Here is a 144179-nt window from a genome sequence, read left to right as displayed (position 1 = left end):
AGCCGCTTTTCCGGAATAAGCTGCGAGCTGTCTACACTGGCCCCTTGAATTTCTGGAAAAGCACTGACGATCTACTGTAAGAAATCAGCTGCTTTTCTGGAAAAACTATGCTGCTCCCGCTCGGGCAAAAGTCCTTTTTCCGGAAAACTGTTCCGGAAAAGGGCCAGTGTAGACAGCACAGTAGCGTTTTCCGCAAAAAAGCCCCGATCGTGAAAATGACGATTGGGGCTTTTTTGCGGAAAAGCGCATCTACATTGGCCATGGACGCTTTTCCGGAAAAAGGGCTTTTTCGGAAAAGCATCCTACCAATGTAGACGCTCTTTTTCCGGAAATACTTATAACGGAAAACTGTTCCGTTTTAAGCATTTCCGGAAATTCATGCCAGTGTAGACGTAGCCGTGGTGTGCCTCAAGATGGTGGCAGGGTGGCTTTAAGCTGTCTCTGAGCCTAGGCATGTAATAGTCTGAGCATAGTTTTAATTTATCCCAGCTGCCAAGAGGACATTATGATAGCTGGAAATCAGCCCTGTATAACTGACCATACTTCCTTACCCCGGCCATCGCCTCTCTCTCAGTAACTCTCTGCATAGCACATAGGTACAGATACATGACACGTTATAACCCTATATAAAACTCTTAGACCAGCTAGCCACAGACCGCAGGATATAGGAGCTGATGCCTGTGGCTATGTCACCCAAGCTCCTCCTTCCCTAGTGAAATTCCCTTCTGTGGCTCTAGGGCAGCTCTGCACTGCTGAAGTGGCCTGGGACAGTCAGGCTCGTAGTTTATAAAATACCCTTCACGATGAAAGGCCTTGGACAGATGTGAGATGGCATCATTTAACTCCATAGTCACCGGGGTGGCTTTGTGGATCCTCTGATTAAGGAAATACTATAAATGTTTGGAAAAGCCCCAACAAGAAGCAGAGGGGAATTTGGACTGTGAAAATACTTCTGTTGCAAACAAGAGTCCCTAAACTGCTTTTTCCTGCCTAGAGTACTGTCCGCACAAAGGGACCAGCAGCCAATTGGATTATAGCACTGTTGATTACTCACAATTCCTTTCCTGTGAGGACAGGCCCTGATGTGTTGTTTTTTGATAACACTGGCTCCTTTAGAGCAATAATGCTGGTACAGCTTCCTGTCTAATCGTAAAACAATTACTGCACCTCGAAAGGGAAAACAGTTTTGGAGAATCCTGTTTTAAGCTCGGAAGTGGTAAGAGAAGCATTTTCTTGCTAATCAATGGTTTGGCTTTAAGTTTCATTAAAACAGCCCCTCTGGCTACATGCACAATGTTAAGCAGGCTGGCGGGCTCAGGTTTGGAGACTGGATAGAGATGGACTTAGCTGCAATATCTCAATCTGGAGCTGAATCCCCTACCCCTTTTTTTTTTCAGGAGAGCAGCTGAGGTTTTGATTTGGGCCTCTCTCCAGTAACAGGCGATGTAACCTTTCACCTCTAGATCACTAGTCAGAATTAGCCCCAAATTGGTAGTGTTCAGCAGTTGCCACCATGTAATGTATGTTCAGTGGTCTATGCAAAACAAGCTGATGGTCTTCCTCTGCTGGACAAGTTCCATGTCCCTCACGATGGTGACTGTCCATGTCACACTAATTCCTTGCTTATAATTTTAATGACAAAACCCAACACTGAAGGAATGACACACCCTCTAACCCATGGAAGTGGTCTGGCCAGGCCAGGACTAAGGTACGGTGAAGACAGACTGGGATGAGTTTGCACTACCTTGCCTATGCTGTATGTAATTTGTGCATGAAGTGGGGCCTTCACACTCTAGGACTGGCACCTGTTATAAGCACTTGAGAAAACATTAAACAAGCGAACCAAGGCTGACAGCTTCTAATCTGCACAAAAACTTCCTGAACTCTCTAGAATGCAGACTGATTAATGGATTCAGTGGCAGACATGGAGTAGTAGAGAGGAGGCTAGCAAAAACTCTATATTCATGAGTTAATACAATGGTAGCTGGATAACTCTGGAACTCAAAGACTGGATAAAAACCCTGAGCCTGATTCTCCTCTCACATACCCCAGTTGGAGTTATTCCACTGACTGCAGCGGAGTTACTCCAGATATACCCCAATGTGGCAAAGCAGAAACATGAGGCTAACAACAGTCATCCAGTTTCACATGCAAGGACAAGCTATGTGAAGTTCTGCACTGACTCCTTCACTCTTCTTTGTGAATTGATTAGCCCAGGAGTTCTGATTTATGGAGGCAGATTCTTTGAATCTTAGTTTTCTAAGCCAAAAGTCTTCAACATAGCATTTAAACAGCTTTCTGGGAAAGAGGTATCTGATAGATACAAAATTAATAAGGAGTGTAATCTAGTAGTTACAGCAGGGACCAGACCTTTCCTCAACTGAGACTAGTGGAAAAGCTTCCTTTACTTCAGTGGAATTAGGATTTCACCTCTGGATTCTGTTTAGTTCTGCCCCGACTCACGTGTAACTTTGGGCAAATCCCTTAAACTGTAAGAACATATTACTTAAATGCCTCACAGGGGTATTTTGAGATTCAGAGGATTTTAAAAAGAGTTTTGAGGTTCTTTTGTGAAAGGATAAATACAAAGTACCCATAGAGTTAGTTTTATGTGACACAGGAGCACCTGGACTTGTGACATATTTCTGCAGATCACTGCTTTATTGCATTTTCTAGGAGCTGTAAACTCAAGCATCTCCATCTTGGGCCAGGGCGTGCACCTTTGAACTCCATGCTAGGGACTCTATGGATACAAAGGGTGTGTGTCTGTGGTGAGAGAAGCACTATCTTACTGAAGTAGAGCAGAGAAAGGAAATGACTCAATCATCAAAAGGCCCTCCTTCCTCAGGGAACTGTCCCTAATCAGTATTATCCCGTTACAATAATACTATTTCAGAGGCACTATGAACCAGAGCACCACGTAGCCATGTAAACTGCTTCCTGTATTTGCCAAACAAAACAACATTCAGCAATTAATAGAATTTAGCTATTAGCTTTGCTATGATAAAATAACACAAGCATTACAGCTAGTCATTTGGTCATTCTTGGTACCATGCATCTCCTACAGAGACTCCTTTTTATTTTGGAGGGTAATTTACCTGTTGTCCCATAACACTTTTGCCAGGAGAGAACAAACCTGGTTGCTTATATTTTGCTTGGCTTAAATATGTCACAGCTGTGAAAATTGTCCTTATTACCCTTGTAAGAGTTATTGCAAAGCTTCCTCATGGAACACCCTGATTAGTCATTGCTATAGTATTAGGCCAGGATACTTTGTGTTACTTGCCAGGGATCCTGTAAAGTCTCTACCTTTTTGATGATTTATAATAGAAAAAGGCAGCTACAAGAGTTGGCAATGAAACCTATGAAGAATAAAGCAATGGGCCCTCCAGAGCTCCAGAGCTCTGGGACCAGGAATATTATGGAGACTCCACTCTTTATAATTAACTGTGATTAGACACAGACACAGATGTGCAACATCTCCATAACAAATGAACCATTTGTTCATCTTTAGTGCAGTATGAGGGAAGTGCATAAGAGTGGCAAGAAAATGCTCCTTGCAGCTTTCTTTCATTTCCCTCATTCTTCTTTTTTGATCAATCAGTCACCCCTCCTGCTGATACAGTAACCTGGAGATGGTGGTGGGAGTTAGGAGAGAGATTCTTGTTCCAATCAGCCTTTATTTCAGTACATAGCAAAAATGTTGCTTAAGAGTGGCTGTGTGGAAAATTCCACTGGCTATGCCTTGAGTCTGTTGCTGTTATTGCTAATGATTTGTCCTGTAACAGAGCTTAGAGACCTTAGTTGGGAACTGGGACCCCACTGTGTTAAGAACAATACACAAATATCATAAAAAGATGGTCTCTGCTTCAGAGTTTACAATCTCTCTATATATTGTAGAGTGTGTCTGTCTGTCTGATGGTGAGTCTATTTGTTCAAGAACTCCTCCTGAATGGTAAGAGCTAGGACCACCACATTTGGTATACAGCTTCCTCCTATCATAACTTAAAGCAAGGTCAGGGGTTGGTTGTGCCTGGTCAACTAGAAGCCCTGGAAAAAGGACTGTTTTCCATAACATGCAAAGGGAAGAGTTGCCGGTTGGAGGGATGCAATTTGAGTGACCATTGGGGTCAGTGAGCCCACAGGAGACAGCTATCCTTCAGAGTGTCCACTGGAGGCAGCTGTACCACCACCCAAGGGAGTGGCCAGCAAGGCTGGGGCTCTGCCATCTTACCTATTAGCACACCACACCAGGTAAATAGCCCCCCTGCACTAAACCCTTTCTCCCCTTGGCTGCAATGCCAGATTGGAGGCGGTGGGGGAGGAGAGAGAGAAAAAAGGCCGCTGGTAGCCGGGAGGAGAGAAAAGCCCCATGCTGGATGGGACCACCCACCCTGAGACTCTTGTCACACCCAAGCCCTCACTCTCGCACCCCCCACCTCCAGCCTTATCCCCAAGGCCCTTCCCTGAGTCCTGGACCCTGCACATCACCAGCCCCTTTCCCTGAAGAACCTGAGCAATGCCAGGTGTGACAGGGTGTGCATACCCTGCACTAGAGCAGGACAGGTGAAAACCATGTGGGTGGAGGAAGTCCCCCCCTTCAACCAGAATGGGCATGCTCCAAGTGTTGGGACAGCAGAAAAGGCAAGAGAGCAATGCAGTCTGGGCTCATCAGCAAAGGAGAAAGATCTCCAGCCAGAGTTCCAACAGCCAGTGAGCACCAAAGTCTCAGGATGTTGCTGCCACATGGCTGCAGTGGAGCCCTAGGGAGAAGCCCCAGCCGACGGACCAGGAGACACAGCCGCTATGTGAGATGATGTCTCCGCAGCACTAGTACGAAGTGACCGAGGGAGGGTACAGGAGTGTGTTGTGGCTAGATTCCCCACTGAGGGAGTGGTAGACCGATCTGCCACTCACACAGCCTTGGGTCGGGACCTGGTAGAGCAGGGTGGGCCTGGGTGCCTCTACCAGGGCGCTAGCCCTGACCCTACTGACTCTGGCCCTTACACCTCACTGCCCTGAACCGAGAGCCCTGTACCGACTCTGGCCCTTAGGCCACACTGCCCTGAACCGAGGGCCATGTACAGACTCTGGCTACTAAGCTGCACTGCCCTGAGACAAGAGTTGTGTATAGACTCCGATGAATATGCCATACTGCCCTGTGGCCAGAGCTGTGTACGGATTCTGTGTTAACCTGAAGTGAGGGGATATTTACGGACTATAGAGGCAGCAGATGACCTGGTGGCTGAGCAGACAGCAGCCTCACCCCAGGATATCCTCACACTTGTGACGGGGTGTGCATATGCTACCACACCAGGTAAGTCTGCTAGTCTAGCTATAAGAAAAGAGACAACAAATGGAGACTACAAAGAAGACAAGGGGACCACCAGGTAACAGTGAGAAGTTTCTGAATAGCAAATAAGCAGTGCAGTGTAAGGGCAGAGGCAGGAACTGAACTGGAAGGGAATGAGGTACTTTTAAAGTAGCTCACTGTTGACTTTAAAGCTTTCAAAACTGAAAAGGAAACTGAAATAACCCCCTGAAAACTTACCTAACGAGATTTGCCTGCACATGCACTTGCATGTGCAAATGCAGGTTTTTAAAGGGCCAACTGAATATTTGCACATACAGTCAAGTGACCAGTTACTCTATTAACATATAAATACCTCCCTGTATCCATCAGTGTGGATCTTCATTTAGGGGAATCAGATCATGATTTATAACTGGATACATTTAATGTGCCCGTTTTCAGATGCCAACATTTGTCAAAGACTTCATATGCAGGTTTGATTACAGAATACAGACTTTAGCAGGGTATCATGAATTTATGGTGGCTTCAAAATGGGAGTATCAAGTCAAACTTTGGCTTTGATTCTGGGGCTTTCTGCAGTGGTGCTAGAACAGTTTTTTAAAAAGGGATGCTGAAAGCAGAAACCATGTATTTGGGTTGTTGTTGCTACTTCAAACCACGATGTATAGCAGCACCCCTGATTCCAACACCTATGGCTTTCTGCTAGGCCTTGGAGCTCTGGGTTGTTTCAGTCATACAGAGTAAACTGCTTCCCTGGGAATTAAGTGTTTGGGTATAAAATGGACCTTTTTGATCACAGAAACCTACCCAAGAAATCTCAATCTATCAAGGTTTTTGTATCCATAGGGATGATAAACAGAAACTTGATACAGCTCATGGCCATACCAGGAACAATATTGCCTCATTGCAAGGGGGCAAAAATAATGGGCCAAATTAATATCTGGTGTAATTACATTAAAGTCAGTACAGTTACACACTGGACTTTGTTCCTATATATTTTGTTATATAGGTGATAGCTGAGAGATACTAATGACAGACTGACAATGTAATGCCTTGTTTCAGCGACTGCACAAAGACCGTAGTTTGAAATTGTAAGAAAACACCTCTGCCATACAATGCGGACAGAGGGCATTATGGAGCAATAAGGAAGCAGTATACTTGATGGATTTCTGGGCAGAAATAGCATCAAGGAACTAACTTGTGAACCATCCCTTTCCCAAAAGTATATTGTATACGATTAGCAACAGAGATCAGATTGAATCCAAATGTTAAGTGTCAGGAAAGTTCATGAAGCATGATACGTGGGCAGCAATGAATAAAAATAAATAGTTTGTGTAAGAAATCTTTTTTTTATTATTTCAGCAAACTACTGTGAAGACCACTCTGGACCTTTGTAATATGAATTGTCACGCATACCTTTCAACATTCCTCAAAACAAATGTATTGAAACATCAGTGCTAAAGTCTTGGAGGAGAAAAGTAGGGTTGTGGTTTAAAAGTTTATGAACCTGAAACTCCCAGAGCTTCTCCGGATTCCTAAAGAAACCCCTGAGTTTGATTCTTTGTTCATGTTTACTGTGATAAATCAGAAGTGACACCAGTGAAGTCAATGGAGTTATATTGGTATAAGTAGGAGGTGAACCAGGCTTTGGTTTGACAGGGGCAGGGTCTGAGTGGCTGGAGAGAAAGTTCACCAGAAAGCCATTGGAACAGAAATGAAATTACTGAGCTTTCAGGTTTGTTTTTACAAGAATCATGTAAAGCAAAACAACACTTCAGACCCCAGAGATGTTGCAGGCTCTGTCCATGTTCTATTCATGAGGTTTAAATCTATACAAAGGACTAATTAGGAACATAAACTCAGTTAGGGTACGTCTAGATTACATGCCTCTGTTGCCAGAGGCATGTAGATTAGGCTATCAGGCATAGGAAGATGAAGCAGCGATTTAAATAATCGCCACTTCATTTAAATTTACATGGCTGCCGCGCTGAGCCGACAAACAGTCTGGACGCGCAGGTGTCAACATCAAAGGCATTTGTCGACCACCCAGGTATGCCTCCTGGGATGAGGTATACCTGGGTGGTCGACAAATGCCTTTGATGTTGACACCCGCGCGTCCAGACTACCGCGCTGAGCCGACAAACAGCTGATTAGCTGTTTGTCAGCTCAGCGTGGCAGCCATGTAAATTTAAATGAAGCGGCGATTATTTAAATCGCCGCTTCATTTTCCTATGCCTGGTAGCCTAATCTACATGCCTCTGGCGACAGAGGCATGTAGTCTAGACGTACCCTTAGTTAGTGTCCTGTAGCACTCCCTGCTTTGGATTCTGCCTAACAACGCCTCCAGCTAGTCCAGATTCTTTGCATATTTCTGAGTCTAACTAAGCTCAGCTGCTTCTAATTCTTTTCTAACAGAATTGTTCCTGAATAGTTTCAAACCACAGATGCACAGTCTGGCTCAGCAAAGCTCCTTTTATGCCACAATAGGCATAGTGCTAGGGAGCACAGAACTCTGCCCTCAACTCATCCTTGTCTAGGATAGTGGTTCTCAACCAAGGGTATATGTACCCCTGGGGATACCCAGAAGTCTTTCATAGGATACATTAGCTCATCTAGAGATTTGCCTTGTTTTGCAACAGGCTACATTTTAAAAATATATATAAAAGTCAATACAAACTAAAACGTCATGACTTGTTTATGCTGCTCTATCTGCTATACATTGAAATCAATTTATTTTACAATTATATGGTAAAAGTGAGGAAAATATGCCATTTTTCAGCTATTGGTGCTAAGACACATGTATTTTTATGTCTGATTTCATAAGTAGTTTCTAAATGCAGTAAAATGTGGGGTACACAAGACAAGTCAGACTTCAGAAAAGGGTACAGTAGTCTGGAAAGATTGAGAACCACTGATCTAGGACAACAATAGGGTACAGCCTGTGACATCTCCTTTCTCCTCGTGTCTTCAAAGGGTGACTGTCTGACCTATTCCCCAGCCTGAACTTTTGGAGAAGTGGCAGTCAGCAAGCTCCTCTCCAGCCATCACGTGCAGCATATCCACCTTCTTCAGAGACTGATACATCAGCAGTAGCTGGACCACGGAATGCTCCTTGTTTTCTACTGCTGCCAGGTATTCTGATGTCTCCACGCTAATGAGGTGTAACAAAGCAAAGAACAAAAACAGCTGAACTTCTCTCATCCAATTCCCCTTGAGATGAAATAGTAATAAGTGGTAGTAATACAGGTTGGACCTCCATGGTCCAGCACCCTCAAGACCTGACCATTCCTGAATAAGGGAGTGTGCTGATACAGAGGAGGTCCAATGCTGGCCCCTCTACAACTGGCCTCTCCCAGCTGGGCTCCCCTCCTGGCCGCTGACCCCACTGTTGGCCCCAGCCACCGCGCTCCACTCCAAGCCTAGTTCTGCTCCTGGCCACTGGCCATGAGCCTGGCTTCACTCCCATCCCCTGTCCTTGCCATCAGGCGGATGGCCTGGCTACACTTCCAGCCCTGGCCCTGGTTCTTGTCAGACCAGAGAATTCCTGAACCAGAGAGGTTCAACCTGTAGTAGAAAATTGAGTAGGTTATTTCTAATGAGCAGTCACACTTCAAGAAAACAGAGTTAAAATACTGTACAGCCTGACTGTCCATGTCACTCTTTTTCCTCCATCAACAGCTGCTCCTCTTACCTCTTGGTCAGAAGTAAATTCTCACTTCTTCAAACAGCCCCACTCCTCCTTGGTCAGTTTCACCAGAATGAATTGTATCAGGGCTTTTTTTCCCCTCCTAATTTACTAGCCTCACCTCCCACAAACGTATCTTTGTTCAAAGCCAGTCATAAGCAATAGGGATCCAAATGAGCTTAATGCCTACACTAACCCAAGGCAGACTGCAAGTAGATCCCTTGTTTGTTATGGCAACTGAGCAGGAAAATCCTCTTCCAAGATAACAGCATTAAATTCAGAAAGAGCAGAAGCCTGGCAAATTGAAAAAAAAAGGACAATATGAGAAACGAAAATGACTGGCTATATTGGATAAGTGTAAGGAAACATGTCCACAATGGGTCAGAGTAAACTGATATAAGGTCAATAGCTAAGGGAGAACTGATTAGGACACATGACAACAGACTCCATAATTAAAATCTTTCCTGCTTGAATTGGAAAAGAAGAGAAGGGGCCAGAGCCTGCAGTCCTTTGTGGCCCTGTCACTGGTCGGCTGGGAAACACTGGAGAAGCCATGTCACTGCCTTGGGCCTCAGTTTCCCACCCCATTCATAAAATAATTATAGTGACCTCCTTTGTCAAGTGCTTTGAGCTCTGCTGACAATAAGCACCTTATGAGAGCTAGGTACTATTGTTATTTTTAAGCTAGATTCTGTTGACACCTCTGGGATTTTAGTTAAATAAGAACCTTCCCTCCCACCCTGCTGCTTTTTCCTATAGATGAGTTTTGTCTGAATTTTTACTGGGTGGTCTTTTAAATTAGTGGTTATTTTAAATAAATATGTATTTTGAGGATTTTGCATCACGCCCCGTGCACTTTGATGTAGCTTTATACAAATACCAATGTTGGGGTAAAACAGGTGAGAGAGAAACCTAGCAAACAAGCAGACATTGCAGTTCTACAGCAAGTGTTGGGGAAAGGGGGGTTATTCCTGTTTAGGACCTCCAATGGGCTAGCACTGGCACTCTCTGTGCCTGCCTATTAAACATACTTCATGTTGTACAACAATGTGAATGGACAGAGCAAACTCACACTCATCAATGATGCAAATCTGAATAAAATAAAAGGGGATTGACTGGAGATTAATATGTATCGGAGTATGGTAAATTATACCCTTTCTCCTGCTCAGGTAAGATAGCAAGAAGTATGGTAAACTGGCTTAGGACAGTCTATAGCCAAAGAGCGCAGCCAATAAAAAGTTAGTTAAGAAAGCTTTTTAGAGGCAACAAATGTGTCTATGTTAGGCACAAAGATTTGCATCATGAGATGTTGTTGAAATATGGATTAGTCATCATGCCTTGCTGGCTGTCTCAGGTTTACTACTTTTGATCATTTTATTATAATAGTATCTTAGCCCCAGCTAAGATCAGGGTCCTATTTTACTAGGCTCTGTATGAACACATAAGAACACACAGTCTCTGTTCTGAAGAATTTACAGTCTAGAGTCTGATCCTACAAACTCATAAATTTGACTAATCCAATGAAACACAAGTTTAAAGTTAAGCATGTGTGTAAGTCATTGCAAGACCAGGGGCTAAGCAGATATGATAGCCCAGGAAGGTCTTATTACCCCCATTTTACAGAGAGAGTGCAGACAAATGAAGCCCGTGGCAGAGCCAAAATTTGGACCCAGATCTCCTCAGTTGTAGTCTAGTATATAAGCCACTATCACCACCCAAGCACTAGTTCCTTTCTAGATAATCCACACCATTTTGAAAATTCTCTCGCTCACTCGATCTCGGTCTCCAATTCTTTCCTTTGGATTCCCAAATTTATCATTGTTGAATTTAAACTCTTAGGCTATGTCTACACTGACGCGATCTTGCGCCAGAGCTATGCAAATGAGGCTAAGTGTGGAATATCGCTGAGCATCATTTGCATATCTAATGAGCTGCCGTTTTTGCAGAAAAGGCTCTTGCGCAAGAAGGAGCTGTCTACACTGCCCCTTCTTGCGCAAGAAAAACTCTCTTGCGCAATGCTGTTGTTCCTGAAAATAATCAGCATAACAGCATTGCGCAAGAGGGTTTTTCTTGCACAAGAAGGGGCAGTGTAGACAGCTCCTTTTTGCGCAAGAGCCTCTTCCGCAAAATGGCAGCTCATGAGATATGCAAATGAGGCTCGGCGATATTCTACGCTTAGCCTCATTTGCATAGCTCTGCCGCAAGATCGCGCCAGTGTAGACATAGCCTTACTGATCAATTTAACACCATGATCTACAGAACTGCACTGTCTGCTTGTTTACTAGGTTTCTCCCTAGCCTATTTGTACTCCAACATTGCTATTTGTATAAAACTACATCAAAGTGCCTGGGATGCAATGCAATATCCTCAAAACAACACAAAATACATTTTTATTTAAAATAACCAACAACATAAAAGCCCAGTCAGTAAAAATTCAGACAAAACCAACCAGGTGGGAAAAAGCAATGGGGAAGCAGGGAAAGTAATAAACATGAGGTCCTGCTGTCAGAGTAAAAAGCACTCATGGAACAGAAAAAATTAAAGAGGTTGTTACAGGTAGTGAGAAATGGACTGAGGAGTGTGTTAACCTGCCACTGAAAGCACAGCAGTGGGATCTTTACAAATACCTGTCAGGATAAACTTTTCCTTTAAATAAATTCTAGTTGTGGAAGCCAAGAAGAAATGAATGAACTCTGAGAATGCAAGTCCTGGGAGGATGCTTCTAGAAGGGTAAAGCCGTCCAAAGGGGATAGATGAGAAGACTACAAGCCACAGCATTTATAGGCATATCCCTGAATGGTGAGAGAGACTTTTGGAAGGTAACCAGCTCTAGTGATAGCAATCACTAGGAACACACAATACTGCCGACCTGATCCCTTGCTCAAACTTAACTCCCAATGAAGTTTTGCATGAGCGTAGAGCATAGTTTGGAGCCCTGCCTGTGCGTTGCTGATAGCATGTTCTGAGTGAATGTTCTGTTTTTAGGATTGCCAGGTGTCCGGTTTTGACCAGATAGTCCAGTATTTGAGCTTTCTATTTGGGAAACACATTGAGAAAATATAAATGTCCGGTATTTTCTAAATAAGATGTAATGTAGATTGTGATGTAATGTCAAGTGTGTCCAGTATTTTTGTTGAAACCATCTGGCAACCCTATCTGTTTTGTGCTGAAGTGCAGCCACAGTACAAGTGTTTAGCAGTGGGCCTGGCAATGTGAAGCATACAACACAGCTAGTGAAGTTAAGAAGTTGTATGAAAGGTGGCTATACTGTAAGGGATGCATTGCTGTGTGTTTTCTCTGCAGTGTGCTGATAAAGAGCAGGCAGCTATCCCTCCTCCCATATGTCCTGCCATCCAGAGAAGAGGATAAGAAAAAAAACAAAGGAAGAAGGGAAAAGGTTATGTGGTCAGAGTGGGTGGGGTAAGACCACCACCCATCATGTCTTATCGTCCCTCACACAGACATAAACTCCATTCTAGAGGGTCATGCAAAGTAGTATTCAGAGTGACAGCAATGGAACTAACTGAGAAACAACTCACCAAAAAGAATTACAAAGGAAAATATACTTGACTGTTCTCTTTTTTTGCCTGACTCCTTTAGAATAGTCTTTTTGCAACCCACAGTCCTACACAGTGAACATGTGCTGTCCCTTGAAACCCCAAGTTAGGCAAATCCCCGCTGAGGAACACTTTTGCCTCTTAGCTGCAGGAAATGCCCCCTCCCATATCATTTACATGGTGGAGAATGACTCAGTAAGTGTCAGGCCATGATTAAAAAGGAAGTGTACAGAATGTACTAAGCACTGAGAAACTCATGTGGATGGGTGGGGAGCAAATCGGGTGTGAAAGGGCACCTAACCATGTACCACAAGCCTAGTTTTTGTTTGGAGTTATTTTAATCTTAAAGATGTTTCTTATTTACAGAGAGTGATGAATGTGCAATGCCCTTTACAAAATGAGAAAGAGACACCAGGAGAAATTCATCCCTGGTGTAACTCCATCGACTTCAAAGGAGTTGTGTTAGCAGTTCTTTTGGGTCAAACTTCCTGCCCATAAGAGCTAGCCATTTGAAGACCTGATACTGCAAACTATTGAACACAACTCCCACAGATTTCAACAGGAGCTGAAGGGACTCAGCATTTTGCAAGAGATACTTGGAACTCAGCAGATCTGAGCCCATGCTCAGCCAAATAACATGAACTGCACAATGGTTCAGGTCCAAGAAGGTGTGAAGACAAAGAAGTGCAAATTAAGGGTTTGTAGCACATTAAGGGCATGTTTACACAGCAGAGCTAAAGTCAAATTAAGCTATGCAACTTCAGCTATGTCAACTACATAACCTAAGTCAAAACAGCTTAATTTGACTTTTGGTGCTGTCTACACAGCAGGAAGTTGAAGGAAGAACACTCTTCCTTTGACTTCCCTTGCTCCTTGTGAAATGAGGGTTATAGGAGTTGAGGTAAGAAGTCCTCCAGCTTGTCATTATTTCAAAATAATGGCTTGCTGTGTAGACGCGCTCTTTGTTGTTTCGGAATAATATCAGTTATTCCAAAATAATACTGCTGTATAGACATAGCCTAAGAGTGTCAGTGTGCTGAGCAGCATGAAATAAAGTGTGGAACTAAGAACAGGAGCAGCCAAATAGAACTGTTGGGTGCAGAGGAGCGTAAAAACAAGCTGCAGTAGAATGATGGAAAAAATTAGTTGATGTAGAGTGAAAGGAAACCACATAGATTACTGTAGGGGAAATATTCAAGGGCATCCATTTTAATAATGAACCATGTTTACAGTAACAATACATAGCAGGAACTTACAATCCGAATGGTGAATAAACTTAGTACTAAATTGTCTCCCCCCAACTCAGATGTACATAACAAAAGGTAAAGAGAAAGCACAGTAAAGGCTCTTATTGACCCTTTCATAACACTAGAACAAGGAAAGGTAACACATTTAAAACCAGTACAAGAAAATTACACAAGGCACAAAACCCATAGAATTCACTGCCATGGTATATAATGAAAACCTACCACTTACATTCTAACCATGATCAGACCTTTATGCAAACAATGAAAATATTCACAAATACATTAATTAGATGTAGAAAAAAACCCTGTTTTAAAAATGAATATAAATGAATATAAAAATGAATATAAAAATGAATATAACCCTGATGTTTCAGGACATAAGCCAATCACTAACTTCTGCACGGGTACATCTACGCTGCAGTGCTATTTCGGGATACCGCAATAGCATTTTCTGTGTCTTGACATCAAGCCCATTATTTTGAAATGTAATTGAAATAACAGGCACAATATTCTGACATCCTGATAAATCTTGTTCCACAAGGATTAAAGGACTTGTTGGAATAGCACTATATTTCAAAATTTGGTGCTGTGTAGACAGAGCCAAATTTCTAAATAGGCTGTCTTGAAATAAGCTTGAAATAAGGTGCTCAAATTGCATAGCTTATTTTGAGCTAGCACCACAGTGTAGACACACCTTGAGAAAGAAACTTTCTTTGGGGGAAGATTATTCCACAACTGTTCACTAAGGAGCTGTTTACTTTGAAGTATCTGATTCTGGCTATTGATGTAGGCAAAACTGACCTCGATGGAGCATGCACCTCATCTAGTCTGGCTAGCAATTCCTATTTTGTCCTCAATATAGATCTCTATTTCACATTCTTTCTGTGCAGGCTGTTACTTATTGAATATTAAGTGAGAGATTAGCTGTGGAGCATATACTGGATTTCTCAGTGAGGGCAGGAGACAACTCTGTGGCTTGACAAGGAAAATTTTGTCCATATTTTATAAATGCTTAATTATAGTGGAATTTGTCAGGTCTGTTTCTATTGAAAAAATGATACATTCAGTACCTGAACTTTATATGAACATTACAGTTTTTAAAGGTCAAGTATTCTATTCACCACAGCAAACATCACACTTGCAAAACGGTTAATTTGGAAAAAAAATAAAGGTTACCGAGCTTGATTTTTCCAGGAGGCCTCCATAAAAATGTATCCTTCTATTCCCACTCACACTCATAGTATATTCCTTCCATTTTATCCTCTTCTCTCTTTCTCTTAAATTCCCTCTCCTGGAACTCCAACAGATTATCCCCACACATGGTTGGCCCAAAGGTTTTTGGCAAAGGTGTGATGGCTATGTCTAGACTACAGGCTTCTTGTGCAAGAAGCTTTTTGCGGAAGAAAACTTCTTGCACAAGAGAGCGTCCATACTGCAAAAGCGCATTGAAAAAGTGATGCGCTTTTATGAAAGAGAGTGTTCAGGCTACCTGGATGCTCTCTCACAAGTAAGCAGTGATTGCTATGGACAAAATGGCCACCAGGGCACCTGTGCTTTTACCTTTTCTCTCTTCTTGCGCAAAAAACTCCTCTTCCCCGTCCACACACACCTTTTTGCGAAAGAACTCTTTCACAAAAAGGAGTTATTCCTCATAAAATGAGGAGTACCTACACCAGAAAAACCCCTCTGTTCTTTCGTTTTACTTGCACAAAAGCGTGCTTGAGGTATGAATGCTCCTTGAGCTTTCGCGTGAAAAGTCTGTAGTGTAGACCTAGTCTAAGTGAACTATAAATTTGGCACCCTCTTCCCCACATTCAATGTAGAAAAAAATTAGAAGTCTAAAATGAAATTTTACCTTTGTTTATTTGGCATTTGAAATGAACAATGTAAAAATAAAAATGTTTATTGATTTTTTTCTATTATTCATTAATTCTAACACAATTATGCTGACTGGCTACGTCTAGACTGGCATGATTTTCCGCAAATGCTTTTAACGGAAAAGTTTTCCGTTAAAAGCATTTGCGGAAAAGAGCGTCTAGATTGGCACGGATGCTTTTCCGCAAAAGCACTTTTGCGCAAAAGCATCCGTGGCCAATCTAGACGTGCTTTTGCGCAAAAAAGCCCAGATCGCCCTTTTTGCAATCGGGACTTTTTTGCGCAAAACAAATCTGAGCTGTCTACACTGGCCCTTTTGCGCAAAAGGACTTTTTCCCGAACGGAAGCAGCATGGTATTTCCGCAAGAAGCACTGATTTCTTACATGAGATCGTCAGTGTTCTTGTGGAAATTCAAGTGGCCAGTGTAGACAGCTGGCAAGTTTTTCCTCAAAAGCAACTGCTTTTACGGAAAAACTTGCCAGTCTAGACATAGCCTATAGGTAAACCACCCGGTAACTGACACTTTAAGTTTTTAACTGTTTTGAGTTGTAGACAGTGTCTCGGGTCAGCACTGTAAATGCCTGCATTTCAAGTTGCAAATGTCTTCCTTGAAAAGGAACTGATTTTTGAGAAGCTTATGAAAATCTTTATTCCTTGCTACTGAATTAAGTCTGTTTTTGAGTTGAAACCCTTTTTCACTGGGTCATTGATATGTGTAAACATTTATAACTTTGCTTTTCATGCTTTTGCTTTCGCAAATTGGGTAATAAGTTGTTTGAGACAAAGTTTTGAAGCTATTTCTTGTTATATTAAGATGGTGGCCAGTCCAACAAGTCTCTCTTTCAGCATGGAAGAATGAAAGCCTGTCTTTATCAATTTTAATTTTGAAAAGCTACACACCCCACTAGCAACAGAAACTGGAAGAGTCAAGAGAATTGGAAGATCAATGAAAATGTTGGGAAAGTGATCTGTGAGTCTTTGTTCAGAAATAAACTTCAGTACATCTTGAGGTGTAATGAAATAGCCTTCCATTTGTTGTACAAATCTCTGCATCAGTATCTTTTTAATTCTACTACATCCCATGGCGGGAGGAGACTTCTCTCACTTCTGCCTGCCTCCAGGCCCTGATTGGCCTGGGGATGGGGAGCGCATGCAGTCTCTTGCTCCCTGCCCCCACCCTGCAAGTGGCACATGGCACTTAGAGTCAACCCTGGTGGTTGACTCTAAGTGCCATGCGCCCCTGGCAGGGGAGGAGACTTTGTGCACTCCCTCATCTCCAGACCCTGATTGACCTGGGGGTGGCGGAGTGGCAGGGTGTGTGTGAGCTGAATCAACCTGCTTGGCAGGCCGGATCTGGCTGGTGCAGGCCCTTTTGCCCGCCACTGTCATATATAGTGGGTCCAGCCCTGTCTCCAAGGCTTCAGACATGTGAAAGGTAAAGATTATACGTGTTTCATTACCCAAAAATACTTTGATAGAACCCATAGATATGCAAGATGGCCTGCAATCATGCTGCCTTGAATTGCTGCCCTGTCAGATCTCATAAATTAAGAAAGAGTAGTCGTTGATAGGAGATATATGCAGCAAGTTGTGTTGGTGAGCATCTTCTTGTTGATTCAATGCCAGATGTGTCTAGATAAGAAACAAAATTGACATCCTGGCCACCTGTGGGTTTAAAGATCGTATGGCACTTTTAGCTAGAGTAGATATGTTAAAACCTCTTCCCTTGGTAAATTCCAAATTGATTAATTACATTCTGCCTCCTTGAATTCCCTCTCGTGTTCTAGTTGGATACAGCATTCTTCACTCCCTGTCCTATATCATGCAGTGTATTGTGGACCAAGCTCTGCTGTGGATGAAATGATTCCTGTGAATAGTTGGAATTTCAGCGTGAGTTTCTAAAGACTTTGGGATCCTTCAGGATGAAAGATGCTGCGTGGGTATGTCTACACATCAAAGTTAATTCGAAATAACAGCCATTATTTCAAATTAACTTTCCTAGCGTATACACAGGCAAACTGCTATTTTGAAATTAAATCAAAATAGTGGGGTGCTTATTTCGAATTTGGTAAACCTCATTCCATAAGGAATAACGCCAAATTTGAAATAGCTAATTTGAAATAAGCGCTGTGTAGATGCTTATTTCAAAATAGGGGGCCTCCAGCCCTTCCCAGTTTCCCCTGGTGGCCACTCTGGGCCAAACCAGGAAAACTCCTCTCATCTCCCCCAGCCCCAGAGCCCTTAAAGGGATAGACTCTGGCTGTAGTGCATGTGCCAGCTACAAGCCTGCTAGCACAGAGCCAGCAGTCACTGACCCTCACCTAGTGGCCCCAGTATGAGCTAGGCAGCCAGTGCCCGCCCAGTCCTCCAGCTCCCAGGAGCCAGCCAGAGGCCGGAGACAGCCAGTGCCCTCCTGGACTAGTGCACAGATCATGGACCTCATTGAGGTTTGAGGGGAGGCCTCCAATGTCCATGATCTCTGCACTAGATGGAGGAACGCCACCATGTATGGCCGCATAGCTGCCACCATGACCACCAAAGGCCACATGCACACACAAGAGCAGGTGCGCATGAAGATTAAGGAGCTGCGGCAGCCGTACGCCAGGGCCACTCGGTGCATCTCCTCAATGGGGGCAGACCCCTGCCCCTATTTTGATGCCCTGGACCCCATCATGGGGGCGGGATGGTCCGTGCCACCCCAGGGGACACCGATCCTGGAGCAGAGGGCCCTGATCAGGGCACGGAGGAGGAGCCACAGGAGCTGCCAGGGAGGGTGACACGCCGACAGGACCCCCAAGCAGTCCCAGCAGCGGAGTCACCAGGGTCATCCGAGGAGGCCACACCAGGTGAGTGCCATCACTGTCCCCTTCCCGGGGGGTGGGGCAGGGAGGGATACCAGGGACCGCGCACGTGGGCCTTGCTTACCACGGATCACGCAGCAACCTGTGCATGTGTGAGCACGTGTGGTGCCACCCCTGGGCAGGTGGCTCCAGCTGCCTGCCACACAGGGGCTGTGGCCTGATAGCCACACACGTGTGTGAAGAGACATGACATGCTCCTGACCCCGGGGCGGGACACAGCAAGACACCCTCCTCCCACAAGCCCCCTCTACATAGAGGCAGGGGACATCTCCCCCCCCACCTTGGATGCACTATACACAGTACAGGGGCATGGGTGCGATCTTGGGGCAGCTCCCACTCCCGGGGATAGCCGGACATTCCAACATGGCCTCTGTGTAAGCACATCGGTTCTGACAGTGCAGGGCACAGTCATCCTCACCTCGCAGAGGGGGGCTGGGCTTCACCCATTGTGTCCCCAAGGAGAACTGACCACTTCTCTTGTTTCTCCACAGTTGCACCAGCTGCTCATGCTGGGCGCACCACCCCGCGTAGGACATCCTCCCACACTGCAGGGGTACCGACAGTAGTACCCCCTGCGAACCCTGCACTGCATCTTGGAGCACTGGGTGCAGGACGACTGTGAGTTCCGATGGGAGCTGTTTGCCCAGGGTCGTGCCATCTGTGAGCACCTATAGACCCTGGTGCAGAGTGTGCTGCCTCGTGCCGCTACAGTGCCTGCTGCCTCCCCAGCTCCTGCTCCTCCTCCCACTCCTGCCTCTCCCTCCTCAACCTCCACACCCTCCTCAACCTCCATACCGTCCTCCCCATCCCCCTGGGGACACCGAGGCCCCCGCACCTGCTGTGCTGGGAGACAGTTGGCCCGGCGAGACCCCCACCCCTGAGCCCTAAGCTTCCCCTCCCCCTTCTTCCCCTTGCTTCCCCGCTTCCAGCTCCCTCCTCCCAGTTTTCCCCCTCCCCTCTCCCAATCTCTCTCTTCCCCTCTCCCGCCTCCTTTCCCCAGTCTCCCCATAGTTTCATTCCCCCCCCAGTTATGTTAAATAAAGAGAGTTTATATTTTTGAAAATACGTGTATTTTATTGTATTTTATTTGACATTAGGAAGAGGGGCTAGGAAGGGGTACGTGGAAGGACGTGAGGGAGGAATGAGGCACAAGCTCCCAGGCACAAGCTCCCAGGAGCAGACCAGGGAGGTTCTGAGTGCTCCTCAGGGTGGACGCTCTCTTGCAAGGCCTCCTGGTGACAGCCCCCTGATGGACCACCCAGATGGCAGCCTGCAGCAAGTGCAGCCAGGCTGATAGCCCAGGGGAAGCTCTGACTCCATGTTGCATAGTGCTATGGTGTCCAGAGTGAGGGCAACCACAGCACTCCAAGACACAAATGCTTTGCTGTCCTTCATCGAGGCAGGCAAGCAAGCAGGGACACCTGAGAACCGGCTGCCCAGAGGGGCAGGGGGGGGGGGTGTCCCTTTAAGCACAGGCCTCAGATAGCCTCAGGCAACAGCCACACACAGACACTCCTGTGTCTACACTGGGCCACTTATTCCGGAAAATCAGCCGCTTTTCCGGAATAAGCTGCGAGCTGTCTACACTGGCCCTTGAATTTCCGGAAAAGCAACGATGCTCTACTGTACAAAATCAGCTGCTATTCCGGAAAAACTATTCTGCTCCCGCTCGGGCAGAAGTCCTTATTCCGGAACACTGTTCTGGAAAAGGGCCAGTGTAGACAGCCCAGTAGTCTTTTCCGGAAAAGCGCGTCTACATTGGCCACAGACGCTTTTCCGGAAAAAGGGCTTTTCTGGAAAAGCAGCCTGCCAATGTAGACGCTCCTTTTCCGGAAAAACTGAAAATGGAATAGTATTCTGTTTTAAGCAGTTCCGGAAATTCATGCCAGTGTAGACGTAGCCACCCTGTAAGAAGTAAGATGATAAAGATATAAATAACAACAAGTGATAGTAGCCTTGCTTTAAATCTTCCCATTCTGTTTAATACGTTTGATGGAGGTACTGATAAAAGCCCTCATCTGCCTTCTGGTAGATGGAAGATAGGAGAAAATCAGTACAAAAAATGGAGGGCAGAAAATTAAAAAGAAGAGCACTGGATTTTGCAGCACAGGTTATCCACATGATGCATGACTCAGAAGAAAACTAAAGCAAAAATCATATATTTGTAATTCACAGCAATAGACGTTTCAATCAGCTCTTACTCCCTCTGGCCTGAGCTTGCTTTCTCTTCAGTGAAGCAGAGTCAGACTTTAATATGGGCCCAGTTCACCTCATCATCATCTATTGAAGTCAGTGGTCACTGGAGCCTTCGGCACCATGATGATTTGGAGTGTATATTTGCAAATGACAACAGAATTTCAGAGGACAAGACTCTGAACAGAGTACGTTATCTTTGCTGTCACTCTACTGTCAAGAGAACTTGTGAGAATTTGGTTTTCCCATTGTCATAGGCAGAGCCCTGTGCAGATACAAAATTTTTATCCTCATCTGATCTGAGATCCACAAACATGATATAAACACAATATAAAGCAGATATCCACAGATTTGCAGGGCTTTATATAAAACTTGAACCTGCATCCATCCAGGAGCTTCAGGGGGCAGCCGAATTAGTCTGTTACAGAAAAAAACAGCAAGCAAGTGGTCTGGTAGCACTTTATAGACTAACAAAACATGTAGATGGTATCATGAGGTTTCTGAAGAAGTAGGCTGTGCCCACGAAAGCTCATGATACCATTTACATGTTTTGTTAGTCCATAAAATGCTACCAGACCATTTACTTGCTTTTTTTTCCTGCATCCATCCATAATCTGCAAAAATGGTCTATGGACATGGATATCTACAGATGTGCAGGACTCTAATCACAGGACATGATTAGGGACCTACCAAATTCACAACCATTCAAAATGTGTCATGGACCATGAAATCTGGCATCCTACAGTGAAATCTGGCCATTTGTGTGCTTTTACCCTATACTATACAGATTTCACAGAGGAGACCAGCATTTCTCAGATTGGGGATCCTGACCCAAAAGGGTGTTGCCGGGAGACCGTGAAGTTGTTTTAGGAGGGTCACAGTATTACCATCCTTCTGTGCTTCCATCAGAGTTGGGCAACTGGACAATAGTGGTTGTAATGTTGTCTGTGTGCCCAGCTCTGAAGACAGCACTCCCGCAGCAGCAGCGCAGAAGTAAGGATAGCAATACCGCAACCCCCAACGATAACTGTGGGACCCCCCACACAACTCCTTTTTGGATCAGGACTCTTACAATTACAACACTGTGAAATTTCAGATTTAAATGTCTTAAATCATGAAATCTATCATTTTAAAAATCCTATGACTGTGAAATTGACCAAAATGGACCATAAATTTGGTAGGGCCCTAGATACGATAGAGTATGTCTACACTGTCACCCTAGTTCGAACTATGGAGGCTAATGTAGGCATTCGAACTTGCAAATGAAGCCCAGGATTTAAATATCCCGGGCTTCATTTGTACATTCCCAGGCGGGCGCCATTTTTAAATGCCCGTAGTTCGAACTACCTGCCCACGACGACACGCAGCATGGACTAGGTAGTTCAAATTAAAGCTCCTAATTCAAACTACCATTATTCCTCCTACAAGGAGGTTTAACGGTAGTTCGAATTAGGAGCTTTAATTCGAACTACCTAGTCCGTGCCGCGTGTAGCCGCGGGCAGGTAGTTTGAACTACGGGCATTTTAAAATGGCGCCCGCCCGGGAACGTACAAATGAAGCCCGGGATATTTAAATCTCAGGCTTCATTTGCAAGGTCTAATGCCTACATTAGCCACCCTAGTTCGAACTAGGGTGGCAGTGTAGACATACCCGTACAGTCAGATGTTTTCCCGTTGCACTTCTATAAACCAGGACACTATAGTCTAGAAACATCCGTGATGTTCCAGGATCAGAGTCCCACAGTGCTGGGGGGAAGAGGGGTGGAATCCCAGAACACTGCAGGGCGCCCAGCACAATGCAAGGTGGGGCCAGGAAGCTGCTGCACTGTTGGGAGAGGGCGCGGCTCAGCGGGGCTGCCAGGAGAATGGGGGACAGGAAGCCCAGTGGGGGGAGGGAAGGGTTGGTAGAAGGGAGGCCAGAAATAACCTCTCCTGGTCTGGCAAATTCCCTCATCTGGGACCAATAAGGTCTTAAGGGTGCTGGACCATGGAGGTCCAACCAGTACTACTTATTTGACATGATTATCAGATGTGCTGAGCACCTAAAATTCATACTGAAATCAGCAGGAGGAGCAGGTGCTCAAGACATCTGAGAATCAGGCCAATTATATCTTATTTTTAAGGACTCGATCAAAAGCCCATTAAAGTCAATGGAAAGACTCCCACTGACTTCTCTGAGCCTTGAATCAGGCCTCAAATACATACATTTCTATGCATGAGCAAGCAGATGACATTAATCAGAAGTTCCCATGCAAAGGAGACAGGAGGAGGAGGTAGGAGGTGACATGTTCCATGCTCATTTTCCATTTAGACAGAAGACATTTACACATTTGGTATCAGATACTGATAACCTTATTCGTGGTGAATGAAAAATCAATGGGACCACTCATATAGTAAAGTGCTGCTTACTGTGAGTGAGGAGAATGAATCTGGCCTTTAGGATTTTGTTAGGCTCTTCCCCAACACTGTTTCCCATGTACATAAAATGTATTGATCATTAGAATGATCTATCAAGAGAGAAGTTATTGAGCTTGAGCCTTCAAAACCTTAATCAAGAGGGCAGGGTAAACAGCTTGGCTGTGTCTACACTGGGCCACTTATTCTGGAAAATCAGCCACTTTTCCGGAATAAGCTGCGAGCTGTCTACACTGGCCCTTGAATTTCCGGAAAAGCAACGATGCTCTACTGTACAAAATCAGCCGCTATTCCGGAAAAACTATTCTGCTCCCGCTCGGGCAGAAGTCCTTATTCCAGAACACTGTTCTGGAAAAGGGCCAGTGTAGACAGCCCAGTAGTCCTTTCCGGAAAAATGCCCTGATCGCGAAAATGGCGATCGGGGCTCTTTTCCGGAAAAGCGTGTCTACATTGGCCACAGACGATTTTCCAGAAAAAGGGCTTTTCTGGAAAAGCAGCCTGCCAATGTAGACGCTCCTTTTCCGGAAAAACTGAAAACGGAATAGTATTCCGTTTTAAGCAGTTCTGGAAATTCATTCCAGTGTAGACACAGCCCTTCAGTCTAGTGGACTGCACATCAGGTAGAAAGTCAAAATACCTAGATAAAATCCTGGCTCTGTTGAAGTCATTAGGAACTTGGTCAGGGATTTTAGTAGAGCCAGGATTCTACCACAAGTTTTTGTCCTGATGATGCTACTGAGGTGCTGTTTGACCTTTGGCACATCAGTTAACCTGTCTGTAAAATAAAGATGGTGATAATAATGCTGACCCACCTTTCTAAAGTGCTATTTAAAATGTAAAATTGTATTAAATCAATAGGCCTGCTTACATAATCAAGAGTTTGCAAGATCAAGCCTCACTCAGTGACTAACCAATTAGGTTTCACAGAGACTCTCGAATGTGAAGAAGCTTCTCTACAAGTCAGGACAGATCATGTGTTAACAGCAGAGCCTCCTCTCCCCACTTCCATCTACAAAAATACAAAAGTGAAGTATTATCTTTCCACTAGTCATTTCTACTCTCCTCAGGCATGCTTTGTTTCTTTTCTGACACTCTTTTGGATCTGAGTATATTCCTTCTACTACATCCCATTATCTTATATCAGGTAACCAAAGGTGAATGCATTTTACTACATCAGTAATTCAAAATGATAACACACTACACTTTCTAAAGAATAACTCTAGGGGTTTCTTGTTAACAAACCACTGATGCCATCTGGAGGTCATCATACAAATTCATTTAAAGGAATAGGAGACATCTAGTGAACATACAGGCAATATTTCTCTCAAAGCTCTTTACTTTTGTCAATGAACTACCATCCGCTTCTTAGATGAAGCTGGCTTCTGAAACTGTACTTCAAAGGGGAAGGACAATGTGAAGTCCACAGCAGTGGTGGTATTAAATGATTAACTTACATTTTCTAGCAGGTCATTCCTTTACACTAGGTCTTGTTGCCATTCTTGGGTCACCTTCAACTCTGGAGCTAATATGACAATAATAACAAAATAGGTAAACGTGCTAAACTACTAATGCTGAGTCTGCAAGACAGTCTTACTCTTTTATCCACAAAATATCAGGTACAAGATTAGAGTGTTCATTTCTGTTTTCATAATAACAGAACTGCAGCCTCTTTCAAGGAATGTATTTAAATAGTACCTTTCTTAAAAGTCATGCTATTAATCATCATAGTTGCAGCTATTGATGCCTTTGTTTTAAAGATATGTTTACTTGTTGAAAACAATCATCAAATAATTTAAAAAACAGATTTACAAAATCAACAGCCAGTTTAAACTGAAGGTAATGATGCTAATTAATGACATGGCCCATAATCCTTTATGTCCTTTTGGAATGTATTCCACGGGAATGGTCCCATTACTATTCATTGCAATGAAATTTAGGAATCTATCATCTGTTCTCATCTGGACTGTTTAGCAGAGTATTTAGCAGGGTTGCAGAAGTTTCATTGAGATCAACAGGTACCTTTTTAGAGAGATGCTTGGGACAGAAATTTAATTATATTCTAGCTCGTCTCCCAAAAGAGATTTTGACTGATAGGTCCAACAGCTTTCCTGATATGGATGCAGCATTATTTTTATAAATGACCTAACACAAAGCTATTCCAACCCTTTTGCAAAGGAACCATTAGTTCTATTATTCAAATATGATTCATAAAGCATTCCTCTGACATTCCTTCTCCTGCTTCTACATGTGGTAACTGTTGACCATTTAGGGAGACAAAAAACAACAACAAGAAACAACAACAATCAAATATAGGGCTACAGTAACAGATTAAAGCATAGATAAAATCACACATTTGGCAACTTAGGGATATAGAAAATAAGGTATTTTATGGAAAAATACACAATCTTAGGAAAGAGATATATTCTACATAATCAGGGATCAAACAGGCTAACATATGTGGGGAGATACCCTCAGTGTTTTTTAAACAATCACTTCAGTGCTGTGATGAAAGGGAGTAGTGATCATCATAATAATACCTATTACATAGCACTTTTCATCACCAAATCTCAAGGCACTTTACAAAGGTGGTCAGTATCAAAGCTGACTAGAATGACAGGCCTCTGTAGGTTCAACATTGTCTGACAGTGTCTATGGACAGATTAAGTTCCCTGCCTGCTCTCAATGCAGTACACACAGGGTTAGTGTTCAAAACTCAACCCTTATCCAGGATTTTCCTTTATTCTAAACTTAAGAATAATAAATGGAAGAGCCTGATTTAGTTGTTCTTGAAACTCCCTGTCTTTCCAACGCAATGAAGATTACTGTCATTAGATGTCTATTACAAACTTGAATTTTAGACATTCACAGTCTCAATAAGAAAGACCATTTACAATTAAAATGTTTTGGAATGAACACTTGCCATCCACCTTATGTGTAAGCAAAGTGTTTGATGACTTTCGGTACCAGGACACTTGATCTGTGTGTCTTCTCTGGGCCAGTCTACAGCAGTACAGACCTTTGACTCCAGCTGCTGTGTCTTTTGTACTTCAAAACTTATTTTCTTCACTTTATGATGGGAAGATTCTGAACATGTCCCATATGCTGTTGCTTAGCACATAATGACTCAAACAGCATATGCCAAAGCAGTTTCTCTTAAGGCCTCAGGTGTTTGAAAAGGTGCTTAAAACTGTATGAAGGATATTTTCCTCACCTCAACACTGATTAAATATACTAACTTCTCTGTATTCTGCATGGAAGAAGACTATGTTTTTATTAATGCTAAAGAAAGTGTTAACTAGGCAATAAGAATTACACATTTCCTTTATATGAACCAAAAGTGAGATTCCCCCCTCCCCCCCTCGCCTCCCGATACTCCTATTAGACATCCACGTGCAGGTACTACATCTTGTTGGCCAAATCTAACTTACAATATTGCATTCAGTTGCTCATTTTTAATGTTCTTTTGTTGAATATCCTGAAGCCCATGAATCAGTTCAGCCATATTCGTGCGTCTGAAGAAGAAAACAAACACTTTACCAGTATAAAACTGTATTGAATCTAATTAGCTGTAACATCCAACCTACACTTTGGTTTCCTGGATGGTTTTGCAGAACAGCTTTCCAGAGCCCTCTAGTGGATAAAGTAGTGGATGAAGCATAAAATATTTTCAGTGTAATTTCAAGCCATTCCTATTAAATATATCACCCACAGCAATGACTTGTGTTTCTTGTTTAATAGGTTATTTTATTTTTTGTATTAATTATTTATTGACCACTAATAGTTTGGTTGATGTTGCACAAATATAGAAATAGAATTTGAAATCTTTATTGTGTATCTAAGAACATACAGTACAACACACCTCCTGTTTATTTAGGCCAGGCATGTCCAAAGTCCGGCCCGCGGGCCAATTGCGGCCCGTGTTCCGGTTTAATACGGCCCCCCGGGTAATTTGGCAATATCTATCTTTTATGGCCCCCAACGAATGCATATGTATTGAGATGAATACATTGTAAAATCTCAGTTAATGTCAGTTGGTCTAAATCAGTTATAAATATATTTGGACACAACATGTATACTTGGTGTTATGTTCCTGTTCATATTTTTTGAACTTAAAAGATGACAGACAACCTTTATTACCAATAATATGTAATGTACTTTACAATGTTCCTGACATATATTTCAGCTTCCTGGATTTTTTTTTTCATCTGGCCTTCAGATATGAAAGGCAGAGTGATTTAACACCTGTTTAGATTTGTCATCCATGTGACAAAATGAAAAGTATGCCATTTGCAATAAAATTTGCATAAAATAGTTAATTTGCATTTAATTTTAATGGTTCAAAGAATGTCAGGCAAAATGGTCGGCCCTCACGCATGTTCACTTCATCAAATCTGGCCCTCTTTGAAAAAAGTTTGGACACCCCTGATTTAGGCCAACAAACTAATTGCAATTTTAGTCTTAGATATATGTTTGCAAAGATCAGTGGACACTGATCACTTGTATCAAAGTACATTTATTATTATCTATTTATTATTGAGAGAAAGTTGTTCTCACATAAGTTATAGATATTATATGTTGCCATTCTATTGTTAAATGGATAAAATCTTTAAGGAAATTGACTAAAATAGTCATTGGAGATTATTATATCGGCCCTACATACATGTTGAAGAAAATGCGAATTTCCACATCACAGCAGAAAGCAGAGTTCAGAAAGAATTAGGTGACCCATTTTAGAATATGGCAGCTCCAAGACTAAAGGACAGATTAAAGCAGAGAACATGCAATAGACAGTTAGGCTACATCTAGACAGCCCCCTCTTGCACAAGAAAATATGCAAATGAGGCAAAGCGGTGAATATTGCCGCACCTCATTTGCACACTTAATGAACTGCCATTTTTGCGCAAGGGGCTTTTACGCAAAAAGGAGCTGTCTATATGGCTCCTTTTTGCGCAAAACCCCCCTCTTGCACATGAGCCGTTCTTCCTGAAAAAAAGCAGCAGAACGGCTCTTGCGTGTAGATGGCTTCTTTTTGCACAAAAGCCCCTTGTGCAAAAATGGCGTCTCATTAAGTGTGGAAATGAGGCGCGGTGATATTTACTGCTTCACCTCATTTGAATATTTTCTTGTGCAAGAGGGGGCAATCTAGACATAGCCTTAATGGAAAAAATGCTCTTATTGTTTTATGAATTGCTAATACCTTGCAAGCCTGCCTATACATGAATATTTGCTTGAGATTTTATTCACAAACCTACTTAAATATTAACTACAAACCTGTTTTAGCTATTTAAAAACAAACAGCAACAACAAAACCCCATGCACTTTTCTTGAATGTTTTATTTCTCTTCTCCACAATGGTTTATTTAGTATGGACTGTGTCTTCATCACTGGACTGCACTGAGCATGTTGGGGAAGTTACTGTACCACCATAAATAAATAAATAAATAATAACCCTGAAACCAATCTTTTAAAAAGTAATCTGGAGCAATCTGAAAAGCTTTCTCTGTAGCTTCACACAAGATTTCTCAATATCATTTCTAAGATATCATATTTCTAATATTTTTGCAATACACACACTTTGCTGTTGAAACTCTTAATTTGATGCATTTTTCTCTTAAATATTGGAACTGGGAGAAGTTATATGTCAGATTATACCACCTTTGCTCCCTGTGAATTCTGTGCCTCACTGGCCCTTACTACAAAGCATCTCCAGCATTGCTCCAAATTGCAGTGGCTGTACGTAGTTGCCTATGGGCTACTGAGCATCCTAGAATAACTGGAATACAACAGCCATATATCCATGTCCTTCAAACCCTCCCTGGCATGTCCTTATGACAAGCCTTGTCCTGAAGGGCATTGTTCTGCCAGATGCTTACCAGAAATAGAAACCTCTGTACACCAGGGCTATGTATACACTCGCGGCTTCTTGCGTGAGTAATATGCAAATGAGGCTAAGCGTGGAATATCACCAAGCCTCATTTGCATACCTAATGAGCCACCATTTTTTCAGAAGAGGCTCTTGCGCAAGAAGGACCCTCTTGCGCAATGCAGTAATACCTATTACTTTTCAGGAGGAACGGCATTGCACAAGAAGGTTTTTCTTGTGCAAGATTTGGCAGTGTAGACGCTCCTTCTTGCGCAAGAGCCTCTTCTTAAAAAAATGGTGGCTCATTATGTATGCAAATGAGGCTTGGCACTATTCCACGCTTATCCTCATTTACATATTACTCGCGCAAGACGCCGCGAGTGTAGACATAGCCCAGGGGTATTTCCCTGGAAGCCATTTTGTACCTTTTAGACAGGATCCATAATGAGGGATACAGTTTGATCCTCAATTCTGTACCTTTCTAAATCATAGAATCATAGAAAACTAGGGCTGGAAGAGACCTCAGGAGCAAGGTGCCATTTAGGGTGGTTGGGCGGCCAGTAGCCCCCCTCCCAAATTTGAACCTCCTGGTTTTCATACCTGAGGTCTTCTTAAAGCTGCATGCCCTAACTCCAGAAGCAGTTCTTAAATGCAACAGAATGTGAGCTGCTTGCAGCTTTGCCTTTGGACTAGGGAATTGGTTATAAAAAGAGGAAGATGGAGTAATCTAATATATAAAGGAGAATGGTTATATGTTTGTGTGTTAATAACTTGGGCACTATAAGACCTACCACAACCAAACTTTGCATGGATAAACCTTTCCCCCAGAAGGTTTTAAGGTACTTTTGGCAGTGGGGGGAGAAGCGGCTTCCCAGGCGAAGTGGCAGGGACAGTCACTCACTAAGGCTGGCAGTGGAGGCACGAGGGGAGGAGCAGCACTCTGAGCGGCAGCTGCCCCACTCACTTCTACCTGGCTGTTCCACTGCACAGGCACGTCTGGGACGGGGCAGCCCCTCCTCCCTCCCGCCCGTGATGTCATTCAGCCCATGCCCCTCCCCTCCGGCGTCGGCCGAGGATTGCCGAGCAGCGGGCTGAAGCTTGTGGCCACCGCTAGGGGGCGGTTGCAGGTGCAGCGGGGCGAGCCCAGCGGGGAGGCAGCGGCAGCTGTGGCTGTGCTGGGAGCGTCCTGGGGTCTGGCGTAGCTTCCTGGTTGTATGGCGGGGAGTCCAGCACCTGCTTGCCGCGGCCCACGGGAGAGGGGAGCCCTCAGCACAGCCCCATGGTGCGGCAGGTAGCAGAGCGAAAGTTTCGGGGCGGGCGGTGGGGTCATTGCCCCCCGCGACACCTGCATCCCCAGGTGAGAGCTGAGCCACTCTGCCCACCCTAGGTCCCGTGCTCGCCCCCTCCCGCCCCTCACACAGGGCACCCCCCTGGCAGCATCCCACCGCCTGCCCCAAGCAATGCCTGGGTAACTGCAGCTAGTTAAGAATAACAAAAAGCTGAGCATTCAAGTAATTGAAGGAACATTAGATCATCATGAAAACATTGTCGGGTATTCCATTTAAAAGATAGGAAGAAAAAAAAGAGTAAGAATGAGTGTTGTGCTACAGGGCTTTGTATTTGGATTACTGTGTTAAATTTACAAATGTTCTTGGAAAAGGGGTAAACAGTGACTAACCCAAAGCTGACTGCAAAGAATTACAAAGAAATCTCACAAAACTGCATGATCAGGGAACACAAGTACAGATGGAATTCAGTGTTGATAAATGCAAAGTAATGTACATGGAAAAATATAATTTAGATGCAAAAATAGCTGTTGCCACTCAAAAAAGAGATTAATTTCTGTTGGTTTTTTTGCTTCTTATTTTCGGGAGACCCCCAAATGATTTTTCTATGGGTCAGCAGCCTCTGGCCCAAAAAAGGTTACCTACCCCTGCCTGAGCTCTTGCTGTTAGATATGTAGCTCTAGGGTTTAAATCCCACTCTCACTTCCAAGATAGGTCTCTGATAAAATGGCTGCTGCAACATGGAACTTAAACTCCTTAGTGGCGTCATGGGACCTGATACAGTTACAGGGACATCTTCAAACCTCATTCTATGAAGAAATTTGTTTGTATTACATCGACAAATTACATCCTACCATTTGTTGTGTCCTTCCAATATGCATACTAATGACCACTCCTCTGTCTCATCTGTTATTAAACTTAATTTAATGTAGTCAGCTTTGCTCTTAATTAGATAATTGTTGTACAATTTGTTGTTATAATCCTTGGACTGTAACATTTGGTTATTGTGTTCATTTTTGCCGATCAGTTGATCTAAGTGTTTTATAAAAAAAAAATAGGATCCTGAATTAGTTAACAGACTTGTGCACTCTGAAGAAGAGACTTATGCCTCTAACATGAGTAAACTTCTTGTGGAAGTCAGAGAGGGAGATCACATTGCAGAATTACCTGGAGGACTTTCAATGGCATATGTATTCTGGATGCTGTTGGGAGCTTGTTGGGAAGTGCCTCTTGCTACACCTGTTCAACTATGGTAATCACCAATACTCCCCAAGCCCCAGAGCAACTTTGCTGTTGCATAAGTTGCATGAAGGCAGAACCAGAGTCAAAGCCTAAGACTGATAACAGCACTAAAACTGTTAGACTATGCCATTCTTGTTCTCCTCACTACTTGGAACCAGGTTATGCCTGTTTGAGGGAGAGCTTCGTACATTTATTCAAGCAGATGTACAATTTTGTCCATGGTACTGAAATGTTAACTCCATTACCAATGTCTCTCTGGTTGCATATGCACATGCGTGCATGAACACACAAATTTACGTGAAAAATTATTTTGATATTGCCAGATTTCCAGTTGTGTTAGGCAACCACAATTCCTATTTATTTGCATGGGAACTGTAATTATTCAGAATCTTTGAAGTTCAAGCCATTAGCACTTAGATACTATGTAACGGGCAACATAAAACAGCCTAAGAAAGAGCATTTTCGTTACTTTCAAGTTATATTTGATGCAATGATTCGTATTATAGGGATTGTCGAAGCAAAAACACGCTCCTCTCTGTTTAGGCGGCTAACAACTGATTTCCTTTATTGATCAGTAAAGCAAAGTGAGCCAAACGTGGTCCCAGCAAAGTCGGGCCCATTAAAGCTGCTAATACAATCAATCCTAGTATCTTTATACCCTTAGCCAAACAGTCTGACGTCAGGGCATCCAATTACAGAAATCCTCAATTAAATTTGGAAAAACAAAGCCTTATCAACAAGATGGCGGACAGGTACGAGGGAGTACATCTCCTGTCCCAACCAGCCCAATTAACACATACCAATAGCCCATCCTGTAGGCCTCTTCTCATGGGGTGACAGAAAGTTCACTCTGGTCTATGTGCTTGAGAGAAAAGCTGAAATGGTTTCTGATATACAAGATGGCTTCTAGCTAAACATAAAATAGCTTCTACAGGATGTTAAAGCCTGATTGTCATATGTTAATTCACTGCTGCAGCAGCTCTTAGCTCTTCTGGCTATATGCTGTCTGAGCACCCTCACAGTTATTTTTGGTTTCCGAATATTTTTTGTGCAAGAGGCATTAGGTGTATGTTCCAGTTTTCACTCAAACTGCATACCATGTGGGAAAACTGATAGCAAGTTTGCAAATGTAAATGTGTGATGATGCCTAAGATAAGCAGGTCAGTATAAACAAAACCAGAAAAACTAGAATTCAGACTGGTATATGTTCACCTCAGTGCACAGTAAGGATGTAAAGTGTAAATGTGTGCATTGTTAACTGATGAGCTAACCTTGGCCCATTGGTTAACATTCACGGTTACATGCAAGAAGTCTAAGCCATGCACTCTTGACCCAGTCTTGCCATTATTCTGTGTGTAGGAGTCACACTGCCTGAAATCCCACTATGTGCTAGAACACATCTAGGATTCTGATCTGCTCAGAGCTGCCCATGATGGTCCTTACTATCATGGGCAGTGTGCAAACCCGCACTCTGGGGAGGCTAACCTCCAGTCTTACCCTCCCAGCCACAAGGCTCTGTCTCTGGCTATCAAAGCCCCAAATCCACCCGCATGCCTGGAGCCTTACAGCTTCTCTCCCATGTCTGGAGAAGCCCGACTGACTGCCCACCCAAAGCCAATTAGCCTGAGCACAGGGTTGCCCTGAACTGCCCAGGGCCTTCAGCTGGCCTGTCCTCTAGGCTGCTAGCTTGTCCCCAGGATAATCCTGATCCACCCTGGGCTGCTGGCTGACCCAAGCGCCAGCCCAGCTCCTGGACTGCTGGCCAACCTAACTCCTGGGCCGCTGGCTGGCCCGAGCTCAAGTTCCAAGACACCAGGTGGAAGTGAGCCTCTGCCTATCCTGAAGGCAGATCATGGGCAGGGCCGCAGCCTGGGTTAGGGGAAGCTTAGCCTTCTTTGGCCTACTATACCTGCCAGCCTTTACCGTTAAAACTTGAGCCTTATTTCTAGTTTGAATTTGTCAAGCTCTAACTTCCAGCCACTTGCTATGGCTTTACTAGATTAAAGAGCCGTGATATTTATAAGTTATGAAGACACCTCTTCACACTCTAATTTATAAGCTAATTAGATTGGAGTTCCTTGAGCAGACTGTAGGGCATGTTTTCCAGTCTTTTTCAACAGAAAGATTTATTTTACTTGAATTCAATTTTATTATGAAAAGTTAGTTACCCTGTATGTTTAAATAAAACAGGAATTTTTCTCCCTTAGGCAAATGTGCTTGAGGATAGGAAACTAAAAGAATAAAGTGATTAATATGATTCATATTACTGCAGAAGTGTCTGATAGTATTATCAGATGCAAGGTCAAGTTTCATATATTTCAAATGTGAATCTGAGCAAAACCCAGGACGTGGTGTTGATGGGGGACTTCAACCTCTTAGACATCTATGGATCAAATAATTCAGCTGGGAACAGATTATCCAGTAAGTTCTTAGAATATATTGGAGACAGCTTTTTGATACAGAAGTTGGAGAAATTGACTAGAGGTAGAGCCATCCTGCCCATAGAATGGTTCAGGATGATCAGTCCAGGCCCTGCCCTTTGTGGGGCCCAGTGGCAGCCACCTCAACAATTCTATTGACAGGGTTCAGCAGTCTACACAGCTCTTTTTTGCGCAAAAACTTTTTTTTTTTGCAAATTTCCTGAGGGATACATCCTGGATCTTCAGAAAACTTGGATAATGGCATATAACATACAAAGTTTGTTGATGAAACCAAGATGGAATTGGTTGCAAGTGTTTTTGGGGACAGGATTAGAATTCAAAATAATGCTGACAAAATGAAGAAATGGTCACAGTTAAACAAGGTGAAATTCAATAAGGACAAATACAAAGTACTACATGACTTCCTAGGACAGAGAACTGCAGAAAAAGCTCTGGGTCAACAATGTAATAAAAAAAGCAAACATTCTGGGATGTATTAGCAGGAGTGGTGTAAGACAGACATGAGAAGTTATTCTTCCACTCTACTCTGCACTTCTAGGGCCTCAGTTGGAACACTGTATCCAGTTCTGGGCAATACATTTCAGGAAAGATGTGGACAAACAGAAGTCCAGAGGAGAGCAACAAAAATTACTGAAGGTCTAGAAAATATGACCTTTGAGGAAAGTTTGAAAAATTGGGTCTGTTTAGTTTGGAACATAACAGTCAACAATAATGTAAAAGGTTAAGATGAAGCACAGGGTAATAAATTCTTCTCCTTAACCATTAAGGACAGAACAACAAGTAATGGTTGATGTTTGAAGCTTACCAGTTCCAGTTAACCAGTGCGGGCTAGAGCAGGTCCCCCATGCCCACTGCAGGCAGGGAGCTGCTCCAGCCCCAGGGGGCCTGTCGCTGACAGGGACTGCTCCAGCGGTTGGGCTGGAACAACTCCTGCCTGCGGCGGGAGAGGGGGGAGCTTTAGCCCCCCCATCCCTGCCTTTATTTTTAACCAGTTTAATCAATTAAATGGAGTTTTGCATGCCTAATAATTTAGATTGGACATTAGGAACAACTTCCTATCAGGATGGTTAAGCACATAAACAAACTATCTAGGGAGACTATAGAATCTCCAACATTGGAGGTTTTTAAGAACAGTTTAGAGAAACACATGACAGGGATGGTCTAGATAATACTAGGGATGTTAGATATCAATGCAATACAATAGTTGACTAACTGCATGAATTTTTAGTGGTTATCAACTATTCTATAGTCCCTAGGGATGGGACTGGCAGCCAGTACAATCTGGCCCTACTCCCAGGGAGCCCCCTGCCACCCTGTATCAGAGGCAGCAGTGAGGGTGCCAGGTGGGAGCCGATCTGTGAGGGGAGCCAGTTTTAAAACCTAATCCCCTAGTACACTGGGTACCTGCCGCCTGTACTGCTGCCTCTGCTACAGCAGCAGCAGTGCATGGTGGAAGCAGCCCCTTATCTGTGGGAGGTCTGAGCTCATCGCGGACAGAAGCTGCTGGGGGCTAAGAGGTAGGAGAAGCTGCTCCAAAGCAGCCTCTGGCCACAGCAGCCTGGGCTGGCCATGGACAGAAGCTCCTCCAGCCTAGGGATGTTACATTTTGATTAATCAGCTAATCCAGTAGTCAATGGAATTTCCATAAGGGGGGGCTCCTGCTGTGCCTCTCCCTTTGAAATGTACAAGAGCATCTTGTATATTTCAAAGGGAGAGAGGCAGCAACTTCCCCTCTGTGCCTCTTCCTTTGAAATGTACAAGAGCCTCAGGCAGTGCTGCGGGGAAACGGCTTTTAAGCCGACTCCCTCCAGCACCAGCTCCTGCTTCCTTCACCCCTTGCTGCTTCTGATATAGAAGGCAGCAAGATGGGGAGGAAATGTGAACAGCCTAGGCTTATCGGTTAATCGTCTACTCAACTACTCGTTCACAACCCTAGATAATACTGAATCCTGTATCAGTGCAAAGCACTGAAGTAGATAACTTATAGAAATCTCTTTAGTCCTACATGTATATAATTATCCACTAGATAAACGTAGGCGTAATCTCCTCACTATCTTAATAATCTCATGTATATGAGCAGGAAGAATTCATAACAAAGACCCTCCAGTGTAGATGAACAACCACCAAAATGCTACATTCTATCAAATGTTCCTTTGTAATATCAGTTAGAAAAGATATTCCTCATTTCCAGACCAAAGTATTGTGTGATGTTGCTTTTACATGTTTTATGTTTCATCTTGGAGGTGGCTACACTTATATGAATTGCTTCCTATATATAGTCTATACCATCAACTTGTACAGCATTATTAATAAATGACACTTAATATACGCAAGGACATTAACCATTGCAAATTAGAGGTCAGAAATTGCAGCACATTATAGCAAAGTCAGAGAGATGGTTTGCTTAGCATGGAGTTAAAATTAAGTGTAAAATGAGGAAACTATAAGAAAACAAGTTAGCAAATTATCAAATTCACAAAAAATGTAAGGGGATTTCTCCCCTTAGAATACCAAGGAAAAGGTTCCTTCTATATTATAGTACAAGCAGCTAAATAACTGCCAAAACCTTTCCAGCTTGGTTTGCCTGAAGACCTATCGATCCTTTCACATTCAGGAGCATTTCAGCTGCCTCCGTTCTTCACACTTTTTACCCTCTTTAAAAAGGTATAGCACTTATTGTGAATGCAAATTTCCCTTTGTACAAGACAAACATGGCTTTATCTCAGTTAATTCCTATAGATGATAAAAATTAGGTCATAGGGTTTCAGTTGCCTGGTCCAGAAATCAAAGTCCAGTGATAGACGGCAACATTAATAGCACCAAACAGGTTGGTACGGAGTACAAATATGATCGCCTCATCTCAAAAAAGATATATTGACACTGGAAAAGGTTCAGAAAAAGACAACAAAAATGATTAGGAGTTTGGAATAGGGATGTTAAATTGCATTTAATCAACCAATTGACTAGTCAATGAGTGGGGGAAATTCTGGAGCTAACCCCACTGTGGCTCTGCCTTGTAAATGTATTAAGAGCCATCAGGCTCTAAATACATTCAAAAGGCTGAAGTGCAGTGGGGAGGGACAATGCATGAGCCAGGAATCAGCTGATTCTACTTGTGCCTGGTCCCCTCATTGTACTTCTGATAGAGGCAGCATTTGAATAGTCAATTAACCTCATGAACTCAGCTTGGGCTGCCTGCCTCCTAATACACTTTAAATGCAGAGCCATAGCAGGGTAGGTCCAGGACACAGTGCAAGTGTAGCCAGACAGCCCCCCCATCTCAACCAATCTTCCTTGCCCTCTGAGATGTCTGTATACAGGGCAGAGAAGGAACAATAAGAAAATCAGCATAACCATTAAGCTTTGATCTGCTTTGATGCGAGATCAGGATTTGCGAGTGTTCTCTGACTCTTGAGTAACGATTAAGGCAATAAACTGAGCTGGAGGCTGCAAGAAGTGCCCGGCTGGCACCCATGTTGATTCGAACACACGTAGTCCTTTGGAGAGGAATTTCCCACTGAGAAAAAGAATGCCCAGTACTTCCAATTTAATCCTCTCAACTCTCTCTTACAAGTGTAAATTAAGTTCACAACTCCCTTGTAAGAACTGGTCTCACAAAAGACAGACCAGCATCATTTGGCATCACAGATAAGAAAGAGAAATATGTGACCCAATGGGTATAAAGGTGGGTACAGGAGCGCACTCACTTTTGAGTGTCAAACTACCCTCTACCTGCTGATTGGGGTAGGTGCTTTGACCTCCCGAGGTTCCACGGGGACGCCCACCTCGTATTTTCTTCTTTCCGAGGAATTGAGGGACTGAACCTGGCCTGACACACTGGGACCGAGCGACGCAGAAGGGGGTAAAAATTGTACCCGTATGTGTCCTTTTGTTTTAGTGCATGCATAGAATAGAGCTCTTTAAAGATTAAGCTGTCATTTGGTACCATTATTTTCTATTTCCTATCTTTATTTTCCTTTGTAACCATTTTTTTAAAAGATCTATCTATCTATCTATATATACATATATACTTGCCAGCAGTTAAGAAATAAAACAATAGTCATTGCAACCATATGATTTATAAGCTTCCTCAATAAACCTGTAACTGTTTAAGCTTTAACCTGACTCCTTCAGTTGCTGTAACAGAACCAGGCACAATTTAAAAGAACTTCAGCTGGTCATTAGGGACAGATATAGGGAGAGCTTGGGTGTTTGGATTTGTGTCACACCCAGGTGGCAGAATCCACTGGGGCACCTTTCAGTCTTTCTCCAAGGCTGCCCACTGCGAAGGAATTATGAATTCTAGCAGCTGAAATCTAAGGTGTTATAAGCTCTCCCTGTACACTTATTGGGCACCCGTCAGCCTCCTCCAGCTGGCCTGCTGCAAGGGACCCCGGTCTCAGCAGTTAAAGTCTCGGGTGTATAGCACATACACACTGCCCTGACCGTCAGCTGACAGCAAGCCAGGACTGAGCTGGGCTGCTTGGTCAGCCTGCTAAAAAATTTACTAGCAAGGGGTGGAGGGGTATGCTGTAGTCTACAGCATTAACCTATAAGCTTTTGCTTATTGGTCAATTGACTACTCCACCCCTAGTTTCTATGCCTTAGGACACAGTGGGCCACACACATGCTGCAGGCAGCCTCTCCCCAGGCATCACTTGTTGCAATTCTCAGCACAACCACAGCTAGGGATGCTGGAACAATTTGTGCAGTGGGCTGCCAAGAGCCATTGAACCGAACTGTAAAGCCTGGATCTAAGGGGGAGCTGTAGATTCCCCCTGCACCTCTAGCTCTATTGCCTATGACCACGGCTCTCCCCAGAGGGCTCTTCCCCCCGCCCTGCAGCCACGACCCAGCGCGCGCCCCCTCCCCCCGGGCCCGCGAGCGGAACCAAGCAGGCCCAGCCGGGGTTCGAGCGCTGTTGCGCGGACGGGGCTCAGAACCCCAGCGCCTGGCGCGCAACCCAGCCCCGTTGACAAGGCCGGGGGCTGCCCCGCTGCCATTCAGGCCGGAGGCAGCAGGTCAACCTAAGGAGGAAACGTCCCGTAGCCCCGCCCAACCCCGTTCCCGCGGGGTCCTTCCAAGAGCCTCTCCGCTCTCCCCGTTGTGCGCCGGCTTCAGGTGGCGCCCGACGGACCCGGCCGGGGAAGGCCTGGGGATTTGGAAGCGGGGTTTTTGGTGCCCCATGGGGACGCGCCGCACTCCTGAGCCCGGGGCCGTCCCGCCAGGAGCGGCGGGGCGGCCAGTGGCGCAGGCGTTCTAGGTAGGCGCTCCTCGCCGTCGAGGACCCATCGCCCGCTCGCACCACGGGCCCCTGCCCTGCCTCTCTCCGGCGCGCGCGCGCTCTCGTCTCTTCCTTTAGTAGCTCGCTGCAGAGAGGGAGCAGGAGCGGCGCAGGCGGCGGGGCCGGAGTGGCTTGAGGCGGCCATTGCCTACAGCGAGAGCGCAGCGCACTGAGCCCCCTCCCCTTGGGACACACTCGCTCTCTCTCACACACACACGGTGAGGGGGGGCGAAGGGCTCCTGGCTCGGGAAGGTTTCCGCGAGTGACCGTTGAACGGGGGATTGGGGCGAGCGGCGCCAGGCGGCTGCTTGTCACGTGACTCGCCCGAGCGCCCTCGTCGGCAAGGCGGAGAGAGCCGAGTGGATTTAGTGGCGAGATCGTTGGGCACGCGCCTGCAGGTGCGGCCCCGGCGCGCGCTCTGCGCGGGCAGGGGCAGGGGGAGGTGAGAAAGGTGGGTGCGCGCACGCGCGCGCCCTCCCGCGTGTCCCCTCCGGCGGCCCGTCCAGCCACCCTCCTCAACGCGCTCTCTTGTCTCCCCTGCAGCGATGCCCTCGGCCACTAACAGCACTATGGCGAGCAGCAGCGCCAAAGTGGGGCCAGCGGCGGCGGGCAGCGAGGCCGCCCCGGCAGCAGCTCCCCCTCAGGCAGTAGCGGCTGCGGGTGGCAGCACCAGCTCGGTGCAGACCGAGGCCATGAAGCAGATCCTGGGCGTGATCGACAAGAAGCTGCGCAACCTGGAGAAGAAGAAGGTACCGCACGTCCCCGCGCCCGTGTTCCAGCTTCCCTGGCGCCAGCCCTTCCCGGCCTCATCGGCCCCTCTGGCTCCGGATTGCCTTCCCTGCCCGGAGCCGCTCCCCCGCGGCCTGGCCCTCAGGCTCGCGCCGGGCTGCGGATCCACCTTTCCCTGTAATCTGCGGCGAGGATTGACCGGCCGGTGCCCCGCTGGGCGGGTGGGCGAGGTTCTGGTCTCGCTGTCGGGGCCGTCCGGGGCCCCAGGGAGTTGCCGCGGGCCTGCTCGGGACGTTCCTGGTACGGGCCCGCAGAGGCTGTCGCCGGAAGGTTCCAGAAGAGCGGCCGCCTCGCCCGGGGAATCTCTTTCCAAGCGTCCAGCCCTTTGGTCCGCCAAGCTCAGCGCAGGGGCGTGCGGCCCTCTGAGGGTCTAGGCGCGCTCGGTCGTAGGCGGGAGGGGCCGCTACTGTCCCCTTCCCGTTCTCCCTGTGGTGGCCGGTGTCTCCGCTCCTCATGAGATCCCGGAGGGCCACAGCTCCCCTCCCCCGCCCTTTGTTCCTTTGGCCGGGGTCTTCGCGAGCTCGGCCTCTGCGGGGGGAGGGAACGAATGGAGTAGCGGCCCTTTCCCCAAGCACATGGAGCTAGCTAGGTGCGGGCGGTGGGCTCACTAATCGGGGTTCCGTCCCTCATGGGCTGTGCACATGGAGGCTGAAGCTAACATGGCGGCGGTGAGAGGCAGTCAGCATTGTGTGAGCAGGCAGCACAAAGCCGGAGCTATCCGGCCACCCTACCACGGATTCCCAGCCTCTGGAGGCTTCCTCTGTAGAGTCACATAGCGAAGATGCGAAAGAGTCCGGGATTTTCCATAACAGCCCTCTTCCTGACTCCTCAGGGTTCATTGTGAGCATATCAATTCATCTTCAAGGGGCAGGGTTCTGTAAGGAGTGAGAGGGTGCTGTGATTGCTTATTATTTTTGTGGTACCAGTTGGGTACATGATGCACTGTGTCATATAAAACGTGACAGGCCGGTGGTCCTGTTCTACAAAAATGAATGGGTAAATATAAAAGGAAACAATAGCAAACACTTTTTGAAAGGCTATTGTCCCACTAAAAGATCTGGAATTTTGGTTGTATACTTGAGGAATCAGTTTATTTACAGGTTAAAACACAGAATGATACCAATTCTGATCTCCAGAAAGGTTAACATATCAATTCTGCTTTTTTTATGTTAAAAATTGTGAATAAACAAAACTTGAAATATGACTACACTAGTTGGGAAGGAATTAATTTGTATAGGTTGAAAAAGGTGACCTGCAAAGGGGCCAAAAACTGTCTGTTTTACGTCTGTGTGCATGAGTGCACTTTTTTTTAAAGAGCTATAGGATGAACTTCTCTAGTCCAGCACCCTTGGGACTTGACTGGTGCTGAACCAAAGATTTGCTGGACCTCAGGAAATCATTGTTTTTTAGCAACATTAACTACGCTTCCACTGCTCACTGAGCTCTTAGAAGACATGCAGGGTAGATTAGACCTGAATAACGGAGGATATTGAGAGCCAGGACTGCTGGCCGTAAACAAACTTTGTTATTTCCGGAAACTTGGCTACACCCCATGATAAGTGTAACCATTACGTGGTTAATTGGTAAGTATGAGCTCCTTGGTTACCGTGATTTTACACTAGGTCCCAGAGCAAGGGCTGAAAGCCAGTATGCACCAGGAGCTGGTTTAAAAAACAGCTTCCAGGGCACACTGGCTCCCTGAGAGCAGCATGGCTTTAAAGCTGGCTTCCAGCAGCCAGGTTCCAGCTCCTTGGAGCCAGCTGCTGCCCCGTACTGTGGGCTCTGCAGTATAAAGCTTATGTTGCAGAGCCTGCATTGCAGCCAGCTCCCTGGGAGTGGGTCTGGGAGCAGGCTCCTGCCGTACACTGACTGCCAGCCCATTCCTGGGGAACCTGCAAGGTGTAACCACTACGATTTTGAATGGTCACGTAGTTACCTTAATTAACTGCTTTTTTTGACATCCCTAATGATAAGTGGCCATCTGGCTAACTAAAATCATGCCGTACCGGAGAGCGCTGGACTAGAGAGGTTCAATTTGTAGCAGGAATGTTAAATGTTTAAAGAGATGGAAGGCTTTTTACATGATTTAAAAATGCGACAGGGAAGTTCTTTCATACTTTGTCTGTAGACCAATGTATAGCTGTGTAACCAAAGGTGTGATACTAAACAGTTAAATCAGTGTAACCTTATTTGTAGACAAAGCTGAAGGCGTGGAATTTTTCAGCAAGTTCTTAGAACTTTCTTCTGGTATTCTAGACTAATTTATTGCATTGTAAATGGTGTGAATAAAAAACTTCAGACAAATCAAGGAAGTGAAGCAACATCATAAAGCTGCTAGTTTTCCAGGATGGATACAAATTACTGAATTTTCAGTTAAAAAATTAGGAAGAGTAATGGGAAAGGGGGCAAAGCTCTTCAGTTCACCTACCCTAACATAAACAACAACTGCACAAGTGCAACCTTTTTGTTGCTGGTCACTTTTACCTGTTGACGTCCAAATACAACAGTTTCTGAAGTTTTGAAGAAACTTCTTAATTTACATTTTAACAAATGCCAGTGGTGGTCTAGTACTTTTATGCAGTGGCTTCCAACAAATCTAGACTGCCGTACCCCTTTCAGTAGTCTGATTTGTCCTATATTCCCCCATGTTTCACCTAATTTAAAATCTATTTGCATATAAAATCATACATAAAAATACAAAAGTGTCACAGCACAGTATTGCTGAAAAAATTGTTTACTTATTAATTTTTACTGTGTAATTACAAAATAAATGTACCGGAATATAAATACTGTTCTTACATTTCAGTATTGTATGTAGAGCAGTATAAACAATATGAAATTTTAGTTTGTACTGACTTTACAGCTACATAAAAAGCACTGTTAACATTAGGCAAATATTTGGGCGAACTGATATACCCCCTGGAAGACCTTTGCATATCCCCATGGGAATCTTTGAATGGTCCTGATGTAAATTGTTTTTGACTTGAGAAATCGTGTATGTTAGTGCTATATTTTGCTTGCTTTTTTGTTGTTGCGCCCGAAGTATACAGTTCAGGTCAAAACATATGGGCGTATCTAGTTTAGTACTGTACACATGCTGAAAGTGAGTGAAGGGGGGGGGAAGAGCTGCACAGCTCTGAAGACTTGCTGAAGTGAGGCTATCTCTGGCAGACCTCATAATATGCATAGGAGAAATCATTCTTGAAAGTGGCAAGTCAAGTTGTTAAACTAGGGATGTTAAATTTTGGCTACTCAATTAGTCGATAAAGGGAGGTGGGGCACTCCTTATCCTGGCTGTGCCTCTGCCTTTTAAATGTAGCAAAAGTCCCACAAGGTTCTTGCTACATTTAAAAGGCTGAGGCGCAGCAGTCAGACCCAGTGCGAGCGGGGACTGCTTGAGTCCCCACTTGCGCTGTTTCCCCTGCTTCACTTCCCCTATCCTCCCCCGAGCACTGGCTCCTGCTCTCCTCCGCCCTTAGTTGCCTTTGATACAGTTGAGTGACTCGACTATTCGATGAGCCTAGGTTTCTCAGGTAGTCGACAAGTTGATTACACCCCTGTATTAAACTGGATTTTTTTGTCTTAAAAAAATTAAAAGTGTTAATATTCTCTGAAGTGCTGAAGATAGTATGGCTGAGTAATCAGAAGTAAGGAAATGACAAAGACTACACGTACAGTATTTATTTGTGCTTCTGTATTGTTATGATTACATGCTATTTTTTAACTGAAGTAATTTATACAAGCACATCTTGAATCTTCTGAATTTCTCAAGATGTCTTGCTGTTTTGTATATGGAGGGTAAGATCAGAAATTATGCAGTGTCTAAAGACAAGTAGATGAAAAATGTTAAATATGAAAACTTTTGATTATGTGAAAGATTAAATGCTTTCACTAAAAGCGATTTTAGGTGTTTATATAGGACAGAGCAATAATTTTTGAAGGGGAGGCCACTTAATGAATTCAGAAGTGGTCGCAGGCCGACCCAGTAGGGGTGGGGCCAGGGGCCTTCATGTGCTCCCATCCCTAGGTTTCAGTTCACCTGCGGGTGGGAGAGTGGCACAGTGGATGCAGGCCAAATCAAAGGGCTTGGCGGGCTGGATTTGGTGTGCAAAGGCTTTGTTTCCTACCCCCATGGTCTGGGAGGGGGTTATAACCTGGGGCTCGACGGGGTGCAGGAATTTGGGCTGTGACCAGAGATAGCAGATTTGGGTTCAAGGTCTGGGAGAGGGTTGTGACCTGAGGAGGGGTGTAGGAGGGGATGTAGTGTCTAGGAAGATGTATGGGAGCTGGAGCAGTGGTGCAGAAGGTTTGGGTTACATGGGGTAAGAGTGTGGGAGGGTGGCAGAAAGTTGGGGGAGGGAAGGGCTGGGGTGCCAGAGGCAGGCTCTGGCTGGGAGACCTTACCTGGGTGGCTCCTAGCCATCAGCGCAGCAGGTTCCATGCCCCTGTACAGCTCACAGCAGTCACAGGGGCCATGTGAGCCCAGGGGATGAGGGGGGAGGGGAAAACAGGCAGCTGCTATTGGCTGGAAACTGGCCAGTGGGAGCTCCTGGAGGCGGGAGCAGTGTGAGAAGCCTCTGCCCCTTTCCTCCAGCTCTAGCATTCACAGAAGCACATGGCCCTACAGCACCTGGCTTCACTGAGTTCTAAGTAGGAGCGGGTCAGGCAGGGAGCTGGCTGAGGCACTCCTGGGCCGGATCCTGAGGCTTGGCAGACTGGATCCAGCCCACAGATCATATTTTGCCCATATTTTGATCATTGCCCTGATCTAGGACAATGGAGTTAGGTTTTGAATGTTTGTTAGCTAAGAACAATGTAAAAATACTGTTGATTTGGTGACCTGTACAATTGAGAGAAATTTTATAGAAATCAGAAATGGCATGTTGTGGCTCAGAGAGCTTTAATTTCTCGCTTCCTTTTGTTGGTTCTATAGAGTAAAATGATATTGCTCACCTCAAGTAATATTTATTTTAGAATCCCAATATAGCCTTTGTTCAAAATATGTTGAAAATCAAGCTAGAAACATTATTAGAGGGGTTTATTAACGATGTCAATGTGTAGTCAACTATACAATTAACCTATAAGCCCAGGTTTATAGGTTCATCCTGTTGTCTACACACATTTCCCTCCTCCCCCATTGCCTCTATCGGAGGCGGCTCCGCAGGAGCACCAGATCTTGCAGAGTAGTCTGCCCCCCACTGTTCCCCCTTGCTGGTCCTCAGATAGAGGCAGCAGTGCGGAGGATCAGGGGGAGGGGAGGGGAAATGAGCCAGTACGAGTGGAAAGCCAACTTGCAAGCCAGTTCCCCGCGCATATCAGTTCCCGTCTGCCCCCCATACCTTCTGCACTGCTGCTTCTCTATCAAAAGCACCAGTGTGGAGGGAGGGAGGACGCAGACGGGAGATGTGTGTGGGGAGCCAGCTCCATAGAGCTGCCTGTGTCCGTCCGTCCCCTGCTTCCCTCCCCACACGGCAGCTTCCCACAGAGGCAGTGGTGAGGGGTAGCGGAGGCTGCCATGGAGCAGCATCTGTCCGCTGCAAGCTTGGGCCCCCCTCTGTATCATAGGCAGCAGATGGGAGCTGGTCTACATGGGAAGCAGGTTTTTAAACTGGCTCCCTTCGTGGAGGGGAGAGGGGGCTCTCTGGAAGTGGGGCCATGAGTGCACTGGGTGCTAGCCCTGCTCCTGGAGACTATTGAGTAATCATGTGACCACTAACATTTGATGTGGTAATACCATTATTAAATTAATCACTATCTAACATATCCCTAGTGTTTATAGTAAATTACTAGTTATGTTTGAGTATTCTCGTTTTCAGTTTGTCTGATACAGAGGCAGTGGGGTAGGAGTGGAGCGCGAGCTGGTGGCTGCTGGGTGGTGGCTGCTGTGAAGCAGTTTCTGTCCGCTGCAAGCCTGGGCTTGTTGCAGATAGAGGCTGCTCTGCAGCACTAGCCCCTGTCCATGCAGGAGTTTGAGGTCACTGCGGCTGGGGCTTCTTGGGCATCCCATAGAGCATCCTCTGTCCGTGGAGGGCTCAGATCCCCCACAGACAGGGGCTGCTGCGTCTGATAGAGAGGTAGCAGCTCAGCATGGCAGGGGACTCCCCAGAAGTGGGGCCGGGAGTGACTGGCTACTGGCCCACCTTTGGGGACTATTGAACAGTCAGGTAACCATTAAAATTTGATGTGGTGACATTCAGTTACATGCTAGCTAACTAACATCCCTAGTTTAAAAATACAGAAGATGTATTGAAAATATATTCTATAAACTAAGAAACGGGAATAGTTTAGACCTTGTCTGCCTGAGAAAGTTGAACCAGTTTAAAAAAAAATCGAATTTTTAAAACCAGGTTGCTTAATAGAGTGCAAATGGTTATATGGACACTTCTCTTGATTTAAGCCAACCTTAATTTGGCTTGGCTAAAGTCTAATGCAATGGTTCTCAGAGTGTGGTACGTGAACCACTGGTGGTCTGCAGCCACCTCCCAGGTGGTATGCAGCGGGAACTCCCTCCCTCTTCCCTATGCAGTTTGGAGCCTGCACTGCAGCCTCTCAGTTGGCACATAGTCATGCGGCTGGAGCACCAGCTCCATCCAGCAGGTGGGGAGGTGAAGAAAGCAAACAACCCTCCATCCCCCACTCGCACTGGCTGTGGAGCTACATGTGGAGGAGCAGCATCGTCACCATGATTAGGGCAGTGTGTCTCTTGGTTGGTCTTGCAGAGCAGGCAGCAAGTTGGGCTGCATAGGGCTTGGCCGGGTGCCAGTGGTGCACGAGCAGCTGGCACCCCTTCCTTCCCCCGCAGCAGGTTGGGCTGCTCCACTCGGAAGCAGTGAGAGGATGTGATGGTGGGACAGAGGACTCTGTACACACAAGAGGAAGGTGGGGACTTGGGGCCCTTTGGGGTTTTGCACCAAAGTTCCTATTTAGCTGAGGGGTCTCATGTCCCCCTGAAGGCAGAGAGATCAGCTGATCGGTGGGGACCAGCCTCTGTAAACAGCAGTTACTCACTGCCTGCCAGGTGTTAGAAATGGTAGACAATCAGCAGATAAGCAGGGAATGAGTGGCTGGGAGGAGGAAGTGAGGCTTGTAATTAATTGGCTTGGGGAAAAGTCCTTTCTGTTGGAGGAGAGAAAGGAAGAGGCAGAGACCCAGCAGTCTCTTCAAACCTCCTAGGCTGGTCAGGGGGAGGTAAAGGGCTGACTGCATGGGATAGATGGAGGAAAGAGGGAGTGAGTAAGTGTTGGCATCTGTGAAGTGAGGTAGTGTCAGGAAGCAGTTGAGGGTGTTTGACTCACTGCAGTCCTCTGTTAGGCTGATTTGGAGTGTGTGTGTACGCATGCGTGTTAGGAGGACATTTTCATGATTACATTTCAAACAAAGTTTGCATATAGGTGTTAAAAGAATCTTTTCTTTCTTAAACCAATAGCAGTTTCAGAGGGTAGCTGTGTTAGTCTGTAGCTGAAAAAAATATTAAAAAATAGTGAATAGTCCTAAGATGTTGCAGGATTTATTTGAAAGCTGTTTGAAACATGCAGATGTTTACAGTCGCTGAAGCCATGTATTACTTTGTTCTGGGGCTTCTACTCTTTCTCCTCCTTACCTTTGTACAGTACCTTTGTGGTCACTAAGGGTACTGCACAGCAACTAGTCACAAGGCTCTTGTTTTAATATATATTATTCCACACATATGGACTGCTTAAAATATATGTATATGTGGGGTGTGTATGTATTTTGTTTGTATTGGTGTATATTGACACACTACCTCAATAATGATGATGCATATAAGAAAATTCAATTTGCCCAAAAGAAAATTCAACCCGCCCAAGGATAGAAAATGTTAGAGGGAACACTGTTTTGCAGCCATGGGGACTTGGGCTGGGGGGGAGGGGCCGAGCAGCAGCTTGGCTCCCAAGGGTGCCCTGGACTGGACCTCTGTGGGACCCCATTCCCTGCAGGACTGGACACGTTGGGGTATCCTACCCACCCAGCCCCACCTTGCTGCACCACGCCCAGCCTCCCTGCTCTCTGCCCCTCCATTTCCCTGACCCCCCCCCCCCCAACCACCTTGACCATAGCCTATCCCATGGGCACCCTGCCCCATCTTCCTGAAACCCCTCAGCCACCCCTCCCTCCTTCTCCCCACTTTAGCCCCAGGCATTCCCTGCCCCAGTCTCCCTGCCCCTGGCCAGACACCCTACCCCCAGTCTGTTCCTGCACCCTCCCTCCTGGCCAGACACCCTACCCCCAACCTGCTCTTTTGGCCAATGGACCACCTGGCTCAATGTAAACCTTTCTGGTGACTACCAGTTGCTAATGAAAACACATAATTAATTACATAATTACCCCCAAGCCATTTTGCTAGTGCTGCAGCTAGGGAGACTGGTTTAGCTTAAATTTATTTAGCAGAGTAAGTGTTTTAACTCTCGTGTTATTTAAAATGAAGTTCGATTACATTAATATTTTACTTTAGTTTATGTCTAACACAAAAGACTCTTAAAATATCACATTTATGTGTGAACTCTAGAATAAGGTTCAGATGACTGTCCTTTTGCTAGACTAAATAGATGTATTTAAAGGCCTGCGAAAGCCAATTAAGATTATACTTTCATAATGAACAAAGGTAGTTCAGATCAATAAAACCCACTAAGGCGTGGTCTACATTACAGAGGTAGGTCAATGTAATCTGCTATTCATCTACCTAACTGAAAGTGTCTGCACCAAAATGTCCCTCCCACCAATGTAAGTTGTCCACTACTGCAGCTTAGTAACTTCAATTCCGTGAAAGGTGAAATGCATAAATTCATGCCGTGCCTGTAAAAACACTGAGTAGTTTACATTCCCTGTTGCCACCCTGCAGCTGACAGCGGCAGTGGTGCTCTAGCTTTCAATGCCTCTAGCTTTCAACATGTACCATGCTGTCAGTTAAATCCGTGCAAGCCCTTCTGGTGAGGATGTGCACTGTTAACAGAAGGAGCATGGCATAGATCAGGGGTGAGCAATAATTTTTGACAGAGGGGGCCGCTCCAACATTTGGGAAGTGGTCGATGGCCGCACTTCTCCATGATATTAATGGAGGAGATGTGGGGTCTGGGATGGAGGTTGGGGGAAGGGACTGGGGTGCAGCAGGGAGACTGGAATTTGGGAGGGAGTTGGGATGAAGCAGGTGGTTGTGACCTAGGACAGGCGACTGGAGTGCAGGGGTTTAGAATATGGCCTAGGATAGAAGGGGATTGTGATCTGGGGCAGGAAATAGGGGTGCCAGATCTGGGAGGGGGTATGGGTGTAAGAGTGGGACAGAAGGTTTGGATATGTTGAGTGGGGGAGCAGAGAGTTGGGGCAGGAAAGGGCTGGGGTTCCAGAAGCAGGCTGTGGCCAAGAGACTTGTCAGCTGCCAAATTTGCCTGCCTGCCTGCAGAGCTTAAAATGTTTGCCTGACTGGCCATGTGCTTCATGAATACCTGAGCTGAGGAGAGGGGGCGTGGTTATTCTTAGCTGCCTGTTATTCCAACAAGCAGCTCCCATTGGCTGGTTTCTGCCAGATACCAGTCAATGGGAATGTTTTGGGGGCGGGACATCTCCTAACCCTCCTCCCCCGTTTCAAAACCTAAATGGAGCCTAGTTTCTCCATGTTGTGCAGGACTGTGGTGCAAGCTATGGAGCCTGCCTGGGGCTCCCTGCTGCCTCCAGTGGCTTGGCAGGCTGGATCCTGCCTGTGGGCCGTATTTTGCGCAGGCTTGGTATAGATATTAAAAATGAAATTAATTACTGTGGTGGCTGTAGGCCAGCTTGATTTTGTAGTATAGACGTGCCCCAAGGCAGTGACTTTCAACCTTTCTAGACTGCTGTATCCTTTTCAGGACTCTTAATTTCTCTTGCATACTGCCAAGCTTCACTTAAGAACTACTTAAAAAGGCATACATAAAAATACAAAAGGGTCACAGCATGCTATTACTGAAATGTTGCTTACTTGCTCTTTTTACTATATTATACAATACTGTACTCACATTTCGGTGAATAGTATATAGGGCACTATAAACAAGTAATTGTATGAAATTTAAGTTTATACTGATTTTGCTAGTGATTTTTATGTAGCCTGTTATAGGCAAATATCTTCATTAGGGACTTTAAACAGTTAGCTGATAAGCCTCAGCTTATTGGTTTCTGTTATGTTTACACACTGGCTTCCTGGGAGCCAGCTTTTCTTTTATACTATATAGCATAACTTTTATACCGTAGAGCAGGGGTGGCCAATCCGTTAAATGAAGAGCGCTGAAGCAGCGGTGGAAAAAATGTGAAGACCCACACCAGAATTGTTGAGAGAAACAAACAAAAACCACGCTGCCCCTTTAAAATCCACGGGTCAGGCTTTTTGACCACATCAGGCTCCCGCCGGCCGACACCATCTTGCTGCGCCGGATGGCTCCCCTGCACCTGGTGAGCACAGGAAGCTGGGGGCCATTTGTAATTACCTTTAGGAGTGAAGAGCCACATACGAGCTGCAGTTTAGCCACCTCTGCTGTAGAGCATGTAGGGAAGCCTCCCTGGAGCAGGGCCAGCAGGGGTTGCTGACCTACTCCTGGGGAGGCTTTGCTGTGGGCTCTAGCCACTAGGATTTTTAGTTAAGTGGTTACATTTTTAAACGTTTTTTTACATCCATAATCTAGATAAGCTGATGTGCCCCCTAAAAGACTTCTGCATATCCTTGTCAGCGTACACACGCCTGCCTATTGCTAGAGAAATCAAGTAGAGTAGTAAAACAAAAGTGCCGATGATATTGGCTTGATTGTATGCATAGGAGTCTACGGAAGCATATTGACGACAGTATTTAAATTCCAATGCATTGTATTAATATTTCTGCACTGAAATATGCTAGCAATAGGGCATTCATCCACTAGGAAGACTTATAAAAGATTTAGGTACATTCAATCACTGACACACAAATTAAATTGACTAATTCCCAGTTAGATAAATAGGCATTAGTAGGTAAATCACCTGAATCATTAAGATGTATACATGTATTGCCTTGTATATTCAGGAGTGATTTTATTTGCCTAAGATATTAGATACTACCTGTTAATGGAGTGAACAAATAACGTTCTTAAAAACCAGTTCAAATAAAGCATGAGATTTTTACAGATAATAGAGGATAAACATTCATCTTAGTATCACTTTCAAGTCTTTGATATTCTTTATTAAGCTGTGTTAAGTGCTTGACATTCAGGTTAATATAAGATCTCACTTAAATTTTCAAATATAGTACATTGAGAAAATCCTCAATTGTACAGTTTCTGAATAAGAGAGAAGGATATTTATATTAGTGTAGTATTGAAGCTGAAAATTCATGATCACATTATCAATCCAAAAGATAAAAATGTTACCACACTATTAATGTGATCCCATTCCATGTCCTATTTATTTTTAGAGTATAAATTAAATAGTGTTAAACTATTTTTGTGAACAAGGAAAACAATAATAGATAATCCTATGTGTTATGTGGGGGAAAACTTGGAGTTTCTGAAGTTTTAAATGCTCAGTTTCAACCTTAATTTCACTTGACTATTTTTTGCATTTAATTGTCCTGGGTTTTTTGTTTAAGAAATGTGGGGAGGGAAGTGCTTTGTAGTCACTTTCGATATGCCTTTGTCCTGTTAGATCACTAAAATGACACATACTTGAGGAATCAGTGGGGAACATTCTAAAGCACATGAATGATATTTTCATGTATTCATAAACTATTTCAAAGACAAGTTTTTCCTTTTGTATGAGGACTGTGTAACAAACCAATCTTTAAATATTCTGCCTTCATCTATCTGAATAACAGGGAAAAAAATCCAGACACGTATAACTCATAAAAAAACTAAGCTAGTTTTACTTAAAAAATTAAACATCTTTTGGGTCAAGATGGAGCATGGAAAACTAGTCCAAAAAGGAATTTAAGAAAAGTTAAAAGGCAATCCAAAGAGAGTGATGGTTTAGAATGAAAATTAAATATTATAGGTATTTACCAATAAATCTATATTAAAACAGACTTTGTCGAGCATCACTGTCACAGTTCAGGGAAAACTGCACTTGTATTTCCCCTTTGTGATCCACCAAGATACAAATGGTAGGCTCCTTGTTCCTTAACTTTCATCTTTCTTGGACTGTGTGTCTCTCCTGAAAACACTGTAATTCCCTGCTTACACCTCCACTGCAAGCCAGACTGCCTAAACTGGCCAGCATCTGCACTTTGCTTTCTCTGAAGGCTACACAAAGCTTTAATTGCCAGCAGTTCCACATTACCACACAGATCTTCCTAAGTAAGTATATTTACGCATAAGGTGAAAGTATTCCAGGAAAAAAATAGACCTGCATGCTTGGTTAAAAGCTTACAAGAGGTTACTCCAGCCTCAGTCTCTGGTCGATGTCAGTCCTTCAAGTCCCACAATGAAGTTTTCCCTGTAGCAATAGTTCTAGATTCAGAACCAGAACCACTATAAATAGTTGAGTCTTTCCTTTATAAGCCTTTGGCCTTTGACTTTGTATAACAGGTTTCTTAGGGTGTACCTTCAAAAGGCTGAGGTTGGCATAATCAGACTTTTCATTCACCTCCCTAGAGATATTTCTAGAAAATCCATTTTATAGGTACAGTCCCAAACATCCATTTTTGGCACATGGTTCAGTTTAGTCCTTTGATCATCCAAGCTTTACATCACCTCTCACAGGGTCACCATGAGTTGATGTCCGAGTGAGGACTAAAACTGGGATCTGCTGACTCAGTGTCTTGTGACCTGTTTACTAGGTCACCCATTTACAGCTTATATTTTTCTGCTGTTTGTGCTTTTTAATAGTTCAGAACACATGTTCTGTAAGAGAACACAGAAAAATCAGTAAAATGTCTTTTTGCTGTGGTACTACTGTTGGGCTGCTAAGCAAAAATTTCTTAACTGCTATTATTTTACAGCACTTCTTGCTGATAGGTACTTTTCTATTAGTAGCTCAGCCTAATGCAGTAGGTGACCTTCTGTATCTAAAACTACAAAGGAATACTTACTCAGTTTAGAATCCTATTAGTGGTGATGTACATTTAGTTAGTGCTCCTCTGCTGCATTACGGAGGGCAAAGCAGCCTTTCTTTGTCTTCATCTTGGCATAGGAAATGTCTGAAAGCTTTTTGCCATCCCTACGGCTCCCCTCTTCCCTAGTCCAGCAGAGCTGCTGGTCCCAGCCCATTGCTTTTTACCCATGAGTGCTCCAGTCCCTGAGTACTGATGATGCTGGACCACAGGTGTTAGTGGACTAGGGAAATCTAGATTACAGAATTTCAACCTTTAGTAGGTTTAGTGACAAAATATGAAAGGGGGCAACATTTACTGAAAATTTATTCTTTTGGCACTAACGTTTCAGAAATGTATTTTGATTCATACAAAAAATCCCTGAAATTTAAGTGACTAAAATAGTTTTGTGTTGTATTAACATTTATTCTCAAGATATGACTTCCCGATTTTCAGAGTAAAGTGACTGGCGATTAAAACAAAAAATCTCTGCTCTTCAAGATAAATAGATTTGTAACTTTGCAGTGATTATCCCACAATAGAAAATTGAATGTTATGATCTTTGTGGTGATCTCTTTGGTATTATGGTTATCAGTCCTGCAAAAGCGGCGAGGAGTCCTGTGGCACTTTATAGAATAACTGAAGTGTTGGCGCGTAAGCTTTTGTGGGCAAAGACCCACTTCGTCAGATGCATATAGTGGAAATTTCCAGAGGCAGGTATAAATATGCAGGCCAGAATTAGGCTAGAGATGACAAGGTGGGGATCCAGTCAGGGAGGATGAGGCCCACTTCTAGTAGCTGATCTGGAGGTGTGAATTCCAAGAGATGAGAAGCTGCTTTTGTAGTTATGGAGCCATTCACAGTCTTTGTTTAATCCTGAGTTGATTGTGTCAAACTTGAAGATGAACTGTAGCTCAGCAGTTTCTCTTTGAAGTCTGGTCCTGAAGTTTTTTTGCTGCAGGATGGCTACCTTTAGATCTGCAATTGTGTGTCCAGGGAGATTGAAGTGTTCCCCTACAGGTTTTTGTATGTTGCCATTCCTAATATCTGATTTGTGTCCACTGATTCTTTTACATAGGGACTGTCCGGTTTGGCCAATGTATATAGCAGTGGGGCATTGTTGGCACATGATGGCATATATTACATTAGTAGATGTGCAGGAGAATGAACCAGTGACAGTATGGCTGATCTGGTTAGGTCCTGTGATGGTGTTGCTGGTGTATATATGTGGGCAGAGTTGGCACCGAGGTTGGTTGCATGGATTGGTTCCTGAGTTAGTTATTATGGTGCGGTGTGTAGTTGCTGGTGAGAATATGCTTCAGGTTGGCGGGTTGTCTGTGGGCAAGGACCGGCCTGCCTCCCAAGGCCTGTGAAAGCGAGGGATCGTTGTCCAGGATGGGTTGTAGATCACTAATGATGCGTTGGAGAGGTTTTAGCTGAGGACTCTAGATGATGGCCAGTGGTGTTCTGTTGTTTTCTTTCTTGGGCTTGTCCCGTAGCAGGAGGCTTCTGGGTACATGTCTGGCTCTGTCAATCTGTCTCCTCACTTCCTTGTGTGGGTATCATAGTTTACAGAATGCTTGTTGAAGATCTTGTAGGTGTAGGTCTCTGTCTGAGGGGTTGGAGCATATGCGGTTGTACCTCAGTGCTTGGCTGTAAACAATGGATCGTGTGGTGTGTCTGGGATGGCAGCTGGAGGCATGCAGGTAAGCATAGAAGTCGGTAGGTTTTCGGTATAGGATGGTGTTGATGTGACCGTCACTTATTTGCACCATGGTGTCCAGGAAATGGCTCTCCTGTGTAGACTGGTCCATGCTGAGCCTGAAATTTTAGGATGTTGAAACCACAGAGGTCCAGGCCCAAAAAGAGGTTGGGAGGGGGTTGTGGTATTGCCATCTTTACTTCTGCACTGCTTCTGGTTCAGAGCAGGGAAGCTGGACAGTTGCCCAGCTCTGAAAGTAACACTGCCACCAGTAGCAGCACAGAAGGTTGTGTGATATGTGGTTGATTACTTTTGAGGGAGCAGGGCCAGCTTTTATGAGAGTGACTGTCAAATTGTGGTTGGGAGGTGCTGTGGTAACTCCCCCAACACACGCAGCCAACCCAGTGTCCCTTTAATCTGTGAGTGCTGGTGTCTGGAGTGAGGAAGGACCAATCTGGGGAGAGATAGGACTTCCTCTTCTGCACTGGATGCTCCGAAGGGTTAGGTCAGACCCATCTCTGGGAACTTGCCCTGGCTATAGGAATGTGCTTCCTGCCCTTATCCTGTGGAAGTTAGAGCCTGCAGAGTCCCTAGGTGTGTTGCCCTCCCTCTCTTAAAATAGCTAGATGTCATGGTTGGTGAAGCATTTTTCACAGCTGTGAATTTTGTAGGGCCTTAGTTATAGATGGTTACCAGGGATGATGCTTTGATTCTAGTATTTGCTCAGGAAGTAGATGTTACTGTTAAGTTTTGCTTCCTGTTTCTTCATGCTACAGATCAGAATTTCCATTTCAGCTAAATTCAGAATCTTTCATGTTGATTATTCATATTATGATGATGTATTGTCAGTTTCATGTTGTTAGCTTCCTGCATACCACTTACCAGTTAGTTCGTATTCCCAAGGGAAAAAAATGTTTTTGGAGCGGGGAAGAGATGGAGGAAAGAAACTCTTTAACAATCTAAAACTTGATTTAAAGAAAAAAAGTATTGACAAGTAAAAAGTTCGAGTGTGAATGATTAACCAGCCAGGCCCAGTGCACTGTGAGCGGTTGGAGAGAACTCCAGCCTGGCCAGAGGAGCCCCTGCCTGCAGTGGGGAGCCATTCCAGCCCAGCGGGCCCCCTGTCCATCTTCTGTTTAAGTGCTTCACTGATTAAACATAACATTTAACTGTTTAACTGATTATACAGGTTTTTACACCCCTAGTAAAAAGTATAACTGCCAAGTTATGTGAAGAACCCAAGTTTGAAGAAAAACCAGTAGTTAAAAACGTCAGCTCCTTTGGTGCTCATAATATAAGTAGATTGGCTGTGAAGTCAGCATAGCTGACCATGGGAAGATCCTGTGCAATCCTTTCTGCTCCCAAGGGAGGGTATCTTGCTGTGGCTTTCCTATAATAGCTCAAAGTTACATCAAGGCTGCACTTCTGGGCACTGTGGTTTACTCTCCTGAGCTGCACTGTGCAGTCTGGAGTAGTATTTCCTCTAATTTTTGCTATCCCTGTGTGGACTGAATTTGATGTGCACCATTATGAAGGTGGTGTGACAAATCACCTTCATATTGGTGCACATAAAAAAATTAATGAGGATGGGGCTGAGGGTTCCAGCGTAAAGGTGTGTGGACTCTGGGGTGTGGCTGGTGGGGAATGGGAATAAAAGTGAGGCATCAACTACCTGATAAGCCTAGGCTTATCTCTTAGTTGAGTTGACTGCTCACTCCCCTCTTCTTGCTTCTTCTGTATTAAAGGCAGCAATTGGAGGCGGGGCAGGAGTCGGCTTTGTTGGCTCCCCCCGCCCAGCACCGTCTCTGCGTTGCCACCTGCCCCCTCTGTCCGCCAGTGCTGCTGCTTCTATCAGAGGCAGCAGTGCTTGGCTGGGGGGAAGGGGCAGGGGAGGCTGCCGCAAAGCAGCTCCTGTCTGCGACAGACCAGGCTGGGCTGCTGGGACTGAGCAATTCTGGCTCATGGTGGGTCCGGGACCTACCCCCCTGCGGCTCTGCATTTTAAATGTAGTAAGAGCTGGGCTGTCTGTACGCCCGGCTCTTACTGCATTTAAACTGCAGAGCTCCAGGACCCCGGTGCAAGCCAGAACTGAGGAAGCCTTCCCTTATCGACTAATCTTGTAGTTGATAAAAAATGGATTGACTACACGATTAGTGGATTGCCTGCCTCTTAACATCTTAAGTGGGTAGAGTCACCTCTCCCTGCTGTGGCAGATTTGGGGCTGGAGTTGGGGGAGGAGCGGGCTGGTGATGACAGGTCTGAGCTAGTATTCCATTCATGACCCACCTCTCCCCGCCACAGCAGATTGGAGACTGGGCTGCGTTGGAGCTGGGGGGAGGAAGGATGGCTCGACTCTGTAGCAGGACCCTGGATGGGTTCCTTGAGTGCCTGTGGGGCACTAAGTAGGCAGCTGTGCTACTGCACAGTGTTGCGGGAACTTAGGTCTGGACTAATACTTAAACATTGCAACTGTCATGATTTGGTACAAAATTTGTTAAATTCTGAAATCTTATCTGGTGATCCTGGCCGGCTTTCATAATTCTGTTTCAGGAGCCCTGCAGATCTCATCAAAACTCCACCAATTGATGGAGTCTGCCTCTGACTTCAGAGTTTGAAAACATTACTAAACTTTTATTTAACTAGAAATAAAAATAACATAACTGTAACAGTAGTTTTCAATAACCATTTTGTGGGTTATTTGCAAAAAAGAAAGCCTAATCTTTTAAGAGCCTGGAAAGTGCTTCTCTTCCTGATAGCAATCCATCTCTCTAATCCCCTTTTTTCCTCTCCTCAAATTTAAAAAGCTCCCAAGTTCCAAAGGAGCAGTCTAGGCAAAGCTTCAATTCAGGTGTCTAAGTTTCTGTGTGTCTTCTGTATTCCAGTATACATTCTTTTGGTTTGTAATATCATATCATATCTTATAATAGGATATGTGTTATACAGTTTTTCTTAACATCTTACAATATACAGGTTACAATTTACATACTGCCTTTTCTACAATGCACAAACCTTAACTTTGACCCCAAGTAAGCTGATTTCGCTAATACCTCATACATGCCCTGGAAAAGAAATGTTGTGTGTGTGCATTGAAGCATGGTGATGCATTTCAAATCCTACAATATTGTCATCACATTAATGAATGTATAAACGTCATTTGACTACTTTGAAAGAACTATTATAAATACATCGAACTTTAAACATGAAAAGAGAATACATAAAATAAAGTATTAAAATAAAGATAATAGAAATAACTAGGGATATAAAAATGTAGTTGTGTAAGCTGTTATGTGGCTACACACAGCTGCTGGCCCATCCTGGGACATACCGGCACTCCTTTTAACATCCCTAGAAATAACAAAGCAGTCCATAGGTTAGTGTTGTCATAGCCTTTTTGACAAAATAGGCATTTCTTTATTGAAAAATGTTTTTTACATGACATTTATCATTTAGAAAGCACTTGGTTTACAAAAATAGTTGTGATATAAGTTACAGCGGTTACGTAATTACCCATAACTTTTTCTTTTTAAGAATATTAGTTTGACATCACTAAGCTTGGTTCTGGAATCTTCATTTTGTTTGGAATCGCGTCCCTGACCACTGAATGCAGTGCATAAGATTTTTAGTTCAGGACTGAACTTGCTGCCTCACTCATTTCGGTTAAAGCAACACAAAGCAACCATTCTTGTGTTGGAGCGGTTTCCCACTTCTTGTGGGCAGCCACTTCTGTGCATCTAGTAATGGCATTTGTTTCTTCATCTGCTGAAATGTTTTCTTGACATTGGGATTTGTGGAGGTAAGAGGGAGTTGACTTGCACTGAACTTGTGGCTTTTGTACTTGTGCTATAGGTGATGCTTGAAAATCGGAAGAGATTTGCCTATCTGACTTAACTCTTAAGTTACCAGCAAATGAAAATGTGTGCACGCTCTTCTTGTCTTTGATGTATAGAGTTGTCCTACATTAAATTTGAGGAATTATAAGTATGGTCTGATACTTCCTGGTTTTTCTGGAAGACTTCATAGAGTCTCATATGGATTGACAGTTTTTTCAGCCCATAACTGGAGGGGGTAGGTTTTGAATCCTGAAAAGCTTTCCTGGGAAATATTAGGAAAATGAGTGTTAGCTTCCAAAAAAAAAAAAAAAAAAAAAAAGTTTAAATCGCATAAGTAAAAATGTGTCCCCACCACAGTTAATCAGATATCACTTCATTGGCACGTGAGCTGGATTTCTCTGTTTCTTGTTCTTTCAGAGCAGATAGGCCCTACAGTTACTATGAGAGAGCTTGAAGTTGTCTTTATGCAGCATGGAATTAAACAGGGTACACAAACCTATCTAGGTTTCTTCGTAGGTCATCTTCAATGCTGATGCAAAAAACCTTTCTGTTGTTGCAATAAAGGTCACTAAGATGTGCACTGTAGTACACGCAGTCACCGACTTACGCGGATCCGACTTATGTCGGATCCGCACTTACGAACGGGGCTTTCTCGCCCCAGAGCTCACAGGCAGCAGTCAGCCACCTTGACCTCCGGGGCGAGAAAAGCTGCTCCCGGTGCCCCTGGTCTGCTGGGGACCGTCTCCAGCAGACCAGGGGCATCGGGAGCAAAGCAGCAAACCCGCAGCCGTGGCGGGGTCCCGCGCTTCTGAGGCTTTGCTCTGGCAAAGCCTCAGAAGCGCGGGACCCCGCCACGGCTGCGGGTTTGCTCGTGGTGCCCCTGGTCTGCTGGGGACCGTCTCCAGCAGACCAGGGGCACCGGGAGCAAAGCGGGTCCCGCGCCAGAGCAAAGCCTCAGAGGCGAGGCACCCCGCCGCTGCGACTTTGCTCCCCGTGTCCCTGGTCTGCTGGGGGGGAGGGGCGCAGCTAGTGTGCCCGCCCCCCCCCCCCCAGCAGACCAGGCTTTTGTTGTGGACCCTGGGGCAGAGCAGCTGGGGCGCTGCCGGTTGGTCCTGCAGCGCCGCTCTGGGCACTACTGGACCAACCCGGCAGCACCCCAGCCCTCTGCCCCAGGCATCCTGATTCAGCCGCTGCTGGTCAGTTTCAGCAGCGGCTGAATCAGGACCCCTGGGGCAGAGCAGCTGGGCTGCTGCTGGGTTGGTCCAGTAGCGCCAAGGAGCCGCACTACTGGAGCAACCCAGCAGCACCCCAGCTGCTCTGCCCCAGGTGTCCCCAAGTCAGCCGTTGCTGAAGCTGACCAGCGCTGACTACAGGAAGCCCGAGGCAGAGTTGCTCTGCCCCGGGCTTCCTGGAATCAGCAGCTGATCAGTTTCAGCAGTAGCTGACTTGGGGAAGCTTGGGGTTCTTAAGTTGAATCTGTATGTGAGTCAGAACTGGCGGTCAGTTTCAGCAGCGGCTGAATCTGGACGCCAGTTCCGACTTACATACAGATTCAACTTAAGAACAAACCTACAGTCCCTATCTTGTACGTAACCCGGGGACTGCCTGTAACAGAATAAGTGAGATTAAAATATTTCCTCCTTGTAACAGCATATTTTAAAATATAAAATGAGTTCAGATATTTGCATTTAAAGTTTCTAATCATGTCAGTTTTCACCTCATGTTACAGTATAATTTCAGACAGAATAGGTGTTGTGGCTAATACTGGAGAAACAAAAGCTTCAGAGGGGTAGCCGAGTTAGTCTTTAACAGGAAAAACTTAAACAAATAGTCTAGTAGCACTTTAAAGACTAACAAAATATGTAGACGCTATCAGTAATATAACTTGATCTCACTTTTATTGAGCTTCACTCTTGGACTTGTAGTACACAAATCATAAAAACTTTTTTTTCTCCACTAGGGCAAACTTGATGATTACCAGGATCGAATGAACAAAGGAGAGCGCCTTAATCAAGATCAACTGGTAAAAATCACAACTTGAACAAATTTTAGCAGACTGTTAATGCTTGTTTTTTAAATATGAATTCAAATTTAACAATAACTGAGATGTGGATTCAGCTATATGGATGGTTGAAAAGATAGCTACAAGGATATGTTTTGTGTGTTAGTGTTTTTTGCTTTTTTGGGTTCACAATTGTTAGTGTATTCTGGTGAAAATAGACTTTATTCAATAGTACTGTTAAATATGTGTCCGTAGAAGTGCCATAATTAAGATTGTTTTGTTTCATGCCTAAACCAGGAGTTGAGCCATATATATATGAAAAACAGTATAATGACCAAAAGTTCAGCACATAATCTCTGAATTCAACTTGAAATTTTGGGGGAGTTTTAGGAAAATCTGGCATCAGTTAAAACTTGGCTCCTCATTTGAGTCCCATAACTTTTGAACTGTTCGGTCTTAAATACAAACTGTATTACTTGTGTATAGTGGTAATTTAGGTTTTTTTCTCTTGCATGATATAAATTAGCTAATTAACCAGGTGAAATAAATTAACTTTGACTATAGTTGAACACTTATGTCCCATAGCTAGCTGAAGGAATGATTTACGGTTTCTGTTCTCATTCTTTGTAATACATAGAAGCTGCCTGATATGATTTAAGAGTAGAACGCCACCTTTATCACATACCTCATTAATTTTCTATGTGAAATTAAGGGCTAAGGTTGTGTATGTGAAGTTAGCTCATGGGTTCCCAAACAGAGGGGCCGTGAAGAAATTCCAGGAGGGGGTGCAAGGTGACCCAGCCACACATCCCCATCAATCCCACCCCTTGTTTTGCTGCTTTTTTTGTGGGTGGGGTGGGCGTGAGGGTCTCTCAAAAATCAAAAATGGGGCGTGAGGCTAAAAAGTTTGGGAACCTCTGAGTTAGCTAATCTAGGAGAATTTGTTGAATCAAGATCTTTTACAGAAGAAGGGTAATTTTGTTAAAGAACAAGTCTTCAGCATAACAGTTGCTGCTTTGATGAACACCTAAGTCTGACCCAGAGCTTCTGACTTAGATGAAAATCCTGATTTTTTTTTTTAGATTGTTCAGTCAAGTATCTCTTCGCCTTGTCAAAAATCCTGGTGTTCATGAAACTTCAATAAAAGAGATTGAAAAAAGTGGGGTAATTAGTTGACTGGGGCACTTTATCCCTTGGGCCATGCTGGCTTAATTACCTTTTGGATTGCTTTGGTTGGCTGCACATTTGAATAATGTCCTTCATAAAGACATTTTTTTGAGCACTTAAACAATATTTTCTATTTAAAAAATTGTGACAGTTTTCACCGGGTGGGGGGGGGGGAGAAACGGGACTTTTTACTAGTAATGCTTTTGCAGACATTTTCAGTTAGTTTATGCTGGATTTGATACATCTTTTTGCTACCTAGAAAGGTATAGTGTAACTATATATATTTGTGTGATTTATATAGCCTAATATTTTCAGATTTCTATTGATTGGTGTATATATAGTATGTTAAAAATGGTGAATAATACATTATGTATTTACAACTAGCAGGTGAGAGGCATGTCAATGACTGGGCAAAGTCATTTTGCATAGATTACAATAATAGGAAAGTTCAAGAAGCTAAATATATGTAATAGTATTTTTTATTGGTGTTCTTGCAAAAGGGAAGTAAAAGAACAGTTTGAATCAGAAACTCGTGAAGCTTCCATAACTCTTTCCGTAACTAATTTGAATTATTTTGTGATTTATAACAGTAAAAATTTTCTTTGCACTAAAATGACAGTTGAATACGTGACTCGATTTTAATTTTGTTGGCAAATATTTTTTATGAACGCTAATTATAAGAGTCATGTCTTTTCAATAAAAAATGAGAATAATAATTTAAACCTTTCCTCCAGCATATTCCGATGTAAAAAGTAGTGCATTCAGTTTGTGGCAGAATTGTTTATGCAAAATGTGATATCTGTAGGTAATTGTGAAGTATGACTTCATTTTGTACAAACAAATCAACAAACAAACTCTTCAAAATGGATATGATTTTGCTCATAATTCATGTCAAGCTGAATTAGGACAGTAACTGAAACTTAATTAAACACAAAATGGCATATAACATTTATTAAGCAAGACAACTTTAAGTGTTTTGGATGCAAAACTCTTATCAAAATATGTTTCACACTTTTACAACTAAATGATTTCTAAAACAGGGATTGTCTGTTAGTGAAATAAATTGACATTTATTCTCAGGTTGATCATTTCAGATCAACGCGAGAATTTTCAAATATGCCTTTGTTAAAAGTGATTGGAACTAAAGTTCCTGCTCATCTGTGGTGTTTGAAAATAAGTCTTCCAAGTTATTTAGACTAACCTGTTTTGCCATAAAGCTTGACCTCAAAATATTTCCTTGTGGGTCTTTCGTTAAGGAGAAAAGCAGCCTTGAATTTTTTGTTAGAGGCTTATGGATTCAGCATATTTTTTTATTAAAATGTTAAGAGATTATAAGAAGTTCAGGCCTTAACACAGCTGTATTCAGATTTCACTTTACATAGGGTTATTTTTAAAAAGAAAATTATTATTATTATTATTATCAGGGCTCGACAATTAATGTAATCTACTCGCCTATGGTGAGATTTTAGCCCAGCGCGGTCAGCGCATGCGCAGTACGTTCTGTGCCTGCGCAGTGTGTGGTTCTGCGCGGCTGGCAAGCCCTGATTATTATTATTATTTAAATGCACTTCAGAGGGGAGTTGAAGGAAACATTGTTTTTTTTTAAATTTTGTTTTAATCCACTCTGCAAAGTAGGCTGGGCATCTACATTTCACTAGTCCTATATCTGCATTTCATGTACTAGTGATGTGGTAGTGTAAACAGTTAATCTTCACCATTACACCGTTCGTGTAACTTTCATCGTGTAACTTCACAGGTACACACAGGGTCCCCCCTCCCCTGTGTTGCTGCCTCTGTGTCAGGGGAGGCAGTGAGGGGGAAGGGTCAGGCGAGGGAGCCAGTATGTACAGTTCCCTGCATATACAGGCAGTCCCCGGGTTACGTACAAGATAGGGACTGTAGGTTTGTTCTTAAGTTGAATCTGTATGTAAGTCGGAACTGGTGTCCAGATTCAGCCGCTGCTGAAACTGACTGCCAGTTCTGACTTACATACAGATTCAACTTAAGAACCCCAAGCCTTCCCCAAGTCAGCTGCTGCTGAAACTGATGAGCACTGATTCCAGGAAGCCTGGGGCAGAGCAACTCTGCCTCGGGCTTCCTGTAGTCAGCGCTGGTCAGTTTCAGCAGCGGCTGACTTGGGGACGCCTGGGGCAGAGCAGCTGGGGTGCTGCTGGGTTGCTCCAGTAGCACCGCTCCTCAGCGCTACTGGACCAACCCAGCAGCACCCCAGCTGCTCTGCCCCAGGGGTCCTGATTCAGCCACTGCTGAAACTGACCAGCAGCGGCTGAATCAGGACCTGGGGCAGAGCAGCTGGGGTGCTGCCGGGTTGGTCCAGTAGTGCCCAGAGCGGGTGCTGCAGGACCAATCTGCAGCGCCCCAGCTGCTCTGATCCAGGGTCCAAAACAAAAGCCTGGTCTGCTGGGGAAAGGGGGGGGGCACACTATCCGCGCCCCTCCCCCCCAGCAGACCAGGGACACGGGGAGCAGAGCAGCAGCGGCAGTGGGGTGCCGCGCCTCTGAGGCTTTGCTCTGGCAAAGTCTCAGAGGCGTGGGACCCCTCCCCCCGCGGCTGCGGCTTCAGTCCCGGTGCCTGTGGTCTGCTGGGGACCGTCCCCAGCAGACCACAGGCACTGGGTCTCAAGCGGCAGCAGCGGCGGTTCCCCGCGCTTCTGAGGCTTTGCTCTGGCAAAGTCTCAGAAGCGCGGGAACCCGCCCGGTGCCCCAGGTCTGCTGGAGACGGTCTCCAGCAGACCAGGGGCACCGGAGCAGCTTACGAACGGGGCTTTCTCGCCCCGGAGCTCGCAGGTAGCAATCCGCTACCTCGACCTCCGGGGCGAGAAAGCCCCATTCGTAAGTGCGGATCCGACGTAAGTCGGGGACTGCCTGTACTGGTTACTGTGGGGCTGCCTGCCCGCCCCCGTGTAAACGTGTAATCATTGAAAACTTTTTCTCCCTTGGTTTTGATTCATAATTTGGAAGAGGAAAACAAGTTTTAGTGGTTTCAGCTTTCCAGTTTCTTAATTTTGAATGAATTAACCTTTGAACCTTGAGTTGTGTTCAAGTAGATGTACGTATGTATGCCATTTAAAAATGCAGTGCACATCTGTATCACATTTTAAAGGTCCATAGTTAAAGTAAGTCTTAACGTAGTTGGTCATTTAATTTTAAACAAGTTTATTTTTTAAAAAGAAATGTGTTGAATTAAAAATCAGATACAAAAAGCTGAGTGCTTAACATAGGGATGGGCAACTTTTATTGGGTAGGGGGCCACTGACCAACAGAAAAATCAGTAGGGGACCACATACAAGCAAGAAGCAAAGGAAAGAGCACGAGACACCTAGCTCTTGCAGTGTGGAAGCGCCAGAGTTCCCTTTGCACTCCAGCTCCAGGGGGTGAAGGGTAGAAAGGCTCAGGGCTTCTCCCCAGGGCCAAATTAACTCTTTTAAGGGCTAAGCTAGATTATTTTGTGGAAAGCCTCTGGACTTTGGGATGAGGCCAAAACTGAGGGTTTCGATTAGGGATGTTAATGTATATATTGTGTAACTGATTAATCAATAAACCTGGATTTATCCGTTATTCCAGACCGCTATAATCACTTCTTTTCTTCCTCCTCTCCCCCCACTCTCTGACTCTGTATCAGCAGCATGTGGGGTGGCAGGTGGGATGTCGGTGTAGCCTTTGTCTGTGGTGGGTCCATGCTCACCGTGGGATGGAGACAGAGGTTGGGGCGAGCCTGCGCTTGCCACTGACAGAGGCGGCTGCCACCCGGTGCTGCTGCTTGTGTATGAAAAGCAGCAGCAAGGGGTGACAGGTCGGAGCCGGTCTGCACACCCTGCTGTTTTTTATATGGAAAATGTGGTTGTTTTGTGTCATACACCTTCTGCCCATAATTTTCGCAGATTTCATCATTCATGGTGATCTCAACAACGTATCCCCCATGAATGAGGGTTTCTTGTAATCCCATTTCTGTTTTAAAGATGCTTATCTTACTTTTAGAGCAAGATAATGTGTTGTGAAGAAAGTTATCACTTGGAAGTGCATATCTCTTGCTTATTTGTAATCAGTGTTTAATTAATTAATTTATTTTCAAGGATGCAGTGTCTAAGTACCAGGAAGTCACGAATAACTTGGAATTTGCTAAAGAACTACAAAGGAGTTTCATGGCTCTGAGCCAAGATGTAAGTAAGAGATTGAAAATCTGATGCAAGCTAACAGCTGAAATAGGAAAAACTAAAGCTTTAAAACTTTTTTCTACAAATAGTGATATTGAATTACTTTTAATCTAAAGAGAACTTAATGCATGTTGTATTTTTTATATTTGACTTTTTAAATTGCAACATGTTAAACACTTGTCTGAAAATAAGACTGCATTTAAACTTCTTTGGGGGGGGTCTTTCAGACTCAATTCATTGTGTTGTCCCAACAGATGGGTTTCCTGTTATTAAAAGGAGATTCAAAGGGTGTTTGTTTAAAATATTTTTTGTAGAGCTTAACAGCATAAAAAGTACATGGAAAAGGAGTTCTTTGAGTTCTAGGGCCTTTAAAACCCTTGACAAAATGTGACTAAAAATAATGGAAATGCTTCATGATGAACTGGTCACATAACATAAGTGGTACACAACAGTAATCCACTACTTTCAGTAGCAGTAAAATTCCTATAAACTGGTACACTAAAAAGGAGGCCACAAGGATGCCACAGATATATTTGGACCTATTTTCAAAGGCTGATTGTGGGTTTTTTTTTAAATTGCAGATCCCCTGATGGTAGGCCACAATGTCATAACAAATTATAGTCCCTGCCTCAGATAAATTAGGTATTGTCTACAAAATTAAGTTGGCCTAAGATAAGTTGATAAACAGCTGCCGTAGTCATTACTACTTCATGTGGCACTGGCAGCTGAAGCCCCCGCCCGTCTGCAGGGCCAACAGCCAATGCTGTCAGTAGCAGGACTTATGGCTTGGGTTGTGGGGCCAATATGAACACTGTGTTGCTCTAACTACATCAGCCTAAGTACCACACATCTCTGAGGTGGAGGTAAGTCATCATAGGGGGTAACTAACATCAGCAGGAGCACCATTGTAGTTTAGATACAGAGTTACTTATGGCTGATTGTAAACTCTAGAGTTCATAAGCATACAGGAAATTTGTCAAGTCAGGTAAGACAGCGCCTATAAAGAAAAGTTTGAGTCTTAAGTTAACTATGACTAAAATGAAGATTGTTTGTTCAAATGTGCTTATAGGTTAAGATAATCTTCTAATGGACAATGATAAACACTATTTTCATACATTTTAAAATTTTAATTATTGGAATTTTCATTGGATGCACGGAAATTTCCAGTCCTGTGAACTTTCTTCTTTTGTTTCCTTTGCCTGCTGCATCAAACATATCAAAGTGTATTAAACTTCGTCAGTCATACTGCTACTCCTGAGGAAATTTTGTTTCAGAAAATAAAAATTTAACACAGATTACATTTTGCAAGATTTATTTGCCAATAAATATATATGGAGGCTTCAGCATGGCAGTGGGAAGAACAGGCCATTGGCTATGCAGAGGTGGGAATCACTTGCACCTGAGATGCTGACTTGGTGGTGAGGCTGCATGGGACTCTTGACATGGTGCAGTGGCCAGAAGCCCTCTAGGAGCCTGTGCATCTGCATCGGGTGTGGACTGGCAGTCTGAGCCTGGGAGGATCCAAGGGTGGAGGTGCTTAGTGAATGGGTATTCAGGTGTGGATTTGAAGGGGTTTTGTGTGGGGCAATCTGAGAGAGTGTGGCTTAGTTGGGGTCTGGGTATGTCTGTGGGGAATTTGGGGTGCATGGTGGCTAGTTGTGAGGGTTTTCAGTGCAGGGATAATGAGACTCTGCAGGGGGTGCCAGATGAAGTGTTTGGAGCTCAGCAGGGTAGAAGGTCTTAAGCGGGGGGAGGTCAACGGGACGGCTTAGGGTGGAGTTTGGCTGGTGGAGTAGGGGGTGCAAGTGTATAGGGGCTCATCAGGATGGTGCAGGAGGAGAGTGGGGCTTGCTGGGGTAGGGCCATGAGTTCAGCAGGGGATTATCTGGGTGCAGGAAAGGCTCTTACAAGGGAGTGACACTTGATGAGAGGGTCAAGAAGTGTGGATGTTTGGTGGATGGTGGGGGACAGCTCCCTATACAACAGCTCCTTTATCTGTGATTGAGGAGCATTGTGGTCAAGAAGCAGGTGGAGAGCATTGTTTCCTGTAAGCTATGTGCTTGGGTGGCCACCCAGGAAAGATTAAAATACTGCCCAGCTGATTAGCAGAGCGCCCAGAGCTGGCAGCATCCACATGTCTTTATGCATATAACAAAATGTATTATACACATGGATGAAAAAAATTAGAGGGAACATTGGTGTAGAGGTGTGTGAAAGTTCCTGCAGACAGGAGAGGCTTCTGGGTGTAGGTCTGATGCCACCCAGGATGCTTTTTGCAGGGGAAGTGGAAGTCCTATCTTCTTATAGCCCAGCTGGGACTAGCAGTTGAGCCCAGTGCAAGGTAGGAACCACCAGCTGAAGCATACATAGCCCCATCCTCACACAGAGGTTTGATGCTCCACTGCCTTTTCCAGATACCCAAGATTAGCACTTACGCCAAGGATGGGCAATAATTTTTGACCGGGGGGGTGACTCCAAGATTTTGGAAAGTGGTTGAGTGCTGCACTCTTCTATGATATTAATGGAGGAGGCGCAGGATCTGAGATGGAGGTTGGGTACAGAAGGGAGCTTGGGGTAAGGTACTAGGGTACAGGAGGGAGAGTGGGGTCTGGGAGGGCGTTTGGGTGAAGGAGACAGTTGTGATCTAGAGCAGGGGGTTGCGGTGTGGGGTTTTGGTTTATGACCTAGGGTAGGAAAGGACTGTGATCTGGGACAGAGAATTGGGGTGCCAGATCTGGGAGGGTGTATGGGTGCAGGAAGGGGGCAGAGGGTTTTTGGGTATGTTGAGTGGAAGGGCGGAGGGTTGGGGAAGGGAGAGGCTGGGGTGCCAGAGGCAGGCCCTGGCGGAGAGTCTTGCCTGCTTGCCTGCAGAGCTAAATGCTTGCAGAGCTTAAAATGTTTCTCTGCCTGCCCTGCGCCTGCACAGGCTGCAGGGCCATGTGCTTGTGTAAATAACCCGGGGTGGGAGGCATGGTGTTTGTGTGCTGCCTGCTGTTCAAACTGGAAGCTCCCATTGGTCAGTTCCTGACCATAAACCGGCAAATGGAATTGTGCTGGGGGCGGGGGCAGCACCTGAAACCTTCTGCCCCCCAGGATCGCAGTTTTGAAAGAGAAACAGCCCTGCAGCCACTTTTCTGAGTGTTGTGTGGGGCAAGCAGGGGGACCTGCCTGGAGCTCCCTGCTGAGTCCGTGGCTGAATCCAGTGGCTTGACAGGCCGATTCCTGCCCACGGGCTGTATTTTGCACGGGCCTGACCTACGCTGTTTGAGGGGTGTGTGAGCACTCTTGCAACTTCCATGTCAGAGTGTCATTTTCCTGTGGGGAAGCAAAGCAGTCTTCCTGGGACATGAATTCTGCAAATGTAGAGTGGGGCAGTATTCTCCCCAGAGTATAGTGCATTGAAAAATGAAGCTTAACACATGCACCAGGATACTGCAGATTTTAAGACATGATAAAACACAGAGTATTGAATTATGAGGCGAGAAAGAGAAATAGCAAAATTTTGGCTAGTCAGTGTAAGCACATCAGATTTGTGTGTTTTTAAGACCTTGGAAGCATGTTGAGTTTGTATAAGGGTGTTTTTTGATGGCCCAAAAGAATATCAATATATGCATCGAATATAACAACTCATATGTCTACACTAAAAATGTAAGTTGATGTATATTAAGTTGACTTATAGTTAATAATTATTGTGGTGACCTATGTTCACGCTATCCTTGTTGGATTGGTGATGCATGTCCTCACCAGGAATGCTTCCACTGATTGAAGAGCAGCCGTGTGGGGAGCTGAAAGCCCAGTTTTTTAATTCCACTGGCAGCTCCCCACTAGGAGCCCAGTTACCCCACAGGTGTCTGGGCTTCCAGTGGGTGGACCAGGGCTTCACCCTAACTATTGTGATTTAAGGACTAGTTGACAATTGGATAGTCGAGTTGACTAGTCACTCCCTCCCTTTGCTGCCTCTATCAGATAGAGGCAGCGAAAAGAGGAGGAGGGGGGTACTTCAAAGGAGCTGCGTCACACCGAGATCGGGATCAGCTGTGCAGTGCTACTCCTTTGAAACTCCGCGGCTCTTGTGCATTTCAAAGCGCGTGGAGCCTGGAGTCAGCGGGACTTACCGCTGGCTCGGGCTGCATGCCAAGTTCCAATTTTGAAATGCACAAGAGTCCCCACTTGGTATCTTGTAAATTTTGAAAGAGGAAGTGCCTATCGACTAGTTGATGGAAATTCCATCGACTAGTAAATTAACTGATATTTAACCGTGTTTGTAAGCGCTATGCCTCTTGTGGAGGTGGAGTTACGTTAGTGAAGTAGGGCATCTACCTCAGTGGGACAAAGCTGTAGTGTACTATAGAGACTCTAATTAGGTTGACAGAAGATGCCTCACTGCAACCTAACTATAGTATGGACTAGTTGTTCTCAACCAGGGGTCCAGGCCTCCCTAGCAGGCTGTGAGCATGTTTCAGGGGGTCCTCCAAACAGCAAACCATAGCAGAAAGCCAAAGCTCCACTGCATGGGAATGTGCAGAAAACCAGTTTTTCTGGCAAAAATAGGCTGTAGAGAATTTATAGCATGTTTGGAGCAGGGAGGACTCAGAAAGATTGAGAACCCCTGGGGTAAACCAAGCCAGAGTCACTCAGGCTTTGTTGGGCTAGTTCCTAAGATACTCATTTGCATTGGGGTTTCACCTTTTCACATGTGAATTTCAGCAGCCAAGAGCTTTCTTCTCCTGACAGCCTTGTCTTATGCTTTTTCAGTCTTTCTGATCAGCTGGCTTCAGAGAAGCAGTCAGTGCTGGAATAACAAATCAGATGCTTTCTTCTAACTGTCAGACAGTTTTTCTTCCCCTAATTAGGGCTAGTTATTCTAAATTAAGAATGATAGTGCTAAGGAAGTTTTAGAGAAAAACGAGTTTCTAGAAAACAGATCTGACAGATTTTGCCAGATCTGATAGAAGGGAGAAAGTAATGGTTGCCTGCCTTATACTTTCAGATTGTCAAACATGCTTTAGAAACTTAGATGAAGGATGCTGACCTAATAAGTGTCATATTTTGTCAAAGTGAAAAAATATCACTCACGTTACCTATTTTAATTTTAATCTACAGCAGTACTATTTGTTATACAATGTAAAGGAGACAACTGAGGCCAGAAGTCAGTGTTTGTAGCTATGGTTGTTAATTTATTTAACTAATTTGGTATCCTCAAACAGAGAATGGAAGAACTCCCTTTAGAAGGTCTAGATCTGGGATTTTTACTTGGGGTAATAAGAAAGGAAAAGATCCCAGGTCCACCTTGAAGTATCAAAACATTGATTTCCTATTAAAAAGGGTATTTTTCAGTTCGAGTGATGTCTCCATGGGTGCTCCCACTGTTGGTGATGGGTTGCCTGGAGCTGCAGATTGGAGCCTTGAAAAGCAGTTTCCCTGATTGGGCCACGCATGTGCAGGAGGCATTTTGTGGTGCTCCTGCCCGAGCATCTGACATGCTCAGCCCAACCCCTCACTTTCAGTTCCTCTTCAACCACCCTCAGCTGCTGATGGAGCTTCAACATGCTCTATGACTGTGTACCTCAGTATTTTAGTGTTTGACAGTTACTTTTATAGTGTTAGTGTTAGAAATTCTTGTAAATTAGTTTCCCTCGCTCAATTTTATCTCCTTTTAAAAAACCCAAAAAACTTTTCTTCCTCTCAGAGGATTTGAATGTGGGTTTTGGCCACTTAGGGGCAGCATGACCAGGGCTCCTTCCCGGTTCTCCCCTCTTTTTAAAAAAAAAAAAAAAAAAAAAGAGAGAGAGAGAGAGAGAAGTAACACTGCAGACGAATCAATATGTCTGGCTCTTCAGGCTTCAAGAAATATGATTGAGTGCCAGGAGCCCATGCCAGTATCTGATGGCCATTCCCTATGCATTTGCTGCTTGGGGGAAACCCACATCCCACAGAAGTGTGATCATTGCTACAGCCTGATGGCGAACGCCAGAAAGGATAGAGAATTCCGCCTCATACTGATATTATTCAGCAAGGCAACGTAGCCTGTTGAGACACAAAACGCCTCCTGATCACAGAAAGGCTCACCAAAGAAAAGAGCCACTTCCCCTCTCCTCAGAAAAGCTTCTAAAAAGCTTTTCCAACACACTCTCTTCCTCCTTCCTGAGGGTACGTCTAGACTACCGCGTTTTGTCGATGGAAGTTTTGTCGACAGATACTGTCGACAAAACTTCCGTCGACAAAGAGCGTCCAGACACATTGAGTTCTGTCGACAAAGCAAGCTGCTTTGTCGACAGAACTCCGTAGTCTGGACGCAGTGTTACAGGCAATAACACCTTCTGTCGACAGAAGGTGTTATGCCTCGTAAAATGAGGTATACCAGCATCGACAAAACTGCTGAGTTCTGTCGACGTTATGTCTACAGAACTCAGCGGTAGTGTAGACGCTGGTATAGTTTTGTCGACAAAAGTTCACTTTTGTCGACAAAACTAGGTAGTCTAGACACACCCTGAGAGTCAGCAGGGGAGAAGAGAGTAGGCACCTTGGAGACCCCTGCTATGAGAACAGCGGGTAGAGCTCACATAGTAGCACTGACACTAGTGCGCGCTTCCTTGGTGCTGGCAGAAGTCCAGAGGCGCTCCACACTTGTGGTGCTGCATAAGAACGCAGCGCCACGGGCAAAAGCAGCATGTTCAGATAAAGCAGCACTGGCTTCAATGCTGCTTCTCTTAGCTCCAGCTAGCCGGCACTAGATACAGATGCAATTGATATGGGCAACAGCAGGGAGGCCACTTGACAACCAGGACAAAGATCATCACTTGCACCCTGCCTTTACAAGTCTATCACCTGCAGTATCTCCAGTCCTCAGCTCTCCTCGCATAACTAGATCCCCGGTACTCTCTCAACAAGTCTTTAACCTGATGATGACCAATAAGTGCATTCTTATTGCAGCACTCATCACCGCCAAAGTCACGGTCACACTATTACAGAGTCAGACCTCATCAGCCCTCCTGATACCCATGCTGGGCGTATCCCCCTCCATCTTACCCATTGCAGTGGGAACATGGGGACACATACACAGTGGTCTTTGACCCACTGTATACCAGCAAAATGATGTTTGCCTCCAACCTGATCCCTTCCCCCTCCCCAAGACTCGGAGGAGGGACAGATAGATGACAGGAACCCAGATTCTCATGCACCTGGCATGTCTCCAACAAATAACTCTTCTTTGCTGCCAGATGATGTGGTCATATCATCAGAAACATGACCAACATGCAATCTTAAACAATTTCAAGAGCTGTTCAAAAGAGTGGCAGCGAGCCAATAAGTTCCACTTCAAGAAGTGCAAGAAAAACAGCATTGCTTGTTGAAGAATTGATATGCTATGTTGCAGGGGAAGATTGCCTTTCCCAGAGATGAGGCACTTGTGGAGACATCAGATGAACTATGGCACATGCTAAAGGGCAGATAGGAAATACTTTGTGCCCCCCCTCAGCTCCACCTTCCCCCGAAAGACATGGGATTTTAATCATACACCCCTAACCAAATTCCTTGGCTGTAGAGTCAGCCCAGCATAGATCTAAACTACCACAATATAGGACAGGTAACTAAGACAAAGGCCACAAGAAGTTAGATCTCTTTGGCAGAAAGATTTACTCTTCCTCCACACTGCAATTGAGAATTGTGAATTGCTCTGGCCTTTTGGTGAATTGTGATTTTGATAACTATTCAAAACTGGGGGACCTCATTGAACAACTCCCTGAATTTGAGAGACCTATTCTAAAGGCAATAGTCCATGAGGGCCATACAATTGCCCGTACCACCCTAAAAACGGCGTTGGATGTTGCCAATACTGCAGCTAGGGCAACGGCCACAGCGGTGATCATGCGGAGGGCATCCTGGTTACAGGCCTCAGGTGTTCCCTGTGAGCTTCAGACCAAAGTGGAGGACCTCCCATTTGACAAACAAAAATTATTTGCAGCTAAGACACATGAAGTACTGCACAGCAGCAAAGATTAAAAAACCACGCTCCTTACCCTTGGCATGCATGCTACATCTTATTGGTACAAGCAATACGCCCCATATAACTGCAATAGATATAGCCAATAAAATCGGCCACCACAGACACCATATGAAGATACCCAACCAAGACAGTATGCACAGAGGAGGCACTCCAACCAGGGTCGCCCCTCTACCACTAAGACCTCAAAGCAGAAGGTTTGAGAGTGTGATTGAGGGTCTGCACGACCTCATGATTCAGTGCCAACACAGCAGTGCCATCTTTTTATCCACCATCTGTGTCCCTGCATAACACACTGGGAATCCATTACATTGGACGGGCTGGGTGCTGGAGATAATCTGTACAAGATACGTTATCCCCTTTACCTCTACTCCCCACACCCTACCTAATTCCTCTCCAGGGACCCGTCTCACAAGAATCTTCTAAAACAAGAGATTGATCGTCTCCTGGTACTTGGAGCCATGGAATGAGTACCCAAGGAATTTTCTCAGAAGTTAGAGACAGCAAAAGAGGGTACTTCAAAGGGGCAGCCCCACACAACTGACCCTGGAGTCAGCTATGCAGGGCTGCCCCTTGGAAATCCGGAGGCGGCGTTAAAAGGGCAGCACCGCACAGCTGATCCCTGAGGTGGGGTTTCAAAGTGTTGCTGTCGAGCCCAGGGTCAGCTGGGGACTCCCCAGCTGACCCCATCTCCATGTGACATTTCAAATTGGCAGCGTAGCATGGACCCTGGGATCAGCGGGGAACTCTTGAATCCCCTGCTGTCCTCCGACTCCATGCAACACTGTAGCTTTGAAATACACAAGAGCTCCTGCTAGGGACTCTTGTGCATTTCAAAGCTGGCACGCGGTGTGCAGCCCAAAGTCAGCAGGACTTCCCACTGGCCCTGGGCTGCATGCAGAGTTCCACATTCCTCTGTTGCCAAGGAGGAATGCGGAAGTTCCTGTCGACTAGTTGAGTAGTCAATGGAATTTCCATCGACTACTCGACGAGTCAGTTAACCGCAATTTAACATCCTTGATGCATATCTACCTTAACAACAGTTCATAATTATACAAGATCACATAAGTATGATATCCATGAGCCCTTCCACCGCAATAACTTACCTGCCTCCGGTTCATGGGCCATATGGCTGCAACTGCTTACATAGTCCATCATGACTGTTTGTGTTTCTGATCCTTTCAACTCTGGATAGCATTCATCTGCACGGCATCCCACCATTGTCTACACAAGAGAATTACCATAGGAGATAGGAGATGTTCTCCTATCTCTATTCTGGTGGATGTCAGTGGACAATCTTCTGGCAGTGGTATCTTTCCATTAATCCCATTCCACAGTGCAAATTCCAACGGACGCATCCCTCCTGGGCTGGGATGCCCATCTGCACATCCATGTGGTCCAAGGAAAATGGTGTCTGCACGAGACGTTGCACATCAATCTGCTGGAGTTCAGAGCAGTGAGAAATGCCTGCACACATTTCATTGCCAGAATTGCCAGTCTCACAGTGAGATCCTCACGGACAATATTTCTACAATGTTTTACATAAACAGGTAAAGCGGCTTCCGCTCCCGCTCCCTATGTGCAGAGGCCATCCACTTGTGGAATTGGTGTATCCACTACCAGGTACCTACCTGGGACCAGCAACATCACTGTGGACTCTTTGAGCTGCATCTGTTACGCGGACCACAAATTGGAGCTGCATTGGGAATTCATGCACTCCATTTTCTCCCGATGGGGTTGACCACCCATAGACCTCTTTGCTTGTCCCTAGAATACCAAATGCCTCCAATTCTTCTCCCAAGCAGGACTTGGCAAATGCTCCCTCAGGGGTGTGTTCCTAATCCAATGGAGGACCCCATAACATTACGCCTTTCCCCCGTACCATTTATTCTCAGAGTGCTACACAAGATCTGCACAGACAAGGCTCGCGTTATTCTAATAGCTACATTTTGGTTGTGCCAGACCTGGTTTCCAAATCTCCCTACCATTGTCTCCCATCTCTCCCAGAATCGTGGGATGATACTGCATTCCCAGCTGCATACTTTTCATCTTCAAGTGTGGTTCAGGGAATTAGAGGCCCAATGTTATCAACAAGTGAAAGATGTTCTCCACATCAGGAGACCTTCCACATGAAAGACTTCAGAAAATGGGCACATTTCTTCCAGTGGTGCCAGAGATTGCTGATAGTCCCTCGCATGTCTCCACTGAACATCATTCTGGACTACATACTACAGTTCTAGACATCCGGACTGTCACTTTCTTCTTCAAGAGTCCACCTTTAGGCAATAACAGTTTTCCACACCCATGTGAATGGACTCTCCATATTTGCTTATTCTGTCACAAAAAGGTTTCTTAGGGGGTCTCCAGAATATATACCCACCTCATAGGAGGACCCCACTTCCGTCGTGGCACTTGAACCTTGTTTTGCATTGCTTGACCAGGCTCCCCTTAGACCTTTTGGCCACTGTTGCACTTCCTTCCTCTTTATGAAGGTCTGCTTCCCAGTAGCCATTACCTCAGTGAGGAGAGTCAGTGAGCTTGGGCTGTTACGGTGGAGCCCTCCTACACTATCTTTACAAAAGACAGAGTCACACTAAGACCTCACCCAGGCTTCCTGCTAAAATTCTGTACAGCATTCCATGTGAATGAACCCATCGTGTTACCTATCTTTTTCCCAAAGCCCCATGCACCATGACAGGACACGATGCTGCACACACTGGATATCAAACATTGGCTGCCTTCTTAGAGCACTAACCTTTCGTAAATCTCAATGACTTATTTCTATTGCTGAATGCTCAAGAGGTACACCTGTTTCATCCCAGCAGATCTCAAAGTGGATATCTACCTACATAGTCAGATGTCATACTCTGGCCAATAGGCCCTTACAGCACCCACCATGAGCGCATTCTACTTGTGCTACAGCAGCCTTCACGGCCTTCTTGAACAGTGTTCCCTCTAAGAGACATTTTTCAAATTGCCACATGGTCATGAGACTACACTTTCACCAAACATTATGCGATGCTACCATAACTCGCATTTGATTCAGCGGTGGCCATTGCATTTTTGTCCACTACTGCTAAACAATTACTCCGACTCCCTCCATGCAAGTCGAATACTGCTCTACAGTCACCAACAGTGGATCACCCACGGGGACATCACTCGAAGAAGAAAGGGAAGTTACTCACTTTGTGCAGTAACGACTGTTCTTTGAGATGTGAGTTCCTGTGGGTGCTCCTCGACCCTCCCTTACTACCGTCTGCTTGGAGTCTTAGTAACTCTGGTGTAGACGAGGAACTGGAAGGGAGGGGTCAAGCCATGCGTATCGGATGCTTGGGTGGGAGCGCTGCAAGGTGCTTCCTGCGCATGCGTGGCCCAATAGGAAAACTGCTTTGTAAGGCTAACAGTGGAGCACCCACGGGGACACACATCTTGAACAGCCATTACTGAATGGAGTAACGCCCCTATATCATGTCAACCTGTTACACTAACATCTCAAATGATGTTTTATTTTACGGGCAGAAATTTAGACATTCCAGTCAGAAGAATATTTATGTTGCTGCTTTAGAATCTTCTGCTGCCAAATAGAAAGTTAACAGGTTCACATAGGCATTAAGCCAAGTGCTCTGAGACCCCAACATTACAGTAACATCTAGATACTAACCAAGAGTGAGGCCCTAGTATGCCAGGTATTGTACAGATACATACAGTCTCTACTATAAAGGTCTTACAGTGTAAACAACGGGCAAGAGGGAAAGTAGAGGCATAAAGGTGAAATGATTTGGCCACAATCATTAGAGCTGAGAATAATGTCTCAATCTCATGATTCCTAGTCCATTACTCTGTCCACTCAGTCACCCATTTCCCTTCCCTCTTCCCCTGCCCCTCCTGGTTTGGATGCATCTTGTTTATTTACTTTAGGGACTGTCTCTTTTGGTGACAATAAGTAGAATATTCTGACAAGTACTGTATTTTAGTGAATATAGCACGCGGGTTATATTCGTTTTTACAAACCCTCCCCCCGGCGGGGTATTCTCAGATGCGGGATATACAAAAATTGTTTTACTCACCTGGCCTCCAGTGTCTGGGTGGGGGAGCACTTGTCCCCCAGTTCCTGCGCAGGAGTGTTCCCCCTGCCCCTTCCTGCAGTTGTGCAGGAACCAGGAGATGAACGCTCCCCTGCCTAGAGGCTAGAGGCTGCGCAGCTGCAGGCAGGAGCAGGGGGGAGCGCTCCTTCGCAGGAACCAGGGGATGAGTGCTCGCAGGAAGGAGCAGGGGGGAGCGCTCCTTCGCAGGAACCAGGGGATGAGTGCTCCCCCACCTGGAGGCTGGCGGCTGCGCAGCCACAGGAAGGGGCGGGGAAGTGCGCTCATTCCCCTGTCTGGAGGTTGTGTGGCCGTGTGGGACCCAGGGGAGTGAGTGCTCCCCCGCCCAGAGGCTGTGCGGATGCACGGGAACCAGGTGGGGAGAATGCTCCCCCATCCGGAGAGTGACTAAATCCCCATTCCTCACCCTCTACCCCCCGGCCTGTAGAAGGCCCCTTCCCCCCCTGCACAGTTTGAAAAAGTCTTGTATACCCTGTGGGTTGTACTCGTGCATGGGGTATACATGATTTTTTTTAGGTAGGAGGACTGTTGTAGAAATCACTCTGCCCCCTCCCTCTCCCATGGTTTGAGGTAAGGCTGTGAAAGGTCTGACTGAGAGTCTGGGTACCCTGTATGACAAAGAAAATGTATACTGGTTTGTGGCTTTTCGAGAAGTCTTGTTTGTATGGATCTGTCTGAAATTTTCAGCAAGGGATCTGAAAGACAGGTGGGTTGCTCTGTCTGTATGCTTGTCGGGGAGGAAAAGACATACAAGGCTCAGGTGCTGGCCAAAAGATTTTTTTTTCCAAAGATGTGAGGGTGGGGGGTAGGGATGTTAAAAGCGTGACATTGATTAACCATGTAACTGCTGTTGCATGCAGTTACATGCTGGGCAGCAGTCAGGAGCTGACAAAGGCAGCTGGGTATGTAGGGAGTTGACTTCCACCTACTGCCCCACCCTTCTGCCTCTGATACAGAGGCAGTGGTGTGGGGTGGCACGCAACTGGGACCCATGTATAGATGTTTGGGTAACCAGTAAGTTTCCTGTTTAAACAACTGCACTCTTGCACCCCTAATGTGAGGCACATGTGCCTCAGAAGTATGGGATCCATGTGGGTGATGTCTTGAATCACAGTTACTGTAAAATAACTGTTCTTTCTGCCATGTAACCAGATCTTCTCTCTTTAATCCCTTTAAATTAAGCCCTCAGTCTGTGGAGGAATGAAGTCATTACCCTTCTGTGACTTGGAGAAATAGAATTGGCTCCTGAGCAATATCATGATGGGGACTTAAGTTTTATTTGCTTGTCCTTCATGAACCTTGTTTGCTGCCAAAGAAGGTCAGGTTACACTAAGCTGGCTCTTAGCTGCTACATACCCCTGCGTAGATGATTCAGATGTATAGTGTGAACATATTTCCTCCTAGTGCTTTACCTACTTTCCTTATCTGTAAAATAGAAATAAAAATACTTGCCCTCTTTGTAAAAGTGTTTTGAGATGTATGGATGAAAAATGCTTTTGAAAAATATTAATACTGCTAAAGTGGATTGAATCCTGTATAATAATAATAATAAGCAGATGTCCCAGCATTTGGAAATACCAGAATTAATTAATTACCTATAAGGCATCTTCAGGGCCTGGCTTCCACATGATGGAATTGTGGAAATTTTAGAGCTGCTTCAGTTCTGCGATCATTGTTCAATTAAATATTCTCTTCCCTTTCTTCCCTTCCCCCCCCCCCTTCACCCATTGAGGCCGTGACCCCCTAGTCAGGTTAGATGTGGGGAGCCAGAGCTGACCAATGCATCGCAGCTGCAGTTCTGGTTGATGCCATGGAGCTGACAGCTGTAGCGCTCCCTGGTCTCCTACTGTGGTGCCCAGGATTGTGGCGGCTGCTTGGTTTCCGTTTGCTTGCACAGATAGTTAAGAGATTCCAGACTGGGTGGCTCTAGCTCCAGGGGCAGCAGAGTTCTTGGAGGGCAGCTCTTGTAGGGGGCTCCTCCCAGCACACAGCTTGTAGCTACACTCTCCCTGCACCCTGAGCTATCCTTGCCTATACAGACACGCTTACCCATTTTTCTGCTCCCTGAGAAGTTTTCAAACTTTCTGAACTGAGCCATCTTGCTTTGAATTATAATTTACCCCCTCTGCCCCAACCCAGACAGGCTGGGTATCATGCTGAGGAAAGTTGGAGGTGCAGGTGATGCTGCCTCCCCAGACCCCTCACCCCCACCCCATTGAAGTCAAGAGTCCTCTTGTTTGAGGGATCTTCCCCCCACCTGGTGGTTGAAACCCCTCTCTTTTCTGCTGAGCTCTGAAGTTCTTAGAGCATGTTGAAGGGGCCTCTGAAAGAAACAAATTGTGAACCCATGACCAATGAATTTAAACAAATTCATTATTATGCCATTACTCTCCCTAAGTAGAAATTCTGTTTTGATGGGAGAATGGCCTTTTTGTTAGCTTGTCATTTGAAAGGGTTTTAAGTAAAATGAAGAAAGATTATTTTTAGGAATAAGACTCCCTACGCAGAACATTATATCTATATAACCAGTTGAAACATCCTTTTGTTAAAACAATGCCTTTGCTATAATGCTGCTTTCTGGATAATGTTTTATTTGAAGTTTTTAACTTAGGAGGTTGGCATGTGAAATTGTGAGAACTTAAATGCCCCCGCCCTTTTTTTTAGACAAACAATACTTATATGTCAGCAGCATAGGTGTTATAGGGAGATACAGTTTTTCAGTTATTTTCACCTCCCACAGATGCTGATCTCAACACTTGGGAATGGATACACATTCAGGCCAATCCTTAGATATAGCTTATTTTTTTGGGGAAAGAAGGCATTTAAAGATGCCGTATTTAGGTTTGAACACTCAAGGTGTAAAGCTTTAAGAATGGTCTACTATTATAATTCTAGTTTTCTACTGAGTCGATTGCTATTATACTGCTTAGCTCTGTTTCTCAGAGGCAACCACCATAGCCTTCTCTAGCAGCCACAGCTTCCTGGTGGTGATTAGGTATGGGGGTGGGGGAATGAAAAACAATGCCCCCTCTCTCAGGCCCTTCTGTCTAGAAGCACACATGATAGAGGAACAGGTGGACAGTGAGTTCCTTGCCTTCCCGGAGGTACTGGGGTTGGACGTCAGTGCTGGGTCTGTGGGTGCCATCCCCTGGAATCAGGGCCTTGGGATCCATTCCCTGGGCTCTATCCCTCTCCCCCCATTGAACCTGGCCCCCATCTCATCTCCCCATCCAGGATTTAATTTGTCCCTGAGGTTGCCGAGGCTGAATAAATCTGCTGGGATATTTGTTTGCTTAATATCACTACATAAATTACAATGGTTTGGATATGTATGTGCATAATTAACTTTAGGAAAAACATAGAAGCATTTTAGGAAAAATTGACCATGGCTACCACCCAGAGTAGGTGTCAGCACTCGTAGGCTACCAAAAATGTTGAGCACCGCTGACTTCATTTTATCACCAGTACTTATGCAGATAAGTGGAGAAGGCTTGCTCTTCCTCCTCCTCCTGTGTTCCGTTTCTGTAGCTGAATTCCTGTACTGCTCTGGCATTGCCTTTTCCATGTTACTTTTTAACACTCTGTGTATGAACTCTGTATTTGTTGGGGATCATGATATAATATCCATGAAGTAGATCTCTAAAGTTTATCTTGGTTAATATTGATAAATGTCAGTGATTTTTCTCTGTTAGTGGAATGTACTTTCATTGGTACTGCATATGAAGAATATCTTACATGATAAAGGTGATTATATTATTATTATTAAAGTCAGAAGCTTAATAACAGTAATGCTCAGATCTCAGTGGCTGAGGAGCCAAATTAGTGATGAGCATTACCCAAAAGAGCCGTAGTTGTGGGAATTCATGGATTACATTTACCACAGTACTATCACTTTGTGTTTTAAACAGTATGACGGAAAGTAAGTGTGTGTGAAATATACAAATTCTCACAGCAAAAATGACTGACCAAGTATTATCATCAGCTACATTTGTTTAATAACATAGTAAAAGCATTCCGATGGTTAAGAATTATTTCACAGCATTTTAATATCATGTTCTGCAAAGAGCTGCAAGAGACCCATTAAAGAGCCACTAAAGAGCTTATGCATCTCACTCTGACACTGCTTGATATAAACAAAATACAGTATTTGTGGCTCTTGTATAGACTGTTACTGAATATTATCTAACTCTATCCAGTACAGAACCTATCTTAAGTAGTCTAACATTTGGTTTTCCTTATGGATAGATCCAGAAAACAATAAAGAAGACAGCTCGCCGGGAGCAGCTGATGCGAGAAGAAGCTGAACAGAAACGTTTAAAGACTGTACTTGAGCTGCAGTTTATTTTGGACAAGTTAGGAGATGAGGAAGTGCGCAGTGACCTGAAACAAGGATCAAATGGTATCCCTGTACTGACAGAGGAGGAACTGAAAATGCTAGATGAGTTTTACAAGCTAGTTGAACCTGTGCGGGACATGACTATGAGGTAATGTGCTAGTTTTATTGTTAAGTAATCACTATCATGTTAATTTTGATCAGTTAGTTTACTCTAGTTTATCTGCAACATAAGAATTTTGAGACCTGTTCAGCAATATTATCCTTCAGTTAATTAATATTTTTGTTGAAGGCTGAATGAACAGTATGAGCAAGCATCCATTCACCTGTGGGACTTACTGGAAGGGAAGGATAAGCCTGTTTGTGGAACTACCTGTAAGTATGTACTGTATCACGTTTGAAGTAGAACACTGAATGCAAAAAAAATATACAGTCCTTAGATGTCTATGTAAAAGTTGCATTACAAATACCTATAATTATAGTTTTAACTGTCAGAATGGTGTTTAGTTTTTTTTTTTTTTTCCGTAAGTGCTTGTCGGGAAGCACTCAGGTATGTTATAACTGTATAGTGGAATGAAAAGCTAACTCTTCTGCATATTGGCAGTGATGCAACCTTACTCCTCATTTATTAGGCTCCTGGTTTCTGCTGTTTCAGCAGTGTTCTCTCATTGTTCTCTCATTGTTGATGCTTAGTATTGCTTTTTCCTTTGTAGAAATCTGGATTAGTCTAGAAGCATTTTGCAGCAACATAACCTAATATAGGAAATGAGATTTACTGGGCATTGCTCGGATCCTTCAGGGCAGGGGTTGGAGATGTGGGGGTGAGTGCAGGGCTGGAGGTGAGGGAATTAGGGTGAAGGGTGCAGTAATCAAGAGTAGGGGCTGAGAGTGCAGGAGGATGATGTCTTCACTAGGATTTTAATATCTGGTGTGGGGAAGTAATCCCTGCACACGATGCTTGTCTATTTTAAGGAGTAGTGTTTGACTTGCAGATTATTTGCTCACCTTCATGTGAAGCAGCACCTGCTTGAAGTCTGTCAGAGTCAAGGCCCTCATCAGATCAGAGGTTGCCCTCTGGTTCTGAGAGCTCTTCTTAATTGTGTTTTAATGCTGGTGCCTCTTGGAAGAGATCAAAGAGTCATTCTGCTGTCAAGTGTGCTAAGGAAAGCGTGAAGTTAGACCACTCCAGGTCCTGTCATTTCCCTTCTCTAAAAGGAGTGCAGATCAGCATGTGCTGAATGCTGATTCTGTTAGTAGTTTTCCAGTATCGTACAAAGGTGTCAGGGACCGTGTACAGTAACTCCTCACTTAACTGTGTAGTTACGTTCCTGAAAAATGCTCCTTTAAGCAAAACATTATTAAACAAATCCAATTTCCTCAGAAGAATTAATTCAAGTGCGGGGGAGTTAGGTTCCAGGGAAACTTTTTTTTTTCAGCAGATTGTACACAGCAGTCATGCTTGTGAAGCTTGGGTTGAGGTGGTAGAGTCAGTGTGGAATATTTCCCAGGGAGTGTCTTGCTACTAACTAATAAACTAGAACTCAGCTGAGCGTTCAAGGGTTAAATGTGGTTAATGTAGCCTCATGCTCTAGAGAAGTGGTCTCCAACCTTTTTATACCCAAGATCATTTTTTAAATGCCTCTCCTGAGGTAACATGCCTAGCCCCATAAATCTCATAGGATGAAGCACTCAGGCCTGGAACCTGACCAGATCACATGCCCTCCCCTGATGTGCTACTTCCCCAACTCCATCCAGCACCTATTTTGAGTCCTTTGTCTAACTGGTAAGTGAGGCAACACTTCCATTGCAATGGGGTTTCAAATGGTTTTCTGCACTGCAGCAGGGCCAGTGCAACGTGATTTTTGCGAGGTGCAAGGATTGGGGGAGGCTACAATTGCACCAAGGGTTACTGATGAGTGTTTCTTACTGTCAGATTTCATCATTGAATCCTTTCTATTTCTAGCATGTCATCAATTTCCAGCTCTTCCTATGGAAATTCTTACATTAACTAGAGCCATTACTGAAGCTCTGTAATAATTCAGTAAGAATTACGAAAAAAGTAAACTTGTTACCAATCCCTAACTTTTTATGGTACCTTTTCAGGTATTTACTTCCTAGGATCTTATAAGAAATGAAGTTCAGCTTTTTGTAGTATTCAAGAAGCAAAATGGCTTCAAAATGACTTTGGAGTTGTCAGCTGCTCTCTTCAAATTAGCCTGGTTTAATGTGCCAAGAGGCAGTACACATTGCTAGCATAACTCAGGAATGCTTTTTATTTCTTATGGCTAAAATCTAGAGGACGTTCCATGATAGATAATTAAATTCAAAGTGACATTAGACTAATTCTGAACAGTGAACGTTTCCTACCAATAAATGGAAAATAAATTTTGAAATTTTTGAATTGCAGGGAATGACATGTTGGAAAATAGTTGACCTTTTAATATATACTTGACCAGAGTTTAATTCCTTTACAGACAAGGCCTTGAAGGATGTTGTTGAACGCATTCTTCAAACTAGTTATTTTGATAGTACCCACAACCATCAGAATGGATTGTGTGATGAAGAGGAGGCAACTCCTGCACCTGCAGTGGAAGATCCTGTAGCAGAAGCTGGTAAGTACATATGTGTTGTAACTAGCTGCCTTTTGCCTGTCACAGTAGTTCGGTGGATTGCAGATGTACCGGAAGCTGGGTGTTTTCTGTTGCCTGAATAAACTGCCAGAGACTGCTGCCATGTAGTCAAGGCAGGCAGGCAAGCATCTGAGGCTAATTAAGAGCTTGCCTGAAGCAGCAGGCTAATCAGGCATCTGTAGCTAATAAAGGCCTGTTGGCTACTTTAAAAGGTTTCCCTTCAAATAAGGGAGGAGGAGGAGAAGAATGAAGGACAGAGAGGAGGACATGTGTTGCTGGAGAGTTGAGGTTTGCAAAAAGGAATGTGTGGTCTAAAACAGGAAAGATTCACTCGGGTACCAGGGAGAAGGTATTAGGGGAGCGTTTGGGGGAAGTGGCCCAGGAAAAAGGCTGCTGTATTGGGACTAGAGGAAAAACCCTGTCAGTTGCCACTGCCTAGGATCCCTAGGGCCGGTTTCCCCCCAACACTCCCCAAACCACCAAAAAGTCCACTCCTGAAAAGGGAGGCCAGGATTATGAAGGGGTTTCACCCCAGTCCTTTGACTCTGCCAATAAGGATGGCTCAATAAGCTGTGACTAGGGATGCTAGATATCAAGTAATTTAATTATTGTGTTAACTGCATCAAAACTTAGCAGTTACAAAACTTAGCAATTACATGTTTATTTGATAGTCTCTGGAGCTGGCAGTCAGTGCACTTCTGGCCCCGTTCCTGGGGAGCCCCTTGTCAACCCGCACTGCTGCCTCTTAATATAGCGGCAGTAGCAGGGGTGGCACTAGCCCCTGTCATGGGGCCCGCGCACCCTGCAGACAAAGGCTGAGTAAGCATCACATGGCGCAGCCTTTGCACCAGTGTGTAGGAAGGGGACAGGTGGCTCCGTGGAGCTGGTTCTCATAGGGAGCTGGGTTGTAAGTTACACACCCCTCTGTAGGAGGCAGCAAAGAGGGTGGGGGAGGGCAGCTCTGTACAGCTGGCATGTGTGGAGAGCTGGCTTAAAAGCTAACTTCCTGGTGTCCCCACTCCTGTCAGCCCTCCTCACCTCTATATCAGAGGCAACAGTGTGGAGGTGGGAGGGGCACTTATTGCCCCCTCCCCCCTTGCTGCCTCTGGCATAAAGGCAGCAAGAGGGAAGGGAATGTGTATAGTCAATAGGATTATCTGATAAGCCACAGAGCAGTGTGGAAGGTCACAGTGAGTCTGAGCCATACAAAAGCCACCTAGAAGCACAGGGCACCTCTGGAGCTTTGCCACAGTGTTTAGGTCTCTATTTGTAAGTTGTATATCTACTGTAATCCCCACTTGCTGAGGTGCATGAGAGCAGTAGAAAAATAATTAAAGATATGAAATAACTCAATCTCTTAAATCTAAACTGTTCAGTCAGGTTAGTGCCTTACATGTAGCCTGGCTGCATAGTAGAAAAATTCAAAGTACATAAATGTGAGGAATGAACTAACTAGCAATTAAAATTCTGGTTAGAGCAGCAATCTAAAAAGGCACAGGCATTTAATGTGATCTTCATTGAGTGGGCAAATTTCAAAATATGCACCCAAGACAAAGCTCACCGCAACTTCTAAATGAGAAATACATCTTAACAGTGAAACTTTCTATGCTATTGTGTAGATTAAAATTGTAGTCACCACGTATTACTTTCCCTTCTGCTGCATGTTGCTCTAGAGCTGAGGGTTTAAGAACAGAAGAACCTATTTTTCATTATTCTAAAATCAGAAAGATGAAAACAATATTGGATTATTTTTCCTGCTCAAAGTCAAAAGGAAAGAATACATATGCTTAATGTGCCTAAAATAGTATATTTTTCTCGTAGAACCTGAGCCAACAGAAGAGTACACTGAACCAAGTGAAGTTGAATCAACTGAGGTACTATTCAATGAAAGGATTGCAGCCACTGTTTTAGCTTTAATACCACTGTCTGTTTCATATTTTCTCTCTCTTATTTTAGTATGTAAATAGACAGTTCATGGCGGAGACTCAGTTCAGTAGCAGTGAGAAGGAACAGGTGGATGAGTGGACAGTTGAAACAGTTGAGGTAAGAAGCCTTATGTGCTGCTGGTAAAATTGCAGAACATGATTTCACTGATTCATAGCTCTTCGAAACATTTGATATATTTAACCCAAAAATAAACCTGTTTACCAGTCTTGAGTTGACCATGTTTTCTTGCATCATGTATACAGCTCAAAGAGCTCTATAATACTAACTTTGCATGTGGATAAATCTCAATGGTGAGGTTACTTTAGTAGGTTGGGGAAGTGGTAGAAGAGTAATAAACAGTTTTAAAATTGTCACTCATGCATAGTCAATGTAGGACTTGAAATTAGTTACAGCTGTTGGTAGCAGCAAAGAACTATATTGGTTTATGCAGTTCCCTGGTGATAACCGTTAACAAGTCCACATGTAAACTCAACCACAATTCACATTGCCCAACAGGTAGCCACAGTACAGCTCAGAAATAGATAAACTTATATGTACTACATACATTTTTACTTCTAGGCTTTCTTTCTTCTGTAAGAAACACTGTACTTAAAGTCAAGGCATTAATTATTCATGTCATGAAAACGTGTGTTCAGCTTTAACACTGTTTTGCATGCATGAATTACAACATTAACAGAATTTTACAAATGCTATGACATATATAAAAAAATTAAATCACTACTGTACTTACATCGACTCTTTAAACTGTTTTCCTCTTTAAACTGTTTTACATGAAAATGTGTGATCCTGCTATATTAATTACTTCAAAACTCCTTGAGTGGATTAGGTGTGAACTTATTCCATCCATTTCGAAACTATATGAACAAAGTGTTTTTTCGGGATGTGTCTAGACTACATCCCTCTTTTGACAGAGATGTAAATTAGGCACTTTGAAATTGCAAATGAAGCGTGGGAAATTCAAATCCCGGCTTCATTTGCATAATCACATCATGGCGCTCTTTTGAAAAAGTGCTATTTTGAAAGTAAAACTGCAGACTAGACACAGTTCTTTTGGAAAGGGGGAAGGCTTTTTCGAAAGATCCTGTTAACCTGAGGTCAAATCCCGGCTTAATTTGCAATTTCAAAGTGCCTAATTTACATCCCTCTGTCGAAAGAGGGATGTAGTCTAGATACACCCTCAGTGTATATCACAGGATCAGTGCCAAAAGTAAAATCTCTGCAAGCTGCATGGAATTGTTTCAAAGACACTATAACAGAGGCTCAACTTAAATGTATACCCCAAATTAAGAAACACAGTAAGAGAAACAAAAAAGTCTCACTGTGGCTTAACAAAGTGAAAGAAGCAGTGAGAGATTAAAAAGTCACTGTTTAAAAAGTAGAAGTTGAATCCTAGTGAGAAAAATAGAAAGGAGCAGATAAAATGTAATAAATCAAGTAAAATGTAAAAATATAATTAGGAAAGCAAAAAAGAATTTGAATAACAGTGAGCCAAAATCTCTAAAAGTAATAGCAATTTTTTTTAAGTACATCAGAAACAGGATGTCACTGGACAATTGAGATGCCAACGACAATCAAGGATGATCGGGCCGATATGAAGAAACTAAATTAATTATTTACATTGATCCTCAGTGCTAAGGATGTTAAGGAGATCCCCAAGCCATTCTTTTTAGGTGACAAATGTGGGGAATTGTCCCTGATTGAGGTGGTGTTAGAGTAGGTTCTGGAACAAATTAGTAAACTAAGTAGTAACAAGTCACCAGGACCAGGCGGCATTCACCCAAGAGTTCTAAAAGAATTCAAATGTAAAATTGCAGAACTATTACCAGTAACTGTGCTTTGTAACCTATAGTTTAAATCAGTATCTGTACCAAATGACTGGAAGATAGCTAATGTGACGCCAAATGCCAAAAAAGGCTCTTGAGGTGTTCCTACTGGCAATTACAGACCAGTAAGTCTAATTTCAGTACTGGGCAAATTGGTTGAAACTATAATAAAGATCAGAATTGTCAGACACCTAGGCTATGTCTACACTGGCCACTTATTCCGGAAAATCAGCTGCTTTTCCGGAATAACTTGCCAGCTGTCTACACTGGCCCCTTGAATTTCCAGAAAAGCACTGACGATCTACTGTAAAATCATCAGTGCTTTTCCGGAAAAACTATGCTGCTCCCGTTCGGGCAAAAGTCCTTTTCCGGAAAACTGTTCTGGAAAAGGGCCAGTGTAGACAGCACAGATTTCTTTTCCGCAAAAAAGCCCCGACCGCGAAAATGACGATCGGGGCTTTTTTGCGGAAAAGCGCGTCTAGATTCAACAGGATCTCACAGAAGTAAGTGATTGGGCAACAAAATGACAAATACATTTTAATGTTGATTAATGCACATTGGAAAAATAAATTATACATACAAAATGCTGGGGACTAATTTAGCTATTACTACTTGTGACGCCGCAGGTCGCCCCGCGGCGGCCCGCCCGGGGTCACTCCCCTAGAACAAGGGACCACTTCCTTTAGTTTCCTCTCAGACGCGTTCGTCCTCAGTTTCCCACTCCCTAGCAAGGCGGGAGAGGAAGGGGGGCCCGGGCCCACCCACTCTCATGGGCCCCAGCCCAGGGCCCTAAGGGTTCAGGTTCCGTTTGACCAGACCCGGCTGACGGGGCGTGAACCCTTAACACGTCAGCCCACCAGTCAATCCAGACTCTGCCCTAGGCTGCTTCCTTTCCTTTCCTTCCCTTCCCGCGTCGGCGCCACCTGGCACCGGGCCTTCCCGAACGGTTCGCTCACCGTCTATACACGGTGCCCACTCAGGTGGACCGGGGGATGGGTCCACCGAACACTCCTTCAGCCGCTGGCCTCCGTCAGCAGCGATGGCCTCCGTCAGCAGCGATCACCTCCGCTCCCCCGTCTCTCCTCTGCCGGGCCATTTTAAATCTGGCGCCGGGGCTGTGACCCCAGCGTCTCCCGGCGGCCCCACCTCTCGCGCCCGGACGGCCTCCCGTTGCCGTGGCACCGTACCCCACACCCCCGTGGGCTCCGGCAGACGTCTTCCGGCCCGCCGTACGCCGGAGCGTTCTGCGCGGCTGCCGAGCAGCCCGGACAAAGCCGGCTGATGCCCGGCATCTCGCCATACAGCGCCGTTCGGGGGGGCGCCTCCTCACTGTGCGGGCCTGTCCTGTCACACTACTAAAGAGAGAGATTATGGAGTTGCTATGTATAATTCTCTGAAAATATCCACTCAACGTGCAGCAGCAGTCAAACAAGCAAACAAAATATTAGGAATAATTTAAAAGGGGATCAAGAATAAGACAGATAATTGTATTGCCTCTGTATAAATCTATGGTATGCCCACATCTTGAATATTGCATACAGATGTGGTTGCCTTATCTCAAAGATTTCTTGGCATTGGAAAAGGCTCAGAAAAGGGCAACAAAAATGGTTAGGGGTTTGGAACGGGTGCCACATGAAAAGAGATTAAAACTTGGACTTTTCAGCTTAGAAAGAGGAGACTAGTGGGGGTGAGGGATATGACGAGGTCTATAAAATCATGACAAGCATGGAGAAAGTAAATGAGGAAAAGTTATTTACTTGTTCCCATAAAATAAGAACCCAGGAGTCACCAAATGAAATTAATAGGTAGCAAGTTTAAAACAAAAGCAAGTATTTCTTCACACAATGCAGTCAGTATCCTCTTTGACAGAGGATGTTATGAAGGCCCAGACCATCACAGGGTTCAAAAAAGAACTAGATAAATTCATGGAGTGTAAGTCCATCAATGGCTATTACTAGGGCACGACAAATCACTGTTTCTACTTGCCTGTGACAAGTAGATTTGAGCCGGTCACCCCGTTCACCGGCAGCGTGCGCATGCACAATGCGGGGCTGGTGAGTAGATTTCACCGCCGTTTGTTAAGCCCTGGCTATTACTAAGGTGGGGTAGGAATGGTGTCCCTAGTAGGAATGTTAAATGGCGATTAATCAGCTAGTCGTGTAGCTGTTGGAATGTCTATCGACTACCAGATTAGTCGATTGAGAGGGCTGCTTGCTACCCTGGCTGTGACTCTGATGGAAGGTTGGGGTACTAAGCAAGCCAAAACTTGTGGATGTGAGGGTGTAGGAATTTGGATTGTGGTATGTGAGGGTCTTAGGGCAGGGGGTTCCAGTATATGATAGTCTCAGATCTAGGGTTGGGGGGTGTGCGTGCAGGAGTGTTGTTATGCTGTGGCCAGATGTGGGCTTGGCCCCAATTGGGGGTTTGTTGGCCAGGCTTCATTTTTAAATAAAATACTGTGTCAAACACAAAAAGTTTCTGTATTGTCTTTATTTATGAGAAGGGCAGGGAACCTGTTTTGAGTCAGTTGGGGGCCACACAAGTAGGATGCAATAACTCCTCCAAATCCCTAGAAAGCCTCACTAATGTGGCCCCAACTGTGCTGGTGGGAGCAGGGGACATGGTACTGAGGAAGGGTGCTAGTGGGTGCTGGGGTTGGGGCAGGGTGCCAGTTGGGGGGAGAGGATGGGGGGGCAGGGGATAGGGTTCTGCAGCAGGGGACAGGCTGCCAGTGGGGACAGGGTTCTGCAGTAGGGGACAGGGTGTTGCTGGGGGCAGGGGACTGGGAGTCCCCGGGACTCCTCCCCCCTCCCACGCAAGTTCCTGGCACACCACAAACCTGGGGGAGGGGAGCAGCCAGTGCACTTCCGGAACCCCTGGAAGTGGCACGCAGCTGCAGGACTTCAGTCCATGCCACAGGAAGCCGGCACAACTTTCATTGTTGCTGGAGGTAGGTAGTGGGGCTTCTTTGGAGTGGGGCGGGGGGGCCTGAACGCTTCGCAGTCGACTGGTCGAGCCCTCACGATTGACCGGTCGATCACAATCGACAGGTTGGTGACCACGGATCTTGACCATCTGACAGTTGTATCTAACTTGCTTTTAATCTCCAGCGATAGAAATTCCACAACTTCCCTAAGCAGTTTATTCTAGTGCTTAACCACCCTGATGTTTAAGAAATTTTTCCTAATGTCCAACCTAAATCTCTTTTGCTGCAATTTAATCCCATTGCTACTTGTCCTGTCCTCAGAGGTTGAGAATTTTTACACTCCTTGTAACAAACTTCTGTGTACTTGAAAGCTGTTACGTCCCTTCCACCTTCTGTTTCCCGGTCTATCAATCTTTAGTCATAGGTCATGTTTTATAGATCTTTATTTATTTATGTTCTTTTCTGGATCTTGTTCAATTTGTCCCCATCTTTCCTGGACTGTGGTACCTAGAACTGGCTGCAATACTTCAGTCAGTATGGAGTAGAGTGGAGGAATTGTTTGTCTTGCTTACAACACTCCTGATGATGCTCCCAGAATGACAGCTGCTATTTTTGCCAAAGTGTTACACTGATGATTCGTATTTAGCTTGTGGTCCACTGTGACCCTCCCATGTCTCTTTCTGCAATGCTTTTTCCTAGATAGCCATTTACCATCTTGTAGTGTGCAGTGGATTGTTTCTTCTTAAGTGGAGTACTTCACATTTGTCCTTATTGAATTTCATTCTGTTCACCTCAGATCGTTTGTCCAGATCATTTTGAATTTTCATCCCATCTTCCAAAGCAGTTGCAACCCCTCCCAGCTTGTTATCAAGTTTGAGAAATGGAAATATGTCGTTGTTTTAGAGAGGCATTGAACTACATTTATGTGTCTGTGCTAAAATGTTGCAGAAGAGAGACATGGGTCAGGACTATCTGTACCCTGAGCAATGCTTCCAAAACATTGGGTAGGTGCAAATAGTCATTTGGGTCTCTCTGGAAGTGCTTGCGAAGTGCAGAATGTCATATGAAAACTCATAATTCACATAAACTAATGAATTGTAGCCACATAGTGGTAGCAAAGCAAGACACTATATTTAGACACCACTGGAAAATAGCTAATCTGACAAGGTTGAGGGTGAGACAAAAGGAACCCAGCTATGAAAGCACAGAAATGTAATCCTAGAATTACCCACACTCCTAGAGCACGATTCTGAGTATTAGCCATCAGAATTATGAACCGTATTAATCTTAGACACTATCATAGGTATATTTTTTGGCTTTATAAGCAGCATTCTTCTCTTGATTCACCTCAGAGACACATGACCATTTGTAGTGACCAGTACAATTAAGTTTTCATAGTCATTTCTATATAATTTGGTGTTGGGTCGTAGGAAAACTGGTCTGAAGTTCTTCAGATCTTGACTTTTAAGTCCTAGATACAGAGTGGCACTGCATAGATTAACAGTACATGTCCCAATTAATATTTGAAATGGTTACCACTGTTTTTTGCTTCTGTGAATCAGCAGGGAATATCCTCAAGCTTGGGTACTATTAGGAGCCTCTTCTGAATCTTAACCGCTCTTGCCTGCTATCTGCTGCTCAGTTATTTCATGCCTGAGTGTAGTCACATGCTGTACTGCCTTCTCTCCTGTTACTGTGACCCATCCCTTGTGAGACATTGTGTAAAGAATCCCACTGTTCTGTTCTGTGTAAAGAATCGCACTGATCCTTTGCTCTGTACTGTTTGTTTTCAGGGTGTACAGGCTGTAGAGCAGATTATGCTTAAGCATCTCAACTTCTACCTCCAAGCTTAATTAATCATGCCCGTCTCGGAGTACTTTTTGGTCACCCATTCTCTCTAGATCATACTTTCTGAGAAGAGTGGTCACTACATATTCAGGCAATTTGTGTCGGATAACATCTGGTTACTTAAGTCCCTACATAGCTGTTTAGGCCTACCTAAGCTTTAGAAACCCTATTGGAATGACTACAAGGGCATAGCTACACTTGAAAATTTACCAAAATAGTATTCCTGAATAATATTCAGAAATAACTTCTTTTGTGGACACTTACTGCAGAATTGAATGCTTTTCTGATTTAGTTTAGTGAATTAAGATAAATTATGAAAAGGCTCTCCTGATTTCTGAATAAGTGTGCCCATGCTAGGAGTTATTCTGGAATAACTGTTTTGGTAAACTTCCTTAGTCTCAGTGGTAGATGAATGATAAAATATTGACCTTGCATTTCTCCTGTCAAAAATGGCTCACCATTATGGTGGGTCAGTGGATACTGAGTAATTGAAATAATTGTTACTGAAACTTTTGTCTCAGCAGCATTCTTTGAGCAGTTATTTAGTTTTGAAAAAAGCAAAAGAAATTTATAGAAAAATAAGGTATAATGTATTGGTAATTGAGGCAATATAGAAATGTACATATGCTGGCAATGTAAAAAGGTACAGTAATACTCTTTTTCTAAGAACTTGGAGTAGTCTTGTACTTACTAGTTTGCCAAACCTTTGTCATTAACGTTGCAAGCTTCTTGAATAAATTGCTTCTGATATCTCAATGAAATATGTACATGAAACCCATGAGCCAATTATTTCCTTACTAGGTTGTAAACTCACTCCAACAACAACCACAAACAACGTCTCCTCCAGTTCCTGAACCCCATGCTCTTGCTACTGTGACTCCAGCTGACCCTCTTGTTAGGAGACAGCGTGTACAGGACCTTATGGCACAGATGCAGGGCCCATACAACTTCATGCAGGTATGTAGTTGCTCTGCTGTGGTGAATTGGTTTTAGAGGGACACTAAATAAAACTTCTAAGATTTTCTTACATCTGTTAGTAATACAGTGAAAGCTTTGTTATCTGGCACTCCGCTAACCAGAAAACTTTATTAACCGGCATTCCTTACGGCCACAATACTGTCACATCTTAAGGCACACAGGCCTGGCTTGGTTTACCATGATTGGCTTAATTTTTTATTTAAGAAGTACTAATCATCTTTAACGCAAAATAGAAATGTGAGACCAACTGCCTCATACTACAAAACTACCAATATTAAAAACTAGAGTTTTACTGTTGTTGTCCATTGGTTTTTCCTAGGTTGATGGGACCCTCAAATATCTGTATTTTTTAGATAACCGGAACGCCCTAATCCCTGAGTGTGTTGGATAACATAGGTTTTACTGTACTTCAGTTTGTAAAGTGAAAATAATAAGGCCACCTAAAGAGTAAAGACCAGGTGCTTTTGTACTTTATTCTGTGTGCCCTGTGCAAACAAGCTGCCACAATTTCATTGTATTTTCTTTAACTGAGTATATTTCATAGGTGCAAGGTAAGTTCTGTAACTTTGAAGTTGTAAATGGTACAAGAGAATTCTTGAAATATTTATTGATTTTGAAAGTATCGATATACCTATTTTTTGTGTTAAAGAAAAAGTCTGGAACCCTGATCATAACTGTAGAATTTAATACATTTTTAAAGACATGCTTGAATTTTGTTAAATTATTCTATTTAGGATTCCATGTTGGAGTTTGAGAATCAGGCTCTTGATCCTGCCATCGTATCAGCTCAGCCCATGAATCCAACACAGAACTTGGACATGCCACAGATGGTTTGCCCTCCAGGTTTGTAATGGTAAATCATAAAACTGAATCTTGGGGAAGGTTTGCAAAACTAACTTGGTTTCAGACATTCCTAATCCTGCTATCTCTAAGATTAAACCCACTTGGGTTTCAGTGAGATCATGTTGTGCTTTTCATGGGATGTAACTATGCAGTAGAGCATGTTGTAGACATCTGATGGTCTGTAATTTCTAATTTTAATTTGTGGAATTGGTGTATAAATTATTGCCCGAAATCACTGGCAGTTGGGTGTCCTTTAAATTATTTAAATATAAGACCGAGCACTTAAGTCATGGATGACATAATGTCAATCTGCAATAGACTGATATCTCTAGATTTAGTGGATAATTCTGACCTTAATCTCAGTTCCTGTTCTGTAAAATTCAGATAATTTTATCTCCTGTCACAAGGGTATTCAAAAAGTACTTGTAAAGCACTATGGTGATGAACATCATAGAAAAACCCATGAGAAAATTTATTAATTCTGTTTTCAGAGCGAGGTTTGAACATAGTGCAGTAAATGAGGAATGGGGTCACTCATTAAACTAAAATAAAATAAAATACAAACAAATAAAATAGTGCTCAGTTAAGTGAGCACTATCCAATTCTCTGAGTCAGGGATCCTGTAGGGGAAAACTGTTTTCTTGTAATTAAAGACTTGGTCATGCATAAGCACAAATGGGCTGAATTATGGTTATACAGGCATCATTAATTCTGACATTTCCTAACTTTTGAGTGCTAACTTTGCAACCACAGTGAACTAAACATTTAACACTTCTGTGTATAACTTCCTTGTTTTAAAAACAGTAAACTTAAAAAATCAAAATTCCATTGAGAGACACATTGATCATTGTGTCAAGTATCAGAGGGGTAGCCATGTTAGTCTGAATCTGCAAGAGCGATGAAAAGTCCCGTGGCACCTTATAGACTAACAGATTTGGAGCATAAGCTTTCATTGGTAAAGACCCACTTCTCAGATTCGGTGGCACCCGCATGGCCCCACAATATGCCAACATTTTTATGGCTGACCTGGAACAACGCTTCCTCGGCTCTCGTCAACTACTGTAGTGCCCTTTCTCTACTTAAGCTATATTGATGACATCTTCATCATCTGGACCCATGGAAAGGAGGCTCTGGAAGAATTCCACCGCTATTTCAACAATTTCCACTCCACCATCAACCTCAGCCTGGATCAGTCTACCCAAGAGATCCACTTCTTGAACACTACGGTGCAAATAAGCGATGGTCACATAAACACCACCCTATACCAAAAACCTACTGACTGGTATACTTACCATCATGTCTCCAGCTTCCATCCCGGACACACCACACGATCCAGCCAGGCGCTAAGGTGCAACTGCATTTGCTCCAACCCCTCGGACAGAGACAAACACCTACAAGAACTTCACCAAGCATTCTTGAAACTACAGTACCCGTTCGAGAAAGTGAGGAAACAGATCAACAGAGCCAGACGTGTACCCATAAGCCTCCTACTACAAGACAAGCCCAACAAGGAAACCAACAGAACACCACTGGTTGTCACCTACAGTCCTCAGTTAAAACTTCTCAAGCGCATCATCAGTGATCTACAACCCGTTCTAGACAATGATCCCGCACTTTCACAGGCCTTGGGAGGCAGGCCAGTCCTCGCTCACAGACAGCCTATCAACATGAAGCAAATTCTCACCAGCAACTATACACTGCACCACAGTAACTCTTAACTTAGGGGAACCAATCCCTGGAACAGACCTCAGTGCCAACCATACAAAAACCTGTAGGAGGACACTTAAGTCTCCCTGGACACATGGTAGCAGATTTCAAGGTAGCCATCCTGCACCAAAAAATCTTCAAGAACAGATTTCAAAGAGAAACTGCTGAGGGATTAAACAAAGACTGGGAATGGCTAGCCAACTACAAAAGCAGTTTCTCCTCACACCTCCACATCAGCTGCTAGAAGTGAGCCTCCTCCTCCCTGATTGACTTGACCTCGTTCTCTCTAGCCTTACTCTTGATTGGTACTCTTTTCTTATGCCTGTATATTTATACCTGCCTCTGGAATTTCCACTACATGCATCTGACGAAGTGGGTCTTTGCCCATGAAAGCTTATGCTCCAATAAATCTGTTAGTCTGTAAGGTGCCGCAGGACTTTTCGTCGTTATTGATCATTGTATTGATGAGTCCTCAGTAGGTTTGGAATCTTCTGATCTACTGCATCGATCTCTGACATTTTGAGCTAACAGTAACAGTATATCAATTAGTACTAGAGAAAATGGGAGAGTTTAACAGGAATTTCAGAAAGGTATGAAACTCAAGAATCTGGGTCCCATTACAGCCTGTGGAAGGGAGTGTTCCCATGAGGATACGGATTCTTTTGACAGTTACATGTCTTCTGCCCCATCACAGTCCTCTCTCTTTTCCTCATCCTGGTTCCTTATCCCGGTCTCCAAGTCCCAGTCCTGCACCTCTCGATTCCATTCAAACACCAGTCTGTCCTCCCACTGCCTTGTCGTCATTCCTCTCCCTTCCCTTTGTCTCCACTTGAATCAGGCAGTGTGTTGCACCGTGCTGTCTGGACCCAACAAAGAGTCACAGAGTACAGGAAAGGATGGACTCCCCGATCACATATCAGGTGCCCAGGCATTGTTGGCAGTAGCCTAGAATAACCCAGCCATAGTAGCTGCACTCTGCCAAGTTTCAGGTCTATTCTTCAAATAGCTATAGTGAACATACTTTTGTAGCAAAGCTCCTTGAGAGTTTTTAAATGGGCAAAGCATATTTTTCTGTCCTTGTTCTCTGCAATGGATGAAACGGCTTATCTGAAATTTAAAAAAAAATAAAAAAAAAATCCTGAGGCCAACAATCAGCCTGGACAATGTCAACCTAAAATGTTAGTTTGACAGAGTTGTAAACAACATATTTTCAGAGGGCAATCATAGTAAAAGGCAGCATTGCCAGTCCCACCTATAATTTATACCATGTAAGAAAACATTGTAAAGTTAACTTTAAGTACAATTATTGTATTTCCAGTTCATGCTGAATCTAGACTTGCCCAGCCTAACCAAGTTCCTGTGCAACCAGAAGCTACGCAGGTAAGATCTATGCTTGGTGAAGTGTTTTCTAGACCTTTCATTGACTTTTTGTTTATTTTAATTGATGAATATTGTGTTGGAAAAGATTAACTATTTGGTGTACAGAAATCAAGCATACTTTTTCTTGTAAGATTTTATTTTTGATATTGTTAGTCTCCACTCCCTTCAATTTTGGTGTCTTTCAACTAGATAACTGCTAAATTTACACAAGAAAATGCTGATAGCTTAGAGCAGTGGTCTCCAAACTTTTTACACCCAAGATCACTTTTTAAATGTCAGGACAAGCCAAGATCTACCTCATCCCTTCCCCAAGATCCCACCCCTTCCTTGAGGCCCCGCCCTGTCTGTTCCCCTTCTCTCCATCACTTGCTATCCCCGGCCGTTATACGCTCTCAGGGTACGGCTACACTGCCGGTTTTTTGGAGTTTTTTTGGATCCTTCTATCAGAAGAGATTTTTCCAACATTTGACCCATCTAGATTGGGTCAAATGTTGGAAAACCCCCTTCTTTTGAAAGCCTCCTTATCCCTTGTGGAACGAGGAATACAGGTGCTGCCAAAAGAGCGTGTTTGCCATAAAAACTCCTGTAGCCTACCTGTACCCTCACTGGGTTGAGACAGGAGGAGCGGGCTCTGGAGTGGGAACGAGGGATTTGGGTGTGAGAGAGGGTGAGATACGCAAGCTCTGGGAGGGAATTTGGATGCAGGAGGACGTGGAGAAGGGGATGCTGACACAGGGAGGGGACTCTTGCATGGGAAGTGTTAGGCTCAGGTGTAGGGTTAGGGTGCTGAGAGCCACAGGTTTGTGGATGTGAGGGTGCAGGAGTTGGGGTTGGGGCTTGTGAGGGGTTCAGGGCAGGGAGGTTGGGAGTATGATGTACTCAGGACACAGATTTGAAGTGTGTGAATGGTGCAAGAGTGTTGTGGCAGAAGACTGAAGATGTGGGGATGCAGGAGTTTGAGGATGTGAGACACTCAGGATGGGGTCCTAGTGTATGATAGGCTCAGATTTGGGGTCAGGGTTGGTGGGACAGGAGTGTTATGATGCTGTGGCCAGATGAGGGCTTGGCCCCAATTGGGGACTTGTTGTCCAGGCTTCATTTTTAAATAAAATATTATGTTAAACACAAAAGGTTTCAGCTTTGTCTTTATTTATGAGAGGGGGTGGGGAACCCGTTTTGAGTCAGGGGTCACTGACCCACAGAAAATTCAGTTGGGGCCACGCAAGTGGGATACAAAAACACAACTCCTCCAAATCCCTGGAAAAGCCTCACTAATGTGGCCCCATCTGTGCTGGTGGGGGCAAGGGACAGGATGCTGGGGCAGGGGTCTGGGGTGCTGATGGGTGCTGGGGAAATGGACAGGATACTTATGGGGGTCTGGGCAGAGGGAGGGGACAGGGATCGGCACCTGGGGATCCTGCAGCTGCTAAGGCACAGGAAGTGCTGCTCCCCCATCCTCCAATCAGCAGCACAGTACCTGAAACATTGTGTGCCTGTCGCCTTCCTACGCAGGGGGGTGTGGAGTCCAGTGCCAGCTCCAACTGCTTGGGCAGTGCGCACCTTGCTCTTCCGCTCCCCACTGCAGCACATGCTGTCTGGGCAGTTGGAGTTGGTGCACCCGGACTCCCACTCCTTCACCCCTTCTTTCCCCCACGTGCAGGAATGCAGCAGGGGAACAAAATCCCCAGCGGGTACTGCACTGGCTGTTTTGGGGAGGGGGGGAGAGCAGCCCGCACATTTCCTGGACCTGGCGCAGCTGCAGAACTCGCCACGCACCCCACAGGAAGTCTGCTCTACCTCCATTGTCCCTGGTGGTAGCATCAGCGTGGCTTTCATCTTGGGGGTGGGAGGCAGCAAGGGGGGGGAGGGGTCCCTGAAAGCCTCGCAATCGAAGGGTTGTGACCACGGGTGTAGAGGATCTGATGATAATTTTGTTCAGTAGAGGCATAAGAGTACTTCGCAATGTAGCAGCAAGTGTCTGTGCTAGAAAACAAATGTCACTGTTGAAGCACAGGAAGTGCCATGTGGAGTAACAAAGAATGTGCATTAGCAGTAACATGCCTTTTAGACTGAACTGCGTATGGGAAATTTGTGTTTTTTAGAGTAACTATCTTCACCATTTCTACTTTTGGGGCCATGCCACCCTAGGTGCATTTCATAACCCCATACTTTATATTTTCTAGTGGGGTTTTTGCATTTTAAAATGTTAGGTGGTGGTTATGGGTTTTCCTCTGTATACCCCCGTTTGCTCAGTTCTAACAATACAGTTCTTAACAGTGATTCCTTAGTCATTTACGTAACCAGAAGCTAAATTGCTTTCAACTTTGCTGTACAATGGATTAGGAACATGGCAGGATTAAAAAAGGTGACTTGGGAAACCAGCCCTGTGAACATCCTTTCAAGAATTGTCATCAAGCCTCTGTTTCAAGGAAGCATTTCTGTTTTCTGCAGATTGTTTGGTGGGATCATGTTGGTGATGGCAGCAAAGCAGTTTTTAAACCAACATTACTAATCTGCTTCATCCCATAACCTGCATCAGACCACAAAGCCTGCAAACAAATTGAGTTAAAGGAGGTACAGTTAGGTGGGTTTATGCCAACAAACATCACCTCTGTGCCTGCTGCTGCACACTGTTCCTCATCACTGGTACACTATGCTTCCAGTTGTTGTTACCTTAGGAAACATAACAATAGGAAGAATTTTCATTTCAAACCAAAAACATACTTTCAACTGGAATGGACAAATATTAGTGAACTCAGAGCTTCTGACCAGAACAATTGGGTGTACACTAGAACAAATGAATTTAAATAAAAAAAAGTTTTCCCCCTGTTTCAGCATTGCTAAGTTTAGCCCAATTATGCTTAAGTGCATTTTTACTGTGGATAATTAGCAAAAATGTGGGGGATCCATAACAAGATTTTTTCCCAAGACACAGGTTCTTCTGAAGTTCCTGTCTGGTACCAGTTTGTAAAGTTTGAAGGAGTTTCTGCTAAATCTTAAATTCTTTCCGGCAGGTGCCCTTGGTTTCTTCTACAAGTGAGGGTTACACAGCATCCCAACCCATGTATCAGCCTTCTCATACAACAGAGCAACGACCACAGAAAGAATCAATTGACCAGATTCAGGCAAGTTCTGTTAGTACATAGCTCCAAAAATAAAATCTGTCTCAGTTTGCAGGTGTGAATCTAGGGCTAGTGTATGGCATTTTGAAGATGCTACTTCATAATTAAAATATTTGTTTCGTGTGTCTATTGCTAAGACGTTTTTAGTAGCAATTGCCTGACTCCTGAATAAGTTTAAGACTTTAATATAAAGTTACCAACAGCAAGATGCTGATAAAGAGGAGGAGGGGCTAGTACTTTTCAGTGGAACACTTTGTTGAGAATTTCAGTGCTCAAGCATGAAGGATGAGATACTAGCTTGGAGGAAGAGGAAAATATTGACCATTGCTAATAGGCAGGGCTTGGCAATCAGTGTAATCTCACCTGTGGCGAGTAGATGACAAGCTGGCGCAGTGCAGTTAGCACATGTGCAGAGCGATCTGCGCATGTGCAGAGCGCCGAACCGCGATGCTGGCGAGCCCTGCTAATAGGTATCCTATTGGGAACATGATTCTCCTTCATTCACCCATTTCTCTGAAGTCCATGAGAGTGGGAAGACTTACCTGTTTTTTCTTTAATCCCAGTGTGCTGTGGAGTTAGTGATGTAAAATCCCTTTTAATTGGTTAACCAGTTAAACTTTGTATAACTGCATAGCTGATGAAAAGGGGTGTGGCCAGAAGTGGGGGTGGGCTGCTGCAGTCCTGCTAGAGCAGCCCCTTCCTGCAATGTGCATGCCCGGGCCTGAAGCAGTCCCTGTCTACCACCAGTTAACTTTCACATCCCTGCTGTGGAGGGGAGAGTAGTTGAGAGAATCTGTAAATGTCAGTAGCAATATAATTTGGTATTAGATGAGTTGACATAATTATTTGCTGTGTGAAGTTTTGCTTAAGTGCACTTCTTTTCATTTGTCAGGCTTCAATGTCTTTGAGTACAGACCAAACCCCAGCATCATCACCGCTTCCTACTGCATCCCAGCCGCAGGTATTCCAGGCTGGGTCTAGCAAACCTTTACATAGCAGTGGAATAAATGTTAATGCAGCTCCATTCCAGTCCATGCAGACAGTAAGTATCAAATGATTAATACTGAATCACTTTCGTTAATCAAGAAGCTGTTATAAAAAATTACATTAAGAGGCTTTATTCTTCTTTGAGTGGTTGCACATGTTAATTCCACTGTTGTGTGTGCACACCTAGTGCACGGATGTCAAAACTTTTTTTCTTCATTGGTATCCATTGGAGTGGCAAGAGTGCCACTCTGTGTTTGTATGAGAGGAGCTATCTTTGACTTTCCTCAGTTCCTTCTTACCACCCTGGTTATCAGAGAAATCTCAGACTTGTTTATTCAGAAGCCTTTTTCACTGCTTGTAAATAGTACTTCTGAGAGAATTCTGATCCAAAAATATTAAAAATTCTGAGCACATTTAGAATCCTGCAAGTTTTACTTATCCATAAATAAGGTGGAAGCTCCAGAATGGCAGCGGGAAGCTGGCTGCATGAATGTGGGAGATCAAACTGCAGGCTACTTAGCCCCCTTCCTGAATCTGAGTTGGCAATGAGGATGTACCCAATCCTGAAACAGTGCAAGGAGTGGGCCTGCCCTTTTAGGCCAGGTGAGGCCAAACAGGCTCAGCCTAGAGGGATCCAAGTGGTGGTGGGTTTCTATGTGGGGCAACTGGCTGAGGATATCTCTGGGAGGTCTGGGGCTGGAATCTGCAGAGGTGCTTGTTGGGGCGTGGGGTGGGGTGGGGAATTCTGGGTGGAAGGATAATGGGACTCTACAGTGGGTCCAGATGAAAATGGTTGGGGCTCAATAGGACTAAGGGAGTTTATCTGGGTATGGAGGGAAGGGTCTTGGAAAAGGGGAGGCTGACAGAGAGGGGCCTGGCAGAATGTAAGTCTGTGTGCAGCTGGTTGGGCGAGGGGTCTAGGGAAGAGGTGTTAGTTGGGGATATTCCCGGTTAGGGATGTTAAGGACTAGTCGACTATCCAATAAGCAAATGCTTATCAGATAGTCTACTTGTGGTGTTCCCTCCTCCTACTCCCCTTTGATATCTCTATCAGATAGAGGCAGCAAGGGAGGAGAGGGAGGGTACTTCAAAGGGGCAGCACTGCTCTATCAACTAATTGAATAGTCGATGCAACAATGCATCAACTGTTCGAATAATGAATTACACAATACTTAATGTCCTTAATCCAGGTGCAAAAAGGGTAGGGTTTCTTGCGTTGGAGTTTATAGTACACAGGGTTTGGGGAAGGGGATGGCTCCAGAAGTTGGGATGGTGGGGTTTTGATATATGGTTGGGTCTGGGTATGGGGGGTTGGGTGTACAAGGGTTGGGCCGATGGGGGAGCAGGTCCCTCAACAGTGATCTCTTCCCCTACAGTTGAGAAGGGATGGGGGCAGGAAGTGGAGAGTGGGAAGAAGTGTAGCTTCTGCAGTTAGGAACGGTTTCTGAGGGAGAGAGGTTGGGTCTGGCCCAGCCCTAGCCAATTGTGCAGGGGATTGGAGCTCCCTCACCCAGCCCTGCAAGGACTAGTAGCTGAACCACATACAGGGTAGGAACCACTGGTGAGGGCATGCCCAACCCTAGGGCTAGGTGCAAGGGAGTCTGAGCTTGGAGGAGAGGGTATTGTGGGGGGCGGTGTTTCTGGGTGCTGTGAGGCTTGGCAGGTGGTTCTGGTTATGAGGAGTACAGATGCACAGCAGTTGGGTCATTCTCAGCCACAGTCTCTCCACACTCTCTAAACTGCAGTGATTTACCTCTCCAAAGGATGCCCCTGTTCTATTTGGGAGTGGTAGTGGCTGCTCTTGTGGCTTCCATTTGCTTCCCTGTCAGAAAGCCAGGGAAGCATATGCTACGTCTGCAGGGAATATGAATTCTGCGCCCGTACAGTGATGCAGAATTCACCCAAGAGTAAAATAGTTATTAATTATTATTAGTTCTTAGATAGTGGTAGGCTTCCATTTTTCATCTGTTGGAACCTTTTCTTTTCCTACCAAGGTAGGTATCTGCACTGTTCAAATTAGGGAAGTTAGCATCTAGTCAACTAACCGATAAGCAGGAACTTACCAATTAGCACTATCAACTAGTTGCTTCCCCAAGCTGCAGCTGTGCATTGTAAAGCCCCAGGATGCTGGTGCACAAAGTTGCTAGCATGGCCTCTTCTATGTAGGTCTCTTTTCATTCATCAGACTTCTCTCACTCATTCACACACCCACACCACCCCTGCAGGTCTGCATTGTGAAGCCCAGGAAAGCCAGCATGAAGTCTCTAGCATAGCCTCTGCTCCGCAGATCCCTTTTCATTCATCAGACCCTGTATGGGTGAGATCTGATGAATGAAGAGAGACCTGCGGAGCAGGGGCCGTGCTAGCAACTTCCTCACAACCTTTTGCATCTATCCCACAGGCATATGCAGCCACAAAAGACTTGTTCAGTCTCTTGTTACTGGATTTACCAACACTGGAAATTTTCCAACCTTTTCCTGCTACCATAGCTCATTCCTTAGATGTGGGGTGGGGAAACTTTTTTGGGTCAGAGGCCGGTGATCCACAGAAAAATCAGTTGGGGGCTGCACAGATGTGAGAAGCCCCTGACTGAGAAGGAAAGACATCCCACATTCCCCTTGCACACCAGAGCCTAGAGGGGCCTAGGCTAGTAGATTTTGTGTTCTCTAGCCCTGAGGGTGGGTGGCTGGAGCACCAGTGTGGGCTCCTCAATGCTGAGCCTTAAGGTCTGGATCCAGGCAAGTGGCCCCCAGAGCTGAGTTTCCCCACTCCCACTTTAGAGAACTGAAAAACTCTGGTATCCCTCTCAAGATCTTTTCAAACCAGTTTTATTGGGAGGAAACCCCTCTTGATTTCTCTGGAACTTACCACCCCCAGGTTTAGGTTACCCTTTCCAGTATCATCAGGGCCTCCACTATTGGAAGCCTCTGACTCCTTGAACTTGGAAGTGGATTCTTGGATTCTCAATAGGGACTTGGCATTTACCCTCCTGCAAAGTCACTGGGGCCATGGGCAGTGCAGCAGCCCCATGGCAAGCCTTTTCCTTAATGTGCAATGGCATGGATGTGGCCTGCATCTATACTGATGGCCACTCTAGGCTCCATGTGGCATCTCCCTTTCCCACCTAGGACCTTGTCCCAGTAATCTCAATAGTCGTGGGGAGCCCATCCGACATGGTAGTGCCGAGAATGTCATTCACCAGTAGCTGACATGGAAACAGGTACCAGGAAAAGTGTGTGTATGTGTCTCTGCTTTCTGGTACTGTGCTTGGTTCCAGCCACACAAACCTTCTCAGGTAGCTTCTCTACCAGAGATTATGAAGTTGCCACCACCTTAGATGTTGGTTACATCTTTGTCTTTGTCATCAGATAAAACTTGGATTCAGTGGGAGATCCTTCTCCAGAAAGCTTACAGGGCCCACTGAGAGAGCTTGAAAAGACTGCTTTTGGGTCTTTGGCATCCAGGCAGAAGAGGTATCTCTGCCAGCCTGACTGGAGTTGCTCTACCAATCAATGAGGCAATCATGGAGCCCATCAAAACTCTATGGCAGACACCCTCTTCCCTAGCTCCTACAACAAAACAGGCTCAGAAGATATTCTCCCCTCCCCCTCCAAGGGTATGAAGATTTTTACAATCACCCCTCCGGCAGTTCTCCTGTGGTGTCTCAGCTGCCAATGTGCAGGAAAAGAAGTGTGAATAAGTCTTCACAGTTCATAGGAAGGACTCAAAAAGACTCGATCTCTTTGATCACAAGCTTCATTCCTTATAAAGCCTTAGGAAGCTCAAGATCTCAAATCAGCAGGCGCCACTGAGTTAATGCATCTAAACACACTGGGAGAACATTGCCAAATTCAAGGACAAATTAATAGAATCTTGCAAATGAGAAGTCTCTGTAATGGAGAAGGAAGGTAAATTGGTAGCCAGAGCTGCCCTCCAGGACAGTTTGGATAGTGCAGATTGAGCTGCTCGAACCATGTCACCAAACTGCCTGCCCAGAGTACAACAGCCCATATAGGACCTTGTATTTGAAGGGCCTACTGAGGGCTGCACAAACGAAAACTGATAGCTTTCAAGGCCACCAAAGAAAATGTATTTCTATCAGAAAGTCATAATTATTTATTGTGTTTAGGTATATTTTACAATATTTTTTCAGATCTTGTTTGAATATAATACAATAATTTGATGTGTAAAACTGTTTGCTCATATATAATCATTTTTAATTTAAATATAAATTTAAGGTACTTTTTAATTATTTTTATATGATACAAAACTTGTTTTGTTGAAATAAAAACAAGTATAGACAGTGGTTAATTGAATAACACTACTTCCCTATTATGTCTTAATGAGTTTTTTAAAATTAAACAGAACTGAGAAGTAAATTACCACAATTTGAAGTGCCTGTTTCACTCCAGCTTGTTGATCTCTGATATTTTTTGGCTATCAGTAGCAGAGCAACTACTAGCAGATAAGACTAGTTCATCATTTCCTTGCCCTTTGGCTGACTGATGTACAAGTGCATATTTATTGGCACTATTGATATGCCCTGGTTACTCTTGACTGGCTGGTGGTACTTAGATATAAAACTGGATAATTTCCTTTTCCTTTTTTATCTTTAAGGCAGATGTTGTTTGAGCCAAATAGGAATCCTTCAGAAAATGGAACCCCAAACCCAATTTAAGTCTATAGAACAGAAAATGAAATAAGAATAAGTAAAATGTAAGATAGATATTAGATGTGCACTCCCAGTCCCTTCTCCCCGCCCCCTCCAACCTAATGCCTGGGTCCTGGAGCCACCGCCACGCACTTCTCCCTTCAGGCATTGGGACAGCATGTGCAGAGTGGCCAGCTGTGAGCAGGTGCTGGGGCACGTGCACGGAGTGGCCAGTGGGCCACACTTAGGTCCTGTATGAAAATATAGTTGTGGGCCGCAAAAAAAAGTAATCGGGTTGCATGTTTGACACCACTGACCTATATGTTCTTTGAGAAAACTTATCACAGGCTTTAAGCCTTGAAGATTCCAGGGTAACACTTAAATATTTGTGACAGGATGCATTTTCATCAACAATCACCTTTTTGTCACCATAGCTTTTCTCCTTGTTCCCAAGATCTGTCTAGTATAAAAAAGGAAGGCACTATAGAATGTGTCCTCCTCTTCTGTGCCAGTGAACTTATCACATTCAGCTGTCCCTTCAAATAGATATTTTGATGGGGTTGTTGAGGACATTATACCAATCTCCTCACTTCTGTGTGTTCCCCTTTTTTGATTACTGATTGCTTGTCCCATTTCTTAGGTACTTGGAACCACATAACGTCAGACCAGTGTGCTTTAAGTATGGTGGAACGGAGATGTACCATCTAGTCTAACGTGCCCACACAACCCTACCCCTCTATCTCTACCCCTGCTCTACCAGTCAGGAACTACTCCCTCGACATTGCCGTTCAGTGATGGTTCAGTCTCTCTACAGTCTCCCTGAAAGAGGAAGTAACATTTAACCTCAGGAGAGAATGCTTCCATTATTTCCTGATGCCCAAGACAAAAGGAAATCTCATGCCCACCTTAGATGAAAGAAAGTTAACCAATTCCTAAAGAAAATAAAATTTCTCATGGTTCATAGTGTTAGTTATTCCTTCCCTGCAACATGGAGGCTAATGAAGGAATCTCGACTTGAGGGACACCTACTTCCATATTGCCCACTGATAACTATGCATTTGCAGGCCTTTACTGATACGTCTGGTCTATGCTGGGAGTTTAAGTTGAACTTAGCTATATTAGATTGAATTTCTAAACAAGAGAGTCCCCAACTCCAAGCACATTCCATCAACTTTAAGGCCAATTAAAGTACATTTTGTTACTCCTGCTGTTCATGAGGAGTAATGCTAAATTCGACCTGGTATGGTCAATTTTACGGTAGTGCAGACACAGTGCTGTGCAAATCAAAGTTCTTGTCCTCTGGGAGGTGTCCCAAAGTGACTGCTGTGGCCAAGACTTTCAACTCTAGTACTCTCCAGATGAATGGGAGAAGCCTTGGGAAAAATTGAATTCCATTACCTATGCGGCCAGTGTGGTGAGCAGACTGCACACCTGACCATAAGTTCACAGGGTTGCAGATGAGCACCAGCATGGAGGAGATCCTGAACCTCATTGGTGTGTGGGTACAGGAATCCATTCTTGCGGAACTACGAACCATCAAAAGGAACACCGATATCCATGCAAAGATTGTAATGGTCATGGAGGAGTAAGGATATGCCAGGGACACCCAGCAGCGCCTAGTTAAAATAAAGGAGCTGAGACAGTTATACCAGAAGACAAAGAAGTTCAATGGATGGTCTGGATTTTCACAACAAACATGCCACTTCTATGAACAGCTGCATGCTATTCTAGTAGAGAACCCAACCAGCTTCCCTAACAAGTCCCTGGATTTCTCCCAAGACCCTCCTCTGACAGCCTCAGGCAGCAATGTGTGGAACAGCATGGAGGAGGGAGGAGAGTGTTCAACAGTGGAGTGGGGTAACCAATCTCAGCAACAGCTAGGACCTTTTCATAACTTTAGAGATAATTCCCTCCTCTCAGGATGTCTTACAGCTGGCCACTGATCCTAGGGAGGGTATTTATGGTGAGTTCACATTTTGCATCATGTTACAAGTGGGTGAAGGCCATTGCATATGATGTGTGGCATCATCTGTTCCTACACAGTGGAGAGTCCCAGAAACAGCTTGTTAAGATATCTTGAGATGGAGCAGGAATCCTCCCTGCACATCTCCATAAAGCTGTGATAGAGGAACTTGGTAATCCTACTCATAAGATTGCTGGGGAGGCCTGCCTTAGTCCATCTGTCGTCCACGGTAGGATACCTTTCCACGCCAAGCCAGCTGTAAGTGGTCTACCGTCATTGCATTGCAGCATAAGGTCCAAGTTTCTGGGCACATTCAGTCAGCATCTGCTCCCTACCATTCTGTGTGAGTCAGAGAAGACTGATATTGTGCATGGCTGGACCAGGTAGGGGAAGCTATTAGTTGATGCCTCTGCAATAAACCTTTATTTGCTCATCCACAAGAAGGCATAGCTTAAGCCCCTGCCACTATGCCCAGACCCTCTCCCACCAATATGGTCCTGCAGGAAGTAAAAGGTGCACTCTCCTGGCAATTGGGGGTGGGGGGTACAGAACACATGAGTGCCACATGAGCTCCTTCCACGACACCCAGAACCTCTCCCCTCCACAGGCTCAAGCCCCTAACCTGTGCCCTACAATGCCTGCCACCAAACTGAATCCAGCTGCTTCCCTAAGAACTGTGTGGTGTTCCTGCTGCATAGTGGCTGCTTAAAAGCATTACTGTGGCTTTGTACATAACACATGCTGCTTATCTCTAGATACATTTTCATTTTTTCCTAACAGATTAGGTTTTACACTACAGTGTATCTCCTGTAAAGTCTGCTCTTCACTTTTCTTTACAGCGGGAACAGCAGCAAGCATGCTGCACATGACCCCAGCTCCACCAGCTATCCAGCTGGCACAAATCTATAGGTGAAAACATACTAGGGGTGATATGTTCAAGCAGTATATGCAGTCCACCCACTTGGACAGGGAGCACTTAAGTGAAGGAATATGCTGCTGCTGGAAATGAGAGCGGAGAGTGAGGATAGGAGAACATGGAGGGAGCTGGAAGTGAAGAACCAGGAGAATGTCTTGAAGACCATGGTGGATATAATGAACCACATGGTGGTCTTCCAGGACAGTTTCATGCAAAGGCACCACTGCACCCTTATGGAATCACTTCCACTCCTCGCCAATCGCTGCTTCTTCCGGAGTCTTAGAATGTGGGGGGGAAGGGGAGAGAGGAGTCAAGGGCAGCCTCGCACTCAGTCCCCAAGGGATGCATCCTGAGACAAAAGGCTGTCCTCACAATTGTGATCTGCTTTCCTCCATAGCCCCCAACCTCCCATCATTAATTCCTTTTCGGTCCCTGCTGTGTTCGCTAAAAAAAAAAGCATGACTTCTGAACAGTAGTGTCTCTATTGTTTGTGTTGAAGAGGGCTGGGATTTACAGGCAAGCACACTGAATGCAGGGGCACCTCATTGAGAGCCACTTGAATCTCTCTCAAAACTCTCTTTCAAAGCCTCTCTGATTTGCAGTGTCCCTCACTGTACTCTCCTTATTGCCCTGGTGTCTGGCTGGTCATAATCCTTGGCTAGGCACTATGCTTCCCCTTGCTTCCGTGGCTCATGAAGCTGTACATGGGATAGTCTGGGTCACCAAAGATTACTATTAGTATTTAAACATTTCAGATGGTAATTTGCCACTCTAGGGGGGGAAAGGAGAAGGTGAGTGCATTATGGGATGCTGATAGTGCATACCCAAAACCACCTGCTGCACTGGGAGCATAACCCTGGATGCAGGATAGCTATCCACAGTGTATTGCTATCAAAGTTGCTGGTAGCTACTCTTCTGGAGACATGTTACTTTGGACGGTGTCAAATTCTTGCGTACAGCGGGAGCCACACACCTCTGACTTTACAAAATCAAGTGCTAAAAGTCAACTTTAATAAATTCAGACTTATCTTGTAGTACAGACATAGTCATAGTTACGAGCGAAGCCAAATTCCTTCCGAATAATCTTTCTGCATTCATTTATACTATCAGCTGGTTAGTGTGAGCTTGTCATCTGGAGCACTAGCGTGTTCTGCTAGAGCACAAGCTATCAATTCACACCTTCACTTCTCATTACACCATTGGCTATCCATCTAAAGATGCCAATTTATGATGGATGGTCTTACAGTTGCTATTCAGGTAGACTCTGAATCCACTTCTATAGATGTTTGCTCAAAAGTCACCTATGGGGGGAATTATGTTCAGTAACTCAAAGAAAAGGTTAACCTTCCTTTCTGTTCCTTTTGGAGATATTCCACATGTCCATTCCAGAATACGTCCGGTACTAAGGGGGTTTGGTTTGGCTCAGCCTTCTTTATACCACTATGGATTGGCATGTGGTAACTGGGAAGGGGAGAACCATCCTGACAAAAGGTAATGGTGAAGTGGGGGAAAAATGACATCTGTGCACAAGGTGCATGCTCACCCACAATGGAGTGGATATGTGCAACGTATTTCAAACAGTTGCAGAAAGGAAGGTAATTCTTTCTTTCTTTCTTTCCTCAGTTTGTAAAGCATATGTCTTGAATTGTATGCAAAAGAAAGAGAGAATGAAAGAGATGAGAGAGATTTAGTTTTTTCCTACCATTGTAGGTATTCAATATGAATGCACCTGTTCCTCCTGTCAATGAGCCAGAAACCTTAAAGCAACAAAATCAATACCAGGCCAGTTACAACCCGAGTTTCTCCAATCAGCCTCATCAAGTAGAACAATCAGAACTTCAACAAGAACAGCTCCAGACAGGTAAACTTATTAGACAAAATTAAAACATTTATGTAGCCTAAAAGGCAGGCTTCAAGTGGAGGATGACTATGGTGAGCAAATACCAAGAAGTGTAGCAGCAGACTTCAAATTAAATGGAATTCAGAATGTGTACAATTTTGTTCTTCAGGAGAAGTCACTGCAAAACTGAAACTGTTAATGAAGATAATCGAATTGAGGGGAAGTTCTGCAGGCAGATTAAACTTTTTTTTTTTTTTTTTTTTTTTTTTTTTGGTATGGAGTAGTGTTGCTGCCTCTGGGCCCCATGTTTAGCAACTTCATGGAAAGATTGTAGAAGTTGCTTGAGAATATTTCCACTTGTTCAGTCCTGTGTGGTGATGTAGCTTTTTTATTTTTCAAATCTGCAAATACCAGTGAAAAGATAAGAGTAATTGTATTAACTTGAAGCCTGTTGACACTGACTTCACTGAACACTAGATCTCTTGCACTATTTTAATATTGTGGAATGTGTCAGAACAGCAAATTTTAGTTTTGGAAACCTTTTTTTGGGTGGGTAAATATTTATTGCACTGTTTGATTGTAGTAAAGAAGACTTGGCTGATACCTTTCAGTTGTTGGGGAATATAGGAAACATAAACTTCCATTGTTGGTTTTTCATTATAGTGGTTGGCACCTACCATGGTTCCCCGGATCAGTCCCATCAAGTGGCAGGTAACCACCAGCAGCCTCCACAACAGAATACTGGGTTCCCACGTAACAATCAGCCTTATTATAACAGCCGGGGAGTGTCTCGTGGTGGATCACGCGGCACTCGGGGCTTAATGAATGGATACAGGGGACCTGCCAATGGGTTTAGAGGTAAAAAACATATATATTATCAAGCTTTTGAGACTTTATCTGATTTTTTTTCCTCCCCCAGGATTACAGTGTGGCAGGAGACTTTAAATGTAATGTTGACCCTATTGTTTAATAGAGAAATATATTGGGAAGATACCGAAGTTTGTAATGGTGGTGCTTGCTTTGTTCTATCTTAAGAAAACAGTTCTTCTAGCCTTGTGCTGGACTTTTTCTAGAAACTGAAGAATCATCTTTTGTTCTATGTTTGTGCAGTACCTACCACTCCAAAGATTGTGGTCCATGGCTAGGGTTCCTGGGCATATGGTAAAATACTAAATACTGAGTTTAAGCATGTGTACTAAATATTATGAAAGAAACACCCTCAGATATTACTTCCCCCAGTTTTTACAAGGTCTTAATGAGATGATGTAGGTTATTCTACAGGTGTTTACAGTCTGCTGGCACACAACACTTTAAGAGTCAGAGAAATCCCTTAGTGGCTTTCTCTGTGTGTAGCATAATTTGTGAAGAAGACAGGTTATGTGCCCTTCAATAAGCATTTGTATTTTCATCCTTAGGAGGGTATGATGGCTACCGCCCTTCATTTTCCAACACTCCAAACAGTGGTTACTCACAGCCTCAATTTAATGCTCCTCGGGACTACTCCAACTACCAACGGGTGAGTTGACATTTAAGTTGAAATTATAGGAATAGAAAAAAATCAATAAGACTAAATGAAATAACTTGCATAAAATAACTAGTAAATACTCTTTAGAATTTTAATTGCTAAATCTCACTGACTCCCTATTAAATTAGTTGTTCAAGTGAAACTGAAGCTCTCTGCTTCACAACAATCATCTGGTCAGCCTTGCTCACCCTGTGACTTGAAAATAAAGCTTTTTTTAATGATTTGTGTTTCACCAAAACTTCTTAAAATTTGTCATTTTACATTTTCACAGTTGCACAAAATTAGGTACTTGAGCATTTTTTTTTAAAGATTTTTTTTTTTATACACATTTTCAGAACTGGTAAATTATCTAAGGGTGAATCAGAACAATTTACAATAGACATTGAGATTCAAAAAAGCTTTATAAATGGATAACATGTTGTCAACATTACATGTCCAAATATGCAATGTAAATATGTGTAAATCAGCAAATCATGACTGTTTTTACTATTCATTTGCTAGTCCATTAGTAACAATCCTAATCAAAGTCTGAGTTTGGATTTTTACCTTTAAGTTCTCAAGCAGCTTTTTTTTTCTTGGCCTACCTGTACACTTCGATTATTTATCAATATTATTTGTTGGCTTGTGTGTGTACAGTGAAATCTACATTTACAAATAAAAAGTATAATGCTTCTTAGCCTAGATATGTTATGTAAAGTTTAATCACTTAGTCCATGAAAATAGTTTAAGATGTTTGTTAGTGGCTAATGAACCTAACCTTTCGAGCGTTATGAGGCACATTAGGATTTCCTGCTAAGAAATACAGTTCTGTATGTTGGTGGTGCCCCTACTGCTATTATTTAAACAAATGGATATATTGAAAAATGGATGGGTTACTTATAAATACTCTTGAACCTTACAAATGATGGTGGTTTAATGAAGTTTCCTTGATTTACTTTCTTTAGGATGGATATCAACAGAATTTTAAACGTGGCTCTGGACAGAGTGGACCTCGGGGAGCCCCTCGAGGTAATACTCGATGTGTTCCTGATTCTGCATAACTGGAGTTTCTGATGCAATCTTTAGACTAAGGGTTGTGGATGTTGTGAAGAACATTGTATCATGTAAAACTAATAAGCCATAGTTCAAAAATACATTTAAGCTTTCCTGGAACTTTTTGGGAAGTTGTTTAATTAGTTGATGGTTGAATGAAGTTATTTTGTTTATAACAATTTAAACTTAAATCTCAGTAGACAAATGTGTCTTTGCATCCATGCTATTTTGTTGCCTTTTTTTCTTGCTAAACCAGTACGAGTCTTGAAAATTTTTTTGGGCGGGGAGGAGGGGGGAATTAAAGCTTTACCATCATTTCACTACTACCACTGCTAATCTTATTTGGAATTTTATTTTTTTGCTGCAAGACTTGCTAGAATTTTGACTTCAGGCTTTTCTTTTGTGCATTTTAAAGCTTTCTTTGGCTTCTGAGTTAAATTGTATGTTGATGTTGCTTCAGTTTCAGTAAAGATGTGTTGCATTACTTGCAATCCATTGTAGAGCACTTCTCTCTCTGTGTTTACAAACTCTGCTTTTCGTTCATTTAGTTCCTAGAATCTGCAAGCCAGTGATTACAGGAACTGATGCTTAAATAGAGATGAGGAAAATACACCTTTGTAAAAAATTTCCAAAATATTTTCAACCTTATTTGCAGTTGCACAGTGTACTTTATTTTGAGAATGAAACAAAAATAATAATATACTGCTGTCACTCAGTCATGTATGCGCTTAAACTCATTTTTATCAGATAACCAAAGCTGTAGTTGAATCAGTCTTTCTCCATTTGAACATTAATTATATTTCAACAATACTTCCGTAGTTTTTTGGTGGTCATTTGGTAACTTCTTTGTGTGAGCTCCATAAACTGTTGAAATCTAGAACAATATCAGTTGTCTCATAGAAATATATGTATGTGTTGTCAAAAGGAACTGTCCTAGTAAAGAATGAGCAGTCCTGTGGCATCTTGAAGATTGCGCTTGCATGGGTAAAATCCACTTCATCAGATGAGTTGGAATGGAAATGACAGAATCCAGAGTATATTCAAAAGCAAAAACAGCTCCCTGTCAATTGTAGGACCAGTGTTAATGATGCTAATTAGTTAAGTCAATTAGCATAATTAACACTGTTCCTACAATTAATAGCCAACTGCTTTTGCTGTTGTATGCTCTTGATTCTGTAATTTCCACTCCAGCTCATCTGATAAAGTGGGTTTTACCCATGAGAGCTCATGATATATTTATTAGTCTCTAAGGTGCCACAGGAATGCTCATTATTTTTAAAGTTACAGACTAACACAGCTATCCCTCTGAGATTTTTATCTTAATAAATGGGGCTATGGGATTGGGAATCGAGAGGCTATCTATTTGTGGTGAAGTTTTAGCGATGCTGTCCATAAATATATTCTAAATAATAGAAAAGTCCATTGTTAATAAAATGCAGGTAAGAATCTGGCAAAAAGATGGGTTGATTGAAGATATGTTAAAAAAAGCTGTCTTTCAACAGAACATTATCTATTGATTTATTTTCAGATTGCAATTTGAGACTGGCTTGTGACAATCTGAGACTTTTTAGCATAGTAGCTTTAAAATACTTTTTTTTTTTAAAGTGCTAGTCAGTTACTTAAAAAAAAAAAAATCTTAGCTTAACTTGTATTGGACCTGATGTCCCATGCATGTGTGGGTGAGAAATCTCTTTAGAAGCTAGGTTAAATTAAGTAGACTTGGAGAAAATTATGAAAAATACCAAGAGGATGAAACAAAAGAATTGATTAGATGATTTAATAGAAAATACAATGGTGTTTATGTTTGGATGGATAAGGATGTTGACATGCGTTAGTATAGTAAACTTATACCTATTAATTCTAAATTAAAGTTATAGAGTCCAAACGTGAGTTAGACCCTTTTTGAATTCTATAATGATCTGATTTGATGTAAAATTTAAGAGCTGTTTCTATTTTCTAGGTCGTGGAGGGCCCCCAAGACCCAGCAGAGGGATGTCTCAAATGAATGCTCAGCAAGTGAATTAAACTTATCCCACAGGATTACATTAAACGCCAAAAACACACTGGCCAATGTACCATACATGTTACCAGAAGAGTTATTATCTATTTGTTCTCCCTTACAGGAAGTTCATTGTAATGGGACTATTTTCATTACCCATAAAGACAGGACTACAGTTGTCAGCTTTATATTACCTGGATATGGAAAGAAACAACGTTTACTCTGCATGTTCTGTCCTAAGCATCATCTTGAGCCTTGCACATGAGATTCAAATTTGTCACTCTTGCTATGAGTAAAGCAAAAAAGGCAATTTCAGGGTGATCAAATCTCCATGGTTTACTGAAGTGGCAGAAAAAAGCAAGACTGCCTCACTTCTGACATTCTGTAGTGATGCAACAATCGGCAAATCCCTAAAGATTTTATTCTGATGGCAGTTGACAAAATTAAACTTTCTCACGAAAGAAGGATGGAAGAAGTGAAGTGTGGTTTGGCACAGCAACTACATTTCAGCTTTTTCACGTTAAAATGAAGCACTGAACAGTTTACGATGCATAATGATGCATATATCCCTAACTAGACAAATAAGCTGACAGCCAGCTTTTGATAGACAAGATACACCCTTAGCTACAGCATTCTCCATCACCAGGCTCAGTTTACTGTGGCTAAGGATACATAAATTGCTTTTGTGTAACTGCTGATATAATTGTATAAGGTTTTTTTAACCCTCCTCCCCCCAAAATTAGCTTTGATTGGCACTTTAAAACTTTTGCGACAAATATGGGATATAATCTGGACGCCCACTTGTATATTTGATGTGAAGTATCTAGATATCTCTCTTGAACATATTTAAGTTTCTTTGATAGCAATGACTTTTGTAAGGATTGGTATTGTCTCTATCATTCCTTATGACTTGCACATTGTCTGTCACTAATACTTGACCTTGCTGTATTATCACCTAAATAACTGATACCGGTACTGATGGAAATCTCTAATGGATAATCATAATACTTTTGGTCACATGTCCTTTTGTCTTTTCTGCAGCCTGAAGGTTTTAAGAAATCTCAAATGCCCGCTGCTGCTGCCCTTTTAATTGCTATCTTTTGAAAAGCACCAGTATGTGTTTGGATCGGTTTCCCCTTTTAAGGGAAATGACAGCCAGCAGTTACAGTTCTAACGGTATAAGCAAGACAAATAAAACATGTTTATAAAAATTGTATTGTGGAACAATGGTTTTCAGCTACTGATGCAGACTTCACATGATGGAGATAGACATTTACATAAGCCTGTTTGTTCCTTTTTAAATTATTCCAAAAGTTATAACACTGTTAACTGTTGTCTTAATTCACACTGCTCTTCTCCATGGAGACTTTCATGTTAGTTGAGTCAACATATTGTGTAAAAGAATTAGGTTGGGACTGAGAGATGGGAACTTACAAATCTTATCCCAGTTTTGCCACTTGCAAAATGATCTTGGTCATATTGGTTAATCTTTGTGCCTGTTTCCCTATCTAAAATGGGGAGAATACATATCTACCTCTATAGAGGTGTTTAGTACAAATGCATGTTATAGCACACCGCAGATGTAAAGTGCTATTAAAGGTCATTAAGCAACAGCCACATATTGAACAGAGGATGTTTAAATCATGAGATAATGGTATTGTTTTTACTAAACCAAACTGAAGGGTTTGCTGCTGTTTTGGAGAATGTTTTATACTGTCATGATTTTCCGCAGCTTTTTTTTTTTTTTTTACTTTAATGTGTAATAGTTCTAAACTGAATACACATGACTTACATTTTGGTCGTGCCAGAACGAAAAGACCAGAGACATTAATTACAAATATTATACTACTGGGAGACATCACAGTTTTGTGGAAGCAACAGTAAACTGTCATCTTGCAAAAAAAATCAGTAGCTTGGGGTGGCACTTTTTTCCTAAGTAATTAAAGGACACACTCTGGTATGATGGCAGGTAACTCTTTTGTGACAATATTTTAGTAAACTCTTGCTCATGCAGTTCCACTTAGTGTTTTTTATTTCCTTAAAGCTGGAAAGCGGTAAACTTTTTAATGCTGATCTTTAGGAAAATAAGAGAATCTACAATATTTTCTTTTAAATCTATTTATAAATAAGTGGTAGAGAACTAGCCATTTATCTTTCTGCTGCATCCCAACTGACTCTTAACTAATTTTAGTTTTTCATAGAACTCATAACATATTGAAGAGGCCATTGACTAGATCAAACATTCCGTTTTCCAGAAATATAGGCATATCTTTCTTTTCAAATTATATCCTTTCAATTAACTAATAAAATGTGGGTAACTGAGACCTATTATTCTGAGGTGTTATCTTGTGAGCTTGTGTGTAAGAATTGCCTTTAGATAACGTAGCCTTCTATATGCAAATGATACATAAAATGTACTATAATCATCTGTAGTACATAAAACAAGTACTTTGAGTACTTATTTAGTCTGAATGTTCACTCTAATTTCATTAATCTTAACAGTTGTATGGTTAATAAATCCCTGCTGAAAAGAAAACTCATCCCTTTATATGAGTTCCATCATATTAAGGTTCATAGATCCACTAACTAGTCTTCAAGCCTGCACTGCAGAAAGTAAGACCAAATATGTTCATAATTGGCATTGCTAACCACACCTGCCAAGAAATCTTTCCCTGCTTCTATTTTCTCCTTTGTGCAGACAGGATAGATTCTCATGCTGCAAAACTTTTCTTTTTTTAATTTGATTTTTCATTTAAGAATTCAGAGTTCTTTTAGCCTCTTCAATCCCAGATTTGAATTCAGATTTGTTTCTCCCCCTAGAGAGAGTAGCCCAAGTACACTCTAACTATTGCCACATTGAGCTCTTGAGGACGTAGCTGAGACCAGCAAGGAAAGCCTCACCCATGTGGAATATCAAGCTTCTTCTGCCTCCTCTTGGGCTATGGAGGATTGAAGCCAAGCACTCAATCCCAAAGGATATCTTAGGCATTAAAATGCTTATGAGGCTTGATTCCCAGCTTGTAATATATTTTTCCTCTGGGGCATATATCCACATATGGCCTGAATGACAATTACTTACAAGGAGTTTCTCGTCTCACTGCATAGGCGACCCAGACTCATGAAGGCTTTAATGGGAATGATTCAGAAAGGACTTTTATAACTTGTTTCTGCAGCGCTTTTGTCCTTGATCACATTAGCTCTTGATTAAGTGAATGTTGTGGATTTTTTCTGGCCCACGAAAGCTCATCATCTAATAAACCATCTTGTTAGTCTTTAAAGTGCTACATTGTCCTGCATTTTGCTTCAGCTACCCCAGACTAACACGGCTACATTTCTATCACTATTCTATGAAATTTGAGGCACCTGTAGAAGCCCAAGAGAACTTTAGCATCCAGATTTTATGGACTATACTGCCTTGTCTAGCCTGTCCTTAATGTTTGGGAGACTTCGGGGTCTGGGAACTTCTTTTCAAAAAATGGCTTTGGCCAGTTATGTTTTGTCCAGGGTTTTACTAGATGCTCAAATTCTCTCTTGACGCATTTGGTTCAGGTTTTGGAGCAAGGATATGCCAGCTAAATTCTCTCTTTGCACAGGATCTTAGGCAAAGTAATCCCTGACTTGGACAAGACAAACTTTTGACAATCTACATCTAATATGGAAAGGACATAGTGGCAGTATGGGAAAGCAAGGCAGCATTTAACAGCTGATCAAATATAACAAAGAAAAACCTGGCAAGAGGAACAGTCCTCAAGTCAACTGATCCAGAAAAACCTTGGACATTCTACTTTGAGTCCAAGTTTTCTGCATGGCTTCTTCATAGCCCCATCTAAACCAAATAGTCAATTCAGAATCCTTGGAATGCAGAAATTCACTAAACAGACTGCTTAATACTAATCACCTCCGTCATGTCTTTTTTTCCCCCCCGGACATTAAATAGCTCACTTGATAGAATTGCTGTTTTTCCAAAACTTCTGTAATGTTGTCTATGCACGTGAAGAACTAATACAAAGAAGGCCATTCACGGTCTTCTGTGGATTTTGGCAATAGAATCAGTTACTTTCAGAGATGCTTTTTTCTCTAGAACAGTGGTGTTTAACCTGAAGTGTGTAGTGTCTAAAGTAAGTAGGAAAATAAGCTGAAAACCCAGAAGTGTTGTCATTAACATAGAAACCCGCAGTTTAGTGCCCTTTCTCATGCTGCATCAAATGCCATGCTGACAGGTCTTATGTTTATAGTTGAATTCTGTTTCTCAGTTTTCAGTCTAAGACTTGTATGGTAGGGATCTGTGGACCATAAGGTGAATTTCCTAAGGAGTCCACACTGCAATTTGAAATTATTAGGGCTCCATAAATGAAAGGTTGAAAACCATTCCCCTAGAATAACAGTGGAATCTCTTGATGGACTATAATAAATGTTAATACACACATAGTTTCAGTAGGTTGAGCCTAATGGAGATTCTCTATCTTGGATGAATATAGTGAAACAACGTTTGTGTATAAAGCCCTAGAATGGTCACTATCCCAAAGCTCAGGCTTCCTTTTTGGAGGCTGAAGTTACTTCGGAACTTGTGTTTATCTTGGTGTGTGATTTGAGAATGTTATGTCAACTTTCTGTCAAACCATCAGGTGGTCTGGACATTTGGTTAGTTGAAAAACAGTCCTATAGTATCTACTAGCTGGAACTCCAGGATATGTGATATGATGTTACAGTCCTGTCTCCACCCCTCAAAAAGATTGACCACCTTGGCAGCTCATCTAGTAAGGAATACGTTACCAAAAAATTCCAGAAGGAGGCCGAGCTCCTTTTCACTGGCCCACAGAATTAACTTTTTTCTAAAGGCTATATATATGCTCCAGAAGTTCATTGAATTTTACAGCAAATTGGCTCACTCATCAGAAAGATGACCTAGCAGAATAATCATTTTTTCTTAAAGGATTTGTAGGACTGATGCTACGTTGGCACTCTGCAGGTGGATCGTTTGCCTCCTGTTCTATACAGAATCTCTGCAACACTTTTCCAGAAAGTGGGTGCTCAACTGTAGGGGCATCATATGCTCGGTCTTAAAAGGAACAAATAGTTTTTCTGTTGTTTTCTTTTTCCCCCCTCTTCAAATAGCCATTCAAGTGATAAAGAAAAACTGTCCTTTTACTGGCCCAGGAAGCCATGGTTATCATTCTGATAAATAGCGTCAGAGGGGTTGCTGAGTTAGTCTGTAACAGGAAAGATTTAAACAACAACAAATAGTCTGGTAGCACTTTAAAGACTAACAAAACATGTAGATGGTATCATGAGTTTTCGTGGACTGTGCCCATGAAAGGTGATGATACCATCTACGTGTTAGTCTTTAAAGTGCTACCAGACGGTTGTTTTTTAAGTTTATTCTGATAAATATAACCTACAGCTAGGGTGACCAGATACCAAGTGTGAAAAATGATGATGGGTGGACGGGGGTAAAAGGCCACCTATATAAGAGAATGTTCCTATGAAATTGTGACATCTGGTCACTACCTCCCATGTTGTCAAAGGAGTAGCCTTTATCCTAAGAAATTTTTTTATACCTACCTGCACCACAGAGGGAGACTAGTTAACTGGCCTTTGAAGAAAAATCTAAGTACTGTATCATTATTATGGTAAAGAATGCATTCTTGGAAGCAATTGAGGTGTATACTGAAACCTAGCTTTTTCAGATACTGGTGTAATGGAGGAAGATTCCCCATTTTCTATGGGAATGAAGCATACTCTTACGATTTCTTAGATTCTAATATGGGAGTTCAGATAGTAACGTTCACATATCTTGCATATTAGAAAAAGAAAGCTTTTGTATCTAGTCAGACCTCGAGTATCTACTTAGATAGCATCTCAACTTACACCAGATTTGAATTTGAATACAAGTAGTTAGTTCTGATAAATTTGAGCCTTTGAGAGAAATCTCCCTTTGTGTTTCTTTACATTAAAATAATATTCCGTATAACAGCATAGTGATAGTCCATTAAAGACTGTTTTTTGCACTGATTCTACTCTTTCCATATCAAAGTAGATCTAGTAAGCCATTTAGGAGGCTTCTGAAGTTCTATCTCTTCTATCCTGTGGGATCATTTCTCTGGTGCCTTGTCTCCATTTATTGGAAAATTGATGTTGCAGAGATTGAGCTCCTGGGGTTCAATTTAGCAGGTCTAGTAAGGATCAACTAAATCGATAACTGATCGCAACCTCTTCAAATCTGATACTCCCCCGGGTCACAAGGATTAAGGGAAGTCGACCTTCCATAATGGGATGGCACAGGGGGATGCCATGGTATGTCAAACTTAGTTTGACTTTGTCCCCTAATGTAGACCTGGCCTGAGCCATGAGATATTCATGCAGTTTTTTTTTAAATAAATTTGTAAATTGACACTTTCCACCTCTGTTCTCAAAGTGCTTTGAACTGGATATTGTCGCATCTTTTAATGTGGCCTTTTGACACATGTTCCATGCAGTGATATGTTAGTGGATATAAACTCATATTGTAAATGGCTTACCTCAAAGAGGAGCTACTGCTAGTACTATGTTTCCCAATTTCTTTTTCTAGAGCTGTGTCTTGATGGACAGAAAAATTCCTTTTGCTAATTAGAAATTTTTCTTCAAGATTCCAGATCTTCAGCTCAGCCTACTCTTTGGGAAGTAAGGAGAGTTGAATCCAGAAATTGTTTGTTTAACAAGTGTTAGCTATTCCACTTGTTCTGAAGTTGGATTTATCAAAATTTTATACGGTGATAATACAAATGTGTAACTTGGAAGGGTAACTTCCTGATTCTGTTCAGTATTGAACTATCTGTACATCATTACACTTCAGCTTGATAGTGAATGAATCATTTCATGGCCAGTGTCAAAACTTAAAAAAACGCTGAAAAAAATTTAAACCATCCTTCCCTTTTATGCGTGCACATGTCATTTACATTTTATAGAACTGTCTTGTTACTACCACTTCCTTGTTACTTTGGTCTTCAAGTAATTCATTTTACCGGCTCATATTTTGCTGACAACATAAAAGTTGTAAAGTACAAGTGGTGCTTTCCTTAGTATTCTTAGGTACATGGATATTAATCTACCCTTTTTGTACTTTTTTTTTAATTCAAGGAGTTTGCTATATTGTAAAACCCAATATTTATATTGGGCTAATGTCTTTCAAGAAACAATGCCAATAGAAGTTGGATTTAAATGAATGAGTAATGTAGTTTTAAGATGTGTTTATGTTAAAGAAATTTAGGTCTTTGGAAGTTTTCCATGTCAGGGATGAGTTAAATACCTATGCAAATATCTTGGATCAATTTTTGTTTTGAAATAATTGATATTACGTGTTTGAGGATACAATCAGTGAGAATTAATTAGTGCCTTTTAGTACTATAACTTGTATGCTTGTGAAGCTTCCTAGGAGAGATTCAGATGCCGCCCAAGCTAATTATCAGAGTGTCCACAGCTAGATTTTTGGCACACATAGGAAAAATATATTCCACACATGGATTGTAAAAATCTGCATATGGATGGAAAAGATTAGAGGGAACATGGGTGCCTGTGCACTCTTTTCTTGGAATTGATAACCTGGATTTCAGGGTGGTAAATTGTTTTCCTATCACAGCTCCAATGTGAAGTTGCATCTTTGGAAAGCTCAGTTTCTGAAATTAATGTTCACACCAGACAGATTCATTGGCTTTGAGTGCAGAATGTGTAGCAAGATGATGGATGAATGCCGCATCCAGCAAATCCCATTGATTTCAAGTCTCTGTATTTTTGTCATTGAAAAGGGGATACTACTTGACTTCCCCGAGAGGCAGTAAATAGGGACGCTTAAAGAGGGGTATTAGTACATTCTTGTGACTAAAAACATGCTTTTTCTTCATCACCTGTGGAGTGGAATACCAGAAAAAGAATTTTGGTTTTAAAACAAGTCCCACCCATCTGTTGGGTTTTAAAACAAGTCCCACCCTCTCTCAAAGCTGAAAAGAATCGGGAGTGACGTGCCATTTGAAAAAAGAAATGGAAGAGGTTTAGTAATGCAAAGAGATGTTTTGCGCACATGTTTTGTGTAGAGATGCTGATTTGAGCAATTGAGAAATTACATGATAGTTTTCATTCTATGTTGGAGGAGATTAATTAGCAATTGAAACATAATGCTTGAAATACTTAATCTGGTGTGACTAGTTCCAACTCAGGTCTATGTTGCACTAGACTACCATCCTCAGAATAAAGAGTTTTCTGAAGTTTGAGAATTTTAAGGTCAGAATTGAAAGCTTTTGTATCTCTTATGGCTGTGTGTAGCACTCTAGCCATTCTCAAGAGGTTATTTAGGTCTATAAAGGATTACATGAATTAATATTACAGTAGATGTTAATGGCTCCCAGAAGGTGAGTATTTAGAGAATGGAAATATTTTTTAGCTGAAACAGTATTGGCATTATGTTAGGGAGTAATGATTCACCAAGCACACGTCTAGACTACGTTTTAATTTTGAAAGAGGATATGTAAATTCTGTGTGGATTTGCCTATCTTCTTCCAATCGCATTTTTGAAAGAGGATCTTTCAGAAGGGAAAGTAGTCTGGATGTGTTTTTTTTTTTTCAGGAAAACCCCTTTAAAAAAACAAAACAAAACAAAAAAAGCTCTTCCTAAAAAAGGAGGTTTACGCGGTTTTTGAAAAAGGGTTTTTTCCCTGAAAAACCCGTGTCCAGACTACTATCACTTTCAAAAGATTCTCTTTCAAAAGTGTGATCGGAAGAAGATAACGCAAATTCCCGAAGAATTTGGGAAGAATACCTCCCCTAGAGCTAAAACTGTACCTAGCTCAAGGCTACTCAGCTTGGGAAGCTCTGAGGGGCCACAATGATATTCAGCACATGCCAAGGGCCGTAATGTAAGTGTGGTTACATATATATACAAATAGCTTCTTTCACACTGATGGGCATGAATATGATTAAGGCAAGTCTGCACAACATGAAGGCCCCATTTGTCAGTTCTGCTGATATTAATAAAATGCAATATTGACCCGATTTCCACTCATATGACAGCACTTTTAATGAGCACTTTTAAAAAGAAAATTGTATACCAGTGTTGTGTGTGTTTAGCTTGAAGCTTCGGGTTGTGCATTTCTTGGAGTGATTTTACTCATAAAAGGTTTCCAAGCCAGAGTGCTTCAACCTGTGGCAGCTGGGGCGCTAGGGGAGGTAGGCTGGACACAAAATGCTGGAACAGGTGCCAGGGAGCCCTGTCCTGGATTCCCAGCAGGGCTGACGTTCCCGCCGCAGGAGTCTGTCGCTCTGTGCGGGATGGAGGCAGGGCTGCCCGGTTGCAGCGCTGGACCCAAACATGGCCAGTGTGAGCCAATCAGCACTTGGGTTACATCTAGACTGCAGAGCTTTTGAAAAACTCTGCTGTGTCCAAGGAACGTGTCCGCTTTTTCTGAAGTTCCCAAAAAAGTGGACGTGTTCTTTCAGCATCCCTGTATTTCTCTTGGTGTGAGGAATAAGGGATGTTCTGAAAGAGGAGTTTTTTCTGAAACTTGGCCCCGTGTAGACGAGCCAAATTTCGGAAAAGCTTCTGGGGGGGGCGGCGGGGGGAAGTGGCTTGTAATTTGCATATCTTTTTCTGACTTTTCTCTGCAGCATAGACATAGCCTCAGTTTCTGCCCACAAAGCTAAGCAGCAGGCTTGAAATGCTGATACCCTGAACCTGTCTGTTCCAGACAGCCTGTCCGCTTGCATCTTTCAATGCTCACCCTGCTTGGGAGATGACTCACTGTTGTGGAGCATGTTCCCAGTGGAGATCATGTTAAAAGGATCCTATCCGCGGGCCATGTGTTGAGCCCTGCGTAAACCCAAACCCCACCTCAGGCCATGTGATTAGTAGCTCTGACCTAGCTCCTTGACTTGACTGATTCCCACCTTTCTCTCGGCCTTCTGCTGGTGATTGGAGTACAAAGAACTCCTCTCAGTAGATTAAGTTGCTGGGCTTCCTAGGCTTGGGAAAAGACAACTTCTCTCTTCTGACCCAGGTACCTAAGCAGCTGTTCTCAGTCCCAGATCCCTCTCTGCTTCTGCTAGAGCAATGTGGCCATAGGCTAGCACCTGGGTCTGGAAGACACCATGCAGTGTAAAGCTGACCGGGGGAAGTTCCTCCTTGCAGAATCTTCTGAGTGAACATGTAAAATATGCATTTTATGGCAACTATAGCATCTACTTAATTATCAGTGTAAGCCATGTTCTTAGAGGGTCAATTCAATTTTAAGATCTGACAGACTCTGCATGTTATGTCCCATTAGTTCCATGCATACTGATCAGGAAATATTCAGTTATCTTTTCTGAATTTGTTTAATTAGGTAGAAATTCTTATGTTCTAGAAAGTGGGTGACTGTACAAATTAAATTTAAATGAGGTGGTGATCATTTTGTTTTTAGATCTGCTTTTCTAAACAAATCCTGCTTGCTATGTCTCCTTCCACATCTTGAACTTAATATGTGATTGGCAGCAATATATGATTGGCACCCTCTGTGCGCCCTCCAGTGGGGCATGTGGCACCAACGAGCCTGGGCCTTCTAGATCGGGCGGCCCTGCCTCTCAGCAAGGGGGACTTCCCAGAGCCATCCACACCGGAGGCCTTGGAGGCAGCGAGGGTTCTGAGTCCTTCCCCTCCCCTTCTCCAACTGCGGCACCCCCTAGGCGGCACAGGGACGCTCTGCACCGATCGCCTCCTGGGGCAACCGAAGGCATGGTGCATGAGGGCAGACATCACCCGGCACCATATGTGGCACCAGCCATCGTGGCACCAGCTCCCCCGGTGCTGGCCAAAGACACGGCACTAGACTTGGCATGGCAACATCACCCAGCACCATCACTGCCCTGGGGCCCATCGGCACCTACCTCCGTGCAAGACTCCCGTGCGGCCATGCCTCCTCCATCACTGCGGCAAGCTGAAGTCCTTGTCTCGGGGCACTGTAACTCCTTTGGCATCTGCGCTAGCACTGCCCTGGTCCACCTCGGAGTACTTGTCCGACTCAGAGGCAGTATCTGTCCAGTCCTCAAGGGCCTCCAGGTCTCACTCGCAGTGTCACTCCTGCTCTTGGCACTGTTCCCGGCACAGTAGTCCTCCGCTCCCAGCAGCAGTGGGCTTAGCCGGTTCCAGTGCCCATGGTACAAACATGACCCCCTCAGCCTCCGGGGCAATGGCCCTTCTGGACTCCCTGGGCTTACCGCCAGGGCATGGAGCCACCCACACCAGCTTTTGTCTCCTCAGGGCCTCGAGTTCCTCTGTCGGTGACACCTCTTGTGAGGTCCCCCACCTCGGGACGTTCCCTACCCCTGGGCCAGTTGTCCCAGAAGTCCAGTGGGGAGCATGGCTCCGCTGAGCCAACCTCCCCCCTCTTCGTCCATAGACACCTTGGACGATCCAGATTGTGAGGATGCCCCTGTGGGTGAGGTCCAAAAGGGGTTATCGTTGTCCTCCCTGGACGAAGTGTTAGCTGACTCCACCCCGTGCATGCCCTCCATGGATGCTAGAGCACATCAGGACCTTCTTCGCCATCTGGCCCAATGTTTGGGGGTTCAAGCAGAGAAGGTTTCCGACGACTCGGATTCTACTGTTGACATTCTGCATGCCGACATCCCCTCTAGAGTGGCTATACCGGTCAACAACAGTGGCCAAAATTTCCAAAGCCTTGTGGCAAACCCCCGCCTCTATTCCTCTGATGGATAAGCATGCGGAAAGGAGGTACTTTGTCCCTCAAGAGGGTAATGAACCCCTCTTCTCTCACCCTCCCCCAGGCTCATTGGTGGTGCAAGCCGTTAATCAAAGGGGGAAACAAGGGCAGTCTGCTGCCGCCCCTAAGAACAGGGAGGCCAAAAAGTCTGACCTGCTGGGATGGAAGGTCTACGCGTCTGGGACATCCAGTATCGCATTGCCTTCCAGCAAGTCCTCTTGTCCCGCTATGCATACAACACATGGACATCCATGGACAAGTATATGGACTTGCTCCCTAGGGACTCCTGCTTGGAGTACAAGATCTTCGCGATGAGGGGAGAGCAATCTCCAGAGCGGCTCTCCAAGATGTGGCGGATGCTGCAGCTCGAGTGATGGCCACCGGGGTGGTTCTGCACCGTAACTCATGGTTCCAGGTTTCTGGGGTGCCACTGGAGCTCCAAAACACCATTCAGGACTTCCCATTTGAGGGCCTCTTGCTCTTTTCGGAGCAGACCGACCAGAGGCTTCATGGTCTCAAGGATACCAGGGTGATGTTAAAGTCCTTGGGCCTGCACACTACTGCTGCCCAGAGGCGTACGTACTCAAATAGGAATGTTCCTACTGTGCCTCCCCAGGGTCCACGCCCCAACTTCGCCCGCCGTAGGAACAGGAGTCGCAACGGCAGGAACAGGCGCCGGCTGTGCCCAGCCCCTAACAAGCCCCCAGGGCCCCATTAGGGGTTTTGACGGGACCCTTGAGGGCATTTTACCAGTCTCCTCTCTACCTTTACGGGACCGTTTATCCCCATTTCCTCCAGGCCTGGTGGTCTGTTGCGTCGGACCGATGGATGCTGGAGATAGTGGAAAGGGGTTATGTAATCCCCTTCCACTTGCCCCCTTCTTCCCTACTCCCTACCCCGTCCCTTTTCAGGGACCCCTCTCACGAGCCTCTACTACAGGAGGAAGTAAATCATCTCATGCTAGGGGTGGTGGAATGTGTTTTATTCCTCCTCCCCCTGAGCTTCGGAACAGGGGATTCTATTCCTGTTACTTTCTGGTTCCAAAGGTGAAAGGGGGCCTTCATCCCATTCTGGATCTCAGAGCTCTAAACCCAAGATGGGTTCCAGTTCCCCTGATTCTAGATTCTTTTGGACCTTAGGCTCCAGCATCTCTCTCCCTTCTCCATCAAAGTTCACCTGGCGGCCATCTCGGCCTTCCACCCGGGAGAAGAAGGGAAACCTCTGTTTGCCAATCCGATAATCAACAGGTTCCCAAAAGGGCTGGACAGGCTCTATCCCCACGTCCGCCAGCCCATCCCCCAGTGGGACCTAAACTTGGTTCTCTCCCAACTTATGGGGCCTCCGTTGAAACCATTAGTGACGTGCTCCCTCCTCCACCTATCCTATAAGGTGGCTCTCCTGGTGGCAATCACTTCTGCCAGACGGTTATCTGAACTTAGGGCACTCACATCAGATCCCCCTTACACGGTATTTTTTTTTACTGATAAAGTTTGGCTCTGCCTTCACCTGCCTTTCCTGCCGAAGGTGATGTCATCCTTTCATACATCCCAGGACATCTTCCTGATAGTTTTTTACCCTAAACCGCACGCATCTGGGAAGGAGCAGGCTTTATACACTCTAGACGTCCGTAGGGCACTAGCCTTTTATTTAGTCAGGACCAAACTGTTCCGAAAGTTGCCACATTTTTTCGTGGCTATCGCAGAGCAAATGAGGGGTCAACCTGTGTCCACCCAGCGGCTAGCCTCTTTGATAACCGCTTGCATCAGTGAGTGCTACACCCTGGCTGGCGTTTTGGCTCCACCCCTTCTAGCGCACTCCATGAGGGCAGTGGCTACCTCCACCACTTTTGTAGTGCAGGTTCCCATCCTGGACATCTGCAGATCCGTCACATGGTCCTTCGTCCATATCTTTGCCAACCACTATACACTATCACATCAGGCCAGAGGGGACGCTGCCCTGGGTAGGGTGGTCCTCCACGCTTCTGTAGTTTCATCCTCCAACCTGCCTCCTTAGGTTCTGTTTTGGAATCACCTATATTGGAATGCACATGAGCAATCACTCGAAAAAGAAAGAATGGTTATTTACCTCATAACTGTGATTCTTCAAGATGTGTTGCTCATGTCCATTTCAAATCCCCGCCCATCGCCCTTTCTCCGGTACATGCCGGAAAGAAGGGACTGAGTGGGTGAGGGGGCCAGCATGGGTATATATGGGACGGTATACTGGCACCACTCCAGGGGGCTCCCTGCTGGCCCTAAGGGTACTGCTGAGGGAAAAACTTCCGACAGCGTGTGGATGCTGTCCGCACACCTATATTGGAATGGACATGAGCAACACATCTCGAAGAATCACAGTTACGAGGTAAGTAACTGTTCTTTACACTAGTAATACCATCATTGCTAAATCTATTTACAACAATGTTCAGTATTTATTTGCTATTGAAATATTAAATAGTCACAATGGCATACAGCTGCAGAATGTTAAAAGTAAAAAGTGCTAAGAATGAGCAATAAAACATTTTAAAAGTAATTTTTAAAATAATTGACAATGGATTACAAGAAAGGGAATCTAATTTCAGTACTTCACAAATTTATCTGCTGTTCTGAAGTGCTATATGAGACTGTGCATTGATACGGTACTTTTTCAAGTACTAAAAAAAAAGATTTTTTTTTTGTAGGAGGTATGTAAACAATTTCACTTAGATCTCCTTTAGCAGTTGAATACATCCTTTTCAAATAGGAAAGAGATGCTTATGTTGGCTAGGCTTTGGAATGGACTGTGCCTTTGAAAGAAGTGCTGAAATGTACTGTGTGCTTGAGGGGATCATCTCTGCCATCCAACCTCTATTTTTGAAAACACTGCAGAAGGCCTTGGGCACGTATGGTACCTTTTATCCCCTTTGTCCTTTCTTATCGTATAGCTGTTGTTTTTTTTCCAGCAGCATCCCTTGCTCCTACTCCTGCGGTAGTAAGGAATGTGCAGATCTCCCTGCAGGAGCACCTGAGTGGGGACCTTTTCATTAATACTCCATTACCAATTTAATCAAAGCACACAAATGCTGACTTAGAGGTATCTGCAAGTAGTAATTGCCAGCAAATATAGTCAAAACTAAATTAATTGCCTGTTTTACTCTCTTTAGTGGATAATGGCTGGAAAAAGTATGAGTGTGTTTCTTACCTTGTTCATAAGTAATGGAGCATCTATTCATGAATTCTTCTGTCATGTCCATGAAGTTTTGTGCAAATTTTACTTTCGATGTACAATGTAAGTTGGTCCTACAAAAGATTCTTGAGACACAATAGATTTCATAAGTTTTTATTAACTTACTATTGGAGCACTGAGAAACACTCATGGAGCAAAGCACATGTTTGGATACACCAGGGACAAATCTATCCTACAAATGAATTGAAGTGACTCAAGTGCATTGATGGGCTTCAGCAAAACACAAGAAAGACTCTGGAGTTCATGTTCCAAATTGTACCCATCTGTATTCCCAATACTGAATCCGAACTTGTCAGCTGTTGGGATATAAATGTTTAACTGGTTAATCAGGGACTGGAGCAGAGCCTGCAGTATAAAGCAGAGGCTGTAGTGAAGCCTCCATGCGATGGGGTTGGAAGCCAGCCCTTGCTGGCCCTGCTTTTGGAGAGGTTTTGGTGCAAGCTTTGCTTTATACTGCGCACCATGTGTAACTATGCAACTGCTAGGATTTTTAGTGTTTACATGGTTACATTTTAAATAACTTTTTATCTCCCTACAGGTTATTGCAAAATGCATTGAATGCACTTATTAGAAAAAAGTGTGCACTGTTTTTCACATCTCACACACATCCATCTGTTCTTGCAGCAATTCAAAAATGTTCTTCCAAGTTCATGAGAGCAGCTAATCATTTGATCCTCTGCTTTGTATGTGAACAGTTTTTCTTCTGTGGACTCATTTCAGCTGCTTCTGCAGGCACTGGCATTCCTTCTGTATCAGAAATTATACCACTACCTTTTCATTTTCATGATAATTCTTTATTTGCTGAGTAGCCTCAACTTATTTGCTGACATCAAGGTCTGATTTTTTTTTTGTCTGCAAGGTTGATTTTAAAAAGTAGGTTATTGCCAAACTAGAGATGAGACTATTAACTGAACTGACAATTCATCTGTCAGTGATCTACCTTCTTCATCTACCCTATTATTTCTTGTATTTTCTCTCCATTTCAACAGTGCTGATTGCACACACCATCTGCAACTGCAGAGCACTGACGCTTTCAGTTTTATCCTCTTGTGTCGAAGAGACAATGTTTTCACACTGAGTATCATTCTAGTCAAAGCTGTGAACAAATAGAGTGAGCATTGATTAAAGCACTGAAACTGACTAGTATGAGAAGTTTCCCGTATTGCTCAACACTAAATTTAAAGAATGGCATCCTCATTTTTGTTGTATTGAATTAAATGTTTGTCCTCCTTGATGCTGTCCTCTCACGTTAGCGCTATTGTCATATCCTTGTCTCCTGTCATTAGTAAATGTCACACTGTCTGAATAATGCCTGAAATACCTCATGTGATGGAGTCTTTCTGATAGTCCCCTGCACATTCAGAAGTGATAGGAAGTGCTCTTCAATGCTCATTTCTCTCTTGAATCTTAACATACCTCAAAATGAGTTGTTCCTCATGACTGATCTTAGAGGTGTAATCCCAAATAAAGGAGTAATATTTCATCTTGTTTGCTAATTTTACCTGTTACATCAACACAAAATATAATGTAAGGCAAGGTTTAATGTATGTTTTTTAGTGAAGAAAAAACATGTAAGATCATCACAAATGTAGCTATTCACTCAAGTTAACCTAAGTTTCTATTTCCATGCTTGGTTGGTTTTTTTTCATGAAATGCACAGTTTCAAATACAATTTACAAGTGCTTTCTCTTCCTTGTGATCAATGATCGTATAGTCTAGTCAATTGAACATTCAGTTTTCAGGTGCAGGTCCAATGCTCTTCCATGTGAACATGGCTTTTTCTCATGAGCTTAAAAGTATATGGTTATACTACTGTTCTCCAAAACTACCATTAATAAGACTAAGCTTACCACCAATAAATAATTTGTAACAGCAGCAAAACACTAGTACACTTCCCTGGAATCAGGGCCAGATGGAGGCATGGGCGAGCCGGGCAGCTGCCCGGGATGCCTGATGGCAGCTGTAAGGGGTGCACGGTGTCCCTTACAGCTGTCATCAGGTGCTGCGCGCCCAGCTCCCGCAGCGCCGGCCAGCAAAGCCCTTCCCCCCCCCCCATGGCTGCGGTCCCCTACACAGCCCAAGTGCGTGCACCATGCTTGCACCGTGCGCCTCGAGGGTGGGCCCCGGGCTGCGCATCAGCGGCTGTAGCCAGGCTGCGTATGCGCTGTGTGCCCCAGGGTAGCCATCCTGCAGCAAAAAAACTTCAGGACCAGACTTCAAAGAGAAACTGCTGAGCTACAGTTCATCTTCAAGCTTGACACAATCAACTCAGGATTAAACAAAGACTGAATGGCTCCCTAACTACAAAAGCAGCTTCTCATCTCTTGGAATTCACACCTCCAGATCAGCTACTAGAAGTGGGCCTCATCCTCCTTGATTGGATCCACCTTGTCATCTCCAGCCTGATCCTGGCCTGCATATTTATACCTGCCTCTGGAAATTTCCACTACATGCATCTGACGAAGTGGGTTTTTGCCCACGAAAGCTTATGCTCCAACACTTCGGTTAGTCCCGTGGTCCCCAACCCGGTGCCCGAGGGTGCCATGGTGCCCGCCGGGCCCTTTACACGTGCCTGCGGAGCAATCTGGGTTGGCCCTGTCCCCGGGCGTGCAGCAGGTGCCAGCCTCGGGCGCATGGCCGGCCCTGGCCCCGGCTGCGCTGCGCATGCTGCATGCTGGTGCTGACCCTGACCCCCGGCCCTGGGGGTGCTGCACAGAACCTGGGCATCCCCTGCCCGGGATCGTGGCACATGCCGGTGCCGACCTCGGGCGTGCAGCGCATGCTTGGCCCCGCCTCCAGTCATGTGGCCTGTGAGCGGCCCTGCCCCCGTATGGGCAGCGCGTGACCGGCCCCACCCCCAGGCGCCCGGCAGCCCCAAAACGTTGGGGACCACTGGGTTAGTCTATAAGGTGCCACAGGACTCCTCGCCGCTTTTGCAGATTCAGACTAACATGGCTACCCCTCTGATACTTAATGTCTCGTGAATCAGGGCCCAGCTGTGCAAATTGTTACAGCTAGAGCACAAAAATGGGAGGCAATGCTTAGATTATTGCATCTAGCCAGCTTTATTACAAGTTCCTGACTAGAACTCCACAAATCAGGCAGTCTACTCGCCCGCGGTGAGTAGATTTTAGCCCAGTGTGGCCGTGCAGCGCAGTCTGCTTCCATGCGGCTGGCAAGCAGGGCTCGCTGCTGCTTGGTGAGCCTTGGCTGTATTAGTGTACTCGATTAACTGATAAGCAAAAGCTTGTAGGTTAATGCTATAGATTACATGCATTTCCCCCATTCTCCCTTGCCAATAAACTTTTTAGCAGGCTGTGCCCTGAGACCTACCGCGGTTGCAGCTCTGCATTTAAAGTGTGCTAAGAACCAGGTGCGTAGGCAGCTTGACTCAATTCTGGCTTGCGCCGAGTCTGACAGCTCAGACCCTCCTGGACAGGCAGCTGGTCCGTGAGGGGAGCTAGTTTTTAAACTGGCTCGCTTTGTGCACTGGCTCCCATCTGGCAGCCTGTGTTGCTCCTTCTGATAGACAGGCAGCAGGGTGGGGTGAAGGGGTCATAAGAACATAAGAATGGCCATACTGGGTCAGACCAAAAGTCCATTTAGCCCAGTAGCCTGTCTGCCGACAGTGGCCAGCACCAGGTGCCCCAGAGGAAGTGGACCAAAGACAATGATCAAGCGATTTGTCTCCTGCCATCCTTCTCCAACTGACAGACAGTTGCGGGGGAATAGAAATTTTCTAAGTCCCACCCGCTCGCTCACCGCCCGCCGCCCTCTCCTCGCTCACGGCGACTGCAGCGAGACGGACCGACTCACCCACCCCGCGCGCCTCCTCTGACCTACCCTCCCTCGCCCCAGGGAGGCCCGGTGGTGGTGGGTCGCCGGGGGCCCTCTGGCCGCTCTACAGCTGATCTTTGGAGGGGGAGACTGCAGGGAGAGGGGACGTCTGGGGGACGCTGGGGGGTGTCTTGGGAGGGGGAGAGTACGTCTGTGTGCACCGTAAGGTGAGGTAAGCTCGATTGTAGAATCCGCCCGGGGTCCTGTTTGAAGATCGCCTGATTAAGCAACCGCCGTGGGATCGAATCCTTTGCTCCCTGGGACCCGATCGGATCCAGCCCTTTTTCGGGCTTCTGACACCAAAACTCTGCAATCAACAGCCTTATTTCTAGGCCCCTCGGAAACCGCTCCGGAGCCTAAAAGGCTCGAGTTGTGTGTGGTTTCTTTTTTTTAAGCCTGGAAGGGATTTAAACCCGTACCGCGGTTTTTCTGCTGGCCGCTGTACAGCTGATCTGCAATCAGCTGTTCAGTTCTCACCCAGGCACGTCTTTTGAGACTGCCTATTGGCGGAGGCTCTTCTGTTGCCTTAAAGCAACAGCTGCTCTTTCCTTTTTGCTACACTGGATCCTCTGCTATCGGCTGTGGATCTGCTCCGCTGGATCTGGATCTGGATCTGGATCTGGACCTTTGCTCTGCATCTGCCTGGTCTGCTGACCCCCCGCCCCTCCCCTGTCTGCTGCTCCCCCAGCAGACCAGGGGGACGCCGAGCAAAGCCGCGGGGAGCAAAGCCACTCCGTCTCCCTGGTCCGCTGGGGGGAAACCCCCAGCGGACCAGGGAAACGCGGAGCGTACTTTCTCGCTGCGGCTTTGCTCTGCCTCTCCCTGGTCTCCTGGGGGAGGTTTTTCCAAAGGCAGCATTGGCAAGCCGCCGCTTTTTCTCATTTTCATTTTTTTTTTAATTCAAGAACGGGAGTGAGGGCTCGGAAGAGCAGAGGTAAAGACAGAAAGACTGTGGGGAGAGGGGGCGGAGCCTGTCTGCAGATGAGCCTCGGGGGCTGCCAGGAACGGAGGAAAGCAGGAGGGAGGGAGGGAGGCGGGCGAGCGCCTGATTAAGCATCCGCCGTGGGATCGAATCCTTTGCTCCCTGGGATCCGATCGGATCCAGCCCTTTTTAGGGCTTCTGACACCAAAACTCTGCAATCAACAGCCTTATTTCTAGGCCCCTCGGAAACCGCTCCGGAGCCTAAAAGGCTCCAATTGTGTGCGGTTTCATTTCTTTAGCCTGGAAGGGATTTAAACCCCTACTGCGGTTTTTCTGCCGGCCGCTTGTCAGCCGACGGTCAGGGCAGTGTGTGTGTGTATGCTTCTGAGAAAAGGTTTAACGTCTGTGTTTTTACTGCTAGGACTGGGGTCCCGTCGCAGAGAGTGGCCAGCAGGCCAACAGACGCCTCGTTATATAGGAAGAGCTTATTACACCTTTGATTTTAACTGCTAGAACACAAAGTTCCTTCGCAGCGGGCAGCCTGGGAAAGGCTGGAAAGGTGCCTCAACGGATCTTGTCACCTGGGAGTGACACAGATCCAAACGCTTAAGCTCTCTTTATGTCTGTCTTTTTATGACCGGCTGAAGTTCTTTTAAATTGTGCTTGGTTCTGTTACAGCAACTGAAGGAGTCAGGTTAAAACTTAAACAGTTACAGGTTTATTAAAAGACTTATAAAGCATATGGTTACAATGGCTATTGCTCTATTTCTTAAATGCTAAGAAATACAGATTTTAAAAATGGTTACAAAGAAAATAAAGATAGAAAATAGAAATAATGGTACTAAGTGACAGCTTAATCTTTAAAGAGCTCTAAGTCTATGTATATATATACTTAAGCAAAGGACCACATCCAGGTACAATTTTTACCCCTTTCTGTGCCTCTCGACTCCAGCGTGTCAGGCCAGGGCCGGTCTCTCGATTCCTAGGAAAGACGAATACGAGGTGGACGTCCCCTTGGAACCTCGGGAGATCAAACACTAAACCTGACCAGCAGATAGATGGTAGATTGACACTCAGAGAAAATGCGCTGCTGGACTTATATTTATACCCCTGGGGGCCCGTATTCTCTTTCTTATCTAAGATGCCGAATTGTACTGGTCTGTTTTGTGGCACCAGTTCTTACAAGCAAGTTTCAAGTTAATTTACACTTGCAAGAGAGAGAACTAAATTGTGAGCACTAGACATTTTTTTTACTGGGCGAGAGATTCCTCCCCTGCGGATGGATGTGTGTTCGTATCAATATGGGTTTCAGTCAAGGGCACTCCTTGGCAGCCTCTTGGTCAGCAATTGGCGTATCTCTGTTTACAGCTATTCACGGTCACACAGCCTGGGCCTTCTGCTCTGTGTGCCCTGTATGCTCTAGGCAAGCAAAAATGGATGTTACAAGGGGTGTTTCTGTCTGGCTACATTCCACCCCCTGATACGACACACCACATTCCAGGATACAAGATGGCGGTGATACCAGCACCTCTTGCCCACTTTGGGGGAATCTAGAAGTGCCCGATGGCCGGAATAGGAGGTTCAGGATCTAGGAATTGGCTAGGGTCTTTTCCTAGTGCTGTATATCGAATGTGCACAAAAAAGGTAGCTGCATTAACTAGGCATTGCACAATACATAGGGTTATGCAGAAAATGATTACAACAATTATAATGGTTAGAACAGTGGTTAAAATAAAGTGTAGGAAAGGAGTTAGGGAAAATTCTAGGTCTTGGGCTAACTAATTTAGCCATGAGATGTTTACATTCTTAGTTACAGCATGTCTTACCCTATACAGTCTGTTGCCACTTCCCTTGCCTCCCCCTAAAGTTATTTTGAGGATTGCGGTGGTCGCTGTCATCGAACTACACCGGTCTCCATTGGAAGATGTTGCTCTTGTTCCACTAGTTGTTTGGGCTGAGAGGAACAAACTCAATTTCCAGTCTAGTAGAGGAGTCAGGTAAGGTGTTCTGGTACAGCAGTAGCAGTTGGGATGAGGAAGAAGACCATGGCGAGTTAGAGTACTATGTCTTGCTTCAGCTTAGGTTTCTTTTTATAGTTCAGTCTATAACCAGCGATTGCAAGCACTGCAACAGCAAGCGGTATATATACAAAAAGTTCATGGTGGTTTTCCGGATCCACACCAGCGTTGGGAGGGATCCACCCCACTGGAGCACTGTTCAGGGCCATTGCCTCGGTTTCCTGTAATAAAACATAAGGTTTGCTGGTCTTGGATACAATCCAAGCCTCAGTAATGGTTATTGGTGTTAGCCCAACATCTGAAGTGGTCCTCCTTTTCCCTTGTAGGAGTGCAGTACGTGGGTTTGCGTTCCTAAACTGGGGTGTTTGATTACCACAGTGTCTTCAGGTGCATATTTAGAATCTTTGAGTGGCACAGTGTGGCTAGGAGAGGTTCTCCCTGTAGGGAAAAATTCTTTACTGACTGGACTGCCCGTAGGGGTCTGCCGATTATTTAATCTTTGCATCACAGTATTTAATCTGTTTTTTCATTTGCCATTTGTGGGCCTTTGGGTCCTCATGGATTCTTTACTTCCCCACTCCCATGGATAGGCACAGGGGAGATGGGGACTCACCACCATAAGGGCTGGGTGGTCAAAGCTATCCTATTCTTCAATACTGGCCTTCTAATTTAATTTAGTTCTATTAATTAACAATCTAATTAGTCTCTGGTCTAAATATCTGGTTAGGTCTAGTGAAGTGGATACAGAGCTGGACAAATCCTTCAAACTATTCAGGATCAGTCGGTTAGCTTGGCTGGTGTATAGGCTTTTACAGGCACTGGATATTATTGCATCTACCAGCCTGGATTCTATACAATTTCTGGGCTATGACATAAGTGTTGCTGACAGAGTTTCCAGGCCCAAACCAATCTGCGATGGTATCTGCTAAGCCCCGTCGTTGCCTAATTAGGCACTTGCCAATTTGATTAGCCAGTCTAGCACACAGCTGGTCTATACCAGTGTGGAACATCACTAAGGTAAGGACTAGTGACAGTTGTCCTGGTTCTGGGACAGGGGTCTGTTCAGGGCATGATGCACAATTGGGAGGCTTTATTTTGTCCTCAAGGACCTGGTTAATAATACGGCAAGTTAGCAATGGCCATTGTTTAACAAATGACAGCCATGCCTCAGGGGTTACTTTGTCTGGGCTTTAAGTGGTAAGCCCCAGTGGGAGTCAGTAGGTCCAACTTCAGTGGCCTGATGTCAGTGTTTAGCTTCTTTCTCACAAAATTCTATACAAACTTTAACTCAGAGGACTGCGTATTTGTTCTATGTATGTGACTTGAAGGAGGTTACGTTGACTAGAGTCACTGTTTCTCTTATAGGACCAAGCATGGTTCACAGATGTTTAATTGATAACTCATGCAATTCCATAATTCTTGAGGCCTTTTAAGGCATCAGGCACTAATGAGTAGCAGGGCAAGTAGCTATTATTGCAATGGTGAGGTTACTAGTTTCCTCATTGTTGTGGGCATCTTTACTTAAATATGCTGATGTCTCACTTGCCCGTGTTGTTACTTATAGATTTCTTATTATATCTGGCGCTCTAGAGCTATTAAAGCAAAACTAATCCAGTGGGGGAGAGGGCTGTTACCCCACTCCCAGTCTTTCTGTTCACGTGATGCACTCCTTGCTTCTTTCTAGTTTCTTCTTTATTCACCTGTGGAGACATTGTTAACATTCTCTTAGCCTAAACAATTACTAAACTATCATCCTTTCACTAAAGTTTAAAGTTGCCAATTGATTGGGCCTAATTATTAATTTTGTTGGTTTAAATTCATGCTTCTGCTTTACTCAAAGTATCTTTTCATTAAAACAATATCTTACACACAACAATATTTGCAATTCTTATTACAATTAAGACACACAAGACAAACTTGGACAGAACACAAACTTATTGTGTCATGACACAGAACCATGGTGTTTTGTTGTTGTTGTTTGTCTTTTTTCTTCAGCTGGCACCAGCGCTTTCTGATGATCTGAAAGACAAGAAGACATCTCTACCCCCATCGGGGTGGCCTATTATAACTTAAAATACTGCCTAAGATTTGTTAGGGGAACTTGTTACAGCTAGTTCCTTAACACTTCTATGGGCGAGTGAGCTACAACTTTCCGAGACCAAGGGCGCTTTATCGGTACTCGTGACTTTCCACTCCCTTGAATTACTTCTGAGTTGCTAGCCTTCCTCAACAGTGGCATGCCTCAGTTTCCCTCTTGTACCACAGATTAGGCTTAATGTGTAAAGCTATAATGCTTTTCTTTAGCACAAGGTGTTGGTCAGTTACTGTTCCAGCAAGCAAAAAGCTTTTATTTTCCTGAAGAGAATCATATGTACAATGTTACAGGCTTACTTATGAGGGACAGTTGGTTTCACACTTCTTCAGAACAGACAGGCAGTCTGCACTCACTTACAACTTTGGATCTGAGAGCAAGCTAAAAGTATTATCAACTCAGCCTTGAACATAGACACAGTGAAGTTTCAGAGTTTGGATTTTTAAAACAATAACTTGGTTTTCTTAGAGAGCAAATTTAACCTTAAAAATTGAATTCTTAACAGAAGCACTAACCAATTTGTGCTTTGTCTGTTTGCAATTTTAAGCAAGAGGACATTATCTAAAACAAAATAAAACTAGTTCATTTGAAACTTACAAAATAAAGTTACAATATATAGAGCTCATTCTTTGGACAGTCATTTTCTTTTGGGATATTCCCGGTGGCAACTCCTTTCCTTCCAATATGGGCTTAATGATTGGGAGAGGAGTGTGAAGTGTTATGGCTTGAGCTTGGGTTAGCTCTTCTGTTTCTTTTAGTGCTGTGTAGGCTGCCAGAAGCACTTTTCATAAAGCGTGTAATTTAACTGTGACTTTTTCCATAACTTCGAGCCAAACTGTATGGGGCGGCGGGGTACAGTTTCTCTTTCTTTGCCATAAGGCATAGGACATCTCTGTGTTTCCTACAGTGAGGTACAAATGAAATGGGGCATTCGGGTGAATCGGACCTATAGACTGATAAGTGCGTATCTCGTTATCACTGTCTCAGAGCTTCCTTGTGGATGGGGGCTCATTCCCATCGAGCATGCTTCCTGAGCAAATTATACGGGGAGTAGGTACAAATTAAGATTCCCCATTTTTTCAGATCTTTAATTAGTTCACAGACCGGAGCCATAGCTTCGGCTGGAATGCTGTACTGTTTTATCTTGGTTACAGTGGAAGGCGGGAGAGCGGGGGTTTGAGCCAGCAACGTTCTAAAGCCAGAAAGCTCCAAAAGCTCATTTTTCTCCATTAATTACTTTCTCCTTCCCCTCTTTAGCCTCAGGAGGAGCCGTTCCTGAAGGTGCTCCAAGTCCTTATTTAGGGTTCGCACCCGAGTATCCAGGTTCTGGCATTGTTCCAAGAGTTCGTATCTCTCTTTCTGCACCCTTATAAGCTCTGTTTCTAAGTTCTAGTAGCTAGAGCAGGCTGCTTGCCACACACCCTTTAACAGCCAGATGCAAGCGCCTTTCCTTAAAATCTCTTTATCCCACTTAGGGTTGCCCTATCCTTCTTGGGCAAACTCCTTTTCTATACAGCTAAAATCCATGTCAATCGTGACTGGCTTCATGCTGCTGTATTTGAACTAATAGCACAATCCTGCCGACTACGCCAATTCTGTAAGCCGACGGTCAGGGCAGTGTGTGTGTGTATGCTTCCGAGAAAAGGTTTAACGTCTGTGTTTTTACTGCTAGGACTGGGGTCCCGTCGCAGAGGGTGGCCAGCAGGCCAACAGATGCCTCGTTATATAGGAAGAGCTTATTACACCTTTGATTTTAACTGTTAGAACACAAAGTTCCTTCGCAGCGGGCAGCCTGGGAAAGGCTGGAAAGGTGCCTCAACGGATCTTGTCACCTGGGAGTGACACAGATCCAAACGCTTAAGCTCTCTTTATGTCTGTCTTTTTATGACCGGCTGAAGTTCTTTTAAATTGTGCTTGGTTCTGTTACAGCAACTGAAGGAGTCAGGTTAAAACTTAAACAGTTACAGGTTTATTAAAAGACTTATAAAGCATATGGTTACAATGGCTATTGCTCTATTTCTTAAATGCTAAGAATTACAGATTTTAAAAATGGTTACAAAGAAAATAAAGATAGAAAATAGAAATAATGGTACCAAGTGACAGCTTAATCTTTAAAGAGCTCTAAGTCTATGTATATATACACTTAAGCAAAGGACCACATCCAGGTACAATTTATACCCCTTTCTGTGCCTCTTGACTCCAGCGTGTCAGGCCAGGGCCGGTCTCTCAATTCCTAGGAAAGACGAATACGAGGTGGGCGTCCCCTTGGAACCTCGGGAGATCAAACACTAAACCCGACCAGCAGATAGATGGTAGATTGACACTCAGAGAAAATGCGCTGCTGGACTTATCTTTATACCCCTGGGGGCCCGTATTCTCTTTCTTATCTAAGATGCCGAATTGTACTGGTCCGTTTTGTGGCGCCAGTTCTTACAAGCAAGTTTCAAGTTAATTTACACTTGCAAGAGAGATAACTAAATTGTGAGCACTAGACATTTTTTTTACTGGGCGAGAGATTCCTCCCCTGCGGATGGATGTGTGTTCGTATCAATATGGGATTCAGTCAAGGGCACTCCTTGGCAGCCTCTTGGTCAGCAATTGGCGTACCTCTGTTTACAGCTATTCACGGTCACACAGCATGGGCCTTCTGCTCTGTGTGCCCTGTATGCTCTAAGCAAGCAAAAATAGATGTTACAAAAAGGTGTTTCTGTCTAGCTACACCGCTCTACAGCTGATCTGCAATCAGCTGTTCAGGCCCCGCCCAGGCACGTCTTTTGAGACTGCCTATTGGCGGAGGCTCTTCTGTTGCCTTAAAGCAACAGCTGCTCTTTCCTTTTTGCTACATTGGATCCTCTGCTATCGGCTGGGGATCTGCTCCGCTGGATCTGGATCTGGATCTGGACCTTTGCTCTGCGTCTGCATGGTCTGCTGGCCCCCCGCCCTCCTCCAGCGTCTGCTGCCCCCCCAGCACACCAGGGAGACGCCGAGCAAAGCCGTGGGGAGCAAAGCCACTCCGCGTCTCCCTGGTCCGCTGGGGGGAACCCCCAGCGGACCAGGGAGACGCGGAGCGTACTTTCTCGCTGCGGCTTTGCTCTGCCTTTCCCTGGTCTCCTGGGGGAGGTTTTTGCAAAGGCAGCATTGGCAACCTGCCGCTTTTTCTCATTTTCATTTTTTTTTTAAATCAAGAACGGGAGTGAGGGATGGGAAGAGCAGAGGCAAAGACAGAAAGACTACGGAGAGAGGGGGCGGAGCCTGTCTGCAGATGAGCCCCGGGGGCTGCCGGGAATGGAGGAAAGCAGGAGGGAGGGAGGGAGGCGGGTGAGCGCCTGATTAAGCAACCGCCGTGGGATCGAATCCTTTGCTCCCTGGGACCTGATCGGATCCAGCCCTTTTTAGGGCTTCTGACACCAAAACTCTGCAATCAACAGCCTTATTTCTAGGCCCCTTGGAAACGGCTCCAGAGCCTTTCTATTCCCCCGCGCTGGGGGATGTCTTGGGAGGGGGAGAGTACGTCTGTGTGCGCCGTAAGGTGAGGTAAGCTGGAGTGTAGTATCCGCCCGGGGTCCTGTTTGAAGATCGCCTGATTAAGCAACCGCCTGGGATCGAATCCTTTGCTCCCTGGGACCCGGTCTGATCCAGCCCTTTTTAGGGCTTCTGACACCAAAACTCTGCAATCAACAGCCTTATTTCTAGGCCCCTTGGAAACCGCTCCGGAGCCTTAAAGGCTCCAGTTGTGTGCGGTTTCTTTTTTTTAGCCTGGAAGGGATTTAAACCCCTACCGCGGTTTTTCTGCCGGCCGCTCTACAGCTGATCTGCAATCAGCTGTTCGGGCCCCGCCCAGGCACGTCCTTTGAGA

General features: G+C 44.3%; 1 protein-coding gene across 4 annotated transcripts; it reads left to right on the top strand.

Moving 5' to 3' along the window:
* Window positions 1–39315: 39315 nt before the first annotated feature.
* Window positions 39316–117723, top strand: CAPRIN1 (cell cycle associated protein 1). Of its 4 annotated transcripts, none has more exons than XM_006127311.4 (19): window positions 39316–39478; window positions 39804–40009; window positions 60575–60637; window positions 65874–65960; window positions 82305–82543; window positions 82685–82767; window positions 84867–85004; window positions 86844–86896; window positions 86979–87065; window positions 94368–94523; window positions 95279–95387; window positions 98413–98474; window positions 101489–101599; window positions 102489–102638; window positions 111824–111974; window positions 112617–112811; window positions 113369–113469; window positions 114423–114486; window positions 116471–117723. In XM_006127311.4, exons 2-19 carry the CDS (start codon window positions 39806–39808, stop codon window positions 116533–116535), a joined length of 2118 nt encoding a protein of 705 aa, XP_006127373.1. In that variant the 5' UTR covers window positions 39316–39478; window positions 39804–39805; the 3' UTR covers window positions 116536–117723. The 4 variants fall into 4 exon arrangements, with proteins under 4 accessions (XP_006127373.1, XP_089634697.1, XP_025042575.1 ...); XM_089778571.1 differs by lacking the exon at window positions 39316–39478 and adding an exon at window positions 39491–39658 and having other exon boundaries at window positions 112617–112664; XM_025186790.3 differs by lacking the exon at window positions 39316–39478 and adding an exon at window positions 39493–39658.
* Window positions 117724–144179: the final 26456 nt, after the last annotated feature.

This window comes from Pelodiscus sinensis, chromosome 5 (assembly GCF_052426305.1).
Source record: "Pelodiscus sinensis isolate ZL-2025 chromosome 5, ASM5242630v1, whole genome shotgun sequence".
In the NCBI taxonomy this organism is placed as follows: Eukaryota; Metazoa; Chordata; order Testudines; family Trionychidae; genus Pelodiscus; species Pelodiscus sinensis.
Note: the sequence above shows the minus strand (reverse complement) of the source record. Positions and strands in the feature narration are given on the sequence as shown.

Coding starts and splice junctions, on each gene's coding strand:
- CAPRIN1 (XM_006127311.4), top strand. CDS start 39,806: ATGCCCTCGGCCACTAACAGCACTATGGCGAGCAGCAGCGCCAAAGTG. Junction 40,010..60,574: donor GCAACCTGGAGAAGAAGAAG/GTACCGCACGTC, acceptor TTTCTCCACTAG/GGCAAACTTGATGATTACCA. Junction 112,812..113,368: donor ACCTGCCAATGGGTTTAGAG/GTAAAAAACATA, acceptor TTTCATCCTTAG/GAGGGTATGATGGCTACCGC.